The sequence below is a fragment of the Pinus tabuliformis genome, chromosome J, assembly GCF_031772625.1.
Source record: "Pinus tabuliformis cultivar Carrire ecotype Pingquan chromosome J, CPIR1, whole genome shotgun sequence".
NCBI lineage: Eukaryota > Viridiplantae > Streptophyta > Pinopsida > Pinales > Pinaceae > Pinus > Pinus tabuliformis.
The window spans coordinates 1,203,643,602-1,203,787,780 of record NC_142295.1 but is presented as its reverse complement, the minus strand read 5'-3'; the positions used below and the strand labels follow the sequence as shown (position 1 = coordinate 1,203,787,780).

Sequence of the window (144,179 nt, the reverse complement as noted above, 5' to 3'; positions counted from 1 at the left end):
GATTTGGCTGATGTATACTTGCGTACTCAACTGTACCATATTTCTAACAACCTTCTTCCTTTTATAGTACCTTTTTCTGGACACTCTCTTCATCAACATCCAAATCACATTAATTTCTTCATCCAAAATTATTCTTGGTTGCTGAAATCTTTTGTTGTCAACTTCCATTTTTTGCATGCTCTCTTCCTTCATGCTACTATTGTATGGCACTCTAATATGTTGCTCTAAATCGGCTTGAAATATCCCTGCAACCTCTACACATTCACTAAATTTGAATTTTTTCCTTGAGGTTTACTGTTATCTTTAGGAAATATATTGGATTTTTTTCCGTAATTATCTCTTCATGTTCATCTTCAATTTATATGCTTGCATTCACATAAAATTCATTAGTTTCATAAATATAAGAATTGTAGGTTTTAACCCCGTACAGAAATTACTTGCATGCGAATTCCAAAACAGAAAATAAGCAATGGCGAGAGCATAAAACATAAAACATAAAACAGATATACACAAAGATTTTCCCATAGATCCCAAAACCGAGACTACCAGATTGATTTTTCATTATATACCTTTCAATGTTACAATACATGTATATACATGTTGAAGCATCCATTAACCCTAGATTAGAACATAACCATCATTCCCTTGACCGGATCTGTTATCACTGAAAATTTTGTTACCAAAATTGCTCAGACTAGCTTAAAGACAAAGTATTTCCGCAGCGCATAGATCCTTTTAGCAGTTTCGCAGCGCAACATTGTTTAGGTGATTTCGTAGCGCATAACTCATAATTTTGCACTGGCTGCGCTACGAAATTGGGGATTCGCTGATCTGAGACATCTTCGCTGGCAGGCTCGATCTTAGCTTCTTCTTCTTGGTGTTTTTGTTGATCTTATGATGGTTGCTTCAGCTCTTGCCCCTACTGTAAAGATATACTATCTCCCAAGGCACAGTTAACATTGTGCAGCTATTTCCAGGCTGCTGCTAGGAAGAGATCAAAAGACACATGGCAGAGACAGATGAGTTTGTGACAAATGAAAATGAAGGCATTGTGCATGGATTTTTGATAAATTTGGGGAATATGATATATGCATAGAAAAGCCTGTTTTTGCAATTGATGGTGGAGTTTGTAATTCATCTGAGTTACGGCACTGTGATGGGCTGCTACAGGTTTGCGTGCCTTCTAGTGAGAGTTTAAAGCTTGCTAACCTGGATAAAAGTCCTCAATCAGCTTCACTGTAAATGACAGCTGATGTTAATAGGAAGGTGGTTTGTGAAATGGGTGCTGGGGGTAATACTGATGTTCAATCAGAAAATCCAAATTCTGAGTCCTTGTTTTATGAGCCACCTCATCTGTCAAATTGGGATATTCCATTTGCTAATGCTAATTGTGATTTTATTAATTCATGTGGCTATCTTCATCAGGCATATAGTCCACTTGGTGTGCGGCAAATGATAATGTCATCATTTGATTGTTTTACTCCTCCTGGCAACCCATGGGGATCTGCTTGCAATGACAAGAGCCCAGGATCTATACTGAAGAGTGCTGCCAAGAACTTTATGAATACTCCCTCTATATTAAGGAAACGGTTACGTGATGTTTCAACTCCTGTGGATGCAAACCAGAGTAAAAAAAAAGCAGCAGATAGAACAAAAGCTCATGATAATTTTATAACACCCGGTTCATTAGCTAAGAAGTATAATGAACTGTTGGAATCTCCAGATGATGTGTTGTCTGACTATTGAGTAAAGGATGGTGTCAGTGGACCTGGATTATGCCAAAGTAAAAGGCGGACTCTAGTCTCACCGCATATTTCTACAGGCAGATTTCTCTGCTTTAAGTAGTCAACTTCCAGGAGGTATTTAGAGCAGATGAAAGTATATTTTCGAAAAATGAAAGAGGTTTTTATTCCTAACATACTGAACTAGAAAAACCTCTTTCATTTTCTTCAAATTGATTATGAGCTGGGAGAAACAAGTGACTAAAGTTGCGCTACGAAACTGTTGTAGGTGCAGTTTTTAATTTCCTGTTTTACACATCTCCTTCAAAGACCGATTCTGGGCAGCTGGAGTAGTGTTTTAAAAAACCAAAAGAGGTTTTTGTTAAGTACGGATTGTTTCACAAAAACCTCCTTCAGTTTTTCCAAATACGTCTTCTGTGAGAAATTACGAGCTCTGTCTCAAGACATATTTTTCAGCCAGAACATATGGGAGTAGTTGGTTCGATTGCAGATTTATGGGTTAAATATGAAGCTGAAGTGAAGGAAGTTTTCTCAAATGATAGTGCTACTAAAGCTGTTGTGGAAGATACCCTTGATGACAATGAACATGAGCCTGAGATCAGAAAACAAAGCTTTGAAGAAGGAGGTTACCAATTTGAAGAAGAAGCTAGGTAAACTAGCTCACTGATTTAAAGGGAAAGGTGCCTTTCTAAGTTTTGATAAATTTTGTTTAAGCTCCATCATTTTGAAATCATCTAGGTCCCTAACACCTGTAGAAAGGGTCTGAAGAAGTCATGAGTCTAAGCAAAAAACGTTTCAAGGCAAATATACTCTGTTTCAGCAAAAACAGCAGTTTCGTAGCGCGCTACGAAACTGCTGTAGGTGCTGTTTTATAAGGAAGATGAGCAGTTTAATGGTGAGGTCAGCAGATTTTTGAAGGAAACGCCAAAGTAATGAAAGAGATATCACTCAAGGCTATCCTGGCTATTCAGAGAATGACAGGTGGACCTTTTGGTAAAGGTAAAATTTTTGTCTCAAGTTAAACTTTTGTAAAGCTACTTTATGACAAGTTAGGGTTTAGCAGAATGGCATACGAGGAGTATCTTTTTGGTTCATACACCTGGCTATCCATGAAGCTTCCAACGCATTTGAAGTATGGTGAGGCTCGTAAGTTTTGGGATATTAAAGGAGCTGGGACATGTTGCTTGATTTTCGGAGGATGGTAGGAGACAGGGACCATAAAAATAGGGGTTTTGATCCTAATGATAAATGATCCATCAGCGCCTTCAGGTATCCAAAGTCAGCGTTCCTTGCACCTGTAGCTCAGTCATCTCAGCCTAACCAACAGAAGACAGCTGTCAAAGATCAAGAAAAGAATCATGCTACGAGGAGATGAAATTAGAGTTTAGTTTGATTAGGACTGTTTGTAATTATAGCTCAACACTTTGTGTATTTAATGAGTCTGTTTAAAATAGATAAGGATAGTTAATGATAAGTGATCGAGCTCCCCTCATGCTAGAGGAGGAGACTAAAAGTAGTTAAGTTTGTTTTCCTATATATAGTGAAAACTCTGATGTAATGAGGGTTGGATGTTATTGAAAAAACAGAGTTTTATATTGGCTTGTGTAAAAGACTTGTTGCAGTAATATAATAGACTACTTTTTCTTCTCAAGATTCATACTTTGTTCAGATGCTCAAGATGTATGTGGCTTTGTCTTACCCTTTATGTTTTACAGCTTTATAGATTCACAATCACTCTGAATTCACCTAGCTGCTCAGACTTCCTGTGTGTATTTATGAGTTGAGGTTCATTTGAGAAATGTTTTGAGTGTTTAAACATTACATGCCTTGACTTCCATGAATGAGTAGTTGAATGGTTTACTGAAATGGTGTTTGACTCCATGAGCCCAATGGAAGAAATCTTATGTTGTCTGTCCAACCAGCATGTTATTAAGTTTTCATTTCAAGAGTTAGCCCTCTTAGTGTTATTCACAATCAGTAGTTTGTTTTGAGAGAGCCCTCTCAGGTTAGGGAGGCTAATCCTTAGCCAAGAGTCTGGTCTGAAATAGTTACATAAAGTCTAACTGATTAGCAGCCATCAGTACATGATTTTGTGATAACATTTTGGTGCGTCTTCCGGGAGTCGAAGATTATTCTTTCCCGAAATTATGAAGCTGAACTTCTGAAGGTAGCAGGAGCTCAGAAGGTTTTTGAGGCTGCAAATCTACCTTGGCGACTCCATTGTTGAAGAATTCAAAATTCATACATTCATGGTGATTCCACTGGAGTTATGAAAGACCCAGAAGCTACCATTCTTAGTTCAAGGTATGCATGCATAGATTTTTCAGGAATTCATGGTTTCCCAAATCATTTTCCCAAGGATGCATATTTTCTAAGGAATGGTCCCAAATTTAATGGAGAAGATTTGAGTTTAACTCTGAAGCATATCTCAGATTTCTGTCATTTTGCTGAGCTTCTTAGAGTTAAACATGAGGATGTTTGCATTATGTTATTCTATGATTCACTTCAAGGGAAATGTAAACATTGGTTTGAAAGCTTTCCTATCAAATTCATTAAGTCATTTCAAGACTTATGGCTTATGTTTTTGGAGGAATGGATAGATAGGTCAGAGGTGGTGGCAAACTCTCCTTCAGTTGAGGGTTTCAAACAATGGAATGATGATCATATTAATGAAAAAATAGGTGAAAATTTTTCTTTGTCCTTGTCCTCGTATCTAAAGTCATTTGACTGCAAGTCAAAGGATAAGATGAGATTTTTGAATGAAGTTGCTGAGGACATTGAGAAAGAAATTGAAGGTTTAGAAGGTCAAATTCAGGCATATAGTTTTCATAATCATGATCATTATTTTCAGAGATTTTTTATGGCAGAACGCAAGGAGAGAATGCTGGTTCCTTTCTCTTTCACGATTGAGGAACTGAACACTGCTGTTGAAGATCAGTTTGCACAGCTGAAAAGTTACAAGGAAAAACAAGCTGATCATGTATTCTGGGATCCTGTAGCTGATTACATGGAAGAGTTTTACTCTCAAGTTTTTCAGTTTTCCAATAAAGATCAGAGACAATTTCAGTGGCAGCGGTCATCACACTATCATATTGGCTCTGAACTCCGATGCAGTCAAAGAAATCAAATATCAGATGAGACAAATGATTGGCTGCATTGGAAATTTCATATTGATTGAGCTGAGGGAAGTTTGAATTGTTAGGGTAGGTAGGTAGGAAAATGCAAATAAGCTCAAGGTTGACTGAGCATTTATTTTTCAGTAGATGTAGATTTCTTTCTCCTACAGTGATCATCAAGTTTAAGCCCGAGGTGAAGGCCCAAGGAGCTGAAAAGGGATGCTTGTCAAGCAAATTTCTGTTTGTCATAAATGGATAAGGCACTGGACATACGAGTTCTTAGTGTACCACAAGGGCACACTATCCCAAGTGGAGCCACTGTTATCACTGAAAATTTTGTTACCAAAATTGCTCAGACTAGCTTAAAGACAAAGTATTTCCGCAGCGCATAGATCCTTTTAGCAGTTTCGCAGCGCAACATTGTTTAGGTGATTTCGTAGCGCATAACTCATAATTTTGCACTGGCTGCGCTACGAAATTGGGGATTCGCTGATCTGATACATCTTCGCTGGCAGGCTCGATCTTAGCTTCTTCTTCTTGGTGTTTTTGTTGATCTTATGATGGTTGCTTCAGCTCTTGCCCCTGCTGTAAAGATATACTATCTCCCAAGGCACAGTTAACATTGTGCAGCTATTTCCAGGCTACTGTTAGGAAGAGATCAAAAGACACATGGCAGAGACAGATGAGTTTGTGACAAATGAAAATGAAGGCATTGTGCATGGATTCTTGATAAATTTGGGGAATATGATATATGCATAGAAAAGCCTGTTTCTGCAATTGATGGTGGAGTTTGTAATTCATCTGAGTTACGGCACTGTGATGGGCTGCTACAGGTTTGCTTGCCTTCTAGTGAGAGTTTAAAGCTTGCTAACCTGGATAAAAGTCCTCAATCAGCTTCACTGTAAATGACAGCTGATGTTAATAGGAAGGTGGTTTGTGAAATGGGTGCTGGGGGTAATACTGATGTTCAATCAGAAAATCCAAATTCTGAGTCCTTGTTTTATGAGCCACCTCGTCTGTAAAATTGGGATATTCCATTTGCTAATGCTAATTGTGATTTGATTAATTCATGTGGCTATCTTCATCAGGCATATAGTCCACTTGGTGTGCGGCAAATGATAATGTCATCATTTGATTGTTTTACTCCTCCTGGCAACCCATGGGGATCTGCTTTCAATGACAAGAGCCCAGGATCTATACTGAAGAGTGCTTCCAAGAACTTTATGAATACTCCCTCTATATTAAGGAAACGGTTACGTGATGTTTCAACTCCTGTGGATGCAAACCAGAGTAAAAAAAGCAGCAGATAGAACAAAAGCTCATGATAATTTTATAACACCCGGTTCATTAGCTAAGAAGTATAATGAACTGTTGGAATCTCCAGATGATGTGTTGTCTGACTATTGAGTAAAGGATGGTGTCAGTGGACCTGGATTATGCCAAAGTAAAAGGCGGACTCTAGTCTCACCGCATATTTCTACAGGCAGATTTCTCTGCTTTAAGTAGTCAACTTCCAGGAGGTATTTAGAGCAGATGAAAGTATATTTTCGAAAACTGAAAGAGGTTTTTATTCCTAACATACTGAACTAGAAAAACCTCTTTCAGTTTCTTCATATTGATTATGATCTGGGAGAAACGAGTGACTAAAGTTGCGCTACGAAACTGCTGTAGGTGCAGTTTTTAATTTCCTGTTTTACACATCTTCTTCAAAGACAGATTCTGGGCAGCTAGAGTAGTTTTTTAAAATACCAAAAGAGGTTTTTGTTAAGTACGGATTGTTTCACAAAAACCTCCTTCAGTTTTTCCAAATACGTCTTCTGTGAGAAATTACGAGCTCTGTCTCAAGACATATTTTTCAGCCAGAACATATGGGAGTAGTTGGTTCGATTGCAGATTTATGGGTTAAATATGAAGCTGAAGTGAAGGAAGTTTTCTCAAATGATAGTGCTACTAAAGCTGTTGTTGAAGATACCCTTGATGACAATGAACATGAGCCTGAGATCAGAAAACAAAGCTTTGAAGAAGGAGGTTACCAATTTGAAGAAGAAGCTAGGTAAACTAGCTCACTGATTTAAAGGGAAAGGTGCCTTTCTAAGTTTTGATAAATTTTGTTTAAGCTCCATCATTTTGAAATCATCTAGGTCCCTAACACCTGTAGAAAGGGTCTGAAGAAGTCATGAGTCTAAGCAAAAAACGTTTCAAGGCAAATATACTCTGTTTCAGCAAAAACAGTTGTTTCGTAGCGCGCTACGAAACTGCTGTAGGTGCTGTTTTATAAGGAAGATGAGCAGTTTAATGGTGAGGTCAACAGATTTTTGAAGGAAACGCCAAAGTAATGAAAGAGATATCACTTAAGGCTATCCTAGCTATTCAGAGAATGACAAGTGTACCTTTTTTGTAAAGGTAAAATTTTTGTCTCAGGTTAAACTTTTGTAAAGCTACTTTATGACAAGTTAGGGTTTAGCAGAAATGGCATACGAAGAGTATCTTTTTGGTTCATACACCTGGCTATCCATGAAGCTTCCAACGCATTTGAAGTATGGTGAGGCTCGTAAGTTTTGGGATATTAAAGGAGCTGGGACATGTTGCTTGATTTTCGGAGGATGGTAGGAGACAGGGACCATAAAAATAGGGGTTTTGATCCTAATGATAAATGATCCATCAGCGCCTTCAGGTATCCAAAGTCAGCATTCCTTGCACCTGTAGCTCAGTCATCTCAGCCTAACCAACAGAAGACAGCTGTCAAAGATCAAGAAAAGAATCATGCTACGAGGAGATGAAATTAGAGTTTAGTTTGATTAGGACTGTTTGTAATTATAGCTCAACACTTTGTGTATTTAATGAGTCTGTTTAAAATAGATAAGGATAGTTAATGATAAGTGATCGAGCTCCCCTCATGCTAGAGGAGGAGACTAAAAGTAGTTAAGTTTGTTTTCCTATATATAGTGAAAACTCTGATGTAATGAGGGTTGGATGTTATTGAAAAAACAGAGTTTTATATTGGCTTGTGTAAAAGACTTGTTGCAGTAATATAATAGACTACTTTTTCTTCTCAAGATTCATACTTTGTTCAGATGCTCAAGATGTATGTGGCTTTGTTTTACCCTTTATGTTTTACAGCTTTATAGATACACAATCACTCTGAATTCACCTAGCTGCTCAGACTTCCTGTGTGTATTTATGAGTTGAGGTTCATTTGAGAAATGTTTTGAGTGTTTAAACATTACATGCCTTGACTTCCATGAATGAGTAGTTGAATGGTTTACTGAAATGGTGTTTGACTCCATGAGCCCAATGGAAGAAATCTTATGTTGTCTGTCCAACCAGCATGTTATTAAGTTTTCATTTCAAGAGTTAGCCCTCTTAGTGTTATTCACAATCAGTAGTTTGTTTTGAGAGAGCCCTCTCAGGTTAGGGAGGCTAATCCTTAGCCAAGAGTCTGGTCTGAAATAGTTACATAAAGTCTAACTGATTAGCAGCCATCAGTACATGATTTTGTGATAACAGGATCTACAAAATACCATGGACAGAAAACCATCATGCCCAAAACCATGTGCGAAATCCATGCACAAAACCATAGGTAGGTTGGCCCACCTAATATAGGGTCCAAAATAAAATTCCTGGGGCGCTACCCTGAACCCCATGCAAGGGGGCACACGGGGGACTACCTCCCCCTTGCATACCTTCCTACTACGCCCAGCGCAACGTACATGGGGGGCTTTCGCCCCCCCCGTGTGTGGGGTAGTCATGGAAATAATATAACACACTCCCAACATTCTCCCACTTGTTGTTTTCTTTCCATAGAGGACCAACGGAGAGCTTAGTCATTGGTCCAGCCCTACAACACCCATTGTTTCTCTACACCTTGAGAACTTCTCAATGCTCACAGACTTTTTCAATGCATCTGTAGTATTCTTCAAAGTTTCCACCTTTACCAGCAACACCTTTTTATCCTCAACCATATCCCTCACAAAGTGATACTGGACATCAATGTGCTTTGTCTTTGAATGATAAGTAGGGTCCTTTGCCAAGAAAAATACACTTTGGTTGTAACAGTCTATCCTTATAACTCGTTGTACTAACCCCATACTTCAACACAATATTTGCAACCAAACTACTTCCTTGATTGCATGAGTGGTTGCCATGTATTCTACCTTTGTAGTTGAAAGTGCCACTACATAATGTCTCTTACTCATCCAACTAACTGCACCTCTAAATAGATTAAACACATACCCACTTGTAGATTTTCTCTGATCCAGAACTCCAGCCCAACCTGCATCAACAAAGTCATGTATGTCCAAAACTCTGTCCAGTCCTTGTCTTCCTTGGTAGCACAAACCATAATCACTAGTGCCATGCAAATACCTGAAAACTCGCTTCGCTGTTGTCCAATGCTCCTTCCTGGTTTTGACTTAAACATGCTCAATACTCCCATTGCATGTGCAATGTCTTGTCTAGTACAGACCATTGCATACATTAGACTACCGACTGTACTTGCATATGGAACACGGGACATGTCCTCTTCCTCTTCTTGTTTCTTGGGACACAGTTCAGTAGATAACTTTACACCTACAGGAATAGGAACCTTCACTGGTTTACTATCCTGCATTTTAAACCTCTACAATATTGTCTCGACATACTTCCTCTGGTTTAACTAGAGCTTCCTCTTTTCCCAATCTCATTTAATTTCCATGCCCAAAATATAGTTCACAGCACCAAGATATTTCAAGTCAAATTTGGAGGAAAATTGGGTCTTTAATTCCTAGATAATGTCTTTGTTATTTCCAATTAGTAACATATCATCCGCATACAAGACAAAATAAATAACACAGTCACCAATTAATTTAAAATAAACACAATGATCTTCTTTTCTTCCAGTGAAGCCAAGTCCTCGTATTTATGTATCAAATTTCTGATACCACATCCTTTGTGAATGTTTTAACCCGTACAGAGACTTGTTTAACCTGCATACCAGTTCTTTCTTACCCTTCACTGCAAAGCCTTCAGGTTGCTTCATGTAGATCTCTTCTTCCAGATCCCCGTGAAGAAATTTTGTCTTCACATCCATCTGTTCTACCACAAAATCAAAAGTAGCACCAACAGGTAAAAGTAATCTAATAGAAGTTGCCTTGGCAACAGGAGAAAAAATATGACCAAAATCAATTCTTGGCACCTGGGAATAACCTTTTGCTACCAATTGAGCTTTTTATTTCTCCACCTTGCCTTTTGCATTCATTTTCTTCTTAAACACCCATTATTGCCAATGGGTTTCCTTCCAACCGGCAACTCCACCAGATCCCAAGCCTCATTTTTGTGCAAAGATGCCATTTCATCAACCATGGCCTCTTTCAAGAGTTTTCCATCCTCTAAATCTAATGCTTCCCTCACAGTTCTGGGATCATCATCAGTAACAGATAAAGCAAAATTTGAACAAAAAGCAGATGGACTATACCTTTCTGGCTACCTTCTTTCTCGAAATAATATTCTCACAACTGGAGTTTGTGGCTCTTCATCTTATGATTCCTCTTCTGCTGTAGAGTCTGATTCTTCCTCCTTTAGCTCAAACTCTATCTTCTCAGGTTCCTTTGGTAGGGCTTCATGTTTAATAACATCTTTCACCTCTCTAAACACCACATCTCATTTGTACACAACCTTCTTTGTTTCTGGGTTCCAAAGCTTATAACCTTTTAAACCATCCTTATACCCAATAAAGATGCACCTTTTAGATTTACTATCCAAATTTGTTCTTTTCTCCTTTGGAACATGTACATATGCATCACATCCAAATACCCTCAGATGTGAAAGAGAGGGTTTCTTACCAGTCCATACCTCTTGTAGAATCTTATCCTCCAACGCTGATGAATGTGATCTGTTGACTAGGTAACATGTAGTCTCCACAGCCTCTACCCAGAATTCCTATCCAAACTCGACACCACTAAGCATGCTTCTTTCCTTTTCCATCAACATCTTGTTCATTCTTTCTGCAACAACATTTTATTGAGGTGTGTATGGATTAGTCTTCTGTCATGCTACACCACACTTATTATAGAACTCTTCAAATTCCTTGTTGCAAAATCATCCACTGTTATCAGTCGTCAACACCTTTATCTTCTTCTCTGTCTAGTTTTCCACCAGAGCCTTAAATTCTTTAAACTTATCAAAGACTTAAGATTTATTCCTGAGGAAATATATCCATGTATTCCTTGAGAAGTCATCTATAAATAATACATAGTACAAAGACTTACCCAGTGATGGAACTGACACAGGTCCAAACACATCATTGTGCACAATCTCTAATATTTGTTTCACCCTCTTAGTGCCACAGGGGAAACTCACCCGATTTTGTTTCCCATATACACAATTTTCACAGAAATCAAAATCCAGAGAGAAATTAGACATACCTTCTACCACACCATTACCATAAGTATTCGAAGGCCCTTCTATCCAATATGTCCAAGCCTTTGATGCCATAGCATGGTCTTTTCTCCAAAGACAACTAGATTTTGTGCTCCACTTTCAGGAACCAAAGAAATATTGCACCCATCAACAACAGTGCTACCCTGAAGCTTGTACAGTGTTCCAATCCTAACTCCCTGCATCAATACCAATGCTCCTCGAACCATCTTGCAGGTATCTTTCTCGAACACTATTTTTACACCTGCATCATCCAGCTTTCTAACAGAAATCAGATTTCTAGCCAATGCAGGAATATGTAGAACACTCAGAAGTGTTCTAATCCTTCCACCTTGCAACTTTAGCTTTATTTTTCCATGACTGATGATTCTAGCCTTCCTTTCATCCCCTAGAAAGAAATCACCACCATCATATTTCTCATACTCATAGAACCACTCCATATGGGGAGTGAAGTGAAAGGATGCACCTGAGTTAATAAACCATGCCTCATGATCTACATGTGTACTTGAAGAAGAAGCCAAGTACACATCCCCACCTCCATCTAAGGTGGTTTTCGCCTCTACAGAAAGTGCATCATCAGATCCCTTTCCTTTCTCAGGAGATTTAGGTTTACAATCCCTTTTGAAGTGCCCTTCCTTTTTGCATTTCCAACACACCTTTACAGGTTTTCCTGGAGTTTTGGATCTCCCTCTAGATTTAGATCTCCCATTCGAGGACTTATTTTTGTTCTGTTATGGGACCGTCCTTTTACGGACAAGGCATCACCATTTTGTCCCTCCATATTTTTCTATCTCATCTCCTCTGACAGCAAGGATGAGAATATTTCATCAAACTACAAGGTAGTTGCATTGCTACCTGTTGCAACAACCAGACTATCCCACGAATCTGGTAGAGAACACAACAAATTGATGCACTTATCTTCTTCTGAAATTTTAATATCAACAGATAATAACTAGCTTACCACAGTATTAAAGGCATTCAGATGCTCTGTCATCGAGTCCCCATATTTCATCCTTAGGTTATACAACTTTTTCTGTAGGAATAGTTTATTCATCAGAGACTTATATTGGTACAAAGTCCCTAACTTGTCCCATAAATCCTTCATTGAAGCTTCCCCTAATACTTTCAGCAATACTGAATCTGAGGCACACAATCGTATTGTGCTCTTTGCCTTCTGATTCAACTTCACTCAATCTTCAACTGACATTATTGTTGGTTTAGTACCCTAATCTACTGCGATCCACTGATCTTTATCCACCAGTAAATCCTCCTTCTTGAGTTTCCACAACTCAAAACTTTGACCATTAAACTTCTCGATCTATATCTTTCCACTGCTCGCCATCTTCTTTCATGACAAGAATCGATCCAACAGATCTCCCACTGGACAGGGTCTACCACAGGCCCCAGAAAAACTCCTTAGCAGCAAAGGTGTCCCCTTGAAGTCGAAACAAATTTGATACCAAATGTAGGTTTTAACCCCATATAGAAATTACCTGCATACAAATTCTAAAAACAAAAAATAAACAATGGCAAGAGCATAAAACATAAAACAAATATACACATATATTTTCCCCTAGATCCCAAAATCAGGGCTACCAGATTGATTTTTCAGTATATCTACATATAGATACATGTCAAAGCATCCATAAAAACCAATCCATTAAACCTGGATTAGAAAATAATCGTAGTTCCCTTGACCGGATCTACAAAATACCATGGACAGAAAACCATCATGCACAAAACCATAAGGAGGTCTACCCACCTAATATAGGGTCCAAAAAAAAATTCCCAGGATGCTGCCCCAGACCCAGTGCAGGGGGACTACCGCCCCCCATGCATGGGGTAGTCATGGAAATAATATAACACACACCCAACAAGAATCTTGGATCTCATCCTCTTCTTCACCAAGGACTGGTCCTTGTTCGGTTCACAATAGTGCACTTTTTCTGCCTCGTACTCAACCGATTTGAATTCCCCTTATTTCAACAAAGTTCTTATCTTGTGCCTCATCTTCTTCCATAACTTTCTAGCAAACAATTCATTAACGGACCATTTAAATTTCTTCTCAAAAATTCATTTGCATTTCTAGTCTTCAGCTTCTTGTTGTAGTAGTTGCATAAGCACATTCAATTGTGCCTTCATCTCAGTCATCACTTTCTCAAATTTTGCATCCTCCATATTCCTCTTTGTGTCATTTTATTTGACATATTGTTTCGTTCTCCAATGGATTTCACCTGAACCTTTATAATGACCCTTTGTGGTCACCCTTCTCTCTATCTTTGGGAGCTTCTCCATGCTCAACAATGAACTGCAACCAAGCCTCTCCTTTGTAGCAAGCCTCATCTTGTTGCTACTCAATACCTCATCAAGTTTTCTTCACTAGCTTGACCTTTTGGTATTTTCTCTAGTTCTCTCCTTAGAACCTTCTCTTGAAAATTCTACCCAAACCCACTGTGGAACTACCATTTGACAACTTCTACCCAACTGCTACTTGTTGGAAGTCGTCCCTCTTCTGGTTGCAATCCTTAATTTCAAAGAGCATACCAGCTCTAAGACCACTTGATGCAGGAAAATTCATTCTTCATATATATTCATCAACAAGGCTCAATACTTTTATTAAAATATTTAATCATATATAAATCCTTCCTCTAATTCATTGCCTTGAATTCCTTCCCACTTTGCTTATACATAGATTTCTCCTATCTGTCCTGCAAAACAAATACACATGCACAAAACATTTTCTTCTCACTTAATTCCAAAATACACAGAGATTTTGGAATTATTCATTCATTCATGTATAGAGACAATCATGAGCATAAATATTCTTTCAATTACTTTCATTCAACAAATTTTATACATATAAGTATTCAAATACACACATTCCTCTCTCTTGGCCTGATTCTATGTGCCCATTAGCTCTCATTTCCCATAGGCTTACAATAAATAGAATTAAGAAATACAATATCTTTTTCTAAATCCTAAAATCAATCCATAAATCACTCCATAAAGTAGATTTTACTAAATCCTCAAATCACTCGATAAATCATCCATAAATCACTCCATAAATCGTATTTTTCTAAATGCTAAAATGACTAAATCTATCCCTAGAATCTCTCACGCTTTTCAAGATAGATTTGCTTTTTCCTTATCTCACCTATCCATAGCTTTTCTAAAACTATGACCCATTAGTTCTAAAACTCATAAAATTTACCAACTTGGAAAATACAATTTATTTACATAGAAAAATATAAATTCTTCTAAAAAATAAAGACCCCATTCTTAAGCTTTTTCATATTGAAGACTTAATGGCTTGGAAGGTCTAATGCTCCTACATCTGAATGGGTTGGATAAAGTTTCCAAAAGGTAAAAATATTAAATTTTGCCAATGAGTGATGAGTCCATATGCTATGTTATGATCACATGTGGAATGTGTGGATAGGTATATATAGAGATCATGTATTCATTATGGAGGACATGTGATTTGGATGTATGAATGTATTTGGATATTTGGGGATTTCTCCTATTATTATCTTTATTAGAGTTGTGCTCCATGCTTACATTGTTGAACATGGTGTGCACTTTTGATATTTATGTATTTGGGTCATAACAAACAAAAAGTTTGGAGTTTGACTTCATTGGCTAGGGAAATATTTTGGATTTCATAATGGGAAAATTGTGGTTCCTTGAAACCATAAACATTTTGGAAATTAGCATGTGGATTATGTTTGGGGTTTGACCTCATGGGAAATTGGGGAAATATTTTGGGTTTCATGATGGGACATTGTGCATTGATGGCTAGCAAAAGCATTAAAATTTTGGAAATTGGCATGTGGATTGTGTTCACATATGAGTTTATTTTGTACTTAGTATCTATTTATTATTTAATATTGTTGAAATATATTTACGTGAAAATAATGGACTAAAGTTTCAATTAAATCCAACTCATGTAAATGCATGTAAAATATATTAGCTAGGTGATTGGATGACATGGTAGGCCAAGTGGCCCTGGTGTTGTCATGGCACCACCTCATGATGACATGTGGACCTAGGACCACATGTGAAATGTGTGGATATGTATATATAGATATCATGTATTCATTATGGAGAACATGCGATTTGGATGTATGATGGATTTTGATATTTGGAGTTTCTCCTATTATTATTTATATTGAATTTGTGCTCCACTTTGACATTGTTGTACATGGTGTACCTTCTAATTTTTATGTATTTGGATCATAACATGCTATCAACCAAAAATCTAGGGTTTGACCTCATTGGCTAGGGAAATATTTTGTGTTTCATGATGGGAAAATTGTATTGATGAAGCCATAGACATTTTGGAAATTAGCAGGTGGATTATGTTTGGTGTTTGACCTTATGGACAATTCAGGAAATAATTTGGTTTTCATGATGGGAAAATTGTGGATTTTACAGATGGTTGACAAAGCCATGGACATTTTGGAAATTAGCACGTGGATTATGTTCACATGTATATTTTATTTGTAGCTAGGATTTATTATTATTTAATATTGGTGAAATATATTTATTTGGAATTAATGGATTAAATTTTCATTTAAATTCCACTCAGGTAAATGCATGTAACGTAAATTATCTGGACCAATGGATGACATGGTAGGCCAAGTGGCCCTAGTGTTTTCACGGTGCCACATCATGATGACATGTGGACCTATGTTTCATGACATTTTCCATGTGGTAATTGATTAGCAACGTTGACATAGTGCCATGAGTGAAAATCTTCAAATGACCATATACCAACAATATGGATTCATATTTTAACAAAGTGTATACCACTAGAAAGTATTGATGAGGAGAAGGTGATAGATATCTTAGAAAAGAGTTTTGTGTTGAATAAGAAAATTTAAAATTTGATGTTGCGTACCCTCAACAAGGTATAGAGAGGATTGGGTATGTCTTAATTCGTAATATATACATATGATATATAGATATGTTAGACATATATGTGTCAATTGGGTTTGTCTTAGGTGCTTGGAAAATTTTATCCTCCACATGTAGGTTCCATTTCACAAGTGGTATGTTTAGTTCATATCAAGTATATTGTTATAATGTCTTTGAGCCTTATTGTTGTACAACCTTGAGCCCTAAGGAATATCTTACCCTTTCAGGTGGCTAGAGAGTGTGTTGCTTTGTTACATGAAAAAAAATGTTAGAGATAAATGTGTTAAATATATAAAGATAACTAAGGAGAAGAAACATATTCCAACTAGGATGTTGTAACACTAAATGATTTAGGTGATTTAGGTTTGAGGAATATTCATTTATTTCAAAGAAATTTAGGTACTAATTGTATTTGGAGGTTGATTTCTTGGAAAAGAATTTGGTGCTAAGTAATTTCCTAGAAGTATAATGATCTTGATTCTATGGTGGATTGGATTATAAAACCATCCAAAAATACTCATAATGTTTCAATTATCTAGAAGGATGTCACTATAGCTTTCCCTTGATATGTAAGTGGTTAAATAAGAATGTTGGGAATGGGAGAAGAATGGATATCAAGGCTAAGACTAGCGTTATTAATGGAGAAACATATATTTGTTCTGAGAATCTTATAAATATTCTCCATTAAAAAGGAATTTTCTACCTAAGACAGGTAACATAATTCAAACTAACTACTACGTGGAGGTATGAATGGAAGTTGATTAAAGCTCTTTATCTTATAGGAAGATACGTGGAATTTTTGTATAATTAAGTGGAGAAATTGATGACTAGTTATTTGAGGCTAAAGGAAATATAATGAACTAATATAGTCCAAGAATCATACAAATATATTTACACTTTAAATATTGGATATAAGACACTATCTACAGGAGAAACAGATAAATCTTCTCTTATTTCACTGGGAAGGGGGTCACTAAAATTTACGATTTTGGGGAGCCCAAAGTTGTGATCCAATGGATGAATGGTGTTAAGACCTTGGAAAACTATTTATTGGAACCTATTATTTTTCAGCACGAGTGTCAAGAAAGGGATGGAGGAGCATATGATCTCTCTAAAGTAGGGCTACATCAAGATGTTGGAGTACAAAATATTTAGAAATTCAAGTAGGGATAAAGCTCTAAAGTTTTTCATACTGTAGTTTTCTAATCCTTGAAATAATTTGGGTATCTGAAAAGCATTATTCATTTTTTCTTTCATCAAATATTTCTTGTCCACAAGGGTTTATGTGTGTTTCTATTTATATATGTTTTGAACAATTTTTAGATAGAAATGGTGAAGATTCTTGTTGTAAAATCATACCTATATTTTATTCCCTTTGGGAATGGTTTTTGATAGTAATTTGGACTATTATGAGCAAGAAGGATGAGATTTATTCTTTTGAATTTTCTGAACTATGTTCCTTTTTAACAAGAACTAGTAGATAGATTATATTATGAAAAATAAATGTTGACACTAGTGTTAATAAATAGAAGTACAAGAGGATCTAATTAAGAAAGGTAAAGATATTTCCATGGTCTAAAGCTAGGGTTTGACAACCCCAATTCAAAAGTTGCTGACAATTTTTTCTAGATACCCTAGAGAAATACATTCCAAATTCTATGAAATAGTATATTCACACAAATTAGTTACATAACAAGTGACGAGAACAATACATAATTAAACTAGGTTATAGGCATGACTTCTTGTCACCATTGGTTGAGACATTGTTGGGGAATTCTTATTTTTCCCTAATGTTGTCCAAAATTCTTTTACAATAGTTGCAGTCCTTCCTAGTTCTTCCAGACCTAGATCATCTTGAACCGATGATTCTTATTGTTCTAAATCAATGGCTTCTTCAACCTGATCTCCCACCTTGTTATTGGTTGAGGACATGACTTACTTGTGTTTCTTGCCTTGAATCATGTGGTATTGGTTCTTCTGCCTTTGGTTTTTGGGTTACTTTTTCTTGATTATTCTCTTGAGTTATTAGATTTGATTGTATTGGATGCTTTTCTTCTGGTGGGATACCATAAGAGACTATCTAATGGTCTTTTTTAGAAGCAACCCACCAAGTTTATTTACATTGATGCTCCATGTTCTTCCCAATCCCTTTAGGGAACTGAGCTACGACGCGACATGTTTCAAAACATGTTCTACATCATAAGAAGACTCTCATAATCCAATTTCTAGGTCCAAGAATAACCTTTACTATTCATAATTATTTATATTGGTAACCCTTTACTGAAATCCATTTCTACACAAATTGTTGCATATGTTGATATGTTACACCTTTAGGTTTCATGAGAGACAAGGTGGGACTTTTCAAGAGCTTATACAATGGCTTTAAGAAAGGGTAAACCCAAAAAAGTAGTGAAAATTTTGGGAGTCTCACCGAAATAGATGCTAAGGTAAGAACATTTGTCAAAGGATTGAAAGCGAGATACTTGGTCTTCATGCACAGACCAAGTACATCCAAAACCATGTGTTTACATTAAGAATTAGCTCTCTATCTTCTGTAATGTCAAACTTAACAATAAACAAACACTTCACACAAGGGTGGATGAAGACTTCCTTTTTAATCACTAGAATCCAATAGATTGAGATCTAGTCATGTAGATATATTAATCAAGGACATAAACCATTAAAAAAAAAATCAAGTTGTTGGATCTAAGAAATTTGTCTTCATCTTTAGCATTAGGTCTCATGTAAGTGGAAATGGTAGGGGATTCTTACACCAAAAAGGAGGAAGGGCAAGTAGAAAGCTATTTTTTCACAACATCCTTAAAATAATGACCCCGAGAGCACCATCATGGAGAATAGATGTGTTTGGCATGCTAGAGGGTGCACCAAAGTAAGACTTGTGATTCATATCACATGTATAGGAGGACGTAGACCCCACGAAGGCCATGAAGAAGCACAAAGTATAGGTTAAATGCAGACATATTGAGAAATCAAACAATGAGCAGCTAAGGTTAAACCCTAACTGCAGTGGCCAAAAGCAGGGGAAGCTCCATTACTCTTTTGACTTATGATTTTCATAGAGGAATGATGAAACATTTAAAACATCTACAAAATGTGTTCTTTTTTTATATCTAGAGGAATCAACAACTGGGTTGGTCTTGTATTCGTGTGACATGGGGTCAATTCCAACCGCTACCACTATAACCTCTAGATGCCTATGTATATTGCTCCCGCAAACACATGTGAATTATGGAGGATTTGAACCTCAAACCTCCTCGTACATAACACTTCATTTTCACGACCATCATCAACTAAGCTACTCCCCTTGAGCTTACAAAATATATTTTTTAATATAAATGAAATTACAATTTTTTTTAAAAAACTAGAAAAAAAATTATTCCAACATAAAATTGTGGAAAAAATTATAATAAATCCCCATTATAATTCTAAATGAATCATTATAATTTAACGTATTCTAACAATGTGAAAATAAAAGGCATATATGTTCAATCTAAAAATACCAAGAATATAACCCCACGAAATTTTCTATGATGCCTAAATCACTTTAGAAAAATAAAATATCCCCAAAATCTAATTATACATATAAATTTACAATACAATTTCCACTAAACCTATAATAAATTCCACTAAAACTAATAAAATTAACAATTTCCATATAAAATAATAAACATTCAATGATAAATCCCACTAAAACTTTTAAAATTAACAATTTTCATGTTAAACACAAAAATATTCGAAGACAAATTTCACTAAAATTAACAATTTTCATATTAAACACTAAATATTCGAAGACAATTTTCACTAAAATTGATAACATAATAATTCCCATACTAAATTCCAAACCTTCAAATTCAATATACATATAAAATATTAATAATAACAAATAAATTTAAATAAATAGATAAATCTTACATAAATATTAAACAATTTTACACAATTTTAATTCCTATGTGTTGATCCATGCCTACTCATTATTTTATATTCTAACTCCCAAAACATATCCATTTATTTCGAGGATTATGTAATTCATAGAATGTTATGTTTTATATTTGTAATTTTATAGCACGCAACACACGTATTCAACATAATGCAACCAAAAGCTCCTTTAAAAGAATTTAATAATTTAAAGGATTCCTCCAAATGGTAAGATATTGCGCATACTACTCTCACACTCAATTTTGAAAAAGAAATCATTTTCCTGAATATCTGTCAACAACAATAGAAGTCAGAGATTGGATTAGAATCGAAACCTTGCGGACAAATTCATGGAGCTTTGGATTGACTGAGCTTGTTCATGGAGCTTTGGATTGACGGAGATTATTTATGGAGCTTTGGATTGACGGTGAATTGATGCATGGTTAAGGCATTCTTTACGATAGGTCACTAGTTCAAATCCCCAGTGAGTCTTACCTACAAAAAATAAAATAGAGAATAAGAGATTTGAGATTCTTAAACACTTTATTTCTATGATCGAAAAGAAGGGAGAGAAGATTGCTATTGTGACAAAGATTTTGAAAATTAAAATGGATGTGAATAGGAGTTGGACAATCCAAGCGAAAGTGCTTATTAAGTCAAGAAGATCACTTTGTGGCAAAGATTTCGAAATTAAAATGGATGTGAATAAGAGGTGGACAATCCAAGAGAAAGTGTTTTTCATCTTAACTTCAAGAAGATTGATAGCGTGGCAAAGATTTTGAAAATTAAAATGGATGTGAATAAGAGTTGGACAATCCAAGAGAAAGTGTTTCTCATCTTCAACCCTCTTAGCATCGCAAAGGTGATAAATTCTTTCATTCCAAGGTGTTTTGGGAATACACCAAATTTCACTTTGAAGCTCATGAGAATTAGTTCTAATCTTGGTAATGTTCATTTTCTTTTTAGGACTGGCCAAGACATAAGATAATTTTGGTTTAATTTTGGTTTCCCAAATTAAGATTGATTACCTCTTTATAATACTATATCTTCATTTTTCCCTCTAACTTTTTATCATCCCACTAAAAATAAAGAAATACATTTACAATTCAATATGATAAAATCATATTTTAAAACATGTTATAAGGTGTCTAACCAGTGTAACACAAATTATCATTACATTAACAATTGAAAAATTCATTTATAATTCAATATCATAAAATCATATTTAAAAGATTCATTTACAATTCAATCTAATAAAATCATATTTAAAAGATATTTAACCATCAATAAAAGAAAAAATATTAGGAGATCTTTATAATATAATATAAAATAAAATAATATTAATATATCTATATATAGAGAATAATTTTACTTCTTCATAATGACATCTTTATGAGAACCTATTAAAAAAAAAATTAATCAAATGTTGATGAAAATGATAAGGACGATTCCTTTTATAACCCTAATTCTATGCGTATGAACAACACAATTCAAGTATCTCAATTCTTGAACAACTAAACCAAAAATTCAAATTCTTCTTTAGTATTGCAAAGTTAAAATGTATAAATATATAAAATAATTAATTTGTAAATAAAATATTTTTATTTAAATTTAATATATATTAAAAAATTAAAAAATATATATATTATATATTCAATTCATATAACTTTTTAGAGTAATTCATATATCATACTTTAACATAATTAAATATAAATTTGTTATTTATTTCTTTATTTTAAAAGTTAAATTATAAAAAATAAATTAAATATTTATAACAACTAAACCAAAAACTCAAATTCGTTTTTAGTATTGCAAAGTTAAAATGTACAAATATATAAAATAATTAATTTGTAAATAAAATAATTTTATTTAAATTTAATATATATTAAAAAATAAAATATTATATATTTAATTCATATAACTTTTTGGAGTAATTCATATATCATACTTAATCTAATTAAATATAAATTTGTTATTTATTTGTTTATTTTAAAAGTTAAATTATAAAAAATAAATTAAATATTTATATAAACAAATTAATTTTTAGTTTTCAAGTGTGGTTTTGGAAAGCTTTCCAGTTTATTTTCTGATTTAATTTGTTTAGAATTTAGTAGAGACTCATTGAAATCACAAGTTTCATAAGTGAACTCTTCACAATAGAAGTGCTCTAGGGTTTTTTTAGGGTGTTGAATCTATATATGTAATCAAAAACCTAGATTAAACAACACAAATTAAGATTTGGCCACAATTTTTTTCACCACAATAATAAATTTGAGGAAACCTCCAAAAAAATAGCATCTAAAAACTAATCCAATTAAATATTTATATAAAATTACAAAATTACACAAATGATAAAACTAAAAAAACTAATTAATTAAATGATGATACCTTCTATCAATATTCTTTTTTATTTTATTTTTTTGGGTTAGAAGTTTTGGTTTCTATTATAATACTTATATTGGTTATTTTTATTATATTTATTATTGAAAATAGGTATATTTAATTTTATGTTATAAATTTGTTTTTATAACTTTATTATATTTTAATTTTAAAACAATAATAAAATATAAAATGTTAATTTTATTTTGAATTAAATAATTCATTTTTTTAAATATTTAATTGAAAAAATTAATTACAAATTTCATTTTTATTACCAAAAAAATAAAATATCAAAATAAAAACTGACAACCATAATAAAACTATTTTCCAATAATTTAACACAAATATTTTATTCTTGCAATAGTTTCAAAGATGGATGCCCTCTCACAACAGTGACAATATTCATTGCACCTTTGAGTACAACAACCACTTAAAAATTATATTTTAATAAAAGAGGTTATATGTCTGCATTCACATAAAATTCATTAGTTTCATAAATATGAGAATTGTAGGTTTTAACCTCGTACAGAAATTACTTGCATGCGAATTCTAAAACAGAAAATAAACAATGGCGAGAGTATAAAACATAAAACATAAAACAAATATACACATAGATTTTCCCCTGGATCCCAAAACCGAGACTACCAGATTGATTTTTCATTATATACCTTTCAATGTTACAATACATATATATACATGTTGAAGTATCCATAAACCCCAATCCATTAACCCTAGATTAGAACATAACCATTGTTCCCTTGACCGGATCTAAAAAATACCATGGACAAAAAACCATCATGCCCAAAACCATGTGCAAAATCCATGCACAAAACCATAGGTAGGTCGGCCCACCTAATATAGGGTCCAAAATAAAATTCCCAGGGCGCTGCCCCAAACCCAATGCAGGGGGGCTACCGCCGCCCTTCATACCCCCCTACTGTGCCTAGTGCAACGTACATGGGGGGCTTTCGCCCCCCCATGTGTGGGGTAGTCTTGGAGATAATATAACACACACCCAACATTCTCCCACTTCTTGTTTTCTTTCCACAAAGGACCAAAGGAGAGCTTAGTCATTGATCCAGCCCTGCAATGTCCATTGTTTCTCTACACCTTGAGAACTTCTCAATGCTCACAAACTTTTTCAATGCATCTGTAGTATTCTTCAAAGTTTCCACCTTTACCAGCAACACCTTTTTATCCTCAACCATATCCCTCACAAAGTGATACTGGACATCAATGTGCTTTGTCTTTGAATGATAAGTAGGGTTCTTTGCCAAGAAAAATACACTTTGGCTGTCACAATCTATCCTTATAAGTCATTGTACTAACCCCATACTTGAACACAATATTTTCAACCAAACTGCTTCCTTGCTTGCATGAGTGGTTTCCATGTATTCTACCTTTGTAGTTGAAAGTGCCACTACAGACTGTCTCTTACTCATCCAACTAACTGCACCTCTGAATAGGTTAAGCACATACCCACTTGTAGATCTTCTCTGATCCAGATCTCCAGCCCAATATGCATCAAAAAATCCACAAATGTCCAAAACTTTGTCCAGTCCTTGTCTTCCTTGGTAGCACAAACCATAATCACTAGTGCCATGAAAATACCTGAAAACTCGCTTCACTATTTTCCAATGCTCCTTCCCTAGTTTTGACTTAAACCTGCTCAATACTCCTACTGCATGTGCAATGTCTTCTCTAGTATAGACCATTGCATACATTAGGCTACCGACTACACTTGCATATGGAACACGGGACATGTCCTCTTCCTCTTCTTGTTTCTTGGGACACTGTTCAGCAAATAACTTTACACCTTCAGGAATAGGAACCTTCACCGGTTTATTATCTTGCATTTTAAACCTCTGCAATATTGTCTCGACATACTTCCTCTGGTTTAACCATAGCTTCCTCTTTTCCCTATCTCATTTAATTTCCATGCCCAAAATATAGTTCAAAGCACCAAGATATTTCAAGTCAAATTTGGAGGAAAATTGGGTCTTCAATTCCTAGATAATTTCGTTGTTATTTCCAATTAGCAACATATCATCCGCATACAAGACAAAATAAATAACACGGTCACTAATTAATTTAAAATAAACACAATGATCTTCCTTTCTTCTATTGAAGCCAAGTCCTCGTATATATGTATCAAATTTCGGATACCACATCCTTGGTGACTGTTTTAACCCATACATAGACTTTTTTAACCTGCATACCAATTCTTTCTTACCCTTCACCGCAAAGCCTTCAGGTTGCTTCATGTAGATCTCTTCTTCCAGATCCCCGTGAAGAAATGTTGTCTTCACATCCATCTATTCTACCTCAAAATAAAAGTAGCAGCAACAGGTAAAAGTAATCTAATAGAAGTTGCCTTGGCAATAGGAGAAAAAATATCACCAAAATCAATTCTCAGCACCTGGGAATAACCTTTTGCTACCAATCGAGCTTTTTATTTCTCCACCTTGCCTTCTACATTCATCTTCTTCTTAAACACCCATTTGTTGCCAATGGGTTTCCTTCCAGCTGGCAACTCCACCAGATCCCAAGCCTCTTTTTTGTGCAAAGATTTCATTTCATCAACTATGGCTTCTTTCAAGAGTTTGCCATCCTCTGAATCTAATGCTTCCCTCACAGTTCTAGGATCATCATCAGTAATAGATAATGTAAAAATTGAACAAAAAGCAAATGGACTCTACCTTTCTGGTTGCCTTCTTTCTCGAACAAATATTCTCACAACTGGAGTTTGTGGCTCTTCATCTTCTGATTCCTCTTCTGATATAGAGTATAATTCTTCCTCCTTTAACTCAAACTCTATCTTCTCAGGTTCCTTTGGTAGGACTTCATGTTTAATAACATCTTTCACCTCTCTAAACACCATATCTCATTTGTACACAACCTTCCTTGTTTCTGGGTTCCAAAGCTTACAACCTTTTAAACCATCCTTATACCCAATAAAGATGCACCTTTTAGATTTACTATCCAACTTTGTTCTTTTCTCCTTTGGAACATGTACATATGCATCACATCCAAATACCCTTAGATGTGAAAGAGAGGGTTTTTTACCAATCCATACCTCTTATGGAGTCTTATCCTCCAATGCTGATGAAGGTGATCTGTTGACTAGGTAACATGCAGTCTCCATAGCCTCTACCCAGAATTCCTATCCTAACTCGACACCACTGACCATGCTTCTTTCCTTTTCCATCAACATCCTGTTCATTCTTTCTGCAACTCCATTTTGTTGAGGTGTGTATGGATTAGTCTTCTGTCATGCTATACCACACTCCTTATAGAACTCTTCAAATTCCTTCTTGCAAAATTCTCCACTGTTCTCTGTCCTCAACACCTTTATCTTCTTCTCTGTCTAGTTTTCCACCAGAGCCTTAAATTCTTTAAACCTGTCAAAGACTTAAGATTTATTCCTAGGGAAATATATCCATGTATTCCTTGAGAAGTCATCTATAAATGAAACATAGTACACAGACTTACCCAGTGATGGAACCGACACAGGTCCAAACACATCATTGTGCACAAGCTCTAATATTTGTTTCACCCTCTTAGCACCAGAGGGGAAACTCACCCGATTTTGTTTCCCATATACACAATTTTCACAGAAATCAAAATCCAAAGATAAATTAGACATACCTTCTACTACACCATTACCATGAAGTATTCGAAGGTCCTTCTCTCCAATATGTCCAAGCGTTTGATGCCATAGCATGTTTTTTTCTCCAGAGACCACTAGATTTTGTGCTCCACTTTCAGGAACCAAAGAACTGTTGCACCCATCAATAACAATGCTACCCTAAAGCTTGTACAGAGTTCCAATCCGAACTCCCCGCATCAATACCAATTCTCCTCAAACCATCTTGCAGCTATCTTTCTCGAACACTATTTTTACACCTGCATCATCCAGCTTGCTTACAAAAATTAGATTTCTAGCCAATGCTGGAATATGCAGAACACCCGGAAGTGTTCTAATCCTTCCACCTTGCAACTTCAACTTGACTTTTCCATGACTCATGATTCTAGCCTTCCTTTCATCCCCTAGGAAGACATCACCACCATCATATTTCTCATACTCGCAGAACCACTCCATATGCGGAGTGAAGTGAAAGGATGCACCTGAGTTAATCAACCATGCCTCATGATCTACATGTGTACTTGAAGAAGAAGCCAAGTACACATCCCCACCTTCATCTGAGGTGGTTTTCACCTCTACAGAAGGAGCATCATCAGATCCCTTTCCTTTCTCAGGAGATTTAGATTTATAGTCCCTTTTGAAGTGCCCTTCCTTTCTACATTTCCAGCACACCTTTACAGGTTTTCCTGGAGATTTGGATCTCCCTCTAGATTTAGATCTCCCACTGGAGGACTTATTTTTGTTTATGTTTTGGGACTGTCCTTGTATAAACAAGGCATCACCATTTTGTCCCTCCATATTTTTCCGTCTCATCTCCTTCGACAGCAAGGATGAGAATATTTCATCAAACTACAATGCAGTTGCGTTGCTACCTATTACAACAACCAGACTATCCCACGAATCTGGTAGAGAACACAACAAATTAATGCACTTATCTTCATCTGGAATTTTAATATCAACAGATAATAAATAGCTTACCATAGTATTGAAGGCATTCAAATGCTCTGTCATCGAGTCCCCATCTTTCATCCTCAGGTTATACAGCTTTTTCCGTAGGAACAATTTATTCATCATAGACTTAGATTGGTACAATTTCCCTAACTTGTCCCATAAAGCCTTCATCGAAGCTTCCCCTGATACATTTAGCAATATTGAATCTGAGGCACACAATCATATTGTGATCTTTGCCTTCCGATCCAACTTCGCTCAGTCTTTAGCTGACATTGTTGTTGGTTTAGTACCTGGATCTACCGCAATCCACTGATCTTTATCCACCAGCAAATCATGCATCTTGATTTTCCACAACTCAAAACTTTGACCATTAAATTTCTTGATCTCTATCTTTCCACTACTCGCCATCTTCTTTCACGACAAGAATCAATCCCACAGATCTCCCACTAGATAGGGTCTGCCATAGCCCCAGAAAAACCCCTCAGCAGCAAAGGTGTCTCCTTGAAGCTGAAACAACTTTGATACCAAATGTAGGTTTTAACCCCATACAGAAATTACTTGCATACGAATTCTAAAAACAAAAAATAAACAATGGTGAGAGCATAAAACATAAAATAAATATACACATATATTTTCCCCTAGATCCCAAAATCGGGGCTACCAGATTGATTTTTCATTATATCTACATATATATACATGTCAAAGCATCCATAAACCCCAGTCCATTAACCCTAGATTAGAAAATAATTGTAGTTCCCTTGAACGGATCTACAAAATACCATGGATAGAAAACCATCATGCACATAACCATGTGTGAAATCCACGCAGAAAACCATAGGTAGGTATGCCCACCTAATATAGGGTCCAAAAACAATTTCCCGAGGCGTTGCCCTAGACCCCGTGCAGGGGGGCTGCCGTCCCCCCACACATGGGGTAGTTGTGGAAATAATATAACACACACCCAACAAGAATCTTGGATCTCATCCTCTTCTTCACCAAGGACTGGTCCTTGTTCGGTTCATAATAGTGCACTTTTTCTACCTCGTACTCAACCGATTGGAGTTCCCCTTCTTTCGACGAAGTTCTTATCGTGTGCCTCATCTTCTTCTATAGCTTTCTAGCAAACAATTCATTAACGGACCATTTAACTTTCTTCTCAAAAATTCATCTGCATTTCTAGTCTTAAGCTTCTTACTGTAGTAGTTCCATAAGCACATTCAATTGTGCCTTCATCTCAGTCATCGCTTTCTCAAATTTTGCATTCTCCATCTTCCTCTTTGTATCATTTTATTTGACATATTGTTTCCTTCTCCTATGCCTTTCACCTGAACCTTTATAATGACCCTTTGTGGTCACCCTTCTCTCTATCTTTGTGAGCTTCTCCATGCTCAACAATGAACTGCAACCAAGCCTCTCCTTTGTAGCAAGCCTCATTTTGTTGCTACTCAATACCTCATCAAGCTTTCTTCACTAGCTTGACCTTTTGGTATTTTCTCTAGTTCTCTCCTTAGAACATTCTCTTGAGAATTCTACCCAAACTCACTATGGAACTACCTTCTCACAACTTCTACCCAACTGCTACTTGTTGGAAGTCGTCCCTCTTCTGGTTGCGATCCTTAATTCCAAAGAGCATACAAGTTATAATACCATTTGATGCAGAAAAATTCATTCTTCATATGTATATATCAACAAGGTTCAATACTTTTATTCAAATATTTAATCATATATAAATCCTTCCTCTAATTCATTGCCTTGAATTCCTTCCCACTTTGCTTATACATAGATTTCTCCTATCTGTCCTACAAAACAAATACACATGCACAAAACATTTTCTTCTCACTTAATTCCAAAATACACAGAGATGTTGGAATTATTCATTCATTCATGTATAGAGACAATCATGAGCATAAATATTCTTTCAATTACTTTCATTCAACAAATTTTATTCATATAAGTATTCAAATACACACATTCCTCTCCCTTGGCCTGATTCTATGTGCCCATTAGCTCTCATTTCCCATAGGCTTACAATAAATAGAATTAAGAAATGCAATATATTTTTCTAAATCCTAAAATCACTCCATAAAGTAGATTTTACTAAATCCTCAAATCACTCGATAAATCATCCATAAATCGCTCCATAAATCATATTTTTCTAAATTCTAAAATGACTAAATCTATCCCTAGAATCTCTCACGCTTTTCAAGATAGATTTGCTTTTTTCTTATGGACAAAATCTCACCTATCCAATGCTTTTCTAAAACTATGACCCATTAGTTCTAAAACTCATAAAATATACCAACTTGGAAAATACAATTTATTTACATAGAAAAATATAAATTCTTCTAAAAAATAAAGACCCCATTTTTAAGCTTGTTCATATCGAAGACTTAATGGCTTGGAAGCTCTATTGCTCCTACATCTGAACGGGTTGGATAGAGTTTCCAAAAGGTAAAAATATTAAATTTTACCAATGGGTGATGAGTCCATATGCTATGTTATGATCACATGTGCAATGTGTGGATAGGTATATGTAGAGATCATGTATTCATTATGGAGGACATTTGATTTGGATGTATGAATGTATTTGGATATTTGTGGAATTTCTCCTATTATTATCTTTATTAGAGTTGTGCTCCATGCTTACATTGTTGAACATGGTGTGCACTTTTGATATTTATGTATTTGGGTCATAACAAACAAAAAGTTTGGAGTTTGACTTCATTGGCTAGGGAAATATTTTGGATTTCATAATGGGAAAATTGTGGTTCCTTGAAACCATAAACATTTTGGAAATTAGCATGTCGATATTGTTTGGGGTTTGACCTCATGGGAAATTGGGGAAATATTTTGGGTTTCATGATGGGACATTGTGCATTGATGGCTAGAAAGACCATTAAAATTTTGGAAATTGGCATGTGGATTATGTTCACATATGAGTTTATTTTGTACTTAGTATCTATTTATTATTTAATATTGTTGAAATATATTTACGTGGAAATAATGGACTAAAGTTTCAATTAAATCTAGCTCATGTAAATGCATGTAAAATATATTAACTAGGTCATTGGATGACATGGTAGGTCAAGTGGCCCTGGTGTTGTCATGGCACCACCTCATGATGACATGTGGACCTAGGACCACATGAGCAATGTTTGGATATGTATATATAGATATCATTTATTCATTATGGAGAACATGTGATTTAGATGTATGATGGATTTGGATATTTGGAGTTTCTCCTATTATTATTTACATTGAAGTTGTGCTCCACTTTCACATTGTTGTACATGGTGTATACTTCTAATTTTTATGTATTTGGATCATAACATGCTATTAACAAAAATTCTATGGTTTGACCTCAATGGCTAGGGAAATATTTTGTGTTTCATGATGGGAAAATTGTATCGATGAAGCCATGGACATTTTGGAAATTAGCATATGGATTATGTTTGGTGTTTGACCTTATGGACAATTCAGGAAATAGTTTGGTTTTCATGATGGGAAAATTGTGGATTTTACGTATGGTTGAAAAAGCCATGGACATTTTGGAAATTAGCACGTGGATTATGTTCACATGTATATTTTATTTATAGCTAGGATTTATTGTTATTTAATATTGGTGAAATATATTTATTTGGAATTAATGGATTAAAGTTTCAATTTATTCCACTGAGGTAAATGCATGTAAAGTAAATTATCTGGACCAATGGATGACATGGTAGGCCAAGTAGCCCTAGTGTTTTCATGGTGCCACATCATGATGACATGTGGACCTAGGCTTCATGCAATTTTCCATGTGGTAATTGATTAGCAGCATTGACATAGTGCCATGAGTGACAATCTTCAAATGACCATATACCAACAATATGGATTCATATTTTAACAAAGTGTATACCACTAGAAAGTATTGATGAGGAGAAGGTGATGGAGATCTTAGAAAAGAGTTTTGTGTTGAATAAGAAAAGTTAAAATTTGATGTTGCGTACCCTCAACAAGGTATAGAGAGGATTGGGTATGTCTTAATTCATAATATATACATATGATATATAGATATGTTAGACATATATATATGTGTCAATTGGGTTTGTCTTAGGTGCTTGGAAAGTTTTATCCTCCACATGTAGGTTCCATTTCACAAGTGGCATGTTTAGCTCATATCAAGTATATTGTTATAATGTCTTTGAGCCTTATTGTTGTACAACCTTGAGCCCTAAGGAATATCTTACCCTTTCATGTGGCTAGAGAGTGTGTTGCTTTGTTACATGAAAAAAAATGTTAGAGATAAATGTGTCAAATATATAAAGATAACTAAGGAGAAGAAACATATTCCAACTAGGATGTTGTAACACTGAATGATTTAGGTGATTTAGGTTTGAGGAATATTCATTTATTTCAAAGAATTTGGTGTTAAGTAATTTCCTAGAAGTATAATGATCTTGATTCTATGGTGGATTGGATTATAAAACCATCCAAAAATACTCATAATGTTGCAATTATCTAGAAGGATGTCACTATAGCTTTCCCTTGATATGTAAGTGGTTAAATTAGAATGTTGGGAATGGGAGAAGAATGGATATCACGGCTAAATCTAGGGTTATTAATGGAGAAAAATATATTTTTTCTAAGAATCTTAGAAATATTCTCCATTAAAAAGGAATTTTCTACCTAAGACAAGTAACATTATTCAAACTAACTACTATGTGGAGGTATGAATGGAAGTTCATTAAAGCTCTTTCTCTTATAGGAAGATATGTGGAATTTTTGTATAATTAAGTGGAGAAATTGAGGACTAGTTATTTGAGGCTAAAGGAAATATAATGAACTGATATAGTCGATGAATCATACAAGTATATTTACATGTTAAATATTGGATATAAGACACTATATACAGGAGAAACGAATAAATCTTCTCTTATTTCACTAGGAAGGGGGTCACTAAAATTTACGATTTTGGGGAGCCCAAAGTTGTGATCCAATGGATGAATGGTGTTAAGACCTTGGAAAATTATTTATTGGAACCTATTATTTTTCAGCACGAGTGTCAAGAAAGGGATGGAGGTGCATATGATCTCTCTAAAGTAGGGCTACATCAAGATGTTGGAGTACAAAATATTTAGAAATTCAAGTAGGGATAAAGCTCTAAAGTTTTTCATACTGTAGTTTTCTAATCCTTGATATAATTTGGGTATCTGAAAAGCATTATTCATTTTTTCTTTCATCAAATATTTTTTGTCCACAAGGGTTTATTTGAGTTTCTATTTATATATGTTTTGAACAATTTTTAGATAGAAATGGTGAAGATTCTTGTTGTAAAATCATACCTATATTTTATTCCCTTTGGGAATGGTTTTTGATATAGTAATTTGAACTATTATGAGCAAGAAGGATGAGATTTATTCTTTTGAATTTTTTGAACTATGTTATTTTTTAACAAGAACTAGTAGATAGATTATATTATGAAAAATAAATGTTGACACTAGTGTTAATAAATAGAAGTACAAGAGGATCTAATTAAGAAAGGTAAAGATATTTCCATGGTCTAAAGCTAGGGTTTGACAACCCCAATTCAAAAGTTGCTGACAATTTTTTCTAGATACCCTAGAGAAATACATTCCAAATTCTGTGAAATAGTATATTCACACAAATTAGTTACATAACAAGTAACGAGAACAATACATAAGTAAACTAGGTTATAGGCATGACTTCTTGTCACCACTGGTTGAGAAATTGTTGGGGAATTCTTATTTTTCCCTAATGTTGTCCAGAATTCTTTTATAATAGTTGTAGTCCTTCCTAGTTCTTCCAAACCTAGATCTTCTTGAACTGATGATTCTTATTGTTCTAAATCAATGGCTTCTTCAGCCTAATCTCCCACCTTGTTATTGGTTGAGGACATGACTTACTTGTGTTTCTTGCCTTGAATCATGTGGTATTGGTTCTTCTGTCTTTGGTTTTTGGGTTACTTGTTCTTGACTATTCTCTTGAGTTATTAGATTTCATTGAATTGGATGCTTTTCTTCTGGTGGGATACCATAAGAGACTATCTAATGGTATTTTTTAGAAGCAACCCACCAAGTTGATTTACATTGATGCTTCATGTTCTTCTCAATCCCTTTAAGGAACTGAGCTACAATGCGACATGTTTCAAAACACGTTCTACATCATAAGGAGACTCTCATAATCCAATTTCTAGGTCCAAGAATAACTTTTAATAGTCATAATTATTTATATTGGTAACCCTTTATTGAAATCCATTTCTACCCAAATTGTTGCATATGTTGATATGTTACACCTTTGGGTTTCATGAGAGACAAGATGGGACTTTTCAAGAGCTTACACAATGGCTTTAAGAAAGGGTAAACCCAAAAAAGTAGTGAAAATTTTGGGAGTCTCACCGCAATAGATGCTAAGGTAAGAACATTTGTCAAAGGATTGAAAGCGAGATACTTGGTCTTCATGCACAGACCCAAGTACATCCAAAACCATGTGTTTACATTAATAATTACCTCTCTATCTTCAATATTGTCAAACTTAACAATAAACAAACACTTCACACAAGGGTGGATGAAGACTTCCTTTTTAATCACTAGAATCCAACAGATTGAGATCTAGTCATGTAGATCTATTAATCAAGGACATAAACCATTAAAAAAAAAATCAAGTTGTTGGATCTAAGAAATTTGTCTTCATCTTTAGCATTAGGTCCCATGTAAATGGAAATGGTAGGGGATTCTTACACCAAAAAGGAGGAAGGGCAAGTAGAAAGCTCTTTTTTCACAGCATCCTTAAAATAATGACCCCGAGAGCACCATCATGGAGAATAGATGAGTTTGGCATGCTAGAGGGTGCACCAAAGGAAGATTTGTGATTCATATCACATGTATAGGATGACGTAGACCCCACCAAGGCCATGAAGAAGCACAAAGTATAGGCTAAATGCAGATATATTAAGAAATCAAACAATAAGCGGCTAAGGTTGAACCCTAACTGCAGTGGCCAAAAGCAGGGGAAGCTCCATTACTCTTTTGACTTATGATTTTCATAGAGGAATGAAGAAACATTTAAAACATCTACAAAATGTATTCTTTTTTTATATCTAGAGGAATCAGCAACTGGGTTGGTCTTGTATTTGTGTGACATGGGGTCAATTCCAACCGCTACCACTATAACCTCTAGATGCCTATGTATATTGCTCCCATAGACACATGTGAATTAGGGAGGATTTAAACCTCAAACCTCCTCGTACATAACACTTCATTTTCACGACCATCATCAACTAAGCTACTCCCCTCAAACTTACAAAATGTATTTTTTAATATAAATAAAATTACAATTTTTTAAAAAAACTAAAAAAAATTATTCCAACATAAAATTGTGAAAAGATTTCTAATAAATCTCCATCATAATTCTAAATGAATCATTATAATTTAACATATTCTAGCAATGTAAAAATAAAAGGCATATATATTCAATCAAAAATACCCACAGAGTATAACCCCACGAAATTTTCTATGGTGCCTAAATCACTTTAGAAAAATAAAATATCCACAAAATCTAATTACATATAAATGTACAATACAATTTCCACTAAGATAAATTCCACTAAAACTAATAAAATTAACAATTTCCATATAAAATAATAAACATTCAATGATAAATCCCACTAAAACTTTTAAAATTAACAATTTCCATATTAAACACTAAATATTCGAGGACAAATTTCACTAGAATTGATAACATAAAAATTCCATACTAAATTCCAAACCTTCAAATTTAATATACATATAAAATATTAATAATAACAAATAAATGAAATTGTACACAATTTTAATTCCTATGTGCTGACCCATGCCTACTCGTTATTTTATATTCAACTCCCAAGACATATTCATTTATTTCGAGGATTATGTAATTCATAGAATGTTATGTTTTATATTTGTAATTTTATAGCACGCAACACACATATTCAACAGAATATGTTTTAGAAGAATTTAATAATTTAAAGGATGCCTCCAAATGGTAAGATATTGCGCATACTACTCTCACACTCAATTTTGAAAAAGAAATCATTTTCCTGAATATCTGTCAACAACAATAGAAGTCAGAAATTGGATTAGAATCGAAACCTTCCCGACAAATTCTATTAAAAAAATATTTTATTGTATTTATTCATCTAACTCATTAAACATTGTACGAACATGTTACATCAATATCATTTTAAATCCCAATTAAAATGTTCTTTGACGTTACTATGATTTTAAATCCAAATTAAATTTTAATTAACTTTTTCCTAATTCTATAAAAAGATATTTTTTATTATATTAATTTATTACTGTATTAATAATAATAATATAATTATATAGTTACATATTGTTGATGATGATTTTTTTTAGTTATTCATGTAAAAAGGTTAATTGATGATGATGATTGTTCACTAAGATTGATACGTCTGTCAACCTTAAAAAAGTAAGAGATTGTTCATGGAGCTTTGGATTGACGGTGAATGGGTGTACGGTTAAGGCACTCTTTACGATAGGTCACTAGTTCAAATCCCCAGTGAGTCTTACCTACAAAAAATAAAATAGAGAATAAGAGATTTGAGATTCTTAAACACTTTATTTCTAAGAGAAGATTGCTATTGTGACAAAGATTTTGAAAATTAAAATGGATGTGAATAAGAGTTGGACAATCCAAGCAAAAGTGCTTATTAAGTCAAGAAGATCACTTTGTGGCAAAGATTTCGAAAATTAAAATGGATGTGAATAAGAGGTGGACAATCCAAGAGAAAGTGTTTTTCATCTTAACTTCAAGAAGATTGCTAGCGTGGCAAAGATTTTGAAAATTAAAATGGATGTGAATAAGAGTTAGACAATCCAAGAGAAAGTGTTTTTCATCTTCAACCCTCTTAGCATCGCAAAGGTGATAAATTCTTTTGTTCCAAGGTGTTTTAGGAATACACCAAATTTCACTTTGAAGCTCATGAGAATTAGTTATAATCTTGGTAATGTTCATTTTTTTTAAGAATGGCCAAGACATAAGATAATTTTGGTTTTCGAGATTAAGATTGATTACATCTTTATAATACTATAACTTCCTTTTTCGCTCTAACTTTTTATCATCCCACTAAAAACAGAGAGATACATTTACAATTCAATATGATAAAATTATATTTTAAAACATGTTATAAGGTGTCTAGCGAGTATAATATAAATTATCATTACATTAAAAATTGAAAAATTCATTTATAATTCATTAAGATAAAATCATATTTAAAATATATCTAATCGTCAATAAAACAAAAAAATATTATGAAATCTTTATAATATAATATAAAATAAGATATATATATATATATATATATATATATATATATAATTAATTTTACTTCTTCGTAATGACATCTTTATGGGAACCTATTAAAAAAAAAATTAATCAAATGTTATGAAAATGATAAGGACGATTCCTTTTATAGCCCTAATTCTATGCGTATGAAAAACACAATTCAAGTATCTCAATTCTTGAACAACTAAACCAAATATTCAAATTCTTTTTTAGTATTGCAAAGTTAAAATGTATAAATATATAAAATAATTAATTTGTAAATAAAATATTTTTATTTAAATTTAATATAAATTATAAAAAATAAATATATTATATATTCAATTCATATAACGTTTTAGAGTAATTCATATATCATACTTAACATAATTAAATATAAATTTGTTATTTATTTGTTTATTTTAAAAGTTGAATTATAAAAAATAAATTAAATATTTATAACAACTAAACCAAAAACTCAAATTCTTTTTTAGTATTGCAAAGTTAAAATGTATAATATATAAAATAATTAATTTGTAAATAAAATATTTTTATTTAAATTTAATATATATTAAAAAATAAAATATTATATATTTAATTCATATAACTTTTTGGAGTTATTCATATATCATACTTAACCTAATTAAACAGAGATGTGTTATTTATTTGTTTATTTTAAAAGTTAAATTATAAAAAATAAATTAAATATTTATATAAACAAATCAATTTCAAGTAGTTTTTAAGTGTGTTTTTGGAAAGCTTTCTAGTTTATTTTATGATTTAATTTGTTTAGAATTCAGTAGGGATTTATTGAAATCACAAGTTTTATAGGTGAACTCTTCATAATAGAAGTGTTCTAGGGGTTTTTGAGGGTGTTGAATCCATATATGTAATCAAAAATCCACGTTAAACAACACAAATCAAGATTTGGCCACAAATTTTTTCACCATGACCATAAATTTGACAAAAATTCCAAAAAATCGCACTTAAAAACTAATCCAATTAAATATTTATATAAAATTACACAAATGATAAAACTCAGTAAAAAAAAACAAAAACAAAAACTAATTAATTAAATTATGATACCTTATATCAATATTATTTTTTATTTTTTTGGGTTAGAAGTTTTGGTTTCTATTATAATACTTATATTGGTTCTTTTGGTTTTTTTTATTATATTTATTATTGAAATAAGTATATTTAATTTTATGTTATAAAGTTGTTTTTATAATTTTATTATATTTTAATTTTAAAACAATAATAAAATATAAAATGTAATTTTATTTTGAATTAAATAATTCATTTTTTTAAATATTTAATTGAAAAAATTAATTACAAATTTCATTTTTATTAAGAAAAAATAAAATATCAAAATAAAACCGACAACCATAATAAAACTATTTTCCAATAATTTAACACAAATATTTTATTGCTGCAATAGTTTCAAAGATGGATGCCCGCTCGCCCGCTCACAACAGTCACAATATTCGTTGCACCTTTGAGTACGACAACCACTTAAAATTTATATTTTAATAAAAGAGGTTCTTAACTTTATTTTCCAATATTTTAATGTTTATTCCGTTTTCAAAACAGATGTTTACTACTAATTATTATACAGTTTGGCATCGCACCTTTGACTTTTTCCACTAATTTAAGAAAAATAATTGGTGAGGACGTTACACCTTTCCCGTGCTGTACTAGCAATTATTTTGATATTAATTCACGTTTAACTTTTCTAATACAGATATAAAATATATTAATAATATATTTTTTGGCGAGGCAAAGTTTTTTATTTTTGGAATTTGGAGGGTGTATCTGAAATAGTCGAAGTCTATTTTCACGTATTATTAGGGAAATTAGATCATAGACAAAACTTTAATTTTCATAGTAACCAAGCAAAAATTTTGTTGATAATTATATAAAAAACATACAAACCAGTTTCATATGCTAGGCCTCTAGTGTCATCTTTGCACTAAAAATAGAAAAACATAATACTAAAATTTAAAAGAGAAAAACAAGAACTTTATCTCTAGGATTTATTAGTATTTAATGCCTCCATTGGAATGGGGTCATGGTTGCATTTCGAAGAGAACCAAGGATGCCCAAGTGAGCCTCAATTTTAACAATTCTACCATCCATGGACCACATGTTCACCTACATTTCATCCAACATTAAAAGGATCTCTTCTTTAGCTTCATTTTTGTCAACTAAAAATCATCCCAACAGAGGCTTCAAATCTCAGTATATGCCAAATAGTATACTTATATTGGTTGTAGCAACCCTTGGTGTGGCTTGTGTTTAGAACCCGGTCAACCACCTCAACCAATACTTTCGAATCAATTAGACACTGACATTCACCAACAACTTCCCTTTCCACCTGAACAAGCTCCTCTTGTGTTGGTTGTGGGGTTTGTTTTCTATGTCTAGTCACCGAGATTTTAGCTTGTTGCTATGCACAAGAGCTTTCCCGCGCTCAATAGTAGGCACCTCCACATTGAACTTGAGCGCATTTGTGAGGCATTTTCTCCTTAACCAAAGAGACATCTCTTGACTTGAAAATAGGAGCTACATAGAGCTAGCTATGATGGGATACAAGTGACAAGTGTGTAAGTCATGAGAGGGGAGATCAAAGTGAGTCAGAGCGAGAGGAAATATGAAGCTCTACAAGATCAAGTGGATCCAAACCACCGGGAAAGTGCTAAATCATAAACAACTAAGCAGAGAGCATCTTATCCATGAATAAGCATAAAACCAAATGTGACATCATTATCAAGTGTCAATCAATTCCCCTTATGTGCAAGGTGGCAACATTGAGCATGATGAGAGCCTCCCACCTCCAAAAATGACCCATACGCAGTAGAGGGCCTAACCATATTAAGGCATCTAGTGATTAAGGACAATGAACCATAACTCAACATGATCTATGAAATTGTTGATGTAATTCAAGCATTAAACCAAGAATGGGGGAAAGGACCTCAACTATTGTGTAGGAATGATGGCCCATTAAACCGTGTGCTTGATGCGATGGATGTAGTAATTAACGTTGGGGGGGGCACTGCGATGTCAACCCTCCTTAATATATGGTTGGACAACGACAACATGCCCCCCTACCTATCCCATTAAAAAAACCCCATCTGAAGAATAAAATATATTAATAATTAAAATTGATATCTTGTATTAATATTCTGGATTTAAGACCTCTGTGGTACATTATTTTCGAATTAGTCACCGGAGTTTCCACAGTAATAACATTTTTCTGCCAACGTTTCGAATCCCAACCGGGATCCATCATCAGGACAACAAGAATGCTTTGATAGAAGAAGAGCAGTTATTTAGGGTTTAAATAGAAATGAGGAGAGTATTGTTGCGACAATTCTTAAGAAATTTCAAGTCAGCTGCTCTTCTTGCTATCTTAGCTCTAGTTTTCTCGAGTAAAATTATATCACTCCAGGTATCCCCTCCGTATAGGGACATTATTCTGGATTTAAGACCTCTGTGGTACATTATTTTCGAATTAGTCACCGGAGTTTCCACAGTAATAACATTTTTCTGCCAACGTTTCGAATTCCAACCGGGATCCATCATCAGGACAACAAGAATGCTTTGATAGAAGAAGAGCAGTTATTTAGGGTTTAAATAGAAATGAGGAGTCAAGTCAGCTGCTCTTCTTGCTATCTTAGCTCTAGTTTTCTCGAGTAAAATTATATCACTCCAGGTATCCCCTCCGTATAGGGACATTATTCTGGATTTAAGACCTCTGTGGTACATTATATTCGAATTAGTCACCGGAGTTTCCACAGTAATAACATTTTTCTGCCAACGTTTCGAATCCCAACCGGGATCCATCATCAGGACAACAAGAATGCTTTGATAGAAGAAGAGCAGTTATTTAGGTTTAAATAGAAATGAGGAGTCAAGTCAGCTGCTCTTCTTGCTATCTTAGCTCTAGTTTTCTCGAGTAAAATTATATCACTCCAGGTATCCCCTCCGTATAGGGACATTATTCTGGATTTAAGACCTCTGTGGTACATTATTTTCGAATTAGTCACCGGAGTTTCCACAGTAATAACATTTTTCTGCCAACATTTTTTTTTTTTCAATTATTTATAATAAAAAAATTTCTAAGTCATAAATTTATTGAACCATATATTTTGTTGTCACTCATTGTCTATTTCCTATAGTCTATTAAGATTACTATTTTTATCTTCTTCTTCTTTTTTCAATATATTTCTTTCTTGTCGCTTTTTTTGTAATATTATTAAATAAAATTAAATATTGATGGTTTCTCTTTTATATTTTTTGTTAAACACACATGGGCAGCAACATAATCTGAAAGATAAAACATGAGAGTACATTTTTATTAACAAGAGATATACATTTATAGTACATGGTTTGACCGTTGGGTTCCACATCCCAAGGTCTCTTGGACTTCCTTTCTCTATTCCGCTTCCACACTAACCAATTGAGGATTAGGTGTCCAACATTCCCCCCCTTAATCCGAAGGGTTATGTATGAGTCCAAGAGGAGAGTTGTAATACAAAATATGCAACAATGCATGGCAGCACTAGGCTAAATGTGCTCTCTGAAATGTTGGTATAAAGGGCGGTGGTTTAAGGATGACCACCGACATTGGAACGCTTAGTGCAGTTCCCGGAACTCTTCCAAAACTGGCAAGAAGCTGAAGTCTTCTGGTAGAGGAAGTGCTCCTATTGTTTTGAAGAGGGAAACCTTCAACCATAAAAGGGAGGTCTCACCCCGCATAAAAGGGAGAAATTCAACTTGAAAAGGAAAGTCTCAACCTGTGATGGTTTAAGGATGACCAACAACTCTGGAATGCTTAATACAATTCCTGGAACTCTTCCAAAACTAGCAAAAAGATGAAATCTTTTGCTAGAGGAAGTGTTCTCAATTTCGTTCCTAGAATTCTTCCGAAACTAGCAAGAAGCTGAAGTCTTCTGCTAGAGGAAGTGTCCCAGATTACCAACTAAAGGCATGCTCAGGGGAATCTTTGTCTCTGGCTACAACTCTGAAACTGGTGTGGTAGGTTGTGGCTTAGGCTCGCTTGATGTGACTTTAAAGCTTGTAGATGACCATCATTTCCCCCTCTGTTAGATACAAGGTGAGATGATGGAGAAAACTCAACTGCAAGACTGTTCAATACTCTAGAACAAGTTCTGACATGTGATTGGAATATCTTCTTGGCTGTTGATGCCCATTGCCAAGAAGCGATCCATCCAAGACGAATCTTTGTTCTTGCAGGACGTTTGTTTCTGAAGCATCTATGTGAAGAATGGGTGGTTTTATGGCAGTGCTTACATGGATGAAGATCAAAATAGTGATCTTTCAAATGGCCAACTCGATCACAGTGTTGGCATTTCACAATCTGTTGTTGTTGCTGTGGAAGAGGAGCAGAATCTGGAATAGCTGGAGGTGAACTGTCATGAGGAGCAGGTGAACTATCATGAATGAATCCAACACTTTGAAATTGGATTAGTTTGGAGTAATTTGGAATCTGAAAGGACAAGTCCTTGTCATATCAAAGGCCGTTTCTATGCTTGTTATGGACAAGCTGTTCCCAAGGTATGATGATGGGTTTGGGAAGTGTAGACTGAGTTTCTACATCTGCATGTACAACTTTTGCATTATGGGAGTCTATTTCAATCTTCTGAACAGAAATAGGTTCAGAATGATGACTCCTCTATTTTAATTCTTCTTGTTGTAGTTGAGTTTCGAGCTACAAAAATTCTATCTTCTCTTGTGCATTTTGCAGACAAATTCTAATGTTAGCCAGAGAGGATTTGTTGATTTTTACTATGTCATTAGTAGTAGACTGTATCAAAATTTTCAAAAACTCTAATACTTCATAAGCTTTCCCCATTTTCTCCAGTTCAAGAGTGCCAAGAAAAATGCAGAATAATGACAACAATTTTAAGCACTTGAATTCTCTAGAAAGAAATATGTAGACACTTGCAGCAGGGTCGATATAAAACAATCTTGTCCCCTTTGAAATAATTCCCTTCCTCCTTAATTTAATGGCTTCATATTTCGAGTATTTGAAGGAAATTGAAAGCACTTCAAGTTAGCACACGTTGGAATTTATACATGTGTTTGTCCTTTACTATATTGCGATGTCGAAAACAACAAGAAAAACGCTCATAAATCTGAATTGTTGTTGCAAACAAATAGCAGACAATCTGGTGCATATAATGCTGATATCACCCCAAAAATTAAAGCAACCTTCTCATTAGAATTTGTTGAGAAAAACAAATTTGTTTGTTGCACATAAATTTATGCCCAAACGGCACAACAGGAACAAGTAAATTGAACAAGCAGCAACTTTAAATTGAATTGGAGAAACTTCATTAATATGCCAATAGCTCAGTGTCCCAAATTCCCTCAAACAAATGAAGTCCTCAGATTATCTTCTGTGTCAGATCACTAAAGCATATCGCATGTCTCAAATTATTTGCACAATGGTCATGGGTTCAACGCATCAATACTTCAATACAACACCATTCCAACACACGGTGACTGAAATGAACTTCTTGAAGGAGACATCATACAGAGACTGAAATGAACTACTAATACATTAGATGTTAAAAATAGGACTGGACAATGTTAAAGTATAGAATATATATGGCAGGTAGCGTAAATATATATACATAGTTACTCATCAGGCAATAGAACATATATGGTAGCCTAAATATACCAGCCTAAATATGTTCTTGGAGCAGCTTAAATATGTGTCAGCGTAAATACACAAAAATTGTACAAAGCTTTCAACAGAGGTATATATCAGAGGTATATATCAGAGGTATATGTCAGAGGTATATAGCGTGAGACCATAGCATTCACAATACTAGACCTCTGAGACCATAGCGTTCCTCCATACAGAACCAGATCTTGTGATTCACTCCATACAGATCCGAGGAAGGCACAGAAGGCTCCGAGGAAGGCACTGATGTCACCCTGTGTGAGAGGTTAAAGCATCATAAGGGTACCCAACTCCTGAAAGAAATCGCCCGTGACTTCAAGAAGAGCAACGTTTGATTCTGACTCTCTGCGCTGGCTGCGCTGCGAGAAGTGGCGGAGGCATGTATGGCATCCAACCAGTGTCATTGCATCATATGGTTGGTGCTCATTCAATGGGACTAAACTCAATACAGATGCTTGTTGCCAATGCATCTGCAATTATGGAAGCCTTTGGAGGTGTCCTACCACGAGGAGTAATGGGTAATAATGATAGATGCACTGTTTTGGTTGCCAACTTAAACCCTGAGAAAATAAATGAAGATAAGATTTTCAATTTGTTCTCCATCTACAGAAATATATTACGCATTAAGTTACTCCAAAACAAGCCTGATCATGCCCTGATCCAGATAACAGATGGTTTACAAGCAGAATTGGCTGTCAACTTTTTTTTGAAGGGAGCTTTGCTATTCGAAAAACGATTGGAAGTTAACTTTTCAAAACATCCACAGATACACCCATATTCAGACTCTAGTGACTACTCAGGCTCTAAATTGAACCGTTTTAACCGATGCATAAACAAGGGCTTGAACGCACTGCAACAGGTCTTGAACTAGGAGTATATAAGTGTGATATAACTGTGACAATATTCCTGCGTGTAGGCACATGTATTCGGCTACGTTATTGGTGAAGTTGTAGCCCAAAAGATGAGAATATCTCTCTATCTCTCGGCCGTTACCATATTTGAGCACGAAGCCAATGCCTGCAATGTCAGGATTGCCTCTGAAGGCTCCATCGAAATGCAGTCCACAACTTTCACATTAAAACACACACACAACACTATCGTTACTTTTTATCATCAGGAAAAACGTATGTGAGCATCGATAACGCAGGAATTGTGGAGGCGTTTTGGCCTGAGTGATTGTACTGACACCAAAAAAATAACGTATGCAGATTTTTGCAGAGAAATATTTCAGTTACTCCTAAAGGGACAGACGCAGAGGTCAGATATGTCAGGCTGTAGAAATGCAGACTATGGGAAGAAAATCGCCAGTACAATATAGCTGACAGGATTCACTGTGAGGTAAATGTAACATTTCTGCAGGAAGGGCAGTGCAAAAGGCAAAGAGGACAACTAAAATAGTGCACAATGGTAGAGCACTCAGTTTGAAGAAGACCACCCAACTAATGGTGGGAGAAGGCCACACATCATGGCTCTGATACCATGTTAAACACACATGGGCAACAACATAATCTGAAAGATAAAACATGAGAGTACATTTTTATTAACAAGAGATATACATTTATAGTACATGGTTTGACCATTGGGTTCCACATCCCAAGGTCTCTTGGACTTCCTTTTGTCTATTCCGCTTCCACACTAATCCATTGAGGATTAAGTGTCCAACATTTTTAAAGAATATTAATTTTTTATGATTTTGGTGTTTTCTAATTTGTTATTATTACGATATTAATCATAAGTTTTTTTATTGAAAATGTAATTTTGTGGGGTGGTAGATGTGAGAGGAATTATCATGAACATTGAAAATATTGTATGCCGAGGGACTTGGTATTTATACCAACAACCTTGTAGAAGCATATGCTTTACTATATAGACCGAAGATAGCTATAAACTGTGACATCTAGACTTTGATTGTGATGGGATATTTAAAAGTAGTGATAAGTAAGATGGTAAAAAACTCTACCTCAATCGATTATTCATTGGAATAGTGATAGCTTGGGCAATACTAGAATCAAATAAAATCCCCCTTTTCAAGTTAATTATCATGTGCTAAGGGAGCATAATATTTTAGCAAATGGCCTAGCAAATCAATCCACAACTATGAAAGGGGGAGGATGTTATAAATGGAAAGATTCATAACCAGTTCATCCCATGATCATAATGGTAAGTATGGCACATTTGATTTATTTATAGTCACATGACACATCATAAGGTAGCCTCATTGCATAGCAGGATGGGTAATGCAATACAATTAAAGTCACCCTCTCACATGTTTTTGTTTTCAATCTCACACATATTTGAAATGTTGAATGATAATTGTCCTTAACCTAGTGGGATAATGGTGCGTCAATTGGTATTTACTGGTGGTGATAGTGGATTTCAAGCTCAAACACAAGACTCATTAATCCAACAATTCTAGTTTGACTAGCATCTTTACTCTTGTTTCTCTTCTGAAACTATAGTAAGCCTCCTACTTGGCCCCTTTCACATTTAGAATGGCAAGTAAAGAATAATTATTCTTCAATCATTTATGTTGGTGTTTTTGTTGTTCTTCCTTGGAGTTATAAACTATTTTCATTGGAAGTGGCCTCTCCCTATAGGATTCCCATTTCAATGGGCATTATTCATTTAATCTCTTCCTTTTTTTTGAGCAATTCTCTAGGTCGATTGGGAGGGGTTGAAGTTTCTTTTGTTCCTTCACTATTCTAGGGATTTAGGTTTATCTAGCAAACTTTAATATCAGGAACTAGAGACTTTTCTCAAGTCTCTTTGTACTCTTTGTTGGATTCCTTGAATCCATGTTAGGTGTACAAGGGCCTAGATGGTTTAGAGCTTTGTCTAAGTCATCTATGGTTTGTAATGAGTCTGTGAGGAAATTGGAAGCATGGGACTAAATATAGTCCTCAATCTCTATAATCAGTTGGGAGTTTGGACAATTTCAAATCTCTAATGGAATACTGTGAGTTGCAAGAGATTAGGCAAGCTTTAAGGCCCTGCAAGGAGTCTACTAAGGGGAATATAACTTCAATTCTTGTTGTTACTACAAAAGTTCATGAATTTGATCATTAGGTCACCACCAACAGTGCAACATTTATGGGTAATTTATTTACGATGAGCCACATGTATTAGTCATAGAGGCATAATGCAATGTGCTCATGAACGTGGTAATAAAATTGAGTAAGGGAAAATAAACTAGAGCCTCCAACTAGGAAATATTGTATCCATTAGTAGATGACATAGAAATTGTCAAACCAGATTCAAACCCTATGAATCCAACAAAGAACAAAGCTACTAGATGTCATGCCTTATGTTAAGTTACATGTTTTTCATAGTTGTTAGGATTTTAGGAATTTTTTTATTAAGTTAGAAAGGCTACATTTGAATTTTGAAATCCTTTGTTTTTGACTTCATAGATGAGAGTCCATCATAAGTGGATCACCATGTCGAGGATGGGATGAGGAAGAATTTCAAAGAGACTATTGATTAATATCAATAATATGATGAGTTGAATGAAGGGTTTCCTTAAGGGATTGAGGTCGACTCACACATGTTTTGATGCTCAAACCCATGGCTCATCCTTGGACTCATACCATAGGTTTGAGTTGATTTATGAGTGACCTCTATGTGCTACTAAGTTTAAGCCCTTCATCTCTATTCAAAGTGTTGTTCCATTATTCAATTTGTAGAGCTTCTCTTACTCTCTTCTTAGTAGAGTGTTGGATATCATTTTGCATTTTCTATGCAGATGTGATGAGAAGTGATGTGAGAGTGCTCTATAAGACTAGACTTATCAATTCGAGTATTTGCAACATGCTCTTTTAGACGATATTTTAGAGACTTGTATATTTCACCAATGTACTCTTTGTCACATGAACATGGGATTAGATAAGACCTTTTTATCGTATTTATACTTCTAATAAACACTAAAATGTAACTCATAAGAAACTACATAAATATAACTATATATAAGAACTTAATGTTTCCTTTTTGGATTTATTTTTTTGACTTTAAACTGTAATATAATTTTGTTATTAACTTAGTTACAACTTTTATTAATATAAAATCTCTTCCCTATAATTAAAAATAAATAAAAGTTTACATTATTAAAATCATTATTTTTAATACAAAATATTTCAAATTTACAAATAAATTTTATTATTAATATTTACCATTACATCAACAAAATATTTTTTTACTCATCTTAATAAAAATTAAAATTAACATCAACGAGGAGGAATCATCACACGCTCTTACCTTTGAAGCTCTTCCTTACGCAATTCAAAAGTTGTTGTCAAATCTGTGAATTAAAGGACAAGGTGTGAGTGAATCATACCATGCTCTCATCTCTCGAAGGTTTTCCTTACGCAATTATTGAGTTGTTGCTATAATAATTAAGAAGGCTTAAAAATTGAGTTGTTTATATAATAATGAGGAAGGCGTAAAAATTGTGACATCGTAGAGTGTTCAGGTTTAATTATCAAATTTTATATAAATAATATATGAGGGGATAAGTCCATGGGGTTTTGGATAGACATTAAACCGGTGCTCAATTAAGGCACACTTTAATGTGAAGTCACTGGTTCAATTCCTCACCCCGATCGAGGTGATATATTGGACATGAAGAAGATGCAGTCCCACCAAGCTTACAAAAAAAATACATATGAGAAATAAGTTTTATTTTCATATGGAGTGGGTCACTTGATCTCATGCTCACATGGTTGTGTTGATGGCATGATGCTCCATATATTATGACATGTTTTCAGTGTTCCATCAAAAATGAGTTTTCTCTCTTTTTATATATAAATGGTTAATTTTAGTTGTGTTAAGTCACTTTAATTTAGATAATTATGGTGAATGGTTAATTTTTAATCGTGTTAAGTTAGTTTAATTTAGATAATTAATGTGAATGGTAATTTTTAATTGTGTTAAGTTGGTTTAATTTAGATAATTAATATGAAAAGTGTTATTTTTTCTACTAAATCATTATTACGTCGAGAGACACTCTCTAGCCCATTATGGAAGAGATGGTGTAATGTCCTATTCTATAATGTCCTATCAAATATTTTGACTTGGTCAAGTTACATTAAAAAAATAAATTCAAAATAAAATAAAATATAATAAATAATAATAAAACATTTTTCTCTATCAAATTACATAAAATTAAAAATAAAATAAAATAATTAATAATTATAATATATAATTAAACCAATCTAGATCCATTATAACTTTGGTTCTACCAAGCATTGAGAGGGATCAAATGTAATGCCCCCCTCTCCTAACCCCAAAACCAAATCAGAGTTACAAGGAGGTAGTTATTATGCATATCCAACTGCCAAAGTACAACTATGGGAATGAGACCTAAAAATTCAAACTTTTCCTGGCCTTCTTAAAACTTCGACTAGACACCATCATTATGTTCATCTCATTGAGACGGTTCCAATGATATAAACTTTGCCTCAAACCAACTTACGGATTGAGAGTTATGCCTCTTAAAGATAGGCCTTACTCACCTTACCACAACACCTTAGCCTCCACGTGGCAACTGACTGGGATGCACTGCCACCAGGGACATGCCACATGGCGGGCAGGCTAAATGACCAGTCAGAAGTTTACCATATACATCAGTGCATGTATTACATTTTTGTTTCCAACCCCAACCCCTGACCTAACTAGCCTCCCGACTTCACCTACACCTCGACTCTTACCAACTGTGCAGTCAACCAACCTTAGTGTTAGTGTTGGTATCTTCATCCCTTTGTCAGTGATCAAATTCTCTTGTTGCATTGCATTTTAGGTGTCTCGCTCAGTCAGTTGCATTCCATTAGGATCATGGATCATCTGATGGTAGTGGCTTATTATACATTTTCCCTCATGTCCTTTACCTGCTGGCCCATTTTCATTCATCTAGATCATCTGCAGTCATTTTTTGTCTTTAAATCCGCAAAAGTTATTTTTAGGGTTTTAAGTCTCATTAGGTCTATGGTTTCGTCAAAAAGGTCTTCAAAATGATCAATAGAGGTCAGCAGGCGCATGAGGAGGACAAATAAAGTTTCAACAACAATAATTTCTATAATCACATGCTCAGTGATTGATTTTTCCTCAAAACCCTGTTTTGAGGAAAAACAGAGTTTTTTATGTTTTTATGTATAAATTTGATGTAATTTCAGTTTTTCCATATGTAATAACTTTAGTGGCAACCCTGGTCACCTTGCCAAGCTTCAGCATCTCCATCACCTGCAAGGCAAACAAAAAATCAAAGCATTCAGTTCATCACAAGCAAAAATAAAGCAAACTGCCCAAAAAAAGAGTTTGAAAAACAAGTCAAATGCAAACATTACAAAGTGGGTTTTTGATAAGTGAAAAATTAAAATCTTTTGTATATAAACCATTTGTCATGTTTAAAGAGCTCATTTACATCCAAAGGAGAAGGAATGAATAAGAGAACAGTCGGGTTGAAAGCAAAGAGCAAACTGCAGCAATTTGGGCAAGTTTTAGGAGGCGCGGCGCATTGGGTTGTGGGTGCGGTGCATACAAGTGGTGCGGCGCATTGGGCCGCCCTCCACAGTGTTAAAATTATACTGGCACAGCGCATACAGGAGGCGCGGCGCGTTGGGTTTGTGGTGCAGCACATAGAGCTGCCAAGCCTGATTTCATCATAAACTCCCTCCAATTTCCAAAGTTGATCAATCCAATGGTGTACAAGTAAGTCTACAGCTCTTCCCTTGCTAGTGAAAGAGTTCTTAAAATTTATGGTGGTTTAGTGTGAAAAAACTCAAACCCTACCTCTTTGCAATTTCTCAAAAACAATTGCCTAGGGTTTGCATTTGTGATTTTGCTGCCAAGTTCACGCCGCCACTCCCTTGCTCTTTGACTCCTCCATTTATTTTCCAATTCATCCACTCACTCCCTAACTCCCATATTCCTAAAAAATCATTCACCCCTATCCCCAAATCTCATTTTCCCAAGAGCCTAAATATTATTCCCTAAACCCCCTATTCCCCAAAAAACTTGTCAGCAACATTCCCAAAACCCCGCATACACATTCCCTCCATAGTCCCTCATACATTCTTATCCTTGGCAGCAAAAATCTAAAGACACCATAAATCTCTTCATACTCATCTAAGAAAACTCAAACATTGGCAAACATGGAGTCTAATCCTTCCTATGAGAGGGATGATGAAATTGTTAGTGATTCTTCCCAAGAGCTTCATGTCACCATTCAGCTGAGTGTACCATCATTCAAAGGGTTTTCATCATCATGTCAGGTTCCAATGGGTCATTTTACACCTTGTTCATGCTTCAGTTGTGCCTAGGTAAGGTTCGTTTCCCTCTCCTAGGGTTTTGAAGGTAATTTCTCTTGGATGGTCAAATCATCAGCAAAACTTGTATCCTGATGTTCATACACCTTCCCCTATCCTTAATGTACCTTATTAAACACTTCCCATCACTGATATCCCTTAAATTCCTCATTTTCCCACAAACCCTAGTTTCTTGCTACAATTTGGCAATTTTCTAGGCTAGGCCTGTGTTTTGCCCTTTTGGACCCCTTCCCCTCACTCAATCTTTGAAATTCCACTTTCCCCTATTTCCTAACATCCCTCCCTACTTCCCAAAATTTCCTCAAGAATTTAGAAGCCCCTTATCTCCTTCATTTCCCTTCATTTCGACAAATCCCCTGTTCCACACATCGGGGTAGGTTTTACTCAAATGATATTTATGAGCAAGGAAATATGAATTTGGAAAACATAAGAGAGGTTTTTGTCCACAATAGGCCAAGGAAGAAAAACCTCCTTCACTTTTTACACAGGTGTCATGGTTTTAGAGAAATGTCAAAAATACAGTTGCCTCAGGAGAATTGATGCACCTCTGAAGTGACTTTGGGAAAATCAATATTTCTCCTAGCTTGGTTGGCCAAATGACTTGCTTGATGAGTCAAATGATAACTAGACACAAATATATTTCTAATGAGCTATCATGAGCTCAATTTGGGGTTGAGGAAGACCTTCAAAAGTTGACTGCAACAGCACTCTGCCTTTAGGCAGCCTCATTTTGCACATTTTGACCAGTCTTGGGAGATTTGACTTTTGACAGGGCAAATGAACTCCAAATTGAAAAATATTAAAAAATTCAAGTTGGGTTGGAAAGTAGACTCAATAATATTTCCAACGAGCTATTGTTCACCCAATTTTGACACCAAGAAGGCCCTCAAAACGGGTCTGCAAAAAGGCGCTACGCATAGAAATTTTTAACACAGGTTTTTCTGCCCAATGCGCCACGCCACCTGGCGCTCACTTTTGATGGGGACCTCCTTTTGAGGAAAGCTCAGATTTTTTAGATTTTTCATGAAAAAATATGCATTCTCACCAGTGGCCAAGAAATTTTGACAGGTTTTGAGCCCCCAAAAAGGTCAAAAACACCCTAAAAATGTCCTTTTTGCCCCTTTTTTGACACATAGGAAGCAGTCGTGGGAGAACTCAGTTTTGGAGGGGAAAATGGAGGCCAAATTCAAAAATTTTACTTGTTCTGCAAAGTAGATAGGCAGACCTTTCCAACAAGCCCACTTGGAGCAAATTTTGACACCGTGAAGGCCTCCAAAAGCAGCTGCAAAAAGGCGCTACGCATAAGGAAATCAGCGCGATGCATTGGAGAAATTTTGCTCAGTTCGACCAAAATACTCTGTTTTTTGCCTAGTTCCTTGACCGTTTGACTTTTCTCTTTCTTAATGTCAAAATTATGATGTAATTTAATGTAAATTTATGGATCTTGATTTAATTATGTCAAATTTTCACTCATGAAGGTAGATTCATTTATGAAAAGTTAGTTTGCAACTAAATGAATCAGTTCCCTAGTTTTTAGAGGCATGTTGTTCCACTGCTTAATTTGTAGTTCTTAGTTTAGAATTAGTTGGAACAGCTCCTAAAATCATGAGCTCGACCCCTGGAGGCTACGATGAGTTGTTGTTTGCCTATATCTTATGTTTTTCAGTCATTAGCATGGTTGGACTTTTGAGAAAGCTTGGAGCTTATTGTATACTCATTTCAACAGTTTTGGCTAAGGAATAGACTAGTGGTTTGCAGCACTCTTTGGGATTCATGTGGCATTTTGTTTTGGTATAGTGCTTTCTTCTGTAATTGTGAATTTACTTATGTGTTATGTATGCCATTATCTATCTTGTTTCTTCTTAACTAAAACAAACAAGGGAAAAGGTAGAATCCATTGAAATTACAGTGCTCTACTTAGGGTTTGCTTTAGCTTTTGATGTTTTCAGTTGTTTGAAGAGGATCCCTAAGCTTTCTTGCCCTCTTCAACTCCTCACCTGTCTAATCTCTCCATCTCATTCAATTTGAAGTGCCAAATCAGTTGCCTACCTTGCCCCATTGAGATCTCTGCAAAACTGAGTCTCATTCCCCGCACCCAAAATCTGCCTTTCCATTTGAGCCAACAAAAACATCATTTCATTCAATCAAACTCTTTTACACAAATACCTAGCCTAAAATCAGTCATCAATATTAGTCATCTCAAGCCCTCATCGATCATATTTTGCTAAGATTGACCCGGAGAGAGCCCTCTCCCGACTTGGTAGGGCTAGCTACTAGGTTAAGTGTGGTTTGATGTTGTCCTAGATCCTACCTTTCTCAGCCTGAGGTAGATTTAGGCCCTAACACTTAGCTCTAGGTGGAGACCAGTCGAGTTCTAGTCACCCAACAAACTTCCCAACCTTGTTGGGTGTAATAGACAACCTAACATTTAATTGTCAATCTGGGAGTTCGTAAACTTAGAGGCACAGCACTGGAAATGCTAGAGAAGGACTTCAACAACCTGCACTAGTTAATACAATGGCACCACACCATTCTGGAAACTGGATTCACTCAAGAAAAATACTTGCCACAAACTTTGACAGAAAAATTAAAGCATGCATTGCAATCAATCTGAAAAAAATGATGGAAAAGAAATGAAAGAACAGATCCTCGTGATTGACTCTCAGTGCTCTAAGAAACAGAAAGAATAATTATGAATATAATTAAATCTGTCCCTATTACAAATGTTTCATTCTTGTACCAAAACAATGTTCCTGTACCAACAATGAATTAAGTTCCTGCACTGAGTGTTTTGACTTGGTACTGGAACTCCGAATTCCTGTACTAGAATGCTCTATTCCTGTACCAGAACATTTGTTCATGTACTAAGAACTAGTTGCTCCTGTACTGAGAAATCATTGTTCATGTATTGAGTTTTACTGTTCCTGTAACGGAGCAGCTTTATCTTCAATCACTTCTACCATGCATAAAGTGTGCTAATATTAACCAACTGTGAATAAATCTAAGCAGAAAGGAAATCTTAACTCAATCATTCAAAAGAAATAGAGATCCTTCAACAATCAAGCATTCGAAATAGAAGTACTGTGAAAGCTGAAGAAAACCCTTAATCGACAGAAAGACTTTTGCATGAAAACAATAAATATCTAATTAAAAATGCCAAGCGTTCCCTTCCTTAGATCTCTGTTACAAACATAAGTAAGTTTGTTTTCTCAAAAATAAATATTTAAACTCAGAAAATACTCTAAATAATCCCTAGTCGTTTGATAAGTTCTTATATCTCTTCAAGGAAAATATTACAGTTATCTTCACACAGAGATTTACTTATGTTGTGATCAGAGTTATTGTTTAAACCAGAACGCATTCGAATAGATCGAAAATAAATCAACTAAAAGTAAATTGACTTGTAAATGAATTAACTAAAAGCAAATCAACTGTAAATGATTTAACTGGAAATAACTCATAACCCAATCTCAACTTGCAGAAATGTAAGGCAACACTTGTATCAAAAGAAAAATCGTGCAATACTCAGAAAGAAAGACTAAGAAAATGTTGTAAATGAGATTGACCAAACACACTTACACACCACAAGCCCTCATATCTGAGATGCACACGCATTTTCACAAAGACTCCATCAATCTATGATTTAAGTAAATGAAATAAACACTCTTTTGCTCAAACCAGTATGATAAGATATAGCACACCTATGAGACAGAGGGAGAACGAGCTGGGTTGGTTGGGCCCTAGCCAACCAACTCATTTCCCTTTACAAAAACCTGAGTATCAACTGCGCAAAGGGACCATCACACGAAATAATAACCCAGAATGAGTGAAACCAACATTAGCCCCTTCTTTATTCAAAGTCTTCTGCAACTATGCATTACAAAACAATGAATCCAGCCTCCAACTGATCATAGGGAACAGGGGGGAGCCCCCTAAACTTGATCCAACAACATGAAAGTACAATGAATGGTTTGTTGTCCTACATACAGAGCCATGATTTGGCTTTTATATAATTTACAATTACATGATAGGCTTTGAACAAGCCAAACCAAGCACAAACCGAATGAGAGGGGATCATAACAACTTCCCCATCCAAATGAGTTCTATTACAACCAATATATAATAAAGGAGACACGAATCTGATATGAAATTTCCAATTTTTTACAAATCTGGGCAAGTTCCTAGAATTCTGGAAAAACAATCTCTTTTTATAAAACGTTCTCAAAGACCCCCATGTAACTTTTAAACTGATGTGAATATTGGGAAAAAAATTTGGTTCTAGATAATTTGTTATACTGGTAAAAAATCCATTTTCTCTAATTTTTGAGATTCACCTCCATATGTACGCAAATCGACGTCAAACTTGGCATTTTGAAAACTGTGCAAAATTTGAGCAAATTTGTTGATTTTCTTTTAGAGATCCACACGTGTGACCTGGGTGCAATCCAACTCATGGGAAGGTGTTAGAACATCATTTTTGACAATAACCTTCCTCGGTTTTCCCCGAAAGCGTGCCAAGACGTCGAATCTCCAAATTAGTTGCTCTCTAGTGTAGGAATGTTACTCTTTAGTGTAGGAACAGGTCAATGAAAGATACATAGTTTATACTACCAACTATCATTTTCCTTCGTGGCAAGCTTGAATGATGAAGTAGCCCACATATACCTGGTGCAGGATCCCTATGAAATGCATAAACAAGACAATATACATTAACAATATTTTAATGAACATTAATCCTAGAAATGCATATAACGAAGGTATTCTTATATAAAATACAAATCAATCATAAATCTTTGCTATTGCATTAAAAGAATGTAGAAAGAGTTCATAAACTAGTAAAACAAGGGAATAAGTGAGGCATCAAATGGGAAAAAATATGCATTAGATACGACAATTCTGGGGCCTAACACCCACCCATGCCGATCATCTTGCATGTCCTCATGCAAGCGAATTAACTGCTATACTGATGTTCCCTTGCAAAAACCCAGAATTGGAACATAAATTTTGCTGCATTAATAATATTGTTCCTTACTAGATTTGATTGTTTTGACAAAAAAATGTCTACTGGTCCATCTTTATTAATTAAGACTTATCAAAAGAAAATAAAATGTCAGGGACACCATAGAAATGCTAACAATGTCATTACTGCAAGAATAATGTTATCATGAAATAGTCAACAATTTCCTCAAATCATCTCAAGAGAAGCCTTAGTCAGTAGGTCTTCACTTTCAATAGCCTCATTATTATAAATAAAAGTGACATTGTTTGGAGGCCAAGGCATTAAAATGGATGGAAAAAGGGAAAAACAAATATGAAAAAATGATACCTTCCTAGGATGACCATCATACCGTTACCCAAGTGTACATTTGAAGCTTCTCTTGTTCAAGCAAAGTGAACCACCTGCATTAAGGGTCCCACATCCTTGAAAACCTTCACATTTATGAAAGATAGAACTCCAAAGCACATTACTGAATGGATATTAAAACCAATCTCAGAGAGATATGATAATGAGTTCAGCGAAAGACAAAAACAACCAAGTAAATCATAGTGTAAAATTAACTTTAATACCACAGGCATGGCCCTACTGCCAGCATACATCTATAGGCTCGACAGGATGTCTTTTAACCCAATGAAATGCATGTGTCCCATCTATTAGATATATATTCAGAGTCAATTGAAAGTATTTACATCTTTTAGAAGTTAATTGAAGGCCACTATCATGGCTTGGTAACCAGCTAACAACAATGTCATTCACAAGAATTAACAAGAATGAACAAGCCGACTCATGATGAGACCACTTGTCTTCCAGCTTTTCAACTGAAATCCATTAGCCTGGCTTGGTGACTAGTAGTGGTAATGTCATTCTCGTTAGGACCCATGATCATGGTAGGTCGGCTCGTAATGAGACCTCCCATCCCTCAATTAATCATTTTAAAATAAACTATGATTATAATTAACCTTAAATAGGTTACTTAATAGGTGGGGAGACAAATATGCTCCTTAAGAGCATGGGATGGCGTGAAAAGTTTTTAATTACTAATGTTTACTTGTTGGTCCTTTCTACCCTAAAGACTCATTTCTAAAGAAAACATCTCAGATAATGACTGAAAGATTCCTTGAGTTGATCATGCCAGGGTTCTCATGAAATCTCGTTAGGGTTTTATAAGAGTGGTCCACCATAGGAGGATTTTCATCAATACCTTCGAAGAGAAACTTGAAAAGGTTTCTTGGATGACAGTTTGTTAGAATGAATAGGTCAAAAGTAAGTTTTTAAGCTTATGAATGGAAAGTATTAAATATAACAATAACAATCCCCCTAACTGACCCAATGATTAATCTCAACCAACAATCAAAGTCACTTTATAGAATATGAGGCATTAAGAGTGAATTTCTTCTAACAAGTCTTACCACAAGAGTGCTTAATGATAGAAATTCCAATAGTTGTGCCTTAAGAATTGCAGTTTCAAGAGTGTTGCTATACAATTTTATTTCAAATGGCATTTTTATTTATTGTTCTAATACTACCCTACCCTAATTTAAAGAAAGGAAGGTCTCCTTCAAGTGTAGGAGTACTTCCAATGTATCCATGTGCGTAACAGAATATTAAACAAATTCACACTCAGTTTTAAAGAATAAACTTCAACACATATGAGAGTATGAGAAACTAGTTGATTTAATTGATATAGTACCAATAGTTGTTGAATGATGAGGGAATAAGGTGTGTTGATGACTACTTGAAACCAAGATTCAATGGGATCCACATATTTATGATTCTCCAACTCGTACAAATCTTCCACAGCATGATAATCATTCCCTTGGAGGCATGAAGGATATGGTGAAATACAAAAGAAAAATCCCACAAGTTCAGGCTCAAATATCTTCTTTTCATATTGACAAGAATAGTTAAGGGAAATTCGAGGGTTTTGAGTTTCAACAACAATTTCAGAACAAATTCCAGTTATAGTTTCATTAAGGAAGTTTTGAGGTCTAAAATGGGCCTCCTAAGGAAATTATGAAATAATAGTGGAAATAATAAAACAAGATTAGACTACATCAAATTTTAGAGAGAAAAAAGAAAAAACTATTTTTTCAACTTATCTCCCTATGGATTTACTCAAATTTCAAGCGGAAACACTCGTTGGAAGAAAAATTTGATTCCTCATCCAAGGAGTACCCATGTTGTATACTTTCAATGGACCCTACTACACGAAAAATGAGAAATACATGAAAAATATGATTGCAATCACGTTTTTCATGTATTTCTCATTTTTTGTGTAGCAGAGTCCATCGAAAGTATGAAACATGGGTAATCCTTGGATGAGGAATTAAATTTTGTATCCAACGAGTAATTTTGCTAGAAATTTGAGTAAAACATTAGGGAGATAAGTTAAAAATACGAGTTGAAAAAATAGTTTTATTGTTTTAATATTTTTTATTATTTTTACTTTTTTACTCCAAAAATGGTGAATCATCCCCCATGGTTGACATCATCATCTTGAATCTTGTTGGTTCTTATAAAGTTTATTTTGGTTGTACATTTTTCTTAGGAGGCCCATTTTAGACCTCAAAAGTCCCCTAATGGCTCCTCTAATGGTGAAGTGTATTCTTGAGGTGAATGTTTTGTAGTGATAGGAGATGTTTCCAAACTCACCTCTTCCCCCAACCTTGAATATATATCATTATACTCAATAGGGGAATCAACGGGAAGAATAGGTGTTTTAAATTGTTGTGCAACCTATTGGTTTGGATTAGGGTTTGGGATATGGTTTAGGCTAGGGTTTGGGTTAAGGCTTGGACTAGGATTTTGATTTGGATTAGGATTTGGGTTAGGCTTTGGACTAGGGTTAGGTCTAGGGTTTGGATTAGGGTATGGACTAGGGTTAGGTCTAGGGTTTGGATTAGAGTATGGATTATAGTTTGAATTAGGGCTAAGGTATGGGTTAGGATAAGGGCTAGGATATGGATTAGCGTAAGGTTGCACAGGTAGTTGTGACCATGGAGGAGGATACCTTGGTGGTGCATTGGAAAAAAATTTGTGGTTGTTGTTGTTGATTTTTCATGAAAGAATGCCCTAGGGAAGGGGCTTCAAACCATTCCTAAGGCCATGGGGATATCTAGCTCGAGGATGAGGTCCAGGGAGAGGGTCACTACGACCATGAAGTAGGGTATTCAATTGGAGGAGGACTAAAATTTTTCCATGAAACTACAAGATTATAAACATGTTGAGGAACCTGCTCAAGAGAATAAGCATTAATCCAAGTATTGAATGATGATAAGTTTTGAGTTATACCTAGAAGTTGATTTGATTCCTTACTTGATTTCCTAAGTACCTTTAGTAATCCTGGCAGTGATGGGCAATGTTCTATTGCATGAACCTCTTCACAAATTTTGCAAACTTTCAGGCTACTAAGTGGACACTTTCCAAGGAAGTGTTTCTTTCTACAGTTGGCACAAAAGATCAATAGTGGTTCTTCATCCTTCTTTTGTTCTTCCTGCAAATCATCCAATTTTGAAATCAAAGATTTAATAATATTATCTTTATGTTCAAGCAAAATACTAAGTTTTCCGCTTATGAGTTAATCATTGGATGATTTGTATATCTCTGCAATAACATCAAAGCTCCTAATTAGAATATTCCTCAAAATACGATTTTCTTGTTCTCAACAAGCCAACTGGTATATTCCATTAGCATAGTGGTAATGTATATATATAGGGGGGTTCTTATAGCACCCAAGAAATCAAAAACCTTAAAACAACCAAGATATGAAGGAAAGAAATAAATTCAAAGAAGAAAAACTTGCAAGAGAAACTAGGTGAAAAGCAAACCAAACACAACAGGTCACCAAGTCCCCTAAGCGCCTCCCCGGTAACGGCGCCAAAATCTTGGGCGTAATAAACAACCTAACATTTAATTGTCAATCTAGGAGTTCTTAAACTTGGAGGCACAACACCTATTGCTTCCTTGCTTGCATGAGTGACTACTATGTATTCAACTTATTGTTGTAGGGATTAGTGTGTGGATAGATAGACAAGAAACCCTCTCAGATTTTCCTAGAACTTAAGGCAGATGGATCAAAGGATCTAAGGCTATCAAGGCAAGAAACATTCAACAATACTAATGCTAGTCTAGAATTGACAAAGAAAAAGTGAGTAGCGACCTACTTATCCTTTGCATGGTTCTGTTGGAGCAATCAATGTGGTAGAGAAGGAGTCCTAAGCCAACTCCAAGAGTGAGACCTGCACACAAGACATAAAACAGGCGATCTACACATCATATATAAACCTAATCAATTCAACATACTAACATATAACAACATATAAATGTTGAATGTATCAATATTACACCATTAGTCTAGATCATAGAATCATAAGCATGTAAAATGTAAGCATTAAACCATGATATAGATAGAACAACAATAGATATATATTATTAAATCAAATGATGGAAGATTACAACCATGAGATGTTGCAACAAGCCTTCCTCTAGCTCTCTCTCAATCAATATATTGGCAACATAACAATACATGAATTTTGTTCGTGATCTCAATGACCTAGTCTCCAATATATAGGCATTGGGAGACTGAGAAAGATACCAAATCCTTCACTAGTTCAGTTTGGGCAAAAGCCAAAAATAATGGAAGATGTTTCCTTGCTTTATTGCTTTCTCCTTCTTTAGTTGTCTCAGTCAAGATAAGAAACATCTATAGATGAGTTTGAGGCAATCTATTCCATCTTTTTAGAGTCATCTTTGAGTAAATGACAGAGTCACAATGAGTTAACTCGTGATTTTTGCTCCTGGTTACGTGAAAGTTTGGTAACGCGGGCCCAGTTAATATATAGGGCATTACTTGCTAGGGTAACACAGGTTGCTGGTTCTAGGAATGCATTCTAATGCCCTGAATAGTCTAGCAAGGAGCGTTATAGTTCAAAACATACCTACAATTAGGGTTCCTTCCATCCAAATGTATGATTTTCTCCTCTAAGCCGATGAGGAGGTATTTTACTATATAACACTTAGGTAGTTGAGAGTGTCAGTACATATTGTCTCTTTCTCAACCAACTAATTGCTCCTCCACCATATTTTCTTTAATCATATCTCTCACAAGATGATATTGAATATCAATATTATTTGTCTTAGAACAATGAGTTGGGTTCTTTATCTTGAAGATCACATTGTAATTGTTGCAATATATCCTTACAACTTCTTGTAGCAATCCATGTTGGCATTATGACTCAGGTTTGGCGCTATGGCACAGGTGTTGTCCTTGATGACAACTCACTCAAGTGGCAAATCTCTATTCAGGTTCTCAAAATGATAGAAAATGAGATACCCGCAGGTGAGCCTAACAAAAGTTGTGGACCCGCAGGTGCCCTGAACAAGAAGTGCGGGCATACCCGCAGGTTCTCCGAACAAAAGGTGCGGACATCAATTGCACTCACTTCAATGCAGAGAAGCACGCGCACGTGGAAATTTTTATGATTGATCCATGGTATTTAGGCTGACGTGTATGGTCCTATGGTTTTGGTCTGTGGTATAGCATCTAAAATATTGAACCTCGGTTTTGGGTCCCTTGTATTGGTTTTCTATGGTTTTGATCCATTGTTTGTGTAAGGGATTGCCTATAAAAAGGAAAGGAGATCATTTGGCTAGGCACTTGTGAACATTGAATATCTTAAGATCTGAAATTTTGGTGATCGGTTTGTGAAGCTAGATCTAAATCAAGGAGAAAACCGTGAATTGTAAGGCGGATCTACTGATAGGTCGAGGTCTCTTTGACGCATGATCAGATCTATGAATTTGACAGACTGGGGTACAATTGAGGACTGATAAAGTGTTTATATCTGGAGGTTCGCAGGTGAGATACGGGTCAAGTGCAGAGGTCCACAGTGCAGTAGAAGGCGTAGGTGTGGAGGCACACAGTCCAGTAGACGGCGCAGGTGCGGAGGTCCGCAGTGCAGTAGAAGGCGCAGGTGCGGAGGTACGCAGTCCAGTAGACGGCGCAGGTGCGGAGGTCTGCAGAGCAGTAGAATGCGTAGGTGCGGGGGTCCGCAGAGCAGTAGAAGGCGCAGGTGCGGAGGTGCGCAGTCCAGTAGACGGATCAGGTGCAAAGGTGCGCTATCGAGTAGACAGAGCAGGTGCAGAGTTGCGTAGGCTAGACACAGAAGAAGTGCGGATATTCGCAGGTTTCTATTGGTGAAGTTGCGGACTTTTCTTGAAATATTTTTTGGCTGCCTTTTGTCTATTGCTGTAGAGTTCTGGGTTTAGATTTCTGGTATTCCTTTTCTGGTTACTGCATTCTGAAAAGCTATAGGTTGATTCATTAGTTGGTTGTAAAAGGAGATTGGTTGATTCACATGTACTTGATGATTATTTGATGTTTATGGATCCAGTTTGAAAATTGATGAAACGTGGTCCCTGGAAGAAAAGAAGTAGGTCAGCACCTACGTACTAGTAGCTTAGCTACTACAAGAGCTAAGGGGGTTGTAGCTCCCTTCCAGGAGAGTTTGGAAAATGAGAGAGGGTTGTAGCTCTCTACAGGTTGCAGCCTGCGTACTGGTAAAGGACTGCATCAGTTCAAAATCATTGTAAAAGAAGTTTCTAATTGAAAGAAGATAGAGACACATTGCAGTAGGTGGTTTTCACCCACATTGGGTTTCCACCTTATATCTGGTGTTCTTTGGTGTGACTGTCTGTTTTTCTTGTTCCTGTTCATTATTATATGGTACTGACATTAAAATTAATGGTCAACATCTAAAGAATAAATTAAATTATAAATCTAGAGGGAATATTGAAAAGAATTTGATAATACTGATTCACCCCCCCCTCTCAGTATTATTTCCAACAATTGGTTTCAGAGCAGGTTCTTCAGAAGAAGCTTGATCGCTTGAAGGAAGATCTATCATCATGAGCAACTACGAGAGAGAAGCATCGATCAGGCCACCGATATTTGATGGGACAAACTTCGTATATTGGAAGGTAAGAGTCACTGCCTATCTTCAATCTCTTGGTACAGAAGTATGGGATATCATAGATACAGGGTACACTTTTCCGTCAGCAACACCTACAGATCCGGCTGGTAAGAAGCAATATGAAACAAATGCAAAGGCTGTCAATACTCTATTAGGATGTCTATCTCAATCAGAATTTGTCGAGGTTATGCAGTATAAATTCGCAAAAGAAATATGGGACAAGATTTTTTTGAGCTATGAAGGAGATGAACAGGTAAAACGAGCAAAACTTCAAACCCTCAGAATTCAGTATGAAAATCTTAGAATGCACAATGATGAAGTGTGGCTAACTATTTCCTTCATTTAGATGAGATTGTTAATTGCATGAAAAACTTGGGTGAAGAAATAAAAGAGGTTGTTGTGGTTGAAAAGGTTCTAAGATCTTTGTCCCCTAAGTTTGAATCTAAAGTTTCTGCAATAGAAGAAAAAGAGAATCTACGAAACCTTACCATGTCACAGCTGCACGGAATTCTGACCGCTTACGAAATGAGGAAAGGAGGACCATCAGACAGAAGAGAAGTTGAATTCAAGGCTTCAGGCAAAGGAGATTACTATGAGTCAGGACATCTATCAAAAGAAGACGAAGAATCAAATTTTGTCAAGAACCTTCAACAGGGTGCTGTAAGATTCAGAGGTAAGTTACCTTTCAAATGCTTTGCTTGTGGAAGAGTTGGTCACTATGCTGCAAAGTGTCCTCATAAAGATAAGCTTGATAAAGGTAAGGAACCTGTCAGATGGAACAAGAAACAAAATGTAAATAAGAAAAGCTATTACACTCATGAAGACAGTGATGGACTTTCAAATAGTGATGAAGATGAACAAGGTAACAATTATAGACTTTTAATGGCTTTTGACGATGATGATTTCATGGATGCTATAGATGAAGAAGGTCTGTATGAAGAGATCTCTAAACTCAAAATTTGTTTAGAAGAGAAAAATATGATTATTGATACTCTGCAATTCCAACTGGCTGAAAAAGAAAAACTTCATGAAATATTAGAATGTGAAATTGTTGGTCTTAGAAAAGAGATTGAGAAAACAAAAGCTCTTAATCTTAGATTTGTTAAAGGATCTGAAACTCTAGATGAGATTATCAATGTGCAGTGTTCTCCACCAATCAAGACAGGTCTGGGATATGATGAAGAAGCATCTCAAGCGCAGCAACCATCCACTTCCAAAAGTTATCTTGATGCAGCAAGGATGAGTGAGCAAAGGTCAAATAGAAATCACCAGGTAAATCAGGGACAATTTACCTCAAGAATGAACAAAGACTACCAGGTAAATCAGGGGCAATCCACCTTAAGGATGAACAGAAGCTACAACCAGCCACAGGTAAAATCTTCCCAATTTGCCTCAAGAATGGATGTCGATAGAAACTACAATCGGTTGGGTAGTAGAGTTGATAATCGCAGGAGTTTATTCAATGGCCAATGTTTTTCTTGTCATAACTTTGGTCACAAAGCAGCTCAATGTGTTGCCTATAAGACAATCATGACTAGAGAAGCTCACAAACAAAGAAGTATGACCAGGATCACGAAAAGAACCTACAATAACTTTTCTGCCCTTGAGAATGAAATTGAATGTTCTATTTGTAACAACTTCGGTCATGAAGATTCTAAATGCAAGAGCAGGTTTCGGCAAACAAAGGAACAAGCCTCAAATGCCAAAACATGGAGAATGAAAGAATCGCAACTAGAAAGATGTGGTATAGCCTTATATTTGGAAGGGCAAGAAAATCAATGGTACATCGACAGTGGATGTTCGAAACATATGACGGGTGATAAAGAAAAACTTCAGTCATATAGTGCCTTAGAGAAGGAGAAGAAGGTCTCATTTGGAAATGACACCCCTGCGCTCATAAAAGGTAAAGGTTTTGTTCAGTTGAAAGAAAAGGTCAAAGCTGGAAATGTTATGTATGTTGATGGGTTAAAGCATAATTTATTGAGTGTCAGTCAGATGTGTGATCAAGGAACGGAGGTAATATTTCGATCTAATGGATGTAGTGTTCATGATCTTGATACAGGAAAAACAGTGATCAAAGGCATAAGGACTCCAAATAATTTATACATATTCAAATAAGGACAACATCAATGTTATCTAAGCAAGAACGATGAACACTGGTTATGGCACAGAAGATTGGGGCATCTTAGCTTCTCACAGATAAGGAAAACATGTAAATACCAGGCAGTTCGTGGTCTTCCAGACATCATAATTCCAGACAATACAATTTGAAAATCGTGTCAGTTTGGTAAGCAAACCAGAACTAACTTCCATGAGAAGGAAGGATCAGCTAGCAAGCCACTTGAACTTGTCCATACTGATGTATGTGGTCTATCTAGGAAAAGGTCACCTCGAGGAGAAGAATATTTCATATTATTCATTGACGAATTTTCCAGGATGTGTTGGATAGGACTTATGAAGCACAAAGACGAAGCCTTTGAAAAGTTCAAATCATTCAAAGCCCTGGTGGAGAACGAATTAGATCACAAAATCAAATGCCTCAGGTCTGACAGAGGTGGGGAGTTTACCTCGAATGAATTTTTCAAATTTTGTGAAGAACATGGAATAAGAAGGGAATTCTATATAGCTAGGACTCCTCAACAAAATGGAGTGGTGGAAAGGATGAATAGAACGGTTCAACAAATGGCCTGCGCTATGCTTGATGAGTCTGGAACTCCTGCAACCTTCTGGGGTGAAGCCGCATTTGCTGTAGTTGTTATTCTCAACAAGACAAATATCCGGGTGAACAACACTCAAACTCCTCATGAGCTCTGGTATGGTGATACTCCTTCGGTAGAACATTTCAAAATTTTTGGAAGAAAATGCTATATTAAAAATAATGATGAAAATCTTGGCAAGTTTGAACCTAGAGCAGATGAAGGCATTCTCCTTGGTTATTCTCCTCATAGCAAAGCATACAAATGTTACAATAAAAGGCTTGGAAGAATTGTCGACAACATTGATGTAGTGGTGGATGAAAAAGAAAACACTCCCAGGCAAGTAAGATCTGAAGACTTCAAAGATGATGAGGACTATCCATCAACATCAAATCAGATTCATGATGAAGAAGAAACCCATGAGGCACCAGAGGAACAGATAAGGATAGAAGAAAAGACTCCATCTAGGTATGTTCAAAAGAATCATCCAGAATCTCAAATTTTGGGACAAAAGGAGGCAGGGATACAAACAAGAAGAACAATTGCAGAAGCTTCAAGCTATTTGGCATTACTCTCCTCCACTGAACCACAAAATATAAGAGAGGCATGCAAAGATGAATGTTGGGTCAAGGCAATGGATGAAGAACTTGAGCAAATCGAAAAGAACAACACTTGGGAGTTGTTTCCTAGACCAAAAGATAAGAATGTCATAGGGACAAAATGGATCTTCAAAAACAAGTTGAATGAAAATGGGGAAGTAATTAGAAACAAGGCCAGATTTGTTTGTAAAGGGTACGCTCAACAAGAAGGAATAGACTTTGAAGAAAATTTTGCTCCCGTTGCTAGACTTGAGGCCATCAGAATGTTCCTTGCCCTCTCTAGCTTTCAGAAGTTCAAAATATTTCAAATGGATGTGAAATCAGCCTTTCTGAATGGAGACTTAGAAGAAGAAGTGTACATTGAGCAACCAGATGGTTTCATCCTTGGGAATGATCCAAATCTTGTATGGAGACTAAAAAAGGCTCTCTATGGTCTTAAATAGGCTCCAAGGGCTTGATACTATCGCTTGGACAAATACCTTCATCAACAAGGTTTTTCAAAAGGATCAGCAGATAGCAATCTTTATATAAAAATTGAAAATGACAAATTGCTAATACTTGTTGTGTATGTAGATGATATTATCTTTGGCAGCAATGAAGAAGCTATGAGTCAAAACTTTGCCTTGGTGATGCAGAAAGAATTCGAAATGTCATTTCTTGGAGAACTGACATATTTTCTTGGTCTACAAATCCAACAAAATGAAGGCGATATCTTTTTATCTCAAACCAAGTACCTCAAGTAGATCTTGAAGAAATACAGAATGGAAGATTCGAAACTAGTATGTACCCCTATGGTTACAGGATGCAGCCTCAGTGCAAATGATGAATTAGTAGCAGTGCATCAGCCAACCTATAGATCCATGATTGGAAGTCTGCCTTATTTGACAGGTACCCGACCATACATCATGCATGCAGTGGGAATAGTTGGAAGATTTCAGGCAAATCCAAAGGAAACTCATCTTCAGGCAGTTAATAGAATCTTCAAGTACCTTCAAGGAACTCAAAACTATGGATTATGGTATCCTAGAGATACAGATCTCACACTTCATGCTTATACAGATGCAGATTGGGCCGAAAGCGTGGATGACCGAAAAAGCACTAGTGGTGGTGCATTCTTCATGGGTTCCAGATTAGTATCTTGGTTCAGCAAGAAACAGAGTTCAATAGCATTATCTACAGCTGAAGCAGAGTATGTGGCTGTTGCATCTTGTTGCACACAACTTCTTTGGATGATGCAAACTTTGCAGGACTCTCAAATCACTTGTACTCCACCTATCTCCATCCTATGTGATAATACAAGTGCTATCAGCATTTCAAAGAACCCAGTCATGCACTCAAAGACCAAGCATATACCTATCAAATATCATTTTCTTCGGGAAAAAGTGCTTGAACAAAAGGTCAAGTTGGAGTATGTTCCCTCTAAGGAACAAGTTGCTGATATACTCACCAAACTGTTGCCCAGGGAGACCTTTGAATACCTCAGGCAAAAGCTGGGGGTAGTTGATGCATCATCTTGCTGTTGAATCTTGTTGGTTGTACGCGAGTTTCATATATGCGTACATTCGCTGGTTTATGGATTGGTCAAAGACCAAATGGGACAGGTTCAGGGGGAGCATATATTCTTCTAATAACGCATTGTTGGCATTATTGTAGAAGATCTTGGAGGAGCAAGTACAGAGGGAGAACATGGATGCTGATCTGAATATTGCTACTAATGTTTTATCTTTATTTCTTTTGTCAAGGTCATGTAACGGCCTATGTCTGGGATGAATGATATAATGTACTTGGTTGTCATATGTAAATTTTTGATGTAACCCCACTTGGTTGGGAGGATGATCCCCACTTGGTTGGGTGATGAATGTATGTATATAGTCTTTTGGTGATAGGAAGGTCATTTATGGTGTATGGTGGATTATGGTTCTTCTTGAAGAAAATTTCTTTTGCAGATCTGGCCTATAGTCAGGGGGAGCACGATCAGCACAGCAGAGCAGAGTTTTCAGCATGTTCTCAGGGGGAGCATAACCCTTTTCCCTTGATGACAAAGGGGGAGAATGACTTTGAGGGTCTTGGGTTTGCCATCAAGTCCAAAGGGGGAGATTGTTGCCATTCTGACTCAGGTTTGGCGCTATGGCACAGGTGTTGTCCTTGATGACAACTCACTCAAGTGGCAAATCTCTGTTCAGGTTCTCAAAATGATAGAAAATGAGATACCCGCAGGTGAGCCTAACAAAAGTTGCAGACCCACAGGTGCCCCGAACAAGAAGTGCGGGCATACCCGCAGGTTCTCCGAACAAAAGGTGCGGACGTCAATTGCACTCACTTCAATGCATAGAAGCACGTGCACGTGGAAATTTTTATGATTGATCCATGGTATTTAGTCCGATGTGTATGGTCCTATGGTTTTGGTCCGTGGTATAGCATCTAAAATATTGAACCCCGGTTTTGGGTCCCTTGTATTGGTTTTCTATGGTTTTGATCCATGGTTTGTGTAAGGGCTTGGCTATAAAAAGGAAAGGAGATCATTTGACTAGGCACTTGTGAACATTGAATATCTTAAGATCTGAAATTTTGGTGATCGGTTTGTGAAGCTAGATCTAAATCAAGGAGAAAACCGTGAATTGTAAGGCGGATCTACTGATAGGTCGAGGTCTCTTTGACGCATGATCAGATCTATGAATTCGACAGACTAGGGTACAATTGAGGACTGATAAAGTGTTTATATCTGGAGGTCCGCAGGCGAGATACGGGTCAAGTGCGGAGGTCCGTAGTGCAGTAGAAGGCGCAGGTGCGGAGGTACGCAGTCCAGTAGACGGCGCAGGTGTGGAGGTCCATAGTGCAGTAGAAGGCGCAGGTGTGGAGGTACGCAGTCCAGTAGACGACGCAGGTGCGGAGGTCCGCAAAGCAGTAGAAGGCGCAGGTGCGGGGTCCACAGAGCAGTAGAAGGCGCATGTGCGGAGGTGCGCAGTCCAGTAGACGGATCAGGTGTGGAGGTGCGCTATCGAGTAGATAGAGCAGGTGCGGAGCTGCGCAAGCTAGACACAGAAGAAGTGCAGATATTCGCAGGTTTCTATTGGTGAAGTTGCAGACTTTTCTTGAAATATTTGTTGGCTGCCTTTTGTCTATTGCTGTAGAGTTCTGGGTTTAGATTTCTGGTTACTGCATTATGAGAAGCTATTGGTTGATTCATTAGTTGATTGTAAAAGGAGATTGGTTGATTCACATGTACTTGATGATTATTTGATGTTTATGGATCCAGTCTGAAAATTGATGAAACGTGGTCCCTGGAAGAAAAGAAGTAGGTCAACACCTACGTACTAGTAGCTTAGCTAGTACAAGAGCTAAGGGGGTTGTAGCTCCCTTCCAGGAGAGTCTGGAAAACGAGAGAGGGTTGTAGCTCTCTGCAGGTTGCAGCCTGCGTACTGGTAAAGGACTGCACCAGTACAAAATCATTGTAAAAGAAGTTTCTAATTGAAAGAAGATAGAGACACATTGCAGTAGGTGGTTTTCACCCACATTGGGTTTCCACCTTATATCTGGTGTTCTTTGGTGTGACTGTCTGTTTTTCTTGTTCCTGTTCATTATTATATGGTACTGACATTCAAATTAATGGTCAACATCTGAAGAATAAATTAAATTATAAATCTAGAGGGAATATTGAAAAGAATTTGATAATACTGATTCACCCCCCCTCTCAGTATTATTTCCAACAATCCAATACCTGAACATCATCTTTGTAACCATACTACTTCCTTGCTTACATGAGTGGATTCCATGTAATCAACTTCTATAGTTGAGAGTGATACTTCATATTGTCTCTTTCTCATCCAACTAATTGCTCCTCCAAATAGGTTAAACACATACCCACTTGTATATCTTTTGTGATCTATACCTCTAGCCCACTCTAAAACAACAAATCCATGTATGTCCTACACTCTGTCCAATGTTGGTTTTCCTTGGTAGAATAATATATAACTAGAGTGTCATGTAAATAATTGAAAACCCTCTTTACGTCCAATGCTCCCTCCCTGGTTTTGACGTATACCTACTTAATACTCCCATTGCATGTGCAACGTTTGGTCTATTAGAAACCATTACACACATCAAACCGCTATTGACACTAGCATATGGAACATGACATATGTTCTCTTCCTCTTCCCATGACATTGATCTATAAATAACTTTATACCCATAGGAATAAGGACCTTTACTGCTTTACATTTCTACATATTAAAATTGTACATTATTCCTTAACCAACATTTCCTATTAACCCAATCTCATTTAATTTATGTGCGCATAATGAAATTTGTAGCACCAAGATCCTTCATGTCAAATTTAGAAGAAAACTAAGTTTTCACATCCTAGATGATTTCCTTTTAACTTCCAATCAACAATCCACATACAAGACAAAATAAATAAGATGATCACCAACTAATTTGAAATACACATAGTAATATGCATTACTTCTTGTGAAACAAAGTCTTAGTACCTTGGTGATTGCTTAACCCATAAAGGAACTTTTTAAACCTGCAAAAAATATTTTTCTTTCCCTTCACGCAAAGCCCTCTAGTTGCTTCATGTAGATTTGTTCTTCCAGACCCACATGGAGGAATTTTGTCCTCATGTCCATTTGTTCTACTTCAAAATCAAAAGAAGTAGCAACATATTAAAGAACTATAATAGAAGTTAACTTGGAAATAGAAGAAAAAATATCACCAAAGTCATTCCCTTATACTTCAGAATAAATTTTTGCTACTAATAGAGTTTTGTATTTATTCACTTTTCCTTCTACATTCATATTCTTCTTAACCAACCATGCCTCATGATCTACATGTGTGCTTGAAGAATCCAAGTACACACCCCCTCATTCGTTTGAGGAGGTTTTTACTTCAAGTAACATCATCAAATCCCTCCCCTTTCTCAACATTTTTGGATCTATAGTCTTTCTTGTAATTCCCTTCTTGTCCACATGTAACACCCTCCTCCCACATCCACCCAAGTAACCATGCCAACTGGGGTAAACATGAGACGAGAGGCTACTATGATCAAATTTGACCTCCTAGGTAAACTTAAGGAAGTGGAATCGACAGAACATCACATGCAACCATCCAACACCATCAACAAAATCCTTAGGAGACAAGTCAGCTACTTAGACAACATGTCCCTAGGTCCCACTGCTATTATGGACAATTTAAGGCTCATTCACTCTCATGCTATGGGAAAGGGAGCGACCAAAGACCTAAAGTCACTCTCATAGGCCTGCTTGCCAATGACTGTGGTCCAAACTTTCCAGTTCTGTGCCAGCGACTCTGGGATTTGAGCCACTTTTTCAGGCCCAAAGCCTAGGCCACTGCCCATAATGGAATGAAAGCTTAGAATTAAGTAAATTATAGGGAAACAATGATGCAAAAGTAAATAGTTGATCAAAGCCTTAACCAGACCCCTACTAGCCATGATAGGAATTTCATCAAACATATCATTGACATGTAACCTATAGGTGTAAACAACAATGTTAAGTGTAGGGATCTGTTACTTTTCTGAGAATAGTCATGAACCATTATTTCCTCATGTCATTTGCTACCTTATCACTTATTAGTTCATAGATACAATATCCATTCAAATACAAGTAAAAACATGTTGAGATCCAAATATAGCTGCTACCAAAAAATGAACATATAACTAGCATAATAGGAACATAATTACAATAAACATATCATCAATAAAAATCCATATATACACCAATACATTTACACATGAAAATCAATGGAATGGATTTCTTATTAATCAATGCAATGAACCGATCGGAGATGGGACTACCACATTCCACCCGACCATAGATTGGTTGAGCCAAGTCTCTCTTTAGCCAATCACCCTCGTGCCATATTCCAAGCATGACTGTGGGACTCATAGAACACATTAAAAACACCAATCAATGTGGATTCCATTGGAGTTCTCCACCTACACCATGGGGAATTTGAGTGCTTCCTAGTCTCTTAGGCTTTACCATGCATCTGTAGTCTGATCCAGGGATCACTAGGCCCTACACCGAGACAAAATCTCCAGGCTTTACTGTGCATTCCATATCGGAATCACTAGGCCTAATGAAGAGAAAATCCGCCTCTTATCTTTATCGTATATCCTGCCATTCACCGGCAAGGATTCCTAGGCCCACCAAGGCACATAATCTAGATTTAGCGCAACCCACAGTCTGGTTCAGGGGTTATTAGGCCAGTGGCTTTGTGCATCCTCAGTTCGGTTCAGGGACCACTATCATTAGGTGTTTGTCAATTTAGAGATCCACCCCACTCAGCTTCAAATCCAATCTGGTCATCCCACACAAACCGCATGAAAGAACCCATCTCATCAAAGCTATCAGGAAATGGCAAGGCTAGGCTAAAAATGTTGTCACACCTGTCAAAACCCATGCCATGGTAGAAAAGAAACACATGCAATCCCATGCATGCCAAATCTAGCAAGGAAAGTACACATGCAAGTCGATACCTGCAATGAAGCTTGTTGTAGTTGCTTGATCTTGCCTTTCCCTTCTTGACCTTTGCTTCCTCTTGCCTTCTTTGCCTTTCTTGCTCCAATGCCAAAGTTCTCCAAGAAAACTCTAAGTATCCAAGAGTATGAGAGAGAGAATAATGAAAGAGCTCCAAAGCTAAACTGAAAAAAGGTTACCAACTGATCCTTAGAAGCCTTTTTATGAATGAGGCCCCTATTTTCTTCGTTTTCCATTATTTTCTTTCCTTTTCCTCCTCACATGCAACATATGACCTTTCACTTCCTTTTTCTCCTAATTTCCATTTTTTTCAAAAATAATTGTGCCAAAAATGCCATTTTACCTTTCCAAAGCCTTAGTCATTGCTTTTGCCAATTTCCTTAGCCATAAACAACCAAATGAACACCCCCTAGGATGTCTTGCTCAACATTCAGCTTGGAATAAGTGTCCCATTCATCCGTGGTTATTGTTTTTAAGTTTATTACATGGAATTTTCACCAGGGCTATTACAAAACCCTCCCTTTAGGGGACACCGTCCTCGGTGTTCAATCACACATATACCTCAACAACCTAATGAAAGAAGACATATTGCTTATGGAGCTTTATAACACAACTCGATGTAGTATTTACAATGAAATATCTGCTCAAGAGAAGAACATAATGAAAACATACCGCATAGTGGAGCTTTATAAACACATCTCGTTATGGTATTTACAATGATCATCCTGTTGAGTGGCAACTCATATGACATCATAACATCATGATAATATAACCACATGAAAACATAATAACATGATAACATACCCATAAGGACATGACACGCATACCACATAATGGAGCTTTATAACACAGCTCGTTATGGTATTTACATCCATACACGGGTGTACATATAGCAACATCATCAAAACTATATATACTAAAACATATGCCATATATCAAACATATACTAACATCATATAGCATATATCAAAACATCATAAGGCATATATCAAAACATCATATAGCATGTATCAACCAACATAAAGCATATAGCGATCACCATAAATCATATACTAAATCAACATAAAGAAAATACTAAACCACCATAAAGCATATACCAAGCCATCATAAGAGAATACTAAAACACCATAAAGAAACTACCAAACAACCATAAGAAACTACCAAGCCACCATAAGAAATCATCAAACCACCATAAGCAATCACCAACCACCATAAACAATCACCAAAGCACCATATCAAGGTTGCTTTGCCTCAACCAACAAACAAGGAAGGATACATAGCCTGCATCTGATTCACCATCTCCCATGTAGCTTCATTAGGCCCAAAGTGCTTCCATTGCACTTTAACTTGCTCGATTGCTCGGTTCTGGAGCATGAGCACCTTTTTCTGCAATATACACTGAGGCTCTGGCTGGAATTCTCCATCTGGTTCCACTTGTAAAAGAGACTATTCAATTACATGATCAACATCCTTAACATACTTACTAAGCAAAGATACATGGAAAAAATCATGGACTTTCACTGTCAGAGGTAGGGTAAGTCAATAGGCTACTGACCCAATCCTCTCAATGATACTGAAGGGTCCACTAAACCATGGTGCCAGCTTGGCACATGAGCCAATCTGCAAGGAGCTCTTCTTCGGTTTGATGCACAAGTAAACCTGTTCCCTAACCGGGAACTCCTTCAACAACCTGTTCATGTCTGCATAACTCTTCTACCTATCCTATTCTACCTTGAGATTCTTCTTGATCACCTGCATCTCTTGTTCCATGTCTGCCAACATATTGGGTCCAATCAATACTCTGCTAGCTGGATCACTCCAACTAATGGGAGCGTTACAACTCTGCCCATATAATGCCTCAAAGGGACTCATCCTCAATGACTACTAATAATCATTTTTGTATGCAAACTTGACCAAAGGGAGATACTCTTCCTGCTTCCTCTGTTGATGCATCACATACATCCTCAACATATCTTCTAATATCCTATTGACCCTCTCTATCTGTCCATCCGTCTATGGATGATAAGCTGTACTGAAGGCCAACTCAATGCCCAAACATGCAAATAACTCCTTCCAAAACTTGGAAGTGAACTTTGCATCCTTGACTGACGCAATCTTCTTTCGGACACCATGTAGTCTAACCATGTCTCTGATGAATACCTGTGCTACGTCACTAACTAAGAACTAGAATTCACCGGAACAAAGTGTGCAACCTTTGTTAACCTGTCCATAATGACCATGATGGAATCATGTTGCTTCACTATCTTTGGCAACCCTGTGATGAAATCCATGGAAATGACCTCCCATTTCCACTCGGGAATAATGATCGGTTGTAGCAGTCCACCTAGATGTTTTCACTCTGCTTTCACTCGTTGATAGTCGAAACATCTAGCCACAAACTCTGCTACATCCCTCTTCATATTCGGCCAATAGTAATATCTCTTCACTGTTGTGAGTGTCTTCTGATAACCTGGGTGACCCGAATAAGGTTTTGCATGAAATTCCCTTAAGATCACCTTCTTGAGTTCATTGCTATCTGGTACATGTATCCTGTCTTGGAACCTAACCAATCCCTTTGGTGTAAGACAATAGTCCATGCCCTATGCACTTATACGACCACCTGTACCTATACCTGTATTGCCACATGTACCTATACCACTACATGTACCTGTATTATCACCCTGCTACAACCTGTCCACAATCTCCATATACTTGACATCCTGTTGCCTTGCCTGCAAGATTCTATCCTGTAAGTCCATCTCGTAGGAGCTCATAGCTGCCAAGTGATGTACCTGTACCCGTCTACTGAGAGCATCTGCCACCCTGTTCTCTTTACCCTTGATGTACCTAATATCAAAGTCAAACTCGCTGATCGTGGCTAACCATCTAGCTTGCCTGGCATTCATATTTGGCTGGTCAAAAAAATACCTCAACCCAATGTGATCACTCATAAGCACAAACCGTCTATCAAGAAGATAGTGCCTCCACATCTTCAGTGCATGTATAATCACTACTAGCTCAAGATCATGTGTTGGGTAGTTATGCTCGTGATCGTTCAGTTTCCGGGACTTATAACATACCACCTGTCCATCTTGCATAAGGACTCCACCAAGTCCTCTCTTGCAAGCATCTATGCATACTATGAACTATTTGTCTAAATCTGTAATCTGTAGCACTAGTTCATGTGTCAGCAACTGCTTGAGCTGCTCAAAGCTAGCCTCACACTCTTCATTCCATTGAAACTTCTTACCTTTCCTCTCCAATGATGTAATGGGATAAACAATATGTGAGAATTTCTTGATGAACCTCCTATAATAGCCTTCCAAACCCATGAAAGATCTCACCTCATCCACACTCTTAGGAGCTACCCACTCCATGATGGTCCTTATCTTCTCTAAATCTACTGCAATTCCCTCCTTGGAGACAACATGTCCCAAGTAGTCTACCTCAGTCTGAAAGAAGCTACATTTGTTGAGCTTAGCATACAACCGATTCTCTCTCAATAACCTCAATAATGTTGTTAAGTGCTCGACATGCTCTTCCTCATTTTTAGAATATACCAGTATATCATCAATGAACACAATAACAAACTTATCCAAATATGGACACAACACATTATTCATCAAACACAAGAATGTAGCTGGAGCATTAGTTAAGCCAAATGAAACAACAACAAAGTCATAATGCTCGTACCTGGTCCTGAATGCAGTCTTGTAAATGTCCTCCTCTTTGATGCGTACCTGATGGTATTCAGATCTTAAGTCAATATTGGATAACACTGCTGCTCCCTTCAGTTGATCAAACAAGTCACCAATCCTTGGCAAAGGGTACCTGTTCTTGATAGTCACTTTGTTTAGCTGCCTGTAATCAATGCATAATCTGAGGGTACCATCTTTCTTTCTCACAAACAAGACCATTGCGCCCCAAGGTGATACACTTGGCCTAATGTATCCCTTGTCCAACATCTCCTTCAGCTGCAACTTTAACTCAAATAACTCAAGTGTGCTCATCCTGTAAGGTGCATTCGATGCTGGAGCTACCCTTGGCAATAACTCAATAGAAAATTCTACCTCCCTATGAGGTGGAAAATTTATAATGTCCTTAGTAAATACATCCTTGAATTGCTGTAAAACCAGGTACTTTTTCAACACATTTGCATCCTCAACCTCCTTATCCTTATTAGTAGAAATATGTATTACAAATAGCTTGCGCCCTTTCCTACAACTACGCTTTTCTTGCATAGTTGTCACCATCTTAACTGATGTGGCTTTCTTCTTACCCTGTAAGACTCTTGGTTCTCCATTGTCATCAACACACTCAATAGCTTTGTCATAGCAGTCAACCTTGGTTCTATGTAGATACAACCAATCCATGCCCAATAACATATTGTATGAACACAACAGCAATACATTCAAATGTGTTGCTATAGGCATACCATTCAAATCAAATGCATAAGCTCTTACCCAATGATGAACTTGCTTCTTTGTACCTGTAGGCAACTACACTAACCAAGACTTTGCATGCAACTCCTTATTCAACCCACATTTATCCACCAAGTTAGGACTAACATAGCTATAATTAGATCCAGGGTAAAAAAAAATATAAATAACTTGATCAAAAATCTTACCGTCCATCTTCAATGATAGATACCTGGTGTTTTTCTTGCCCATTGTCCACTACTACATAGATACGTGGAATACTCTAACTAATATCCTCAACATTCTGCGCCTCTTGTGCACTGTATATCTTAGGCCTTCCACCCTGATGCTGTGGACAATCTCTCCTTAGGTGCTCCTCACCACGTGTCCAACACTCCAATCGACTAGTGCCCTCACCTCTATGCTGCTACTGCTGCTGTGGCCCATGTCCTTGTCTAGTTGCATTAAATCTCTTTTGCGGTGCCACATTTTCTTTCCCATCTACATGTTGAGGCCTTGTCCTCTTAGGCTGCCATTTACCTCTACCTTTGTCTTTTCCTTTCCATCCAGGCAGAGATTCATTCTTACGCTTTAATTTCTCATAGAAATGCTTCAGTTTCCCAATGAATTCCTCAAGTGATTGAGGCTCATCATACTCAATCCGATCTCTAAATGCTAATGGAAAACCACTGATAAATATTTGAACTTTAGCTTTCTCATCAGTAAGATGCGGTACATACCTCAATAACTCAAGAAACTTGGTCATATAGTCTTCGTTTGTCATTGACCCCATCTTTAACTCATAGAAATCTTTAGCCTTGCTATCATAGTATCTTTTTGACAAGTACTTCTTTCTGAAATGCCTCTTGAATTCCTGCCAACTTGAGTCATCTGTCATGATGTCTCTAACCCTCTTAACATCTTCCCACCAGATGTCTGCTTTACCTTTCAAGCTAAAGATATATATCTAGACCTTCATGTTATTTGTGTACTCATGCAACTCAAAGAATTTGTTCATGCCAAGTATCCAAGCCTTTGCATCTTCCGGCTTCTTCACATCTCCATCAAAAGTAAGTGATTTTCTTTTTTGAATTCATCTAGCAAGTACCCCCTATCATTCCTCTTGTAAGGGTGATATCTACGACGATCATGATGTTTATCAAAACTAGAACTAGAATAATACTTATACTCATCGCCTCTCCTTTCTGGAGTGTCCAACAACCTACCGTCTCTCACCATGTCAAATCTATCTAACCTGTGTCTACCAGGAGATCTGCTGCCATATGTTCCATTAGTTCCATCCTCATGTGCATGGATGATCTGAAGCGACCCTTGTCAATGCAAGTCTAACAAACTCGGAAGAAGTATAGCATTAACCTCTGCTTGCTTCTCTTGTGCTTGTATGATCCGGTCATTATTTGTCTTACAAATCCTTATCTCTTCCTTCAAGCTTCTCAGTGTATCAACCAAATCAGAAGTATGCCCCACACCACGCTGCTCATCTGATGCATATGGAGATTCTACGAAGTCTACCACCTTGGCAACCATTTTATCTCTTTCTTCATGCAATGCATAATATGTCAGATAAACCAAATCACAATAAATTGACATACCTTAGTATAGCTTGGGGAGGATACCTTGTCTGCAAGATCACCAAATCAGCGTGATACATGTATAACATAATCATAACAACGTATAGACATGCATAAATAAATGAATCATCACATAAATATCACTCTAACTAGGATCCAGTCATCAATGCAAGGCCATATAATGCATGCTATGACCTCATGCATGACAACAACCATTACGCCATTGCACACATTTCTACATGCAATTGACAATACGCATAAGCAATTCCTAACTAACTACAAATACGCATAACCACATGTCGTCAAACATAATCTATCTGTTCTTGTAATCAACCTACAAGACTGATGCATGTAATCAAAATAGCCAAAATGTAACCTAACATACATGGATGTAAGTAGGTGACATAAAATCAACATGTAAGCGACAAATAACCATATATAGTCAGTCACATAATCATGTCGAATACTCTTCATGAAATCAACATCAAATTCTCCATCATAACCATACTACAACCCTAATCCATCATCAAGCAAATGCAACAAGTATATAAGTGCAGAGACACACTTGCAGCTGACATGCATGCATGACCAACACACATTCAACCCATTCAGTCTGAGAGTTGAACCATGCTCTGATACCACTCTATAACACTCTCCTCCCATATCCACCCAAGTAACCATGCTAATGGGGTAAACATGAGGCAAGAGGCTACTTTGATCAGATTCGACCTCCTAGGTAACCTTAAGGAAGTGGAATCGACAGAACATCACATGCAACCAACCAACACCATCAACAAAACTCACAGGAAACAAGCCAACCACTCAGACAACCTGTGCCTGGGTCCCATTGTTGTTCTGGACAATTTAAGACTCAGTCGCTCTCATGTTATGGGCAAGGGAGTGACCAGAGACCTAAAGTTGCTCTCATAGGCTTGCCTACTAGTGACTGTGGTCCAAAATTGCTAGTTCTGTGCCAGCGACTCTGGGATTTGAGCCACTTTTTCAGGCCCAAAGCCTAGGCCACTGCCTAGAATGGAATGAAAGCTCAAAATTAAGTAAAGTACAGGGAAACAATGATGCAAAAGTAAATAGTTGATCAAGGCCTTAACCAGGCCCCTAGTAGCCATGATAGGAATTTCATCAAACATATCATCGATAGGTGTAAACAACATAGTTAAGTGTAGGGATCTCTTACTTATCTGAGAATCGCCATGAACCATTATTTCCTCATGTCATTTGCTGCCTTATCACTTATTAGGTCATAGATACAATATCCATTCAAATACAAGTAAAAGCATGTTGAGAGCCAAACATAGCTGTTGCCAAAAAATGAACATATAACCAACATAATAGGAACATAATTATAATAAACATATAAGCCATCAAAATCCATATATACACCAATACATTTACACATGAAAATCAATGGAATGAATTTCTCATTAATCAATGCAATGAACCGACCAGAGATGGGACTACCACGTTCCACCCGACCATAGATTGGATGAGCCAAGTCTCTCTTCAGCCAATCACCCCCGTGCCATATTCCAAGCATGAATGTAGGACTCATAGAACACATTAAAAACACCAATCAATGTGGATGCCACCAGAGTTCTCTGACTACACCGTGAGGAATTTGAGTGCCTCCTAGTCTCTCAGGCTTTACCATGCATCCGCAGTCTGATCTAGGGATCACTAAGCCCTACACTAAGACATACTCTCCAAGCTTTACCATGCATTCCATCTCGAAATCACTAGGCCCAACAGAGAGAAAATCCACCTCTTGGCTTTATCGTATATCCCTCCATTCACCGGCAAGGATTCCTAGGTCCACTAAGGCACACAATCTGGCTTTACTGCAACCCATAATCTGGTTTAGGGGTTACTAGGCTAGTGGCTTCATGCATCCTCAGTCTGGTTTAGGGACCACTACCACCATGTGTTTGTCAATTCGGAGATCCACCCCACTCAACTTCGAATCCAATCCGAACATCTCACACAAATCGCATGAGAGAACCCATCTCATTAAAGCTATCAAGAAATGGCAAGGCTAGGCTGAAAATACTGTCACACTTGGCAAAACCCATGCCATGGTTGAAAAGAAAGACATGCAACCCATGCATGCCAAATCTAGCAAGGAAAATACACATGCAAGCTGATACCTGCAATGAAGCCTGTTGTAGATGCTTGATCCTGCCTTTCCCCGCTTGATCTTTTCTTCCTCTTGCCTTATTTGCCTTTCTTGCTCTAATTCCAAAGTGCTCCAAGAAAACTCTAAGTATCCAAGAGTCTGAGAGAGAGAGAGAATAATGAAAGAGCTCCAAAGCTAAACTGACAAAAGGTTACCAATTGATCCTCAGAAGCCTTTTTATGAATGAGGTCTCTATTTTCTTCATTTTCCATTATTTTCCTTCATTTTCCTCCTCTCATGCAACTTGTGACCTTTCACTTCCTTTTTCTCCTAATTTCCATTAATTTCATAAATAATTGTGACCAAAATGCCATTTTGCCTTTCCAAAGCCTTAGCCATTGCATTTGCCATTTTCCTTAGCCATAAACAACCAATTGAACACCCCCTAGAATGTCTTGCCCAACATTCAGCTTGGAATAAGTGTCCCATTCATCCGTGGTTATTGTTTTTAACTTTTTTACATGGAATTTTCACGAGGGTTGTTACACCACATGTCTAGCATACTTCTACAAATTTTCCTAGAGATTTAAATCTTTCTCTAGATTTAAATCTTTCACTTAACGACATATTTTTATTTGTATTCTAAGAACATCCTCTTATAGACAAGACATTTGCACTCTAACTTTCCTTATTTTCCCATCATCTCCTCCAATAACATAGATAATTTACTATTTCATCAAAACTTAAAATAATTACATTACTACTTATAATAACCGCATGGCAATAAACCACGTATTAAATCATTCTTTAAAAATTACTCTATTCTTATTTACTCTTTCTTATATATAGATTGATTATAATCATTAACGCAACTTGAGCATGTGCACTTCTAAAACTTTCAATATATAAACCAAAATTTCAAAGTATACAACATGGCCAAATTGGTGGATCAAACTTCCATGAACCATGTAGATAAGTTCCATGTAAAATGATGAAACTTTAACTTACTACACTTATAAAAGAGACCACCATATAACAACAAAATAATAAGAAATATAGGACTTTAACAAAATTTTCATTATCCATTACACAGTAACAATCCAAGTTGCTTATATAATTTATTTTTATACACCTAATGGCATGCATGTGGTACACATTCTTCACAAGTTATGGTGGGTGTTTGTCTGTTATTATTTTAATTTAAATTGCATTGAAAGTTGTAACCATGTCCATATTTGTTAAAGTCCATATGCAAGGAACCCTACAAAGGAATTATCTATATTGTACAATTCCTATGAAGGAATGAACTGGAAACATCTTGACATCTCACCCTCCGTTAAGTAATACTTGACATTATTATATATCTATCCACTTGGAGTAGTGTCCAAGTGTTCAATTTGCATGTGATGTTTAATCAATGTCATATTTGAAATTGAACTCCTCTTGGAATTTTATAACCTATAAAGTAGTCCTGCATTTGAAAATATCCAATAGTTAACCAATATACTTATTGTACGATAAAGGATTTTGTCCCTCAAATAAAACCGTGACATAATTATATTAAGGTCAATGATAATAATGAGTTCATATGGGCCAATTTCGGGTTCTTTTTCACCCGTTAGGGATGGAGATTGATTATAATGTGTGGGAAATATGATTGGGTGGTGCAACTTTGAAGCTAACCTTAGTGGAATACGATGAAAAGATTCCCTTGCCTCTTCTACATATTTATATTATGATTTACTGTAAACCTAATGAGTTCGCTTATAATAACGAGTTATTTAGGGTTTTGTTCTCGATTATCGCATATTATGAATAAATTATATAATATATATTCCAAATTTACAAGAACATTTTATTTTAAGTTCTAAAGTTAACTTTACTTGAGATTTATTATTTTCTTAATATAATTCAGAAGTTATTGGAATATTTGTGTTCAGTGTTTTTATATTGTAGAGTTTGCCTTTTTTTATTGTACCGTGTAAATTAGTTAGGATGCATTAGTTATTTTTTTATTTATCTCGAATCCCAAGAGATAATTGTTTTGATCTCTATTTTCTAGATTATTTATTATGCTTAGTGTCATATTTATGTATATTTTTTTCAAACTTCCTTTTCAATTAAACATTGATATTGATATATTTTTAGAATTTAAATAAAAAATAGGTTAATAAGTTAATATACTTATTTTAAGCTTTATTTTTTCAGATTTTTTATTAGGTTTATTATCATAGGTATGCATATTTTTTATTTTATTTTTAATTAAATTTTAATTTATTCATTTTCAATTGTGATATAGTTTTTGGATTTAAAAAAATATAATTTAAACGTAACTTATTGTTTAGATTAGGGAATAAATTAAAAATAATTTATTGATTAAATAATGAGAATGAATTAAAAATAATTTAAACATAACTTCTCCATTAAATTAGGGAAATGAAATAAAAATAATTTAAATAAAAATTATTAATTAAATTATAGGAATGAATTATTATATCTTTTTAGACAACAAAAAATAATAATAAATATGACATAAATTTTAATTGATTATGGAAATCAACTATTAAACCTTGGAAGAAAACAAAAAAAACAAATAATAAATATAATACAAATAAAAAATTGCAATTTTTTTTTTACATTACTCAGTAAAGACAAGAAAAAGAAAACAAGATGATAGTTAAGAGTGCAATTTAGCTATAAGGATGATTATTAAGTTATTGAATGCAATTTGGCTTCAACAATAACACGAAATAGAAAATAAGATGATAGTTAAGAGTACAATTTAGTTATAAGAATGTTTATTAAGTTATTGAATGCCATTTGGCTTAGTATTGTTGATGAGGGTGTGTAGCTTGGACTTTATGGTTGTTGAATTTAATTTGGTTTCATATAACTTTTTTTTAGTGTGTAGGTTGGACATTTTGGTTATGGATGTAGATAGTGGTCGAGGTGTGAATGTGCAAGATGTCGAGGCATGTATGTGGCTCCATGTTATTGATGAATAGTCCTCTTTTAGATGTATGGTTAAGGCTTTTAGGTTGTGGGTGCATATACACAATATTGTGTGAACATGAAAGATGTTGAGGCATGCATATATGCAAGTGCATATTGTTGATCTCTATTCTTCTTCTTACTATGCTGGTTAACAATAAAGTATGAATGTACAAGAGGTCGGGCATGTATGCATATGTTAGTACTTGACATACATGGTGCTATGTATTCTAAATGTCAATGAATTTTAGTATCTCGCCCATTAGTGGTGATAAGGACTTGCAAGACATCTCTCCAAGTAAAATTAAGGATAAAATATGGCCTAATTAGAGAAGATCCATATAGGAATGAACACATTTTATGAAGATGTGTAGTAGTAATGAACATTTTTTATGAATATGTGTAGTGAGTATCTAATATAACTTAACATATTTTTTAGAAAATCAATTTTTTTTGAAAAATCTTATTAATAAAGTTTGGTCATATCAAATCATAATTTTATTGTCAATTCTTCATTAAATTTAATAAGTTTTACAATATCAAATCATAATTTTATTGTCAATTCACAATTAAGTTATATTATGTTTTTCTATTTTTATGGAAACAAACTTAAACACTCAAACAATCAAAATATAATCATATTTTTAAATTTTTTTTTTTTAGATTTTAGATATGACTAGATCATTATGTTTATATTTGATCAAACTAATTAACTTCAAACCATGGTATTCAATATTAAGTATAAACCTAATCAAACTTATTAACCTTATATAACATATTTTTATCAAAATTAGTTAAAGATTTAAACCTAATCAAACTTATTAACCTTATATAACATATTTTTATCAAAATTAGTTAAAGATTTAAGTAACCATGAATGAAAAAACCAAACTCCCACTCGGGACTAGTTACTCAAAACATGAAATCTCAAAACCATATTATCGAATTGTGAATTACACTACATTGTTGTAAAAAAGTAAATATATAGCATTGCTCCACACTATTTACACTATTTATATTCAATATAACTATAAATTGAACATGATTCTTCATATATGGTATCTTTAAATAAATATAAAAAGTTGAGTCAACTTACTTATTGATGTCATGATGGACAACAACATGGATGCAAATCTATAGGACAATGATAGGCATTGCCTTCATACATGCACTCAAAAATATCCCCAGAAATGGAGACACCTCTGGCTTATCCCATATACCACATAGAAATAATGTACTTGAATGATTATGTTGGCACATAAATGATTACATAAGTCATCCCTAGAATGCACAGTGATGGATACCTCAATCCTTTCACACTGTGTAGGCAAAAAGATATACAGGGGCCATCATGGTATTTTTGAGTCGGTCATCAGAAGCTTGTAGAACACTCACCAACATGCTAGAGCGCATATTTCTAGCTTACTCAACAATCGTGTACAAATCCCATAGTCACATTGACTGATCCACCTACTGTGTCCCCAATCCACATCATCTCAGTTGTAGTGAAACTGAAAGTGACCAATCCACACCATTGAAATGTCCAATCCCTAGCGTGCATGTGTATGGGTCAAGGGGAGCTAGCAAGGTGGGACAGAGCCCCTCTGGATTCAAAAATTTAGGTGTGTTTTTATTGTCAATGCTTATCTTGAAACATGGGGCAATGGGCTCATGGTAATGGGGAACAATGTTAGCAAATGCTTTCCTTGTAAGGCAGGGACTCCTAGACAAAGGTGTGTTAGTTAATTCCAAGGGGGTCAATAATTCACATTTTAATAATTCTCAGAAATTAAAATAAGAAAGGCTTCACGTGAAGTTATGTCAGTAGAGGAATGTGGTGTTCACACGTGGAGTGTATGGAAAATCGTACAAAAGGTAATGTAGTGTAGTGTATATACAGAGTATTCCGTATTTAGACAAACCTGCAGACAGTACGCTGCGCCATTGCCGCACGCATGTGATCAGGCGCGGGGTGGAGTTTGACCGGGTCAATGGCGTGAGCGGGATCACTTTACTGGCTGTACATTGGGATTGTGATCGCCGGAAGCCGGAAGGGGTAACGTTCGTGAGGGAAGCGTCCAATCTAGTGATGCGGTTGTGATTCCCGGCCACCGTTTGCCGGGAGAGAAGCGGCCAAATCTGATGACATAGCTCGGGCAGGTGTTAGTGCATTTGCGGGCAGGGGTGTTCGTGTCTGGCGGTGGCGTGGATGTCTTTTTTTTGCCATTTTTGGTGTGTCCCGTCGCTCCACTCCACCACCTCCGCTCAGCGAAGTTGACGTCCCGGCGGCGGTGGAAAAAGTCGGAAGACGTAAGTGTAATTTATTTATTGTGATGATGAGAGGAGGGCTCCGGCCAGGATTTGTTTTACCTTTTTTTCTTTTCTCGGTCGTTATCAGTTTGCTCTGATGTTTATCACCGTGTGGGTGGCCGCCGGGACCCTTGTTTAGGTCGGTCGCGCGTTCAAATCCCTAATCTCCGGCCTTCGGGGCACAAAACCTATAACAATGCCTTATCCGGATCCTCAGCTCGGGATCTTTCTTCAGTGATCGACGGATTCGGATTCAAACGCGGACGTCCATGGAAGAGAAATCGATTCCTTGATTCATCACCAGTGCTCAGTGATTAGTGATCATCTGTTTCTGCGATTGACGACGCAGTGAGGCCCTGCGATTCGAACCAGGGGCGCCTTCGAGATGCAAACGAGAAGGGGTACATGCTACCCGTTGCCTGATCCTGCCGCTCCTTCCACAGGCTGTCGGCGGGATTCGAAACGACGACGTGAAAGTAGCCCGTGTCACAAAAGAAAACGCCAGACACGAGCAAATCACTTCGACGGCATTCCTGACGATTTGCTCCTCTCCATTCTTGCCAAGCTCAGCTCCACCGCAAAACGGCCTGCTGATTTTCTCAGCGCTCTGCTAACGTGAGTTTTTTGGGCGGGCCCTAAATTTAGCCAGACCATATTAATGCCTGCCATATTTTTTTTTTTTTTTTTTTTTGTAAATGTTCGTTTTATATCAGCAAAGTCCCAAGCTCTAGTTTCTCTGGTTTTAGTATCTTATAATACATCAGTTATTTATATAAACTGGATACATGAATTCTCGAGCAACCTTGATATTGAGATCTGTATAAAAACTTATGAGCGCAGGTCTGCGACTACGTAAGTTCGAAAATAGCCTATAGGGTACCATTATCTCAAATTATTTTGTTACAAAAATATTTTGTTTAAATATGTTTTCCAAGTTGATTTGAATCTTTAATCTCATGATTTGAATATTGTAATTTACATGAAATGTATTTTTCAGAATAGGATGATTGATTTTTTTTCGAAATGTTTTAAATTTTTTTACATAATTATTTTTGTGAATTTATAATTTACATAACACTTCATGACATGACACAGTGATTGTTCTTCGAAAATGTTTTAAAATAACTTCTTCAACTAATAAATTTCCTTTTTTCTCTTTCCAGTCATGAGTCTACTTTGATTTGCTAATGACTACATTTATAGATTGATTTTCTGATGAAATATATTTGTTTCGAGGCTGAACTTCCTATATTTTGTGATTTTTGAAATGGCTTTTGCCCTTTAAAATCTCCCCCCTTTTCTCAATGCATTGATTTGCTGATGAGGATGCTTGTTTGTTAAGCTGAACTTTCTTGTATTTTTATGCTTTTTGACATGGCTTTTACTACTAAATTTCTTCGATAAAATGTATAGTTAGTAAGTCTTGTGTAGTTAATGGATTCGTTGGAGTAAATCTTATTTGTATTCCAGAAATTAAGTTAGTTAGAAATGAACGGTAGTGATGAACCATTATGTGGTTGGGTAAGAAAATATAGTCTGACATAACTGCAAACACATAATAAAATTTTCTTGTTCCTGTGTTTCTTGCTTCTTATTTTGAATGTCTATTTCTATTTGTATGTGAATTTGCTATTTTATTGCTCCTGTTTTCTTGCTTCTTATCCTTCATGTCTAGATTATTTCTATTTGTATGTGCATTTGTTTTGGGCTGTGAATGGCAACAGGATTATTCATCTACTGCCTGTAGAATACCCTTTGCTTTTTCCTTTTGTCCGTTCAATCCGATCTAAAATGCTGGGGCTTATTGATTTCTTCTGTGCAGATGCAAGAGGTTCCATGCAATGGGTTCCCACCAGTTTGTTTTACGAAAAGCCTCCACCTCGGCGTTCTCTGTAAAGGCATCTAGCTGGTGCGATGGAGCTCATCGCTTCATAAAGAAATGCGCAGATTCTGGAAATGTGGAGGCTTGTTACACCCTCGGGATGGTAAGCTGAGCTTTTTCCTCTTTTTTGGCTTTAAATTTTTGGTAACAGCTGCCACCTCAATGTTTAGCAAGCCCTTTTGTCGGACAAGTTTTTAAAAATTATTTGGGCTTCTTGCAGATTCGATTCTACTGTCTGCAAAACAGGGGGCGCGGGGCGTCTCTGATGGCGAAGGCCGCGATTGCATCTCACGCCCCTGCATTATATTCTCTGGCCATAATACAATTCAACGGCAGCGGAGGCGGCAAGAAGGACAAGGACCTGAAAGCAGGCGTAGCGCTCTGCGCTCGGGCGGCCTTTCTTGGCCACATCGACGCCCTGCGAGAACTCGGCCATTGCCTGCAGGACGGCTACGGCATTTCCAAGAACGTCGCAGAAGGCCGCCGGTTCTTGGTTCAGGCAAACGCCCGAGAACTCGCTTCCGTTTACCCGCCCCAGTACTGGAAATCGCAGCAGAATCTGCGAGCCCTGCGACCGGCGTGGGTAAAAAATTTGAGAACCACCACAACTCTGAATCCCGCTTTATCGTCCTTGTCTCTCCGAGCCTGCCCGCTCCTGAGCGACTTCGGATGCAATGTTCCGCCGCCGGAATCGCATCCGGCTGCCAAGTTCATGGTCGAGTGGTTCAAACTGCGGGCTCCGTGCGCCGGACTGCGGCTCTGCTCGTACGCCGGTTGCGGGCGCCCCGAGACGAGAAAGCACGAGTTCCGGCGCTGCTCTGTCTGTGGAACGGTGAATTACTGCTCGCGGGCCTGCCAAGCCCTGGATTGGAAAATCCGGCATAAGCACAGCTGCATGCCCATTGACGACTGGCTGGACGCTGACACTGATGATGACGAAGATTATCCAGAGGAGGAAGAAGAACCAGAAGACCAAATTTAACAGCAATTTGTTAGCAATTTTGAAGTCTGCGCCGAGAAATTGCCCATTTGCTGCCCCGTTCTTCCCCTTTTTCTTGTACAGACCAGTCGTGAGTCCAGTGTTTGGAATGAGAATTTCGTTTTGTACAGTGTATTCTTTCCTGCGACTGACTGTAAACACATTTAATTCACAGTACAAGTAGTAAATACAGGCCAAGCAAATGCAAGCAGACTGTATATTCAAACGCACAGCCAGTCAAAACCAACCGCATGTCGTTGTAGATCGTTTACAGAAAAATTAAATGCAGTTTAATGTCGAATCCAGAATTTATTATCGGAATCGATTCATCATAATTGTCTTTGAGAAAAAAAAAATGTTATCTATCGTGGTCACAATGATTCAATTCATCCCCTAAACCTGAGAAAAATGCGGCGTTGATGGTGGGATTTATTGTTATTTCTAGTTTCTTTAAATGAAAATTTAATTGAATTCAACAGCTGAGTCGAGTGTTTGGACTTAAAATAATATGAAAGAGTTTCTTTGTGAAGACAGGTGTTTCAATACAGGTAGTTGAGTGCCGTCTTCCTTCAGAACATTTATACTTTAATAAAAACGATTACAAGGTATCACTGGTATGTTTAATGAATATAACATTATTAAAATTTCTTTCTAATTATCGATATAACTTGTTACATTTTTAACTATGAGATTTTTTTTAGCAACCTTCTAACCATTTTTTTCTTTATGATTTGTCATAAAATTGACATTTCTCTGCTTTTTTAAAATCCTGGTGCGCGATTCTGTAAAAGCTTTCCAGCTTGAAATACGGTTTACTCCCAAAAAATAAAAAAAAACAACATTAAATTATAAAATATAAAATTCCAACAGCATTACATTATAAAATATAAAATTCCAACAACATTACATTATTTTTTTTCAAAGCCGGAGCGGCAGGCTGGGAAATTCGAGTTTGGAGTATTCGAAACAGACGTACATAGTCGCTCCCGGGAGTGGACCTCGGCTTTTGTGGGGACTTAATCCCACAAGCACCGATTGGACCACAGTACAAAGTAAAAATAGAATAATAATATATTAGTATCTCGCGAAATCTTTCATTATTATTAATAGTTTAAGCTTATCTTTCCAGGGAGGGGTTTTTGGATAGGAGTTATTTTTGGGAATTTATACTAGGTCAAGGTTCATTACATAGTTACAAAAATAACTTAATTAAAAGAATTTTCAATTTCAAAAATTTTACATGTGTAAAATTTACCAAATTTATTTGTAATTCAGCGTCTTTCTGAATAAAGATCCTGTTACATTGGCTTGCCTTGCTGACTAGTTCCTCTCTAAGGTCTGAACATTATAAACAGCAATGCATTAATGTCTTTTTAGGTTTTAGCCGAGGGAAAGCCCTTATTAAATTTAATTTGTTTTGATGTTATTTGATGGCTAGAAACTATGTAATATTACTTAAACGAATTGATTTTCTATGATGGATAAGTTTATTTGAATTGATAAATATTCGATTTTTTGTTATGGCCGAATTTGTTAAGTATATTTATCGAATTTTGTATAATTTTAGTGGTTGCAACTCATTAATGGATTGATTGTTTTTCTATCTCATATTGAGACTAAATCTAATGCTAAAATTAAAAAACTATATTGAGACTAAATCTACCGTTAAAATTAAAAAATTATAAGAAAAAAGAGTTGATAAAAAGTTAAAAAGAAAAGAAAAATTATGTATTAATTTTCTTTATTTATAATATCTAATAAATATTAAAATAAAAACAAACAAAATAAAATAAAATACAATGAACTTAATAGGAGAGCACTTGATTTGCTTTCTTTCTCTCTAACATTGTCTTAACATTGAAATGCATGGTTCCATATTTTGACCTCTGAAACACTACATGGTTCAAGGCTGTGTTCCTTTAACTTTCCCACCTAAATTCAATTTAATAATGAAAAAAAAAATTTAACTATTAAATGTATTTGTTCGTTTTTTTGTCGCTAGAATCAGGTCATACAATTTTTGATCAAATCTTAAATTTTAGTTGTTTAAAATGTTTTTTTTAATATATAAATAGATTTAACACCTTGAAAAATAAGAAAAAAAAATCAATTTTTTATGAATTATAGAATTAAAATTTAAATTTCAAAATTTCAAACAAAATTTACCAAAAAAAAAAAAAAAAACTAAAAAATTTTTATAATTAAAAAGATAAATTTACTATTGACTTTGTTCTATATTTTTTGAATACACGAAATTTGATATAAAAATAATCTTTAGTAACCTATATTAAAAAGTGACTAATAATATTACAATAAAATTTTGAAACCAAAACAAAACTATATAAAAAAATTTAAAAATTCCTCGCTGAATCCTGAGTAATGTTGTATCGAGCCTTCGTTGATCTGTAACACTACTTTGTGGTGATAATGCGTTATTGTGTATGTTAAATTTTGGTGAGCATTTCCAATTCATTGATTTCTGTGTTGAGAGACAATTTATGTGATTTTATTGTGAGTTCAAGGGATGGCCAGAGTTTTTATTGTTAATCCAACAAAAGCGCAGAGGAGTAAGCTGTCTGATTTTCCAGACTAGATAACTGGAGGTTACAGCTGGGTAAGTACGTTAGAATTGTTAGTTCCGGTTAATCTGCAAATTTTGTTTCTTTATATTGATTGGATCTATTTTCTCAGCAAATGATGTAATATTTGTCATTATATTTATTTATCATTATATTTCTTATATATTATTATTGAGTTTTTTTTCGCGTGAAAAAGTAAGTTAGAATTGTTTAAGTTAAGAGAGAATTGGTATATATGATTATATGTAAGAGTATTGAATTTAATGTTTTATAAAGTAGAAGATAAGGAAAAGTTGTTATGTTAATATTTATGTAAATAGAATTGGTTAAGTAAATTATTGAGTAGAGATGTTTATTTTACAGCTTGGTATGATGTGTAAAGCTATTCGTTAGTCATGAAAGTTGAAATTTTAACCAAAATAAAAATTACAAAGAAACCTAAAATAAATAAATTGATTAACTATATAAAACTTATATAAAACTTTTAAATAATGTAGACTCATAAAAAAAATTGCACGTGATTAAATTGAATCTCTCGCTCTTATTCAAAATAGATCTATATTGATTTTTAAATTTTTTGAATAAAAACAAATTTATGATTTATTAAATTTAATTGTTTATAAAGTATATGAGTGACGAAAAAGTTATTATGTGAATTCCAATGTAGATAACTAAACTTAAAGTTGGTTAAGCCAATTTTTTTTCGATATTGAATAAAGAGTGAATTTATGAGTTGTTGAATTTAATGGTTTATGAAGTAGAAAAGTGAAGGAAAAGTTGTCGAGAGAATTCGTTACTCATAAAAAAAATTGCACGTGATTAAATTGGATTTCTGGCTCTTATTTAAAATAGATCCATATTGGTTTTTAAAATTTTTGAATAAAATCAAATTTATGATTTATTAAATTTAATAGTTTATAAAGTATAAGAATGACTAAAAAGTTATTATGTGAATTCCAATGTTAAGACAATTTTTTTTTAGATATTGAATAAAGAGTGAATTTATGAGTTGTTGAATTTAATGGTTTATGAAGTAGAAAACTGAAGGAAAGGTTGTCGAGAGAATTCCAATGTAGCTTACCAAGGTTAAAGTTAGTTAAGTAAGAATTCTTAGAGTGAATTTCAGTTTTATGAGTTTTAAGATTTTGAATAGGAGTGAATTTAAGTTTTATGATTATTTTATTATTGAGTGAGTCTGTGTTTGTATGAATTTAAATATATAATTAAGTAATTTATAAAATATATTTTGGATGGCTTGAATTTTTATAGTTAAGTAGTCAAGTTAATTTAAAAGTGATATTTGAAGTTGAAGGCTTTATTTTTATTTAAATTTATTAGAAAATAGTTGCAAAACACTGTATTTTATTATGTACGTGTTAAAGTTAATGGCAAAATTTTACTAGTATTTATATAAAATTAATTGGTAAAATTTTAAAATATTTATTAAAATAAGTTTTAATTTTCAAATGATTTTACAAAATCTTGATGGTAGTATCTTATTTACCAACATTGTTTTTCCATTTAAGATTAACACTGTTTCCATTTTTTTTCAAAGGTGGGAAAACTTTCATAACTCAGTGGTCAACCCAACAGTGAGGACAATCATCTCTGGTTGCTCTCTGGGAATGCAGACTTGGAAGAAAAACCATGCCCCCTGAATAACGGGTTGGTGGTCTGTAAGGGGGCAGGCTTTCACTCCTGGTGGTTTGTAAGGGGGCAGGCTTTCACTCATGCCATATGCCTCTGGGTCTTGAGCCATTAACCTGAAGAAAACGAGCCCTTAACCAAGCAAAAGCAATTTTAATACATACTCTAAACCAACAAACTATTTTTATCTAAAACTAAACTACCTAAATGATATATAATTTTTTTTTAATATTATATATATATAAAAAATAATAATATATCGTGTTCATATGACTCTCTTCCCAATATGTAATAATGGTTTCAATTTTTAATTAAATAATTCGAGCTTAGACTTACTACTTGCGAACTCTCCATTGCGTATCCATACTGAAAAACTCATTTAATTATTTATTTATTATATTTTGTCCCTCAGGAAAGTATAAATACAAAAGAAAATTTGCTTGTCACAATCTTTTTAGATTCTCTTTATATTTTGTCTCCTCGGGAATTCTAAAGGCTAAATAAAATTTGATTCTATGTCACAATCTCTTTAGAATCTCTTTTAATTTATATGAGTATGCCTCTCCATTCAAGTCTTTACTTTCAATTACAATTCTCCTTTTCCAGAGACATGTCACTGTGTTGTCAATTGTCTTGATCTTTCATTGACATATTCACTGTTATGTCAAATCAGTAAATCCCTTGATTGATATGTTCACCGTTTTTTCAAAACTGTAAATACCCTTGATTGAGATATTCACTGTTTTGTCAAAATTAATATAAAGCAAGATTGTAATTCAACATTAATTTTAATTAATTAAAAATTAATCAATTTAATATAAAAAATTAACTTTTACTTTTGCAAAAAAAAATAAAGGCTATAAAATAATTTTCATCTTACTAAGAATTAATTAGATCTTTTTATATATCATAGAGGTACTAACTATTTTTTATTATTATTATAATTAAGAGGTATATATTTTAATTTACAATTTTATATATGTGCATTTATATATATATATATAAAGAGAAATTGAATCATTGGTAAATATTTATAGCCATCAATTTATGATAAACATCAAAACACTTATTTAATAGTATATTTCGTATTTTGTGTGTGTATATATATAAAACTAGGGAACCATATAAATTGATCTAACATTACTAAATTAAATGGTCAATATTGTCAACATCTATTTTGTCACTTACAGGAATTGAACTAAGAATTCCATTCCTTGCGGGCCAATTATTATTATAATTATTATTATTTTTAATAAATGAGTTGAATATAGTAAAACAATAACAAGCAAAAGAATACAATGTCATAAATAAAAAGTAAATTGAATATGACACTTGTTGACATGACAATTTTTTTTAAATTAAATTGAAAAGAAAAAATTACATAACTATCCTTGAAATAAATTTTAACCCTCTGTCCATGACTATTATTACAAATATTCCTTGGACATTTGTTTTTCAGCATATTTATTTAAATAATTTTAAGTTTTATTGAGGAAAATTTGTATTTTTTGTTGGGCTTTTATTTTTAAATTCTTTTATTTTTTTTGGTTGGCTTGTCCCACTAGGGATTTGAACATTGAATGTCATGATTCACCTAATACTTCATAACACAACAATCACCAATTAAGCTTGATGTATTCTTATTATAATAAAAATATATTGTCAACTACTTATAACATTTATAAATGTAATTAAACTTTTTATATGAAATTTTCATATCCAATCATCATCACAAAAAAAAGACTAAAAATTGTTTCTATTCAGTTATATCATTAGTCTCTTAAAAAAGAATAAAAAAGGAATTTAAAAAGAATACATTAATCATTCATTATATATAACTGATAGCTCATCATTATACAAAACAAATGAAAAAAAAACTCCAATGGATATAATTAGGGCCATGGTTCACATTATATTTTGTACTATGTCCCTCCCACTTTTGAGAGTAATTGGTATAATTTTCTTGTCTGTATAAATTTGAGACAAAGATGTAGATGAGAAAGATCTCACTAGATGGAAAACTTCAACATACAAGGGTGAGATGGAAAAAATCATCATACAAGGGATGCAATGCAAAATTTGATGGTAAAAAGTATTTTGCATGGAATTCAAAGAATGTTTCCACACATTTGTGGATAGCATCCTTAGTAATCCTTCAGGGTAAAGTACTTTGACAACATCAATCGACATGAACCGATAACATTGACAACATCTAATTGAGCTAACCCCTTGGGATATATCTTTCTGTGGTGTGTGTTTTCTTTGCAAGATTACGAGGACTTTGCTTAGAGCTATGAGCCCCCTTGAAGTGGTGGCACATAAAGAGATTGTACTAAATAATCATATCTATGTGTGGGCAAATGTATTTTACAATTTTGGGGCAATAGTGATCTCTTTTTCTTCAGGAGTTGCAATCTCTTCTTCTTCTTCTTGGACAAGAGTGGCTTCTTCTACTTTATAAGTGGCAATTTAAAATTCTTTTTCTTTGATACTTCAAGAATCATAGCAAGACCTTGTTATAGGGAATTGTGTTCAGTTAGACAAACAAAAAACCCTCTCAAGTTTTCCTGGAAACTCGAGACAAACATGGTAAGGGATAGACTATTCAAAGGTTTGATTCTTTCAATAATGGAAGAAATAGAGCAGAGATTGACAAAGAAAGGCTAGAGAAGAACTTGCTTGGATTTCCATGTAGAATAGTTGGAATCGTCAGCGTAGTTGAGAAGCGATCCCAACTAGCTCCAAAGGCTAATATTGCACACAAAGGAAAACAAAGCAACCTTCACAACATAATAATATCATCAATAAAAAATATAAGAAATGAACATCTAAACATCATAGAATAAACCATTACAAGCCAAACTTCCAAGCAATCATTAGTTAAACATAAGAAGTGACCAATGAACAATAGTTATGAACGAAGAAGAATCAATCTATATTATTAATAAATATGAAGGAGATTACAACCAATATATGAAGTTGCAACAACATCCCCTTTACCTCCTAGCTCCAAAAATCTCTTTCTCAAAGGATATCTTGACAACATAACAATGTAATGAATTCCAATCCCTTTCTCAATGGCCAAGCCTTCAATTTATAGGCAAAATGGAGGCTATGAAGACTATTAGTTTCTCTCTAGTGTAATTTGGGCAAAATCTTTGGGGTGGATGATGTTTCCTCATGATTTAAGCTTTATACTACTTTATTCATCTAGGAAAAAGATTCCTCATGCTTTAATGCTTTCATATGCTTTTAAGTGCTTTATTTGTTTAGGAAAAAGTTGTAGATGAGGTAAAAGTGAACACGTCCCACCATATGAAAGTTTCCTTAAATGAAAAAGAGTGTCAGTGAGTTAACTCGAACTTTTTGCTTTGTGACTGGGTGAGAATTTGGTAACACAAGTTAGATGAAGAGACAATGATCTGAATTGGACCATTATATTTTTTTTTCATCCATCTCGATGAATTTGGAGTGGAAAAAGTGGAGGAATCAGCTCACGGGACTGTTTTTTATCAGTGAGACCCAGTTTGGCAAAACGAGGTCTGAAACCTTCCGGGAGCATTTTGAGGCATCAAACGACATTTTTTTGGGGGTAAAACTTTTCCACTTTGGCACAACACATTTTCATGCTATTCTACAAAGATATACCTTTCCAATGGCACAAGAAGCACATCAATTAGAGTCCGTATGAAAAAGTTATGCCACTAAGAAGTTGACCTTCCTGTTTTCACACCTATAGTTCGGGAGGATGCTGCATCAACCCCCATTATTTATGGAAATGGGCTAGCCATTTGTTTTTAATGTAAAAGACTCTAGAAGAGTCTATATTGTAACTCTAGTTAAGAGTTGATGTAGTCAAAATTAACCACTAGTAGGCTAACAGGCTGTGTTATAACCGAGCCACTAAGAGGAAGAGGCATTCCATTCTTTCGAGAGCACTTTGTTCCATAGTTGAGCAAAGATAGCCAAGAGAGATAGGAGGTAGAGCAAAAATAGATAATTTGTGAACTATAGCAACCCACGGGCCACATACGTTACTTATTTGTACTTGCAACCATATTCCCAGACAGAGAAAGAGTGCGAAGCGACCTCACCTTCCAGCTAGCTTTTCTCTCGAAAGGGTTTCCCAAAGATCATATCTTGTGTCTTTTGTGTGTGTGTGCTTATTTTTTCTTTCTCTAATTTTCTACATAATTTCCAAATTTCACATGCATCCACTAATTACAGTTAAATCCACAGGTCTTAAAGTTTAATAAACTGTAATAGTGTAGAATTTTCAGAGTTTTAATATATTAGATTTGTTGTGATGAGCCATCTCGTGGAATATTCATGACAGTTTACAGTTCAGACAAAGCGTCATAGATTAGGACAACATTGTCTTCATGGTAGATAACTTACATTATATTCTTAAATAGGCTAGAAAAAGGGGTGTTTTTCAACCAAAAGCATAGTGATTTCCTCTGAGCTGGTGAGGAGGTATTTTCATGGCTAATAGATGCCCCCTAAAAGGTGAGGTCAAAGAAGAAGGTGATGACCAAAATAATTTATAAAATAATCAGGGAGAGAGTAGTTAGAGCATTGGAACTGAAGGAGGCCTACAAACAACATCAAACATATGTCAAATATAAAAATCATGTCTTGAGTCGGGCATTCCCATGCTCAGTTACTAAAGCAAAATAATACATTATGGATCCATGTAGAAAATGAATAGATCATTTCCACCAACAAGTACAATTTGGATCTATGTTGCAGTGTAAGTAGTATGATATAAGCTTTCTCCAAAAATAATATATGCAGCTTGGGAGAGGAGAAAAGGTTGAGTGATGTAAGCCACATCCCAAGGTCTTCGTCACTGTCTTGAAATAACATAATTCTACATGTGAATAAGTGAGATGATGTTGAACATGCGAGAATTCATTTGATTACCGGTCAATGATGAAAACTATTAACAAGTACGAAGAAGGCCATCGATAAGGATGATGGTATCTAAGATTCTTAGTACAAGTTAGTGAGTGGGAATGAATGAGTTGAGTTCGAACACTCGTAGAATTAGTCAATTGGGAGTTAATAATGAAAACCCCCAATCAAACACACAAAAACCTACCACTGAGGAATGCAAGCTCCAGGGTACTGTGATGTTTATCAACTCTTTTCCCAGCTAATTTGTTGAAGTTGATACGAAGGGATCAATCGAAGGTGGGTAATGTGAGTCCCACATCAATCAACATGAAACGATAATAAAGTGATTGATTTTGGAGATGATATAGAACAACAGGATGAACTAAATCAGGTCAAAAAGACACATGATAAAGTGGTTGATAAGGTCAACAAATAGTAGACAATCCCTTCAATAAAGGAAGGCACGACACCAAGAAGACCAGGTGGCTGAGACTCAATAACGTTGAAGAATGTAACTAGTGTCAGTATTCATAATTTTATTTGAGTCATGATGTAATATGTCTATCAAAAGAAAGAAAAACAAATTTTATTATTAAGAAAATTGACTTATTAAAGCATGGGTTTCATGCTTGGGTCAATTGTTTATAGGTCAAAACCTCCATTGCAGGCTTCTAGGTTTTATGTGAAGTGTCCTTGTCCATGTCATAATGTAAATAACCCTTCTTGGGATTTATTTGTCAAAGAAGAAATTTATTTTATTGTAAAATAGGTCAATTAGGCCTCCGCCACCAATTCGACTTCAAAACTAGATAAGTCGACCTAGACAGAGGGGCATAAAATCCTATATAAAAGAAACAAATCGACCTCATTTGTCACTCTCACTCACCAAGTTTGTTTTGTATCTTTTGGGCTAGAAAAAATGTGAATTTCAAGGAAGCAGAGGAAGAAGGCTAACAAAAAGGAAGGTCTCTCTCAAGCACTAGAAGTCAAAATTCTCTCTCTCTCTCTCTCTCTCTCTCTCTCTCTCTCTCTCTCTCTCTCGCTCTCGCATGAATTTTCTAAGCTGCTGGAGGGACCGAAACGAAAGTTCTACTGTTGGGTCGAAGTTCTGTTGCTAGGGGTCGAAATTCTGTAGCTGGGAAGTCAAATTTCTAGATTGTTGTTGGGCTAAAGCTACTGGAAAATAAGAGACTACTAAATCATTTTGCAGGGCTTAATTGGTGGAGGAGGAAGGCCTTTTGGTCTAGTGTCTTGGTCCATCTCATTTTGAATTACTGAAGGAAGAGTTCTTGACTGGGTTTTCCCCTATATAGGGGTTTTAGCCCTGATTGAGTGCCTACATCTGGTGTCCTTGATCTTTGTGTTTTGGTTTTGGTAATTGCTTGATGAATTAAGATAAAAAGGAACATAAGAAAGATAGTAAAAATTCAAAGATATCACAAGTAATTATCAACTAGAGAAAATATTTCTGCCTTTTTTATTTTCTAACATGGAATCAGGGATAAGGTGAAGAAGGAAGGAAAAGTAAGGTTAAAAGATGTATTAAGGAAAAAAAGAGATCAAGGAAAGTTCATTAAAGGGGACCATATAAAGTATCAAGCCTACTATCTACAAGAACTATGTCAAACTCAATGAAGGGAGAAAAAAAACTAGAAGGAGCCTCCAACTACAGGTCCTGGAAAAAGAAGATAGACCTAATTCTTGAAAAGAACAAAATTTTAAATCTCGTTCAAGTAAAAATCAAGAAACCTACAGATGAATCAATTGAAGCAGAAAAATCAAAATTTAGAGAAATCAAAATATTGGCTATGAAATTTATAGTGGATGGAGTTAAGGACAACCTAATTTCATACATATCCAACATAAATTTTTCTTAAGAAATGTATGAGGCTCTCTCCAAATTGTTCACCATCAAGAACATTGGTCAAATAGCAAGCCTCAAGAATGAATTAAGGACTATAAATATGACAAAAGACGACAATGTATGATCCTACTTTATAAGGATATCTAGAATCAGTTATGAAATCCAAGCAATAGATGAAATTGTCCTAGAAAAGGAGCTCATAATCACTGCTCTTCTAGGACTACCAAAATATTGGAGTGCCTTTGCATCAGGACTCAACAGTTGGAAGGATATTCCAACATTTGAACAAATGTGGAATGCATGTAGTTAAGAAGAATCTCAAGTATCATTAGCAGAAAACGTAAAGGAGGATGAAGAAGAAAATACCTCTAATTCTTATTCTACTCATCACAAAAGTAAAGGAACCTTCAAAATTTTAAGGGACCAAAGAAGAAAGTTGACCTATCCAAGGTTGAATGTTAAAATTGTCACAAGATGGGTCATTATAAAAGTCATTGTACTGAAAGTCCAAAGAATAAGAAGAGAGATAGGGATCAAGAAAATGTTACCGATGAAGCTCCACCCAAGAAGAATAAGACTGAAGAATTAGAAGTCAAGGACTTATACTACTAAGTCCTCTCTCTCACATTTCTCTCTTAGTCTTCTATTTTTTGATTTGTTTTCCTTTATGATTTGATTCTAGAATTTGTAGGTCTAACATGTCTTGTTAGAACATCTTTCTTTTGAATTTTGATAAGTTGTAGGTATCCCTCAAAGATTGGATTAAGAGGGAGCCTTCACCATTTTACCAAAAGATAAGTATCTTATTCCTTGTCTCCTCTTTTATGTTTGGTTTCTCTCTCATATCAAAATGTGTTTGTATTGTAAGCTAATAATATTTTCTTTATATTTTCCTTGGTTAGGAAAGCTTACTGAATGCTCAAAGGCTATGAATAAGAATTTAAAGGATAGAATTGAAGCATGGAAGAAGTTCTAGTAACAAAGGAAGCCGTTCAAAAATTGATGTCCTACAAGGTTTGTTAAGGAACAACTTAAGAATGTATTATACTATAAAGCTTTTCTATAAAGTTATCTTTATGTAGAAGGTACGATCATTCTTATTTTTGAAATTTGCTTTACATTAATGACATTGTTATGCCTAGCATTTTAAATCTTAAAGATTCTTGTTAGGGTGATTAATCATTAGATTAAATATACCCTCGTCATACTATCATTTTGATCATTCTTGTGAAACCCTAACCTTTAGGGTTCACTATAAAACCCTAGCCTCTTGATGCTAAGGGTATGTCTATAATGTTGAAACCCTAGTCCTCTTAGGGTTGTTGATAAAGTCTAGAAATCCTATTCTTTTGATGTTTAGGGTTTTGGTATTGTTATGATAGAAACCCTAGTTCTTTAGGGTTTGTTGTTAATGTCTAAGTTATGTATTGAAACCCTAGATATTTAGGGTTTGGTGAATTAGGGTTTATGAAAAACCCCTTGTAATATTTATAGTAAGATCCTAGGAAAGAAACCCTAGGTGTATATTTGTTTGTATGATCGAAACCATAGCTTGGAAAAATTGTTGTATGTCTAACTTCGATGTATTGATGAGAAATGCTAGTGCATGAAATCCTAGATATGTATATATGAGTATGCTAACCTAATTTTTGATACTCATGTTTTAGTTAGTGAATTCTAGTGCTTGCAAAAAATCCCTAGTAGATATTATTATTCTAGGATATGATGATATTGTTTTCATTTAGTTTTGATGATAAAATATAGGTAGACTTTGGCATGTAATTCTAAAAATATATTGTTGAAACCTTAGATGTATAGTAAAATTGTTATTTGATTGAATTGCTGATATCTAAAGCTTTGTGTCTCGAAGATGGAGTCTAGGGTTTATGACAAAACTTTAGCAAGAAGTCTAATATGTAAAAAGATGTGTCTCTTGCTAATTATGAACCTAACTAGGTTTAGGTGTTTGATTTCTAAAGTCTAAATGCTTCCATTATAATAATATGATTTTGATATAGTTAACTTCATTCTTCTATATGTTTGTATTTGGTTCTACTTGCTATTAAATTTTTGTAGGTACACAATCTTCAAGATGATAAAGATGTTCATATGATAATCATAAGCATGATGAAGGAAGTTATATCAATGATGATGATACAAGTAACCTTGATTCCATGAGAAATAATGAAGCATTGAAAGGCTGAAGTTTCTCCAATGTTATAAAAGAAGGAATATATTCATCTCCCCAAGTTAAGAGGGAGCCTGGTTAGAAAGGGTACATCTCCCCAATTGAGAGGGAGGGCACAATGAATACCTTGAAGTAAGAATAAAATTAGAGAATGAAAGTACTACAGATAGATTTTGGTGCTGCTGAAGAAATGAAAGAAAGAGAAAGCTTTTGACAATTTGCATATGGATAACTTGATGATGAAAGCAACATCAAGAAGAATGAATACCCCTAAGGTTTGTGTTTACTTATATTTGAAAGTTTATTACTCATTGAGGTTTGTGTTTGTATAGTTAAATCTCTCCACAAGAATATTGAACACTTTGGAATCATGCTTGGACAAATGGATATATCTGGTTTAGTTTATAGGGAGAGATGAAGCATCTAATGAAGGATTCTTGGAAGGACATCATGCCGACCTATGTGTTGAAGTCTAAAACCCGAAGAGGGAGGGTGGCGTTGGTCATGGAGCTCCAACCTTGGATATGTACCTATATCCTTGGGTTGATGGTTATCAAGTAAGCCTGATGGTACCTAGACTGGCTGAAAGCTTTTTTCCATCTCATTCCCACCTGGATAGAATACCCTAGTCAGGTTTCTAGTCTGCAACCATTAGGGGATTTTTGAGGTCTAAAATGGGCCTCCTAAGGAAATTATAAAATAATAGTGGAAATAATAAAATAAGATTAGATTACATCATCAAATTTTAGAGGGAAAAAATAGAAAACTATTTTTTCAACTCGTGTTTTCAACTTATCTCCGTATGGGTTTACTCAAATTTCAAGCGGAAACACTCATTGGATGCAGAATTTGATTCCTCATCCAAGGAGTACCCATGTTGCATACTTTCGATGAACGCTGCTACATGAAAAATGAGAAATACATGAAAAAATATGCAAAGTATGCAACATGGGTACTCCTTGGATAAGGAATTAAATTTTGCATCCAATGAGTACTCCCGCTCGGAATTTGAGTAAAACTTAGGGAGATAAGTTGAAAATACTAGTTGAAAACATAGTTTTATTATTTTATTATTTTTTAATCTTTGTACCTTTTTACTCCAAAAATGGTGAATCATCCCCCATGGTTAACATCATCATCTTGAATCTTATTGGTTCTTCTAAAATTTAATTTGGTTGTACATTTTTCTTAGGAGGCCCATTTTAGACCTCAAAAATCCCCTAATGACTGAGTGTGATAAAACTCTTTGTAGTTAATTTTGGAGCTCTTCCATGTACCTATATATATATATATATATATATATAGATATATATATATATAGATATATGAATACCTCCCTAGTTAAGAGGGAGTGTTGAAGAATGTAACTAGTGTTGGTCTTGATAATTGTATTTGAGTCATGATGTAATATATTTGTCAAAAGAAAGAAAAATAAATTTTATTATTAAGGAAATTGTCTTATTAAGCATGGGTTTAATGATTAGGTCAATTTTTTATAGGTTAAAGTCTCAATTGGAGGCTTATAAGGTTTATGTCAAGTGTCCTTGTCCATGTCATAATGTAAAGAACCCTTCTTGGGATTCATTTGTCAAAAAATTAATTTATTTTATTGTAAAATAGGTCAATTAGGCCTCCTCCACCAAGTCAGCCTAAACAAAGGGGCATAAACTCCTATATAAAGGCAGCAACTTGACCTCATTTGTCACTCTCCGTTTTGGAGAATTTGGTATCTATGGATAAATACTAATTCCCTAGATAAGTAGCCATATCTAGAACAACAGTTTAAAGTATTTTAGTCTTTTCCTATAAGCAATAGATAAGATGAGAAGATGAGAAGACCTACTTGTAGTTCCGCTTTCCTCTCGTCTCCTTTGTATTGATCCTGTTGCTCCTTCCCATACTAAATATGCTTGAGAAGTACCTGTAAACAAACATAAAACAAAGAATTGGTCAAAGTAAAATATCTATTGAATATAAGTGAATGGAATCCAATACATTTCACACATATAAGCATTATAAGACAATACAAACATATGGGAGAAAGGTTCAAATAATTTATTGAATAGAAGAAGGAATTACAACCATTGTGTCTGATTCAAAGTCATTCCTCTAGCTTGGATCCCATCCACATCACATCAAAAGCATGAAAAACTTGTAGCATTACAATACTTGCTTCAAATCCAATTCTCATGGCAACATTATCTCCTTACAATTCAACATAATCCAACCCCTGATCACTTAGATGAGTGGTCCATTTATAGGGAGATGAAGGAGATTTTGTCATAAATGGTGGTATTGAATGGCCTTCCATACTTAGAATTAGTTCCATGGAGGAAGGGATGAGAGGATAGGATGCATCTTAACTCATTCCTCATCCATTTTTGAGCTCATAGGAGTTGATAAGTGAGGAAACTTCTAGATGACTCCAAAAGATAAGAATATTCCCCAAACCCTATGTGAATTTCGCTCAAACTCGCCCAACGCAGGTGAAAGGAAGCCTAAGTTCTTTGCAGAGCACCCTGGCATGGACTTAACTGCTCTGCAACGCACCCTTACATGGGCCTACTTGCGCTGGTCCCTCTAGAGGCCATTTCTGGATGTCTTCAAGTCATGAAACTATCCGGGAAGGAGGCATTCAAAGGGGTGACTTGTTTAGGGCATGTAGCAACTAAAATTAAGGTTTGATGAGCCCTAAAACACTGATATGGATGATGGGATTGATGTGCCCAAATGGATCTGTAACAGCTACCCCCTAAAGCATGAAGTCAGAAAAATGCCAATGTCGAATGAAATGCTTTACAATGTGACGAGGAGGTATCGAAGTGGAAGGTGACCTGCATCAATCACAATACATATATCATGATTTTTGATTTTTACATGAATCACTGAGGGAAGGCATACCCATGCTCAGCTTATAAACTTTCATTACATGTACATAAACAGTCGTTTATAGATATAGACCCATGATCAGAATGACTATCAATGTAAAGCCATTGTACATATGATCTAGTACTCTTGAAATTGCAGCTCAAATGGATGAAACTAGATCTGGGGTCTTCTATATCATTCAATCATTCACTCAAGTACGAGTCTAACCATGCGAATCTGTGATCTAAAGTCGAACATGGGAAGACACCATTTGATTACTGGCCAATGATGTAAGATGTTAACAGACGCGAGAGAAATCACCGATAATGATAATGATCCTCAAGGTACTGTAGTACATTCTGCATGGTGTGAATGGATGATTTGATGTTGAACACCATACAAAGTATTTCGGTTGAAGGCCATTGATGTCAATCTCTCACCGGAAGCGAGAAACCTGCCATTGATGTATGCAAGCCTCAAGGTACTGGAAGGGTGTTTTTAAGTCAACTTCTTGGATAATGTGTTGATGTCGACAAGAAGTGACTCGTCGCAGGAGGGCCTTGATGTATCCCACATCAACGACACGAAATGAGTACAATGATTTTGGAGACGAAATTTTACTAACGACACAAGGTTTAGGAATGGTGGTCATGAAAATGAAGGTTTATGAGTATTGCAAAGGATGAATTTTAACTGAATGACTTCTCTTAAACATATCGGTGACACTGAATGAATTGGCAACATTGACCCAAAACAAAAGTAATGGATGGTGTGATAGACCATAGGTATGATAACCATCAAGCAGATAACCCAACCCAAATAGTCTGAATGAATTGGCAGCATTGACCCAAAACCAAAAGTGATGGATGGTGTGATAGACCATAGGTGTGATGGCCGTCAAGTAGATAACTCAACCCAAATAGTCACGGAGATGAAGTGAAAGTGTCATGTTCAAGAGCGACCTGCTACCATAAAGTGGTTTTCCCCTTTTTCCCATTTTCCCCAGTCATTGCTGACCAGTACCTCTTTATTTTTATCAAGCTTGAGGAGGATAACATATGCTTGTTGTATAATTCCACCCTTCGAGGAAATCCATTACTATTTGATGTTTTAATGAGTCTAGCGAAGGTGAAACTCTGTCTTGTCTAGATGGAAAAGTTGGTCGCTATTTGATGTTTTAACGAGTCTAAAAACAATGATAACTCGATCCTTTTCATGTTTAGAGAGTTTGAAAAGGGAAAAAAATAAAACTCCACAATTTCTTTTTCGTAGATTTGTCTCTCAAGCCCGAAAAAGCGTAAAACAATACGAGAGAGAACCTATTGACCATGTTCGGTCAACATATTCCTTTTTCGTAAATAATCTATCTCAGCCCGAAAAAGGGTTAAACTTATACTGAGTAGATGTTGTTTCCAATCCATTAACAAGCTGAAAAGGACAAGCACTCGACAATCTTTTCATGTTTCGAGAGTATGAAAAGAGCTTAAAGAGGACTCCACTTTGAGGAATGAGTGGCGTCTAGGAGAGCAACTGGTTCTAGTGATGTTGGAACTTCTCAAAACATGTTGATTTATGTGAATAGGCTGGTTAATAATACCATTCATTACAACTGTTCCTCAAAAATGGTAAAACATCCAAGTGAAAGCGTATGATCAGCCAAACATATAGTGACGATGGAAGGAGAAAAACCAAGGCTCATCTGATGGAAAAGGCTGATAGAATGGCAATCACGAGGGTTAAAATGGAGATGGGTTCATTTTTACACAAGCTTGAACCATAGTGAACTATGCTTGAATTCAGTTTCATGTTTACACAATCTTGAAATGACAAACTATGCTTGGATTTAGTTTCATTTTTACACAAGCTTAAAACGAAGAACTATGCTTGAATTCAGTTTCATTTTTACACAAGCTTGAAACGAAAAACTATGCTTAAAATTCAGTTTCATTTTTACACAAGCTTGAAATGAAGAACTATGCTTGAGATTGGTTTACATGCCCCCAGCATGATGAAAAGGAGAGTCTTCTGTAACCAGATGGAAGTCGCTGCAGTGAAGCAGGACAATTATCCAACACCTTTTTGGCTTCGTCCAGATAGGGACAAAGGTGAATGGGGTGATTCCCTTCACATAACCTACAGGGAAACTTAACTTTACCACTAGGTGCATGCCCCCCAAGCTTCATTACATTCACCTAAGTAGACTACTCGTGGCTATCAAGTGGATGGAATGAAGGTTCATTTACGAGATCAAGTGAAAGACTCGACTGGGATTTTACGAGATCTACTCAAAGACTCGACTTGGAACTTTGCTCCAGGGGACCTTGTTTCATTTTTTAATGAGCTTGACACAAGACAAGGAACTCTGCTCAAATTCCTTGTTTCATTTTTTAACGAGCTTGACACAAGACAAGGAACTCTGCTTAGATTCCTTGTTTCATTTTTTAACGAGCTTGACACAAGACAAGGAACTATGCTCATACCCTTTGTTTCGGTTGACACAAGACCATGAACTATCCTCATATCCTTGGTTTCATTTTTTAACGAGGTTGACACAAGACCAGGAACTATCCTTATATCCCTGGTTTCATTTTTTAACGAGGTTGACACAAGACAAGGAACTATCCTCATATCGCTTGTTTCATTTTTTTAAATGAGGTTGACATAGTAAAAGAATTATCCTCATATCCTTGGTTTCATTTTTTAACGAGATTGACACAAGACAAGGAACTATCCTCATTACCTTGGTTCACAACCCATAAGAGGTCATGACTTCCAAGAGGTTCTCATCAGATGGGAGAAAAATGCTCTGGAAGGAGAGATCTGGTTCCAATGCCCCCAGTACATAATGTACAACATCATGGAATTGATTGTTCGTTGATGTAGGCACGGAATGGGTTGCCACATAATTAACCCGTGGTGGGGAAGATACCATTGGTACAAAAGGACCATTTAGGGAAGATGCTTGACTGGAATCCATATTTGGATTGGGAAATGAACACTGGTCAATGGTGACAATTCTGCCTTCATGCGGGAAACAAATCACTTGAAAGAGTGTTGAAACAATAGCTCCCATGTCATAAACATAGTCGCGCCCAAGAAGTAAACTATAATCTAAAGGGCCTGTGACTACCATCACATTCAGATAAATGATTTTTCCTCCCAAAGAAATAGGCAACTGAGGAAGGATCCCTAATGGTTGATTGGTTCCTTTGTGAAAAGCCAACAGATTCTGGGTAACAGGCACAAGTGGCGGCGAACCGAGCGCTTTCCAAGTAGTTGAGGAAAGGATACGCACTGATGCACCTTCATCTATAATAGTGCCAGGTATAATCATATTACAAACCTGTACTATGATCTGGAAAGGCACATAAGAAGGAAGACGACATCCTACCAGTCGATTCAAATCAAAGGAAGTGACCAGGCTACTTGGAGGGGGTACCGTAAGTATGGGAGAATTAACCCCTTGAGTTACGAGAGTGGGAGGATTTTCCTCCTGTCTTGATGGAATAGGAGGATTTCCCCCAAGCTCATTAGAATCTGAAGAAATGAAAAGAACTTGAGTGGTATCATATTCACTCTCTTCGGGAAAGGTACGATTAACTGAAGGTGAAATCGGGTCAACTGTTTCCTCGACCTGTGATCGGTCAGGTATAGATTCATGGGATTCACATTCAGAGAGAGTGAGTTTGACCAACGGTTGATTTGGGTCAGTCACTTTATCAACTAGTGAAGGATTAAGAGATAGTGTCCTGTAACCATATGGAAGTCGCTGCGGTGAAGCAAGATGGTTATCCAACACTTTTTTGGCTTCATCCAGATAGGGACAAAGGTGAATGGGGTGATTTCCTTCACATAACCTACAGGGACACTTAAATTTACCCTTCTTTCCATGAACTTTACTACCACTAGTTGATGGTGTCTCACCAGCATGATCTCCAGAAGTTGATGACACAGGATGATGTGAATGAGAAGACCATTCTTCTAAGATCTGAGGAATTTTAGGACAATTTTGAAGAAGATGGTCTCCCACACAAAGTTTTCATGGATATCGAACTTTGTGAGGCTTGACGGATGGTTTATCATCAAAAATTGCATTCAAAGCAATGGTTGCTTGGTTGTTCGTCTACTGAATTTGCTTCTTCTTCTTCTTCTTCCCTTTCTTCTTCTTCTTAGCCACCTGGTTACTAGTACCAATACTTTCACTAGGTGGAGAGGAAGAAGGGGAGGTAGAAACAATCGAGGAAGAAGGCAAAGGGTCAAATTTAAGATCTAATGGAGGTTGATTTTGTCCAGTTGGAGGTGTACTCGATTGCGGAGAAATCATGACATTTTGAACCAAGGAGGTTGAAAACAACCATACTGGCAAGCCAATGGTAAATCCCGGAAGGGACAATGTAGCCATATAAGGAGCACCAATATTTCTGAAAGGAGGAAAAGGACTAGGATTCCCATAAAAAGGAATTCCTTGATCGGTGGACTCTGGATTTGTCGCCATATGTTTCAACCTAAGATCAACTAAGGAGTGAGTGTGGAGGATGTTATCTACGGTCAATTAGTTTAATTTTAATCAAAGTAACATAACAAAACAAAGAAGGATAATCTAGGCAAAAGGTTTACCTAGCAACTGTGAACTGCAGAATACCTCCTGGCGAACCGAGAAGTACGAGCAAACAATCTCTCCGAATGCTGTGTTCGGTGTATCACAATGTACAAGGCGGCCGACTCAGTTACCTAAGGATAGATAGAAACCTAGTTTTGTCCTCCCATATATACCCAAAATTACGTGGAGGCCCAATCCGTATAAGCGTTGTCTAATGCAAAACCACACAGTGAGAGCATTCCCATATACTTTACGTACTGTAACACCGCCCTATATACCCGAAGGTACGTGGACGAGCTATGATATACTCACATACGTGGAATGAGGTATCACACTCGGGATGTATTGCAGACAAGTTAGCGACAACTACTTTGTTTTATGATGCCAGAACATGTCTCTAGCCTAGAACCACTAAATGTTTTTCGTTAGGTGACAATGCTCCATTAGGTAAATTCAGATAAATTTTAAGTTGATCTTCTTTAGAATTTTCCTTTCAAGGTTCACCACGTGATGTATGTTTGCAATTCCTAAAATGCAACTAATATGATAAGCATTATTTTCATTCAATTGAACAATGAAAACCTTAGCTAGTAGGGATAAAGCAATTAGATATTTGACAAAGAGCAAAGAGCATGTCTAATGCAATTTCCCTAGCTATTCCTTTCAAGCATTCACAAACTACAATATGAATGATGCAAGTTTTTCTTTTCGAATCCCTTAATGTTATGATGAACAAAAAAGGAAACTAATGCACATACAATCAATCAACCTTTAACAAGAATAAAGACTTTACGACAATTCTGTTTCGAAGGAAAAGAAGACTTTTACGACACTTTCTTTTGAACAAAGATTAATCGACTATAATCTAACTTTGACTATGGATTGATAATGACAAAGAAAACATTTAAGAAACATTAATCAATCAAGTCAAAGTAGGGCTGGAAAGAGGAAATACAAGTTGATTTCAGAGACATACTACAATCATTGATCTTTCAGCAAGCATAAACAGAAGGAAATTTGGAGAAAAAACCCAATCCAAAGGTGAAAATTTTCCCTAAGGTGGATCAGCGCAGGTCAAAGAGGGCCTAACTGCGTTGCAGAGCACTGTCTCTCACTCAAGGGTGCTCTGCAGAGCACTGTCCCCTGACCAAGCCTGCGCTGATTCCTGAGAGGCCACTCAAAAGTCATCTAACCTCAATTTTTGACCAAATAACACTTCAACAAGGCTGAAATACAATCAATGAAAGGAAGTAAGGTCTGCTAGAGTGTCCTAGGATGTGGATAAGCTACTTGGAACGATGATCATTCCCCAGTGGAGTCACCAATTTGTTTTGGAGAATTTGGTATCTATGGATAAATACTAATTCCCTAGATAAGTAGCCATATCTAGAACAACAGTTTAAAGTATTTTAGTCTTTTCCTATAAGCAATAGATAAGATGAGAGGGTGAGAAGACCTACTTGTAGTTCTGCTTTCCTCTCGTCTCCTTTGTATCGATCCTGTTGCTCCTTCCCGTACTTAATATGCTTGAGAAGTACCTGTAAACAAACATAAAATAAAGAATCAGTCAAAGAAAAATATCTATTGAATATAAGTGAATGGAATCCGATACATTTCACACATATAAGCATTATAAGACAATACAAACACATGGGAGAAAGGTTCAAATAATTTATTGAATAGAAGAAGGAATTACAACCATTGTGTTTGATTCAAAGTCATTCCTCCAGCTTGGATCCCATCCACATCACATCAAAAGCATGACAAACTTGTAGCATTACAATACTTGCTTCAAATCCAATTCTCATAGCAACATTATCTCCTTACAATTCAACATAATCCAGCCCCTGATCACTTAGATGAGTGGTCCATTTATAGGGAGATGAAGGAGGTTTTGTCATAAATGGTGGTATTGAAAATCCTTGCATACTTAGAATTAGTTCCATGGAGGAAGGGATGAGAGGATAGGATGCATCTTAACTCATTCCTCATCCATTTTCGAGTTCATAGGAGTTGATAAGTGAGGGAACCTTCTAGATGACTCCAAAAGATAAGAATATTCCCCAAACCCTATGTGAATTTTGCTCAAACTCGCCCAGCGTAGGTGAAAGGAAGCCGAAGTGCTCTGCAGAGCACCCTGGAATGGGCTTAACTGCTCTGCAACGCACCCTTACATGGGCCTACCTGCACTGGTCCCTCTAGAGGCCATTTCTGGATGTCTTCAAGTCATGAAACTGTCCGGGAAGGAGGCATTCAAAGGGGTGACTTGTTTAGGGTATGTAGCAACTGAAATTAGGGTTTGATTAGCCCTAAAACACTAATTTGGATGATGGGATTGATGTGCCCAAATGGATCTGTAACACTCTCACACACCAGGTTCATTTTGTATCTTCTGATCTAGAAAAAATGCAAATTTCCAAGGAAGAAGAGGAAGAATGCTAGTGAAAAGGAAGAATGTCTCTCTTAAGCACTAGAAGTCAAAATTATCTCTCTCACATGTGTGAATTTGTTGAGCTACTGGAGGGACTAAAAATGAATTTCTGCTACTGAGTCGAAGTTTTGTTGTTGGGGTCAAAATTCTTTAGTTGGGAAGACAAGTTTCTAGATTTTTTCTAGGCTAAAGATGCTGGATAAGAAGAGACTACTAAATCATATTGGAGGGATGACTTGGTGGAGGAGGAAGGTCTGTTGGTCTAGGGTTGGTCCATCTCATTTTGAATTACTGAAGGAAGAGTTCTTCACTAGGTTTTCCCCTAGATAGGGGTTTTAGGCTTGACCGTCTGCCTACATCTAGTGTCCTTGATATTTGTGTTTTGGTTTTGGTAATTGCTTGATGGACTAAGATAAAAAATAACATAAGAAAGATAATAAAAATTCAAAGATATCACAAGTAATTATCAACTAGAGAAAATCTTTTTGCCTTTTCTATTTTCTAACAAAGAACACCAAAAAGGGTAGGATACAAGGATGTAGGGACATCAAAGTATCAAGGAAAAACTCATAAGATGGTAGGGTTAAAAAAGAATATGACAAAATTTGAATATGTTGGATGAGTTCCATGTTCAAGGGATTGAGGAGACTGCTGCCATAAAACTTCTAACTGATATAGATAGTAAAACTATTCTTTCTTCCATTTTTTTCCATTTTTCTTAGATTTAATGAGTTCAGAGAGGTAAACTCAACAATAATTTCAAAGTTTAGAGAGTTTGAAAAGAGCTTAAATAAGAATCTAGGAGGCATCTTTGTCATGGTTGATAACTGGGTGTAACAAAGATATAATAGTATACCCGACACAGTTCCTTTTCCATAGTTAGTCCATTGAGTCCAGATAAAGAGATAAACCTATACTCAATAAACATTCACCTCATTTTGTTATGAGTACTAGGGAGAACAAAGTAAACTCGTTATTCTTCGTAAAATTGATATGATTTAGACAAAGAAAACTTGTGGTATCTTTTTTAGATTGGAGAGAGAGAAAAAGATAGAAAAATATTGGCTCAACCTTCCTTGTGGGAGTTTTACGAGCCTGAAGAAGTTAACTCGAGGTTTTTTAAGATTAACGAGTGAGAAAAAGACCATAAAAATAAATCTTGTTCTTATTTGTGGGAGTGTAATGGGACCCAAACTTGAGGTTTTTTCAGATTAATGAGCGAGAAAAAAACCATAAAAAGAAACCCTGTTTAAATTTTTGGCTTTTGAAAATTATGTAATTTTTTTGGTTGGATGTAACAAACTAACACAAGGTTTGGTATGACACAGATGTGGTAGTAGTTGGTCTTGTAACGATTTTGTATAAACATTCAATTTTTGGGATTTCTGATGTACTAAAAACTTGACCTAATCTACAAGGAAATCGAAACAAAAAAAGGGAAAGAACACCATAAGAATCAAAAATTTGTACATAAAGTTACTAAGCACATGATGGTGGGGTGCTAGGCACAATAATTTTTGAGTGGGTCCCCATCATAGTCCATAAGTTCATAGGTCCCTTTAGAAAGGACCCAAGTAACACTATAAAGACCATTACAAATGGGTGTAAAGGTTCCCACCCTAAGAGATTTCCTAAGTTTCCTTCTGAGTAGAACTCTTGAAAAATTGTCAAAGAGGAAGGGATAATCTTACACTGATCAAGTGACAAGATTTTCAAAGGATTTGTGTTCAGTGTAGATGGAAAACAGATTGAGACATGATGGTTGGACTCATCCCAAGGCCTCTCCTCTAGAGAAATGATCTCCATAACAACACTGTTAGAGGGCAAGGCAGTGTCAAGAAGATCAATAGAGGGAGATGCAGTGGAAGAGTCCATAGGACCATGGCCCCAACCAAGGAAGAAGGAGGTTCAGATGTATATGGAGTAGCTTGATAAGCCAATTTTGTTGGTTGCAACAACATATTTTCTCCAAAGGGTTCAATGGTGGAAGGGGTCAGTATGATCTATGGATCCGTAGATCCATTATGTACAGTAGAGACCATAGAAATGGTTAGAGGAACTTCGGGTGGGGGAAGAGGGAAACATCCCAGAAGAACGAAGTCTTTCAAAAGGCCAGTACTGATACTAACAAAAGTATCAAGAGTACCACCTACTAAGTGTAGATTTTTACTGTAGATTCAACAACTTATGTGATTTTCTAAAACACAAGACAAGAATCTACTATACTCTTCTTAGCGGAAACCAAAAATGATCGATGAAAAATATAAGCAAAAAAGGAAGAACTTCAATCGCACATAGCATAATATTTCTCTGGGGAGAGAAACTTCTCAAAACCCCGACTATTTATATTGCATTAACAAGAAGATCTAAGAAGAAAATACAATGCTTGTTCAACCCGAACAATTCCTGCACTAGTACAATCTCTCTTTCTGCTTCAAAAACCAGCTCAAGCCAACACTTAGCCAATTCCACTGCCTGCCAAGCCCCTACTTCCTTGTGAAATTCCTGAGAGAATTAGCCTCTATTTAATGTATAAATTCCTCACCCATAACTACGCAATCCATCAATAGGGCTTCTACTGATTGCATGCACCATCTGTACAACTCAAAAAATTATACAACTGGTAGTACGCTGTCCCTAAACTCCAATCTCAACTGGGTCTTCCTCTGAACTGACATGCATGAGTTATTTGTGTGTGAATCTTCAGTTGACTGGTGTGGCACTAAGGATGCACTGGTCCCCGTCCCCACTACTAGACCTCCTACTAGTTCCTCCAACAATTAGAACTAGTTTAATTAACTATAGCTTAGTTAGACTGAGTTAATTAATTACAACTCAAAAGAACTCAACCTGGACCCCTAAAATTTAGGGACCACTCTACATGAATCTAGATGGACTTCCAACTCGAATTTCCTAAGTCAATTAAGTCAATTTTACTTAATTAAATATTACAAGTTGCTATGAGAATATAATTATAGTTTAATTCACAATTTAATTCAAGGAAAAATTAAATTGGAATTTCTAGATGCTATTTTTAACATTTCTCGTTGCTATTTTCAACAGTAAGGGAATGTTTCTAGAAGTCATTTGTCGAAAGTCAGGGGTGCAAAAAAATAGGTGGTCCAGAGTCATAATTTTTCCTTGATGAGGAAAACAGATGAGTCAGAAAACTGATGAGACAATGGTTTTCATAATGTAAGTCCAATTATGACCCAATAGAAGATTGTAATTGAGTGGGTGATCAACAATTTAAATATCAACCAAAACCATCTTCCCACCAATAGTGATGGGAAAAGCATTGAGATATCCCTTAGGGATGAAAGTATGGACATCAAAATCTTTGAGGGAATTGGATGGTGGAGTAAGAATGGGAAAACCCAGGGAAAGTCAATAGGATGTAGCCATTACATAGGTAGACGCACCTTCTGTAGGTTTTAACCCTGTACAGAAATTACCTGCATACGAATTCTTAAACAAATAAAATAAACAATGCGAGAGCATAACCCATAAAACACATATGCACAGAGATTTTTCCCTGGATCCCAAAACCGGGACTACCAGCTTGATTTTTCATTATGTTCCTTTCAATGTTACAATACATATTTATACATGCCGAAGCATCCAATACCATGGACCGAAAACCATCGCGTCCAAAAAACATGTGCGAAAATCATGCACAAAACCATAGGTGGGTCCGCCCAACCTAACATATGGTCCAAAACCAAAATTTTCCGGGGCGCTGCCCCGGACCCCATAAAGTGGGGTTACGGGTGCCCTTCAAACCCCCTATTAACTACGTGGAAAGAATATAAAACAACCCAACAATCTCCCACTTGTTGTTTTCTTTCCACAGGGGGCCACAGGAGAGCTTAGTCATTTTTCAGCCCTGAGATTCCCATTGCTTCTCTACACCAAGAGAACTTCTCAGAGCTCACAGATTTTGTCAATGCATCTGCAGTATTCTTCAAAGTGTCCACCTTTACCAACAACACCTTTCTGTCTTCTATCATATCCCTCACAAAGTGATATTTAACATCAATGTGCTTTGTCTTTAAATGATAAGCAGGGTTCTTTGCCAAGAAAATTGCACTTTGGCTGTCACAGTCTATTCTTATAGCTCCCTGTACTAACCCCATACTTGAACACAATCTCTGCAACCAAACTGCTTCCTTGCTTGCATGAGTGGCTGCCATGTATTCTGCCTCTGTAGTTGATAGTGCCACTACAGATTGTTTCTTACTCATCCAACTGACTGCACCTCCAAATAGGTTAAACACATACCCACTTGTAGATCTTCTCTGATCCAGATCTCCAGCCCAGTATGCATCAACAAAGCCATGAATATCCAACACTCTGTCCAATCCTGGTCTTCCTTGGTAGCACAAACCATAATCACTAGTGCCACGCAAATACCTGAAAACCCACTTCACTGCTGTCCAGTGCTCCTTCCCAGGTTTTGACATAAACCTGCTCAATACTCCCACTGCATGTGCAATGTATGGTCTAGTACAAACCATTGCATACATCAGGCTACCCACTGCACTTGCATATGGAACACAAGACATGTCCTCTTCCTCTTCTTGTGTCTTGGGACACTGTTCAGCAGATAACCTCACACCTACAGGAATAGGAACCTTCACCGGTTTACTATCCTGCATATTAAACCTCTGGAGTATTGTCTCGACATACTTCCTCTGGTTTAACCAGAGCTTCCTCTTTGACCGATCTCTTTTAATTTCCATGCCCAAAATATAGTTTGCATCACCAAGATCTTTCATGTCGAATTTGGAGGACAATTGGGTCTTCAAATCCTGGATAATTTCTTTGTCATTTCCAACGAGCAACATATCATCCACATACAAGACCAGATAAATAATACGATCACCAATTAATTTAAAATACACACAATGATCTGCTTTGCTTCTGGTGAAGCCAAGTCCCCGTATAAATGTATCAAATTTCTAATACCACATCCTTGGTGACTGTTTTAACCCATACAGAGACTTTTTTAACTTGCATACCAGTTCTTTCTTACCCTTCACCGCAAAGCCTTCAGGTTGCTTCATGTAGATTTCCTCTTCCAAATCCCCGTGAAGAAATGCTGTCTTCACATCCATCTATTCTACCTCAAAATCAAAAGCAGCAGAAACAGATAAAAGTAATCTAATAGAAGTTACCTTGGCAACAGGAGAAAAAATATCACCAAAATCAATTCCCGGCACCTGGGAATAACCTTTTGCTACCAACCGAGCTTTGTATTTCTCCACCTTTCCTTCTGCATTTGTCTTCTTCTTGAACACCCATTTGCTGCCAATGGGTTTCCTTCTAGCCGGCAACTCCACCAGATCCCAAGCCTCATTTTTGTGCAAAGATGCCATTTCATTGACCATGGCCTCTTTCCAGAGTTTTCCATCCTTTGAATCCACTGCTTCCTTCACAGTTCTGGGATCATTATCAGTAACAGACAAAGCAAAATTTGAACTGAAAGCAGATGGACTATACCTTTTTGGCTGCCTTTTTTCTCGAACTGATCTTCTCACAGCCGGAGTTTGTGGCTCTTCATCTTCTGATTCCTCCTCTGCTGCAGAGTCTGATTCTTCCTCCTTTGGCTCAAACTCTATCTTCTCAGGTTCCTTTGGTTGGACTTCATGTTGAATAACATCTTTTACCTCTCTAAACAACACATCTTGGCTGTACACAACCTTCCGTGTGACTGGGTTCCAAAGCTTATAACCCTTTAAACCATCCTTATACCCAATAAAGATGCACTTTTCAGATTTACTATCCAACTTGGTTCGTTTCTCCTTTGGAACATGTACATATGCATCACATCCAAATACCCTTAGATGTGAAAGAGAGGGTTTCTTACCAGTCCATAATTCTCGTGGAGTCTTATCCTCCAACGCTGATGAAGGTGTTCTGTTGATCAGGTAACATGCAGTATCCACCGCCTCTACCCAGAATTCCTGTCCTAACCCGGCACCACTAAGCATGCTTCTTGCCCTTTCCATCAACGTCTTGTTCATTCTTTCTGCGACTCCATTTTGCTGAGGTGTATATGGAGTAGTATTCTGCTGTGCTATACCACACTTCTTACAAAATTCTTCAAATTCCTTGCTGCAAAATTCTCCACCATTATCTATCCTCAACACCTTTATCTTCTTCTCTGTCTGATTTTCCACCAGAGCCTTAAATTCTTTAAACCTATCAAAGACTTCAGATTTCTTCTTAAGAAAATATATCCATGTATTCCTTGAGAAGTCATCTATGAATGATACATAGTACACAGACTTACCCAGTGATGGAACCTTCACAGGTCCAAACACATCACTGTGCACAAGCTCTAATATCTGTTTCGTCCTCTTACCACCAGAGGGGAAACTCACCCGATTCTGCTTCCCATATACACAATTTTCACAGAAATCAAAATCCAGAGAGCTATTATTCATACCTTCTACCATACCTTTACCATGAAATATTCGAAGGCCCTTCTCTCCAATATGTCCAAGCCTTTGATGCCACAACATGGTCTTCTCTCCAGAGACCACTAGATTCTCTACTCCATTTTCAGGAACCATAGAACTATTGCACCCATCAACAACAGTGCTACCTTGCAGCTTGTACAGAGTTCCAATCCGAACTCCCCGCATTAATATAAGTGCTCCTTGAACCATCTTGCAGGTATCTTTCTCGAACACCGTCTTTACACCTGCATCATGCAACTTGCTTACAGAAATCAGATTTCTGGCCAATGTAGGAATATGTAGAACACCCGGAAGTGTTTTAACCCTTCCACCTTGCAACTTCAACTTTACTTTTCCCCGACCAATGATTCTAGCCTTCCTATCATCTCCTAAGAAGACATCACCACCATCGTATTTCTCATACTCGTAGAACCACTCTCTATGGGGAGTGAAGTGAAAGGATTCACCTGAGTTAATCAACCATGCCTCATGATCTACATGTGTACTTGAAGAAGCCAAGTACACATCCCCACCTTCATCTGAGGTGGTTTTCGCCTCTGCAGAAGGAGCATCATCAGATCCCTTTCCTTTATCAGGAGCTTTAGATTTACAATCCCTTCTGAAGTGACCTTCCTTTCCGCATTTCTAGCACACCACTGTGGAGCGATAAAAAGGTGTCTTGTGAACTCCTAATTACCTCACATTAATTATCAACCCAGGGACGACTTTTTATTTCAAGAGTGTACTCTGTCTGAGGCGGCTATTTACTCAAGAGTAATGTTTTGCAGTATAGTGCTTAAAACCCACAAGTAAATGAATGCTTGAAAAAGAAATCTAATTGAAACAGCAAGAAACCGAAATGTTCTAAACTAAAATCATTCATTCAAACGACCATCAATCGAGGATATAGTAGCAATAACTCATTCCTCTAGAAATTGATGAAGGAAAAGGAATTAGAGTATGGATCATGGATCTGGGAGCATAATAGCGTCTGCTGTGTCTCACGACAGCCTTGATCCTCCTCCCACACTAAAACAGTAAATGCAAGCAAATGGAATGGAAATTAGAGCATGGACCAAAGATCTGGGAGCTAAGCAGCGGCTTGCCGACTCACTACAGCTTTAGACCTTCTCTCACACCAAAGCAATAAAGGCAAGTAAATAAATCAGCAGAAAGTAAAACGGAACGACGAAATGGAAATGGGACAACAATAAATGATACAGCAGTAAAATGGAACAGTAATAATCAAATGGAACAACAGCAATCAAATGGAACAGCAATCCTTAATGAATTACGAAACAACAACTATCACCCATATGTACATGATTTACATTAATATAGCAATCTGAGAGTATCGAATGATATGATTACGTTTATGAACAAAGTAATATTGTCTTCAAGCCTCGCAAATACTTATTTTATATGAATCCAATGATGATAACATTTATACAAATATCTTGCTATGGAAATAGATGCAATTCAAATAGATTCACTTCGCGTAATACAGAGACATGAGTTAAAGAACTTATTCAGATTCAGATATTAAGTATAAAGCATAGTCTATCATATGAAAGATATATCAGATTGCTGAAACAATAGAAATAAGCAAACCAAACACAATTTACCGTATAACAATACAACGGCAAGTGTCCGTTGGAGCCGGGCCCGTAGCTTCCAATGGCACCGCCGTAACTTACTTCAGATGCAGGGACGAATTGAACACCAAATCCTTTATATTGATTGCATTAACAAAAGTATACAAAATCAGATCTCAACAAGACTCCATGATCAAAGTTGTTCTGAAACTTATAATTACAACAACAGTCGTTTCTCCCCCCAATCCTCCTCTCTCTGATCTTTGTTCTCATTTAAATAGAGAAAGATCAGAGAGCATAGATAATTACAACATGATTCTTTTACAAATTTAGGTTGATTCTAACTTCATCTCTTCAACAAAAACAAGACGAATTTGGGTTTGCAGCTGAGATTTGGAGGACGGCCGCAACTGAAAATCTGAGAAAATCGTGCTCAAAGAACCCTGCGTTTCTCCCTGTACAAGCCGAATTTGGGCAAAATGTTTTTCATGAAGATAATTAGGCCTGTTCTAGACAAAACCCATGTTCCGGATTTTCCAAATTCGTCTTCATTTGCTCAGAATCTTAACCGCAAAACTGTCACTCCTTAAACCAACGAATTTCTGAGTTGGCTGATTTAAAAATCAAATCTTCAATCTGGAAGTTACTTTGGAGGCTAAAAATGGTAAATAAGGTTACAACCAACTTATTAGAACTATCATTGGTAAAATAATGCATAATAATCAATTTATTAGAAATAAAGGAGAATAAATAATATTTATTCATGAGAGCATAAATAATTAATAAAATGGATTTAAATGATAAATTATAATAAATGTCATGATGAAGAATGGTAGAAATGGGTGAAATAAACGTTCACAAGTGACAATAATAATGGCATATTATCGACTCTACAACCACCTTTGTAGGTTTTCCTGGAGATTTAGATCTCCCTCTAGATTTAGATCTCCCACTCGATGACTTATTTTTGTTTCTGTTCTGGGACCGTCCTCGTACAGACAAGGCATCACCATTCTGGTTGTCCATATTTTTCCGTCTCATCTCCTCCGTCAGCAAGGCTGAGACTATTTCATCAAACTGCAAAGCAGTTGCATTGCTACCTATTGCAATAACCAGACTATCCCACAAATTTGGTAGAGAACACAACAGACTGATGCACTTATCTTCATCTAAAATTTTAATATCAACAGATAATAACTGACTTACCACAGTATTAAACGCATTCAGATGCTCTGTCACCGAGTCTCCATCTTTCATCCTCAGGTTATACAGCTTTTTTCGCAGGAACAGTTTATTCACCAGAGACTTAGATTGGTACAAAGTCCCTAACTTGACCCACAAAGCCTTTGCCGTAGCTTCCCCTAATACATTCAGCAATACTGAATCTGAGACACACAATCGTATTGTGCTCTTTGCCTTCTGATCCAACTTCTTCCATGCTTCATCGGTCACTCCCGATGGTTTAGTACCCGGATCTACCGCGATCCACTGATCTTTATACACCAACAGATCCTCCATCTTGAGTTTCCACAACTCAAAATTCTGACCATTGAACTTCTCAATCTCTATCTTTCCACTACTCGCCATCTTCTTTCACCACCAGAATCGATCTCGCAGATCTCCCACTGAACAGGGTCTACCACAGACCCGAGCGAAACCCCTCAGCAACAAAGGCGTCCCCTTGAAGCCAAAACAGCTCTGATACCAAATGTAGGTTTTAACCCTGTACAGAAATTACCTGCATACGAATTCTTAAACAAATAAAATAAACAATGCGAGAGCATAACCCATAAAACACATATGCACAGAGATTTTTCCCTGGATCCCAAAACCGGGACTACCAGCTTGATTTTTCATTATGTTCCTTTTAATGTTACAATACATATTTATACATGCCGAAGCATCCAATACCATGGACCGAAAACCATCGCGTCCAATACCATGGACCGAAAACCACTGCGTCCAAAAAACATGTGCGAAAATCATGCACAAAACCATAGGTGGGTCCGCCCAACCTAACATATGGTCCAAAACCAAAATTTTCTGGGCGCTGCCCCGGAACCCATAAAGTGGGGTTACGGGTGCCCTTCAAACCCCCTATTAACTACGTGGAAAGAATATAACACAACCCAACACCTTCATCAATGATAGAATGATGAATGGCTTTGCCTCCTTCATGAACTTGTACATGAAAAGAAATTTGGCGCGAGAGGAAAAATGTACTCTTCTCCATGTCGAAGACAACTAGATTGGAATATAGGGGGTCAACCTTGGTTATAGCCGATAGTAATCCTTACATTGAATTGGACAACTCTGTAATATTTCAAGGGCATACATAGCACAAGGTGCTTGGGGGAAATCTTCTAAAATACTATAGTTTTGGGCAACAAGGGAAACATGGTTGCGCATAGTTTGGCAAAGTGCCCCCTTCGGAGGGAAAATCATGGGGTCACAAATAGGTCTCTCGACATGGAGATTGTTAGGAATAGGCGGTGTAGAGGTCGACAGGGTATCCAAAGTGTTTGGGACATGGTTCCCATAGTTTTTGGCTCAGGTTTGTAAATCAACCGTCTTAAAATTTTAGACAGTAGATGATTCTTATCCAGAAGGAGGGGTATGAGAACCACTGTTTCCCCCTTATAGGGGTGGAGGTGGGTTCACAACTAAATGTTACTGTTGTTGTTGCTGCTGGGTAGGGAAAGGGTTGGTAAGGGAAACAAGAGTTTGAGAAGTGTACTTTTATGAAAGGAAACTAATGCACTCTTTTAGGTGAGGAAATTTATATTTCAAATGTTCCTCAAGGAAAATTTTGAAGGAAACTTCACAATTTTCTCTTTCCATTTATCAAATTTAGTAGTAGCAGGTGCTTGAGCCTAGGTGTTATGAACGAATGTTTGCTCCTCAGAAGGAAATGTCTTAGTCTTGTTCTTCTTTTTATTTCTACTGGATTTCTATGTAGACTACACAAAGTTAATCACAGTGGATGGAGGAGTAGTAGTGTGATCAAATGTAGTTGAGTCGAGGGTAGAAACAATGGATAACTAGGAAGTTTTCTTGCTCAACTGAGTGACAATGGTCCCGAAGGTAGCACCGACGAGGTCAATGGCATGAGGATTATGTTTCTATGTAACAAGAGTATTTGAAATCCGAGGAGCATTAGGGATAAGGTCATAAAGCATGCCTAACTGAGAATAGATGAGATCTAAGTGTTGGGCATGATGAATGACCTGGTCTCTGATAACAAGTTCGGAGATGGCAATGTCATTCACAATGGGAGGTAGAAGAGACTTACAAAACCAATTAGCTAATAAGTAATCTAGAATGGGGGCCTTTATTAACCTCTTCCTCCATCTCCATTTATGGATGTGATTGGAGATGTGAGTGGAGGTGTTCTGGTGCAAAGTAGTCAAAAGTTCCTTTCGAGTTTCGTAATGGATTGGTAGCTGGAAGTGCTTCAACAATTCCATGGAGAGGGTATTGAAATTAATAACATAAGCATTTGGTAATTAAATATACCACTTGGTTGAATTGCTAGTCAGGGTGAGCAGGAAGAGTTTGAGACAGATACAATTGTCAATCATTGAATTAGAGACACACCATAGGTAGCAAGTAGTGACATGTGTAGCTAAATCATCTCCTTTCTTGCTCTGGAACTTAAGAATGTCCATGAGAATATTATGCGAGGTTGGAAGCCAAAGTAGATTATGGTTCATGGGGTCATTAGTGAACTTGTACAAATCCAAGATATTAAGAGTAGATAAGAATGGAAATGGAGTAGGTGCTGCCAAATTACACTAGGGAAGAGCAAGGTGACTAGAGGGACCATGAGGTCCTCTCATCAACTGGTTTCTAGTAGGGTACATAGGTTGCAAAGGATAGTAGTTTCCTTGAGGTGGTGGTGGGGTCGTGTAGAGTGATGGGCCATAAGGCATGTCCCAACCAAAGGAAAACTACCAGCGAACTAATTGCCCCTAGGATGGAGGTTTCCCCTAATAGCTACTGACGATTGAGTTGGGAGGCCCTGAGGAGATGCAGCGGATCCAAGAAATGGAACACCACTGGCCACATAAGACATATTAGGTGCAGGATCACCACTGATAGGAAAGGAATCATTCAAAAAAGTACCTTGTTGTACCATATGTTTCATGGGTGTGGGGATGCCCCCAACATGCATATAAGTGCTAGAAACATTGCCCCCACTCCGTAAAGGAGGGGGAGTTGAAACAAGTAGAGGATTCCAACCAAAAGGAATTTTGAAGGTTGTTGAACTAACAACACTCAATGGGGTGAGGGCCAAAGGTCCAAAAGCCGATATGAAAGGAGTGGGGGCAAGAAATTGTTGAGCTCCACCCAAAGTAGGTGTAGTTTTGGTTCTTGGATTGACCATAGGGTGTACAATAGGATAACTAATAACATGTATAAAACTTGATGCAGGTGGGTTGGGTGGAAGTGGAGCAAAAGTCTCCACAAAATACCATGAATCACTAGTAGTCATTGGAACATTTAGGTGGGAAACTGATGAAGACACTGTAGGAAAAAGGTGCTACCAGAATCAAGACGGGCCGAAGAGGATTAATAAGTGGAGGATTATAAGGAGATACCAAACCTTCAGTAAAAGGGTCCTCTAGTAAGATAGAATTTGGGTTAGTATGGTGTGATTTAGGGTCTAAACTAGAGTCTGACTCCCTTGAGCATTTGGGGAATCCGATTCACTCGAATATTCCTCCACAAAAAGTGGAGAAAGGCCTCGTAGACGTTGAGGTTGATGAAGAGGTCATGTAGTAGCCATGGTGAATGATATATGTTTTAAAATTTTTAAATTAAGTGGTATATATATAGTCTCAGTAAAAAAACAACACACACTTAAAAAGAAAAAAAATCTACGAGATCAACAAGAAGTCAAAATTTTTCTGATAGTCACAACTAGCTGGTGATGGAATTCAATATCGAAGGACTATACAAAGAATCCATTTTGGAAAGAGAAATTTACGATTACTCCCGAGATTCACTCGAACCTTGGACATAAGAAGGGGCCAATCACTCTCATGAAGGCAAGTACCTTCCCAAAAAACCAAAGACAAAGTAGGTTTGTTTGTCTTTAGGTATCAGGGTAGCCCATCCTAGTCACCTTGTGTATGTTTCCCTAAGATTTTGGCCATTAATATTTACCTCAAATCACCATCACTGTTGGGGGGGGGGGGGGGGTAGTAATGGTTGTGGGTAACATGTTATATGGGCAGGATACCCAAGTCCCTGACTTAGCTCCAAAATTCCCTAAGGAATCCCCGATACATAGAATGTCCACTAAAATACACTCGAATGTGGGCTACCTTCTCATACACTTTGATGTTGTTTCATGCTTAACTCCCGTGTGAGAGGAGTGGTCCCAATCTATGAGAGTGCAACAATATTTTCACTCATTAATAAAACTAGTTTAGTTTTGCAGCCTTGGGGAGTTGACTTAAACAACCTAACACAAGACCCTAGCCTAAACTACTATGTGGTTTTCTATGAAAAAGAGTTGCTAATTACTTTTATTACATTATTTCTTTTAAAGATACTTGTTTAGTGTCTTTGGACGGGGTTTTTACTTATGAATTTTTATGAGAATTTGAATTAAACCATGCAGATCCTGTTCTTAGTTTTTCTTTTCATGTAGAATAATTTCTACAAGGAGAGAGTAGCATACATCATTTTCCAAAATAAACAAGCACAATGCAAGTTCCAGCAAACCTAAGAAATGCAGACAATGATACTCAAGAAAAATGCACACTAATGGATTGAACAATCAAGCAAAAGAAGCAGAAAAGATGAATCTTTTTCTTTTTTTCTTTTAGGATTCAAACAATGCAAACTAACTTAACCTTCAAAATAAAACATGAATGCAACAATAGTAATCATAGTCCAAGACAATTGTTGGGCTCTGAATATGTCATTTCATTCAATATATAAAGTCTCCTTTTATAAGTTGTATTCCCACATTTATGACACTTTCCATAACAATTATACCACCAAAATTTGTTAAATGTACCTCTTTTACCTTGTGGTTAATTATGCTGGATTTCTTATATTTTTAATGATTAAACGTGTCTTTAATATGGTTTTATCAATGTCAGTTTGCTAAAGTGCTTATGTGGCCAATAAGCATGTTTGAGTATGAAAATTTCTATTTCTTTACCATCTCAGTAACAATTTGGTAGTTTAGTACTTAGTTCAATACTCAATTCTGCACCTGCACGAATGGAGAAAAAAGTCGAAATTTTAAAATATGTTTTTCTTTTCTCCAGCATGGTAAATTAGGTGTCACATGGGTTTAATATGCTGGTACAATACTTGGAATATACCCTACTCACACGTGTGGTATCCTAGCACATGATTTAAGCTAGAGCAAAAAATAGATAACAATTTTGAGACTGTCATGTTCTGACTCAATTTCGACGCCTATGGTGGCAAATCTCAAAAATACGGAAAATGTATTTTTGCAAAAAATATCAATTTAATTATATCTCAAACCATTTCTAATAAGTCCAGATGATTTAAAAGTTATAGCTAGTTCTTCGAAGCAGATTTGTACAAAATTTCTTAAAAACCCAGATTGGCAAAAGTATTTAGACAACCAACTTCAGGCACGATTTTCGATACCATGGAATTGAATAAGGAAATTAAAAAAGAAGTTTTTATTTATAATATGACATATTAGGATCCATAGAAATTAATCCTCAAAATACATCATGTTAGAGAAGATATGACTGGTTCTTTAACACTAATTTGTATAAAATTACACAAAAATAAGATTTTTGAGATTTTCCTCTAAAGTTGTAAATTTGTTTTCTAAGTTTAGGGGATTGGATATTATCCTTCCTCAATGGATTTTATGTATAAATAAAGCCTCAAAGGGCAGAGAGAGGGAGGAGAGAACACAAGGAGGAATTTGTCATTATTTTGAGTTGATATTTTGTAATAAACCTTTGTTTGTAAGAAGAAGAGAAATTGTTGCAATGAAGATTAATTATTGAAGTTTGAGCATCTTGTTGATTTGAATTAGTTTTTGGGCACGTTTCCAGGTCGGGAAGGGCCCCTCGATTCAGGTAATGCGCTGGTTTTTATTCATAGAGTAGGGTAATATTTAGTTTTTATTGATTGTAGATTTTACTTGATGTTTCTTTTCAATTTTTCATTAGATTTGTATTTCACATAGTATGAGATTTATTGCTTTATTTTCAGATATGTTAAGTAGAATACATTATGATCAAGTTTGAATTGATTTTCTCAGGCTTAAGAGTCAAGCAACTTAAAATTTGGTTTCTTAATACATTTTGGTACCCAGAATTTTAATTTACAGAATTTCAGTACTTAATTCAGTACCAATGTTCAAAATTTTAATTTACAGAATTTCGTTACTTAATTTGGTACCAGAAACCAAATTCTACATTTGAATAATGAATAATATGTGGTTTATAGTTTATGATTCTTTAATTGATTAAGAGCTTTGAAGTCACTTGGTAAAAGAGTCCTACAACAAATAAGAACCTACAATATATCATTATGACTCTAAGCTTGCTTAGCATTTATTTTTGATATTTTATTAATGCATTTCTTGTAGTTTATTGCCTTGTTTTATTTATTTGCCTCACACACTTTTGCTTATAGTTTTTGGCATTTACTTTTCTACAATTTACTTTTCTACAACATGTTTAATGAATTTTTGTATGCAACATTATAGGATTAGAACCACTGAAGTCTCAAGACCTAATAAGCTACATAAATAAAACCACATGAACATTGTTTGTCAATAATTATGAAAATTTGTGGTTTGGAACCCGATAAGCATTAGAGTCCCACAACCTATTAACAAGTTATAATCCTTAGTGGTTAATTATTTCTAGTATTAGTTGTTAGCATAGCTTAGAATAGGCTCTAATCCCACATTTCCTGTGCTTGCACCTCTAAGTCTTACGATCCTAGATTCGCTAACTAAATGTTGGAATTAGAATACATATAATTCCACCACCAACATCATAAACCTCAGGACAAAAACAAGCAAAAAGAAGGCAGTGGAAATCACAAAAAAAGTGACAAACAAAGTCTTTAAGGCAGTAATGTAGGTAAACAAGCCAACACAATACTTTATAGGAAGAGGTAACGTAGTGGATGTAATGCAGAACCTACATTATAATGCTCTGTGTCCATAGAAGACCAATGTTATAGGACATTTGTTGAGAAAATGAAGGTCCAGGTCAAAGAAAAGTGCTCATATCAGTTGGACTACTACGCATGCAAACAAATGAAAGGGATTCAAGCAAAGACAAGATCAAATAGTTGGAATTTAGAAGGAAAAAACAAACCAGGAAGCAAAACACTCCTCAATGGAGTGACCAATTCTGTTATAGGGAATTATGCTTGGTTAGACAAACAAAAAGCCCTCTCAATTTTTCCCGGAAACTCAAGACAAATAGGGTAAGGGATAGACTGTTCAAAGGCTTGAATCTTTTAGTAATGGACTAATTAGAGCAGAGATTGACAAAGAAAGGCTAGAGAAGAACTTGCATGAACTTATGTGTAGATTAGTTGGAGTTGTCAGCATAGTTGGGAAGCACTCCCAGCTAGCTCCAAAGGCTAATCTTGAACACAAAGGAAAACAAAGCAACCTTCACAACATAATAACATTGTCAATCAAAACTATAAAAAATGAACATCTAGACATTATTAAATAAACCATTACAAGCCAAACTTCCAAGAAATCATTATTTAAACACAATAGTGACCAATGAACAATAGTAAGGAAGGAAGAAAAATCGATCTATATTATTAATCAATAGGAAGGATATTATAAGAAATACATGAAGTTACAACTTCACCTGCTCTAGCTCCTAGCTCCAAAACTCTCTCTCTCAAAGGATATATTGACAACATAACAATGTAATGTATTCCAATCCCTTTCTCAATGGCCAAGCCTTCAATTTATAGGAAAAATAAAGGCTATGAAGACTATTAGTTTCTCTTTGGTGTAATTTGAGAAAAATATTTGGGGTGGACAACATTGTCCTCATGGTACATAACTTGCATTATAGTCTTAAATAGGCTAGAAAAGGGGTGTATTTAGACCAAACGCATAATGATCTCCTATGAGAAGGTATTTTCATGGATAACAAACCTTCTCCAATACTTTCCCTTGTTGGTTCTTTTGTTATAACAAGGTCCTCTATCCTCATCTCTTCTTCAAATGTAGTCTCAACAGAGTATAGATCACCCCCCATCACTTTTGCTAGTTCTTGCATATCAACAAAGTGTCTTTCCTCAATTACCCTTGCTGATTCTTGTCGAAAAACATGGGGTTATTCTCATGATGCAACTTCTTATGTTTCCACCCATACTATTTCTTGTGGAGCAACATGGGTTTCTTCTTATGCTGCAACTCCTTCAGTTTCCACCCTTGCTGGTTCTTGTGGAGAAATAAGGGTTTTGTTTTTTTTTCTTGATTTGTAGCAACAAGGGTGTACCTGATACTTTTATTCTTTTTCACATGAACATAAGTTAGCCTTTTCTTCATTCTCCTTAGTCTCTTTGTTAAGGGATTGCTTGCTATGATCTCCACATTGTTTTCATGGCTACTTTCATCTCTCTATGGAGTTGCAGTAGAACCATTAGGAATTTATTCTTCATTAATAACACCAAGTTATTCCATGGATATAGGAGTCTAAACAATGTATTTAATGAATGCATCTGTTAAAGTTACAATATTTTCTAGGGTCGATGACACTTCTTGAGTTGTAGTTGCAATGTCCTGTGGTGGAGTTGCAACAACTATAGCTTCTCCAAATGGAGTTATGGAAACATCTAATTCATCTGGTGTCTATGATAGTTCACTCCAAACCATGCCTTCTCTATTTAATGTGTGCTCAAATAAGATCTTGGTGAGCATGTGATGTGAGAGTTTTTCTTGTGGTTGGGAAAACTTCTGCGGCAGTGGCAGTGTTCTCTAGGGGAAAAATGGTAAATTTATTAGCTTCCATGTTCCACTTGGTCTAGTAATACAAGGTGCTATAAGTATACAACCCCGTGGTAGCCTTCACAAGTAATGTATCACTGCACTACTAGAGCCACATCCCCCACTAATTCTGAAATAGCTTCCTGTCAAGCCCTGTTCTTTTCTTGTATAGGGCTACTCCTAGCTTGAGGAAATATTGTAGGATTTTAGGCTTTGATATTCTTCAGTAGTACTAAAATTCCCTTGTGTAGGAATGCCTTGTTACCTTGGTTATCATCTCCTTTGTTACTCTCACTGTTGTCCTTTCCACTATAGACCTATCTTCATTGAAGTTTATGGAGAATTGAAGAGTTATGTCATTGTCATACCCTTGCAATATATTTATATACTCCTTCTAACCTCACTGAAATATTTCACTAATATGGTCATATGCTTCTAGAAATAGTTCCCTTTTAGGTTCCCTATAGTTGAGTGAGCCTATTATTCTTCATACTTAGAGCTCATGCAAACTATGATTGCAAAATGGAACGAATGGTATAAAAGGTGTGGGTTTCCAAATATGGAAGGATGCAATCTATGCAATCATGTTATAGATTGGTGGTGGCGACGAGTGATGCAAGAGATTTCAAATCAGGGTCAATTCCGATAATGCCAATCAATACCATTCATTACATTATTTGGGAGACATACCTTCTAACTTACCATAATCAGTCATGATGGCTTTTACCTCCATTGCGCTAGTGAATTGGCCCCACAAGATAACTAGGATCCTTGTTGGTGTCAAAGTTGCATGCTAGTCCTCGAATTGCAACAACGAAGTTCAAAGTTGCAACAATAGAGTTGAGAGTCATAAAAATGGTGTTGGCCAGAGTTGTAGGTTGATCTGGTCATGGTGTCATAATAGGAATCATCTTTACCCATTCTAGCTATCAAAATTGTAGCAATAGATTTGCAACAATGACACTCCAACATTACAATAATGGTTATTTCAAAGTTATAGCAATTAAATGTTCATCCCCGAGTTGTAGTAATGTAAGCATAGCAACATAGTTGCAATAATGGCAATATAAAGTTGTAGCAATCAATATTTAGTCGTCGAATTGTAGCTACAATGGCACAATAACTCAATTACATCTATGGGAATTCAACGATATGGTTGCAACAAATTTCCCTCTATAATGGTGTTGCAACAACAACAACATCCTCTCCTGCATATCCTAAAAAATAATTATTATTAGAAAAATTGTAAAATATATATTAGAGCATGAATAGAAGGATCCTACCATAACCATCATGAAATCATGAATTTCCCTTCTATTCATGAATTTATTATTATTATTATTATTATTTTCATGAAAATGGTATGTTCCAACATAAGATGGTTTTTGCATAACATGCCCCCATGTATGCCCTTGAGGGTTTTCATACATGGGATTTATTATTTATTTATTTTTTATGAACCAAAATGAGTTATCTAGTAGGGTTTCCTGTTTGTTGACAATGTACAAGTCAGGCCATCCATTGGTGATCCTCCTATAAAAGGATTCCTTGGATAAGGGTTTATGATACAATTGAAGCCTATGTCCATTTACCATTAGAGGAGTATTTTCTTTGTTGATGGTGTGAAGTTTGATGGCTCCATTATCATATTCAATGTCAATATCATAAGGCCCAAGCCATTGAGTGTAGAATTTCCCTTTGAACTATTTGAACATGGAGTCAAATAGCAAGACTCAACCTCCATTTTTAAATTTATTCTTATTGATGAACTTGTAATGCCACCAACCTCTTTGATGTTGTATCATTGCTGTTTGGTGCAAGGAAACCTGGAAAAGTTCACCCAACACATTTATCTAGAGGAGTCACTACTTCTGGGCTTTAGATAAGCCCATTCCAAGGTGTACATATGTTTTGAATGTCTAGATTTATGTTTCAATTTGCAACAATACTCCTTTTCCACACATTGGTTCATATGGGGTGTAGTCAGGAGTAGTCCTCCATGTCAACTGGTAGGCCCATAGAGCTTCAAGGAGTTTTTTATCCTATTCCTTGAGTTGTAGTCATATAGTATTAGTGATGATAGCCTCAAGAATTATATTTGTTTGTAAAGACCCTTATTATTCTAACTATTTTTTGTTTTTTGATAAAGATAATCTGCTTACATAATCTCCATTTTTAATAATTACCAACCTATGGATCAATAGCTAATCCTACCATTGTTTATAAGGATGTGGTATTCCATAACTCTTTGCTGGATGAATACAATTATTATACTGGTCATCTTTTTAACATCATGGAGAAACATTCTCGAATTTCAACTTCTTAACATCATTGAGAAACATTCTCGAATTTCAAATAAAGTGCTTCTAGATGAATACAATTATTATACTGGTCATCTTCTTAACATCTCTTACACTAGTATTAAAGTTGAATACAATTATTATACTGGTCTTCTTCTTAACATCTCTTACACTAGTATTTAATATTATTATACTGGTCATCTTCTTAACGTCTCTTACACCGGTATTTAAAGTTGAATACAATTATTATATTGGTCTTCTTCTTAACATCTCTTACACTAGTATTTAAAGTTAAATACAATTATTAACATCTCTTACACTAATATTTAATTATTATACTGGTCATCTTCTTCACATCTCTTACACTAGTATTTAAAGTTGAATACAATTATTATTCTGGTCATCTTCTTAACATCTCTTACACTAGCATTTAAATCTCTTACACTAGCATCTCTTACACTAGTATCTTAACATCTCTTACAGTAGTATTTAAAATTGAATACAATTATTATACTAGTAATCTTCTTAACATCTCTTACACTAGCATTTAAAGTTGTTATTGAGAAACATTCTCGAATTTCAAATAAAGTGCTTCGTGCTTCTTTATTCACATACTAGCTATGGCCATTTTATACAATTTTACTCCTAAAGGTTTATCAATACAATGGTACTACATTCAAAGTTGTTATTGAGAAACATTCTCGAATTTCAAATAAAGTACATTCAAAGTTGTTATTGAGAAACATTATCGAATTTCAAATAAAGTGCTTCGTGCTTCTTTATTCACATACTAACTATGGCCATTTTATACAATTTTACTCCTAAAGGTTTATCAATACAATGGTACTACATTCAACTTCATCATATGGTACTACATTCAAAGTTGTTATTGAGAAACATTCTCGAATTTCAAATAAAGTGCTTCGTGCTTCTTTATTCACATACTGGTTAATGGTACTACATTCAACTTCATCATATGGTACTACATTCAAAGTTGTTATTGAGAAACATTCTTGAATTTCAAATAAAGTGCTTCGTGCTTCTTTATTCACATATTGGTTAATGGTACTACATTCAACTTCATCATATGGTACTACATTCAAAGTTGTTATTGAGAAACATTCTCGAATTTCAAATAAAGTGCTTCGTGCTTCTTTATTCACATACTAGCTATGGCCATTTTATACAATTTTACTCCTAAAGGTTTATCAATACAATGGTACTACATTCAACTTCATCATATGTAAATTCATATATGAATTCAAGCCATAATGCTTAATTCTTATCTCTTTCATGATACTACATTTAAACTAATACTCAATCTTAATAATTGGCTTTCTTCTTTATTTAGACAACTAACGTATGATTACTTATGTGCTTACTTTATTGTTTGGATGATACATGTGATATAATGTTTTCGTGGTCTATTGTAAGGTTCTCTTGCTACCTTTATAAAAGGCAGGACCTCTATCTGTTCCTCAGTAATATACATGTATGAATTGTTGACATGGACACTATTCGTGACCTCTTCTCTGTTCATTAACCATCCTAATATTTGTAATAATTTGATGGTTTATTATTCTATGCAATACATCCTCCTCAAATCAGTTTCTCGACTTCGAATTATTGTAATTGAATGCACATACATAATGTTTTGGTTTAAAAGTTTTTTCTTTGATGTGGTATTATACGATTATTAATCCGAGCTATATGTGCTATCGACATCCTTCTGGATAGTTCTATGTTTAAGTGGGAAGATCATCCCACTTGCCACATATATAGTACTGGGTTGAACTTAACAAACAACTCAGATTATTTGTGAATGAATAAACTATTATATTAAAATTAGGGTTTTATCACTTGGTTAATGACCTTTTTTGGTCGATGTTGTGTCATTTCATTTTTTCACTTTCCCTTCTTTGATTATGCAGCTCCGCGGCTAGGGTTTTAATATATTTTTCAATGGAAAACACCACTTTCATTGGTTCCATATCCACATGTGTATTCTAGTTACCTTCATTAGGTATGTTGCCTCCATCTATCACATATAGGTAGTTGACTCGGTGTTTGGTTGAGTGGAAATTTTTCACACCTGAAATGTGTCAACATCCTTGTCAAAGGTAAAAGTTGGTTCTTATAATATTTGTATGCTCCATATTTTAAACGAAGTTCACAGTTGAACTATTATAAATGCATAGCTAATGCTAATATTTATGTTATTTGTAGGTGCACAGGAATATTTCGTAAGTCTTGAAGTAGTGAATCTTTGTATTCACTTAGATCTCCAAGAGGAACTATAAGTGATTCTTCTTATACATTTATGGAACTCAAAACTAGGTAAATATAGCAATACCTTTCTTTATTTTTCAAGATATTTGAATCTAAATTCATTATGTCTCTTATTCGACTATTTCTCATATTTCAGAACATTCCTGTAGTTACTAGAGTTATAGAAAAGAGTTTTTCTCCCATTTCAAACCCTAGGCTTTCTATCCACAAAAGGGTTATTTTCATTTATTGTTATCATAATTCACCTTCCTTCCTATTCAGTTAGTGCTTAAGTTCCATAATGTTTTCTATAGCCACTAGGGTTAGAAGAAGAGGTTTTCTTCCGCTTCATACCCTAGGTTTTTTATTTTTGCTATGAGAAGGATATTTTCTATTTATTAATTTCATCCATGGTGTTACTGGGTTTTGTTTACCAATGTGTGCCTCATTCTTTAGGTCAGCCAAGGCATGCCAAGCCTGTTCTGTTCAAATTGTTTTTAATGCCTTTCCCTTTTCAAAATTTTCATTCTAGACAAATTCATAACTTTTGGCCCTAATTTCTAAGTGCCATATTATAACATCCTTTCCTCCAAGGTTTCAATTACTCTTTTTTTGTTTTTATCATAATTTTAAACGTTTTCCTCATAAAAATTGTTTGATTCTTGATTGTATCCATTGAAGCATTATTTTACTCTTTCTTATTTCCGCAAAAGGCTCGACGACCTTACAAGGTTGTGTTCTTTCTCCACTATTGAATAAACCCTAGTTTGTAGATTCATTAATTTTTACAGATTATTACACAACCATGACATATATTGTGTTTTTTTCTTTTTGTGACATGTATCTACTATTTGAATAGCTCAAGAGAACGCTAAAACATCAATGTTTTTGGAAATTTAAGTCTTTTCTGGGTTTAAAATTTTAATGTTCAAATTATGCCTTCTCTAGGTTGGAAAACCCTTCGAACCCTATATATATATATATATATATATATATATATATATCTATGTTGCTAGCAATTGAAGTCTTTTCTGGGTTTTAAATTTAGTGTTTGAATTATGCCTTCTCTAGGTTGGAAAACCGTTCAAACCCTCTGGCTTCTCATTGGGAAAATGAGAACTTAAATATATATATATATATATATATATATATATATATATATATATATATATATATATATATATATATATATATATATATATATATATAGATAGATAAAGAAAATATTTACTTCTGTTATCTTTCACTTATTCTATCATGCTACTTATCAAGGGAATTCCATTTCCATGAGCTGAAGAAGTTTATGTTTAATAATAGGCACTTTTTCCCAATTCAAGACCATGTACTGTTTCGCAGTACCCGTTTTGAACATTTTTTTATACTCTATATATATTTACTATGAATGGAGTCTATCACTATATATTTTGTTAGAAAGTGTTTATTTTAAAATAAATTAGACCTCACAGAGGAAAATACTTTGTATATTCTCAAACTCTAGTTTCGATATATTTATATGCCTTTTCTTGTTTATTTACTATGCTTTTCCCAAATTATTCCGCATGGCTCTACATTAAGAGAACCCACTTTCATTGTTGGTGACTGTACATGTTGATGAGCACCAGTATTGTAGCAAGAATGTTGCAACTCTTGGGGCTACCAACTTTACTTTATCAACCTAGGGTACGTACAAACTTGGAGGTGACAGTGTTGTATACACAAAAAGATGTAATAGCATACTCTTGTCACTATTCAACTGGGGTGATAGACCACTAGGGTTTCTCAAACCAGTCTTCTATTGACTAGAAGAAGTGCGACTACCAATTGGAGAAGGGAAAATTATCCTAAATGAAAGAAAAGAAATTCTGCCTATTTTAGAGAATGAAAGACTGAATTGGAAGATGCTTGTAAAGTAACATGAAATCCTCTATCTACTCATTGACACATTTTTTCTGCAAAAGAAACCTAGCTTAACCCTATTTATCACATGTGATTATTTAAACTAATTGAGCATGGAATCTGATCTAGGGAGTATTGACTGTTGCATGCATGTGCTAATTAGGAAATAAAAATAACTCTTTTTTATTTATATTTTCATTTTATGAACGCAGATGCTAATATTTCCTTGTTCTTTGGAAAGGGAGACATGTATTAAGGAAGAGATTTAGAATGGTCTTGATGGCATGGAGGTCAAGTAGAGGCCTAATCCTAGCTTCAGTGATGATTTTTCTCCTACAAAAAACACACATTCTTGTTTGCATCTATACACAAATGCAACTATACATGGAAAAGATTTATTAAAAGGAAGAAAACATAACTATTACCATCTAATGGATAAGTGCATGAATGGAAGTTCTTTGAAATCAATACAAGACCTAAGAGATCATAAATGACAATTGCAACTTATCCTAAGAAACTTAAAGATAATGACCTACTCATCAAGAAACCCTAGTTTATGTAGCAAAGCAAGAACTCTATTTTTGGACTATATGAAAGTGTCCCTCAAGTCATGATCCCAAAAGAGAGAGATGAGGTGAAAACCACTATCACCAGATTTTCTGAAATTCCTTCTGTCACTATGATACCACTATTCTAACTATCCACAAATGGAAGCAAACTAATTAATCATACCAATACTTGCAAATTAACAACACCAAAAGCAGTTCAACAGCTAACTATGAATGTAATCTAAGCATACATATACAAGAAGAGGAACCTCTACTGCTAGGGTTGGGCCCTAACCCAAGAGATTCAGCCCTCTGAGTCAACTCAGTGCTGGATCAAGGGAATGCTTCTCATTTTCATTAAAATATAAAAAATACACAAGAGTGATTAGTCACAAAGTTTCAACTCGAAAATGCTTCTTGGCTACAATGAACAAAAATCTGAATCCTAATGAGGCTCTAGGCCTTCTTATTTATACAACTGAAGTTACCAACAACTTCCTTAAATTTAGGGAGGCTTGGCTTCCAATCTCGAGATCAATTGGTCTTCAACTGTCACTGGCTTGGCTGCCAATGATCTTAATGGATCGGTTGCCTGCAACTCTGAGCTGATGATATTCGATGGAGGAATCTTCGAGTGAGTGAGGAGTTAAGGAGGGAGATCCCATATCCTAAAATCCTTCTTGTTTGTCTCCTTCAAGTTCTTGCACTTTAATTAGCCAAAATTTTCTCCAAAACCTGCAATCAATGCACATTAGACCACTAGACATGACATCTCATCTTTACCCTTCTCATTAAGAAAAATATAACAAAACATGTAAATAATTATGAGAAAAGCTGATTTTAGTAAGCTGGAGAGTTGTATTAAGGTCCATATAATTTACCCATTGATAAGCCTCATCATCACCCACCTACTGAAAGTGTTTCTCATCCTCTGAGAAAATCAATCTATGTCCATGTCTTTCATTTCTTTGGTGGCCTACCTGACATTCTAGGCTTCTCCTGTAGTCTCCTCCTCTTGTGGATAAAACCCTACATGTTTCTCTATCTCCTCCCACTATTTTCTTTGTTCTTTCTCCTTTCTCCCTTCTAACATACCCAAAAGAAATGGTGGAATGAGTTTCAAGCCAATCCAATTGACTTTGAGTCTCTGCAATGATTTCTTATACATTTGGTTCCTTTCTAGTGCATCCCTCATTCTGTCAGGAGAATGAAACTCCCTGATGTTTAGGTTGTAGGGTAAGGTGTTCCACCTCCTTTGGCAGTCTTGTTGGCTTTCATCCCCTAACAATCTCAACATGTCTTCAAAATGAGTGACTTCTTGCTCTTGTGTAGCTAGGTATCTTGGTGTAAGCTGGGGATCATTGGCAATGAGGTTATGGGTGCTAATGACATCCATGGAGTTGGGTTGTTCTGCTTTGATGAAAAGGGGTTCTGTTTCTTCTCTTGCCAATACCATTTTTACTTCTATAGCTCTGGCCTCCTCATGATTCATCCATGATGCCAAGGCCATGAGTTGTAAGTCCGCTAGATTTGGATTGGGGTCCCACACATTCAAATATATTAGGGCCAAGTTATGTAGGTAGAATTCAAATATCTTGTCCTTGTCTTCTAGGGTGCTTTGGTCACAGAGGTCAATGAACTGCATGTGGTCTTGGAAAGGCATAATTCCTCTTTGTGCATGGGTTTTTATCTTAAACTACAACCATTTTTCTTTGAGGTATAAGGCATATGATTTTGCTAGCATCCTGCATTGGAGTGCCTCCATGGAGAGACTTGCCATAGTTTCCAATTGGCTCTCCTTCTCTTGTAGTTGCCTCCTTAGCCATGTGTTCTCAGCCTCTAGTTGAGATTTCATCACTCTTTCCCTGTCTCTTATTCTACTCAACTCTCTGCCCATTTCTATCAACTTTTCTTCCATATGGCCTACATCCTCTACACTTTTTGATTTAGCAATTTGCATCCAACGATGTGTCCTTGCTCTCTCCTTTTCAAGTTCAAAGAATAGAGGGATGGAAAATTTTTGTGGTATCACTCTGCCCCCCTCAATGAATCTATAATAGGAGTTGAGGTTTGGCTATGGGCTAGGTTCCTTTAGCTCCTGGGACTCTCCCTTTACTATTTCTTGAGTATTTGCTGCCTCTTTTCCTTCCCTTTTCCCTTGCAGTCCTTCCTTATCTTGTTTCTGTGTTTCCTATAGTTTTGACAGGGTTTCTTTGTAGGACTGTTTTTGCTTCCTAGAGGCATGTCTGTGTTTCCTTTAGGATGCCTTTCCATTTTTGAAAAGGGGTCAAAGGTTCTTTAACTTGTTTTGTTGAGGTTGACCTAGTGATAGGCCTCCTGACATAGGTGATTGGTGACCTTGGGGAAGCTTGTTGTGATGTGCCTTCTTCACCTCTCTTTCCTAGAGGGACTAACTTCTCTTGTTCTTTTAGTGAGTCCTCTATGATAATGGGAATCTTGGTAGGGGTTTGAGGTCTCCCTTGTTTTATCTTGGTGCTCTTCCTTGTTCTGAAATAAAGGGGAGTCTGCCTCTACCTCTTTCCTCTTGATTTGATAGGTGTACTTAGGGAAGTTAAAGTAGTTGCTGCCTCCTTCTTTGTGGGCTCCAAAGACACCCTTGGAGATTCATCTTCTTCCTTGCTCTGTATTTCAGGACTTTTTTCATCCTTTTATGCTTCATCCTTTGTATCATTTATTTCTTCCTCCTTTTCTTCAGGCCCTTCTTCCTCTTCTTCATGTTCCTCTTCTTCAGGCTCTTCTTCTTCTTCAGGCTCTCGTTGTTCTTCTTCAGGTTATTTTTCTTCTTATTCAGGTTCTTCTCCCTCTTCTTCCTCACTAAAAGTAGGGTCTATATCATACTTAATGGCTTGAATTTCATATTCTTCATTCATGTATGCAAATGTTGACCACATAATAGGGATTCTCAAATTTCTTATAGCATCTTCTAGGATGAGTTTGATCAACCCATGATGTGCTAGCTGTTGATGTTTTCCTTCTTATACCTTGATTCTCATGTCTATCATTGATTGTAACAAAAAGTAAGGCACACTAAGTCTTCTATGAGGAGGTATCTCTTCTCCAAATCTCAACTCATGGAGGAGTCTAAACCGACACCCATATACTATGCTGAGACTGTCTACCCTTACAGGAAATATACTTGATTATGTGATAACTTACTTCATTCCAAGGATATGGAATGCTTGCCCTTCTAACCCCATTTTTGTCTTCAATTGGTTCTTCTCCTTCCAAGAAAAAGCCCTTCTTGGCAAGAGTACTGCTAGTTTTGTCCTCTTTTCTCCACTGCAACCCTAAATGAAGTGTAGTGATCCTACTAATGCTCTTAGGGGTAATTGTTACTAAGAAACCCCTCACTATAGCAGTGGCACTAGCTCTAGCTATAAGTATGAGTGACATTGGAAATTCCATAGCTACATCATCATCATATCCCTAAGTAGCTCGAAGAACCCCAACCATTGATTCCTTGTAAATATTTCTACCACAGGAGGATGTTGGTGTATTCTGGTTGTTCTTGTGGGCTCCCTTTTGTTGAAACCCCCTGTCATATTTTCTCTTTGTCAACCTGTTTGTATGAGGTTTGGGTGGCTATAGCTCAAGAACTTCTCTAGGTGATGAAGGTTTAAAGTTTACCCTACATAATCTTCCACAGAATTCTGTCTATCTCTATGCACACTACAAATACTTAAAAGAAATGACAATTTCTTTCCTTTTTCTCTTTACAAATGAAAACACAGGGGATATGGAACCTACCTTCCTCTGCAATGCTCTGGTGATGAGAATTATTGAATTGCTGGCCCTAGGCACCCACTTACAACATTTGTGACAATTCTCTGTGTTTCCTATAGTTTCTTGTAGGTGCTCACTGTTTCCTGTAGTTTCTTTGTGTTTCCTATAGGTGCTCACTATAGGTAGGCTGAGACTAAATTTTCCTTTATATGGCTCCTCGAGGTTATCTCCACTCTCAAACTCTCGAGATAAAAAATACTTTGCATGGAAGTTAGTGAATATTTCTATTTATGGATGATTTTGTTGAGTGATGTGTTGGCTGGCCGAGTACATATTTCTCCTTTTGGACCGTTGGTCCCACTACTAGTTAATCATGCCACCCTTCCTCGTAATCATCACCCACTTCTATTCACCGTAACTTGACCACCTTTCTAATTTATTCCCCTTTTGATGTGACCTTGCCACATGTCTAGTTGACTAACACTTTACTTTTCGTTATCGGACTGAGGGTGGCCAAGTTAACTGGCCACCTTCACTTATAAAATCAACTTCCTACATATTCCTACAATTTAATCATATTCATACTTATGAGGGAGTATTGGTGAGGTGACATACCTGTTGGTCCTTTGCCTTGCTGATGCCTGTTGGAGAGTGGTGTTGCTGTGCTGCTCATGACCTATGTACATCTTCTTGACTGCCTTTTTCTTTTTTGTTGATCTTATATTGATGATGGGTTTTATTCTTGATGATGTACAGGTGTTGACTTCCTTTGTTGCTGCTAACCTTTGGAGGAGTTTCTTTGTGCATGCAGTTATGCTTCTCCTCTTTCAATCATTGTGCTGAAGGTTAGGCTTAGAGTTGTTGTTTCTTCAGAATAGGCTGCTACATGAATTCATATAGGAAAACTATAGGATGTCCTGTTGTTGGCTTAAGGGGGCTTGACCCAGGTTCAGATTTATTCATGCCAACTAGAAAAACCCTAACTAATGGCCCTTTTGGCAACAACTTGCGTAGCGCAGGCTACAGTCTCACTCAAAGAAATATTGGGGGATGCTAGAACCAGGTTTCTGCATCCAAAGACCGTGTGATGTGTATTCTGAAGCCCTTGCAGCTCAGATCCGCCTTCGTGTAGATCTATACCTTCCTATGGTCCACTACTACAACTCTATTCTTTTTACCTCTAGTTCTTCGTGAAGGGATGAGATCGTACTTATCAAACATAAAAGAGGCAGATTCACAACTTTCACCCAGTAAAGAGAAACCCTAGATCCACCTTCACGTAGATCGACCCGATTCGAATAGTTACAATAACATATCTACTTAATATATTCATGGAAACAATTCATTATACTTTTCATGCATGAGTATTAAAGATCTAATAGATTCGTGTAGAGAATACACTTTATTTCATAGAAAATAGATAATTAAGCGACGATGCATAAACTTAAATAGAAATAAGAACAAGGCACAAATGCAATAGATTCGGTCCAAAACAATCTTTATTAGATTCAACATTCAATTTACAGACTCTTCTTCCCTATGCACCCAGTTGCAGGGTCCAGCGCACTCAACTGTAGACTTGCGAAGGTCTTCGCACACTCAGCTGCAAGAGCCTTCCCCTTTCACCTAAGTACAGGAAAACAAAGCTTTCCTGCCTTAGCACTTTTCCCTTACACTTGTTCTTCACCAAAAGTTATCCTTCTAGACTCGTTATGACTCAAATATTTATAGCCTTTCTATTACAATACCATGGCCTACGACCTATTGGTGAATCTCAAAAACATCCTATCACTTACCCATACAAGGGGTTAAATCCCCTTTGACTCTTACTTAGTTGTGCACTCTGCTTCCATATTTTGTGGAGACTTTACATTCTTTACAAAATTCTAACCAAAATTGATTAAACTAACCCAAAATTGACCCTAGGGACCCTATCCCAACACCGGTTTTGGATTCGGTTGAGGTGGTCTAAAGAAAATCCAAAGGGTTGGGGATGGTTTTATTTAGAAAGCTCTTAATAGGTGGGTGAAGACAGGAAAATTCTTCAAGGGATGCCGAAGGAACTATGAGGCATCCAAGCTTAGTTTAGTTTTGTGATATCGGGGCTGGTATAGGTGAGATGACGGTATGGTGAGGGTGGAGGTGGTTTAACCTCTGGATTTCCTTGGTTGTTTATGGATTGGTTTATCCCATGAGATCCCACATTCATGGTTGGAATATGGCATGGGGGTGATTGGAAAAAATAAAGATTTGGTTCAGCCCAATATATGGTCGGGTAGTATGTGGAAGTCCTTGACTTGGTTGGATTTTTCATATGGTAAATAAGAGTTAAGTTTCTCTTTCTTTGGATGAGTAAATGTACTTGTTATTATGTGGCTTTAATGGTTGTTCTATCATTGTTATTTATATGGTTATATGTTGGTTATAAGCATGGTTATATGTCAAACTTATGTATGGATCTTATCATGATTTCATTGATGAATGTATGGTTAATGAATGAATGACCTAATTGGTGTTATGGAAGCTATTGTGAGAAGGCATTGATCCTTCTTGTTAAACCTCAAATAAGTTTTCAGATTCTTAGGTTCAATTATGTATTCATGAATTGTAGGTTGCATATTTACCATGTGTTTGACGGAATGTCAGTCCCATTTGTGAGAGTTCAGGTCAAGTATTGGTTCAAATTTTGGTTTTATAAGCTTTGTTTCTATGTCATTTGTCATTTTTGAAAGTTTCACTGAGTTATGGGCAAAGGCATGAGTTGTAGCCTTGGAAAAGTGGGTCGGAATTCGGGGTCGCTGGCATAGAACTGACTGGAAAAGTTCATGGTCGCTAGAAGACAGGCCTATAGTAGCTACTAGAGGCCTACAATCACTTTCATGCCTTGGAAAGGGAGCGGATAAGGCCATAGGTCAGTGAAAAAGAGGTTTAACTCAAGGGTTGGACAACTGGAGGGGTTGGGTTGCTCTTGGAGGTCCTGTAGCACCTAAGGGAAGTTAGTAAGGTCTTAAGTTGTCGACTCCATTTCCTTAAGGTCATATAGGAGGTTGAGTCTTATCATAGTGACCCTCAGCTCATGTTTACCCTGGTAAAACCGGTGAAAGTGGGTAAATTGTGGGAGGAGGCGGTTAAAATAGATATGTAACAATGGGCTCATCCTTGCCCATTTGAATTATCCTCAATTTGTTCTTCAAAGAAAGTTTTATGGAATCACTATTGCTTTCAAAAATATCAATAAGGGACTTCCACATTTGGAATGTAGTTTCCTTCCCATGCAAATTTGGAATAGTATGGTCTCTAAGTCCTTTTAGGATCATCCTCCTAGCTTTGGCAGTGTCCTTCCTCCATTGAGTCAGTTGTTGTTCATCTGATGCTTGAGATTAAGGAATATCGATCTTTATGTATTAAAAAAATCTAGTATCATCTAACACAACCTCCATCCTATCCTTCCATGCACAAAAATTCAAATTCCCTTCTAGGGCATGATCTATCCTCAAAACATAAACTAACATTATTCTTGCACTTATAGAATTCCTATAGCAGTTGATCTCCTCTTCAATGCACTTTGAATTTGATCAAGGAACTTTGTCTCGATCTTGTTTTGAACTCTGATACCATGTAGAAAATCCTTGAATCCTTGCAACTACTAATGAGATCAAAATGATTTGCAAAAGACACAATATTTATCTACCAAAATTCCGCAGAAAGAAAACAATGAATTGAAACAAAATCACACATAGATCAATCACACATAGAAATTTCTTTGGGAACCCAATTGG

At 35.9% G+C, this 144,179-nt stretch overlaps 1 protein-coding gene across 1 annotated transcript; it reads left to right on the top strand.

The window, feature by feature from the left end:
• The first annotated feature begins 85,710 nt into the window (after positions 1-85,710).
• Positions 85,711-88,649, top strand: LOC149231453 (F-box protein At1g67340-like). The gene is made up of 3 exons (XM_089379197.1): positions 85,711-86,275; positions 87,483-87,645; positions 87,763-88,649. Exons 1-3 carry the CDS (start codon positions 86,046-86,048, stop codon positions 88,522-88,524), a joined length of 1,155 nt encoding a protein of 384 aa, XP_089235323.1. The 5' UTR covers positions 85,711-86,045; the 3' UTR covers positions 88,525-88,649.
• The last annotated feature ends 55,530 nt before the right edge of the window (positions 88,650-144,179 follow it).

Bases quoted from the DNA above. Each gene is read 5' to 3' on its own strand.
- LOC149231453 (XM_089379197.1), top strand. From the start codon at position 86,046: ATGCAAACGAGAAGGGGTACATGCTACCCGTTGCCTGATCCTGCCGCT. The intron at 86,276-87,482 runs GTGAGTTTTTTG...TCTTCTGTGCAG, and splicing joins TTTCTCAGCGCTCTGCTAAC to ATGCAAGAGGTTCCATGCAA. The intron at 87,646-87,762 runs GTAAGCTGAGCT...GGCTTCTTGCAG, and splicing joins CTTGTTACACCCTCGGGATG to ATTCGATTCTACTGTCTGCA.